The sequence below is a fragment of the Glycine soja genome, chromosome 17 (assembly GCF_004193775.1).
Source record: "Glycine soja cultivar W05 chromosome 17, ASM419377v2, whole genome shotgun sequence".
NCBI classification, from domain to species: Eukaryota; Viridiplantae; Streptophyta; class Magnoliopsida; order Fabales; family Fabaceae; genus Glycine; species Glycine soja.
The window spans coordinates 1768084-1908196 of NC_041018.1; the positions used below are offsets into that span (position 1 = coordinate 1768084).

Here is a 140113-nt window from a genome sequence, read left to right on the forward strand (position 1 = left end):
TTTAAAGTACTTGACAAGTGAAGGGGAATCTTTATTTTCACTGTTTAGTCTTGAGCCTCAACTAAATGGGATGGAGAACTAGAGGTTTAATAGAAATAAGAAAAAGAAAGGTTTTAAAAAAGTAGGTGGAAAGGAGAGGATGGTCTCCAAAGAATGACATCTGCAAAATGTCCTTTTTTCTTCCTTCCATGATCAAGCCACAGTCTTTAAAAGACTTCTCCCATTCATCATATCATAACATAATCACATAACCTTCACTGCTCCTAAGTCTCATTCTGTTCATTTGGCACACTATTTAACTCACATTTCCTCAGCTCATTTTCACTCACTCCAAATTTTCTTATAGCCATGTCAACCTCGAGAACCTCATCAGATACAGCCTTCAAAGGATATGACCCGAGCCAAACTCAAATGTGTCTGTCTCTCCTTCAACGCAACACATCTCCTTGTGGTGAGAGAAGAGGTAGAAGGAAGCAAGCAGAACCAGGGAGGTTCCTTGGTGTTAGGAGGCGCCCTTGGGGTCGATATGCTGCTGAAATTAGAGACCCCACAACCAAAGAGAGGCATTGGCTTGGCACATTTGACACTGCTCAAGAAGCAGCTCTTGCTTATGACAGAGCTGCTCTGTCCATGAAAGGAAGCCAAGCTAGAACCAACTTTGTTTACTCTGACAACATCAACTTCCACACTCTCCAGCTTTCTCCTATGAATGTTCAAGTTCAACCTCTCTTGCCAGCTTCACAGACGTTCTTCACCAACACCACCACCACCACCACTCAGACCAAAACACCAACCAACCAAAATAGCCTCTCTCAGATTATTCACAGTGCTTCAAACTGTGGAAACCCCTCCCCATTGAACAATGACATGTGTGTTGAAACCACATATGGGTCAGCTCAGGATGACAATTTCTTCTTTTCTAGTGATTCTAACTCGGGCTATCTGGAATGCATAGTTCCTGATAACTGCTTCAGACCTGCTTCATCCAGTTCCAACAGTTCAAACTCCAGAAAGAGCAATGTGAATGATCAAAAGACTAACACAAGCTCCATGGAGAGTACTAATCATCATCATCATCATCAGTTCTCACATGTTGATCACATGACTTCGTTCTCTCAAGAAGAAGGCATTAATGAAATGGCACCAAGGGCCTCTTATAACTTATCAGATTTTTGTTATCAAAGTGAAGTGAGTCAAGGATCATGGGATTGGAATTGCAGTGAACTTTCAGCTATATTTAAGAACCCAATGAGGGTGGAAAATGGGTGCATGGATGATGCATTGTACCCAATAAATGATAGTCCTACTAGTCCAAGCTATGGGCTAATGAATGAGGCTGGTTCTTCTTCTACAACCTGTTCTCCATCACTTCCACCCTTTGGGGACGTAGACTTGGGATACCCACTCTTCTGAGGTGCATTTATCAAGGAGTGCCCTTCTTGTGTACTTGCATTGCATGCACTTGTACGTTTTTCTTTTTTTATTTTTCCTTGTAACTTGGGTCTAGCAACCCTTTTTTCCTTCTTCTAATGATGTAATTACTAAATTGCACACATCATGGGGTGACTGAGTGAGCTCTTTAGGTTTTGAGATGTTGAAAAAAAGCTCCACTACCAGCTCTCACTTTCAAATCAATGGAAAGCCTTTTCTGTGATGCTCTCTGGCTTTCCCCGTTATTCTTATTTAGGTTTAATTGTACTTTTATACACTATATTTTTATTTTACTTATGATTTTCGTTTTTTAGACTTTTTTTAGGTAAAGACAAATCTATATTTCATGAAAAATGATTTTACTGAGTCAGTTAAGATTATTAGAGTAACAAAGTCTAATATAATTGGATACATATAACTCAAATTTAAAATTATTGATTAAACCGAAACAAATTTATATTAATTGATGAGTATATTATTAGGTGTTTCCTTAGCTTTAATAACCAACATATAATTTTTTAAGTTGTTCAAATTTAATTCTTTTCCTTAAAATTTCATCCAATAATTAACAAAAATATAACATGAGTGTAATGTATCATTGATTTTGTATAAATTAAAAACAAAATATATTAAATATTTAAATAAAAGTAAAATTAAAATATTATAAATCTAACAAAATCCATTATATATATATATATATATATATATATATATATACATATATATATATTACAAATCTATTCATAATATGGATTACTTCCGTAATATTTCTGTTTATTATTGGATAAAATTTTGAGGTTGGTGGCTTAATTAAAAAAAAAAATAGAAAGACACAATGCGAGCAATTCAAAATAAAAAGCTAAAATGATACTGGAGAATAAAATATAAAGATGAAAAGTACAAATAAACTTATTATTTATATGTATGCATATTGATGGCATGATTTTATCCTTCTTTTCGGCTAGTTGCCTAAACTTTTGGGTACAATAAAGGTAGTGATGGCACAAGCATATCCATCAAACAGCATATATAGGTTCACAGAAAGACATATTGTCAAGCCAATAACCCGCGATTCTCCCTTTTGCTGACCGTTGATTGATTAGATGATGAGTTGTTTTTCCTTCTTTTCCTTTTCCTTTTCTTTTATAATCTCCTAAATAAAGTTTAATTTTCAAAAAAATGCTCCATGCTTCAAGCAAGGACAGCCAGGCATCCCAAATATTATCAAACGCACTTTGTTTTCTGGGAAAAAAAAAAGGGGAGAAAGAAATAGTTACCGCAGGAGATCACTTTAGCAAGTGAACTGGATGAAGCCTTCGTGTTCATGGTCAATTGGTCATGGTGATCCCAGTAGTGTGTGCTTAGGTAATGGTTTCTAAAATTAATATTAAATGAAATTAATTTTGAAGTGACGTAAATTTATGTTAAAAATTTATTTAAAAATCAAATCAGTATTTTTTTATCTAAATTAATATAGTTAAACTTTTTATTATTTTTTTTATCTTAAGACAAACTATCTAAAATTATTTTAACTTGAAATCAATAATCAACTTGAAACTAAATACATAAATATTTACTTAAAATCACCTTAGCTATTAGTGATTCTGACTAATTGAACATTACTCCAAACAAGAATGCTGGATGTCCATTTTTCTAAGAAAGAGAAATGATAGTCAGGATTTGATTACAACCATACTGCATCTAAACAAGGACTTTGATTAATTACAGTGATTAGTTTGTTTAAATTTATTTGTTAAAATAAGTATTTATTTTAATAAAATAAGTAATTTTTTATTTTTTAATGTGTTTGTTTAAATTGATTCTGCTTAAAAAAATAATTTTCTAATATGTTTATACATTTATTTTAAAGTTGTTTTGTTTTAAGTTTAAACAAACTCACTCTTTACTTCTTTACTTATTAGTGCTTTAAAGTATATAGTATAACAATGTCCCACCATCAATTTTTTTCTCTCTCTATGTAATAGATGAATTGGTATTAGATGTCAAATATAATAAAATGACATCATTGATAAATATACATTTTACATGAAACAAATTTGTTTGAGCTAAGAAGAATCACTAAAAACAACAAAACTCTCAATACAAATATTAAATTATATATATTATAATAATAATCACATTTTAAAAATTCAGTATTCAATAATGAATATTTATTTATATTTTAAATAGCACATTGTACGGTAAAATATAGTGTGATGAAAATTTGATTGTTTTTTTAGATTGTCTTTTTGTAGATTTGATATACTTTATCATAATTTCAAATCTAATAGTTAAGTTGATATAATTTACTTTTAATCAAAAGTTATTAAAGATGTCATTTTATAAGATTTGATACTGAGTTTCGATTCATCCTATCCTATATTATAAAGACTAAAATCAGATAATAGTTATTTAACGAATGTAATTCGATTGACAATAAATATTAAGTTTGTAAAAAAAATTAAGTTGAATTTCTATAAAATATATTTTTAAAAAGGACGATCAAAACTTAAAATGAGTCCAAGTCAAAATCAAAACTCATAGAAATACTTCCACGCACAAGAGTAATGCTCCCAAGCTATTAATGTGGTTATTTATTGTAATCCATTTGGCAAAGTTCTCATCAGAAAACGGATGTTATTAATTATTTCGGCCCCCCGGAATTAAGAAAAACTAACACACTTCACAATAGGTCGGTCCTGTTCAAAACTGGTTTTATTTGTCTCTTTTCCTATCTTGTTAGTTGTCCTGGATCGTTGATGAAAACCCCACCTATCCAATTATAGAGATACCAAGTATCATAGATACCTTTTTAAGAGAACAGAGCATACCCGAGTTTGGTTCATCTATCAAGAGCTTGGAAAAGCATGAGATAATTTTCTAAAACAAGAAATAATTGGACGAGATTAATGCTAGTTCAGAGGCTCACCACATAGCTTCTAACAACAGCTTCTACTGCTAATTATAAATCGATACCCCGATCCAATCATTGTGCAAAACGAGAAACTGCTACTAATTCCAGATTAGACCACTGAATATCGAGGCTTGTCTTGTCCGAAACGAAGGGAGATTTTGGAGGTTACAGTCAAACTCCTAGACAAGAACATGAACCCTGAAGAGACCAGTTTCATATTCCATTTTTAAGGTTAATCTGTGAAGGGTTTTTTTTTTTTTTTTTGTGCCATGTCAGTTTGGTTGGTCAGGTGCATTCTATGAACATATAAATTTTGAAGTGGCTAAAGTAAGAACGCATGTACTTAAGCTCTGAATTGTGTTGTCGATTCTATGTTGCATGCCACGCAGCGCTCTTTAGCTCGAGGAAAGTGTATTCTATTTATAAATACAATCATCTTACAACAAACATATTCAAATATAATGGGGGGAGGGGTGATGAAAAAAAGAAACTCCAGAAAAACTACCTGATATCACGAGAAAGCTTGACAGGTAAAAAATGGCAGAGCAAAATAGATTATTAGACATTCAAATGTGTTAATTTAAATGTGTTTCTTCAAATATGTATTGTGTAACAAATTTAAGTACCAAGTCAAGCATTTCACTTGTCACAACATCACCGTGTATCTAAAATCATAAAAGATAGCAATGTGAAGCCTCATTGTAGTCTCCTGATTACTTCTCTTCACTTCAAACCTTAGATAAGTTGGGAACAGTGCAAACAGGACCTTCCAGGCAGAAGAAGATATTATTCCCAATTGCAAAAAAAGGGTTAACGTGAAGAGAGATTACACATGGTCAATGAAACTCCGAGCAGAAATTTTCTCATATAAAAAAAGATAGAAGCATAATAAGCACAACAAACTACGAAAATTGGAGATGTGAATGGACATGTGCATAATGGAGTTGCAGATTCTTTTGAAGTTATTCAAAAGCAAGGTGCGTGTATGGGTTGCTAAAATTCTCAAGGTTGGCCATGGTTTATTCAAGATCAAAGGGATGGCCACAAAAAGATTATATGAATACAGAGACAATTGGTGCAATGTGTGCTAGGCCTGAATGTGGAGCTGGGATAATTGAAAAATAAAACCTATTTGAGAACCTCCTTGAGTAATGATGGCCAGTTGAAAAATTGAGATAAAAAGGAGTAATAATGAGGAATGCATTCACATTGCTTAGCTTGAGGTGTGAGAGACAGTGCTACTTGTGGTAGCACTGGTAGTTGCTGGAGAACTGGAACTCTGAGCAGATGGTTGGGTGCTTGAGTGAGAAATGGGTCCAACGCTTGACAAAGTCATGCCAACTGATCCAGTTGATGTGCTCATTGAAGACATTCTGGATGCAACAGACTCCTTGTTGGATCCTGCACCAAGTTCAGGCCGCAACTCTGATGATGAAGATGACGGGGCAAGAGTACCAATTGAGGAACCCACAGGATAGGGTGCCACTGGCATATCAGCTAAGGAAGAGGCAGATGGACTATAACTGAGTGATCCCATAGGATGATCAAATTTGCATGCAGAACCAAACTTGCAAACTCCACGCTGGGTATAATGAGTGCAAGGTGGTGCCCCCTGATTATCAAACACAATACTTAACAATCAAGAATTTATGAATGCAGTCAGACAATTTAATTAAAAAAAAATCGACAGAACAGACAAATTTGTCATTGCAGTCACAGTTCTTTAAACAACTTAAGTCATAATTAATAAAAATAAAGATACTTGTGTATTCTTCAACCACAGACCAAAAGACAAAATACTAAAGCACTAAGCAGAGAGATTCTTGGGTATTCTTCAACCACAGTCCAAAAGACAAAATACTAAAGCATTAAGCAGAGGGAAATAATAGCCACACAGATCATTAAAGACTAGTCTATGAAGACTGGAAATGGCCACATTAAATAGTAAGAGAACATGTGCCATGAAACATAACATGGGAAATAGAAAGCACTCCTAATCCAAAATCACAAGAATGTAAATGAAAGTTCCTAATGAAAACAAAGTTTGAACAACTCAACCTAGCATGGGAACATAGCTTTGAGAGGAACAGATAACAAAACATATGCGCAGCTATGCACTAAACACGGAAACCTAGAGCACAAAACTCACAGCAATGTCAAAGATTTCAGGCAAATACAACCCAATGGCAACCAACTCTGTACATAACCCAGGCAATACACTTATGGTTCTTCAGTTGAGTTACAACTTCATATTGGAAAGTCATTTTCATGTAAATAAATTTCAAACGTACAAACAATGAAAAAGAATATGGAATGCTCCAATGATAAACATCCAATATGAATGAAAATAGCTAGGACATAACATATGATCACATCTAAATCAGATAAGGAAAACACTGATGCCATGGCAGACAGATGCAAAAGATTGAACAAACTATTATGCATTTCTAAACACATTGCAGAACAAGGACCTGAAAAGAACTCGATGCTATATAAATTAAATAAAAAAGGGGGGGTGCAATAATGAAAAGTGATATGAAAACCAACACATATCCAAATAAAGTCAATAAACTGTTAAAACATGCCCTTTTTTCGAAATTGGGTAACTGGTTGTTATAAATATTAATAAGGTTATATTACAATGCAAGTCCCTATAGTTTTACAAAAATTTCAAATCGGTTCCTATAGTTTAAGTAAGTTTTTAATTGGATCTCTACTAATTATAAAATTGTATACTTAGGCCCCTGAAACCTGTAACAGCAAAATGGCTTAGATGATTGAAAAGATCCATGAATGGAGTTTAAATGCTGGCAACCTATTAACAAGAAACGTTCTTGGGATTTATATTAACTTGAGATCAGGGGATAGTTGGTTGTTGAGACAAGGTGTTACCAGAGACTCTGACCAAGTGCATACAAAATTGATCCTTGCTGGACTCTCTTTTAATCAAATGAAAAATTTAGCATAAGGTGTTAGTAGGCTTTTGCTTTGTCCATTCTTCAAGGACAAGTAACTAAGCAGGAGAAACCAATCAGAGAAGTATTACATTAAAGTACAATAGAACATTAAACTAAGTATTACATTCAAGGTGTAAGTTTCAGTACATACAAATTTAAAGAAGAATCACAAAAAAGTTTCAATCATTCAAGAGTTCATACAACAAAATTTCCCTGCCCTATCAAAGAACATATCCACAGCAAAAGAACTGAAAGAAGACCTTACTTACAGTACTTGCCGTTGGGCATGGTCACAATGATACACTACATTTTTAACAAAAGCTACGCCTAAAGAAAGGAACTTGAAGCACACTTGTAACAAATGTAGTACAAAATGGGAATTCTAATATCATAAAAGGTGGCACTATAAAACCAACAGGCACGTGTAGCCCAACATGAATGCATAATACATGAAAATAGGAAAGCATCCCAGAAAATAGCTAGCATAAAATAAAAACCAATGAACAACAAAGGGGAAAAAATGGATCCTACGCTGAATTGTTTTCAATGACAAATTGAAATGAAAAACTAAAAAGTGCAGTGAGCACCTTGCTCCCAACAACTTATGCGTCTGACTCAATCAGGAAGTTAATTTTGTCATACCTCAGTTAGCTATTTTAATCACTGGATACCAAAACTTTTGGTAGGAAAGGGGATATTCATCAAGCATACGTTAGTCACAACCAAAATATAAAGCACCAAAGAACAAAGAAGTTGAAATTACCGGACGCAAAGGAAGACCCACAGGACTAAGGGTTACAGTTGCTTTTGGTGCACTCTTGTCTGGTGGATGATGATATCTACACGACAGACCAAATTTACACTCCCCTGTTTTCATGTAATGATGACATTCTGGTTGATCAGGCCTTTCTGGAAATGGATGCTCCTTCTGGCTAGCACCTGAAGGACCAATTGAGGAACCAGAAGGTTGATAAGGTCCAGTAAAAGTAGCTGGTGATGAAGGAAGCTGGCTTATCCCATAAAACTGTGTTGAACCAGCATTAGACGTATTGCTAGATGGAAGTACAGGGTTTGTGGCAGGAGCCTGCACCAATTGCTTAACAGCTTCAATGAATGTACATATAACTTGAGTGAGCAGTTCATACGAAATGGAGGACCTACCTGATAAGGACTCCAGCCTGAAAAAGGGACCATGGCAGGGGACACTACCATAGGCCCATAGGGACCCTGGACTACTGAGCCAGGTAGCATAGGTGGTCTTGCAACAAGTACACCATATTGTTGTTGTGAAGGACCAGATGGGATCTGTACAGTTGGATACATTGGTGAAGGTACAGGTACAGGCAGAGGTGAAACTGGAGGAACTGGTGATGGTGCTAGAGCTTGGACGCCTGCAGGCTGTGGATGGTGGAATTTACAAGTTGCACCAAACTTGCACTGTCCAGTTTTCACATAATAGGAACACTCTTTCTCAGCCTGTTATCATGCACGAAAATTCAAGTTAGAACAAAACTTCCATCATCCTTAGGAAAAGAGTGACACCAACATTCCCAAAGCACGCATAATTTTACGCAATAAACACAAACTGATACAGACCACTCGCAATGGGTACCCATAATAATTTAGTGGCACAGGGGTAGCAGTGCCTGCCGCCTGCCTAGGATGGTGGTACTTGCAGGACACACCAAATTTGCACAATCCGGTCCTCATAAAGTACTGCAGTTTAACCATGAGCAGATAGAACCAACACATAAGGAAAGTCACCAACATTGAAGACAACCAAAACAAAAACAGAAGTCAAATTGAACTTTCAACCAAACAAATCACTTCGTAAAACAGAAAGTAAATACAGTATCATCCATCAAATGCAACCATTTAATACAAGTGCAGCACAGAATCTATGAAAAACCTGGCACACAGGCTGTCCCACGCGCTCTGGAAACTCCCCTCCAGTCCTCGCCGCAGCTCCAATAACCTAAGCAGCAAAATACACCCAAATTAGGAAACATTCGATCACAGCGTCCAATGCAGACCCCGTAATCTCACACAAATTGAGTTCAATTAACACACAACACAAGTAAAATTCAACGAACTGAAATTGTAACCGTTCATATCAAACCACACAGAGCCGAGATCAAAAGCAAAATTGGAGACGCAAACGGGTACACGAGGAAGCAACGAAACCAAAACCCTGCGAAACGAGAATTAAGAAGAAGAATTAATTACCGCGGCACGGTCTCGAGGATGGTTGAAACGACAGCGTGTGCCGTAACCGCAAAATCCCGTTCTCAAATAGTAGATACAATCAGCCTCGTCGGGACGCATAGGGTACGATTCAGCACCGGCTAATCCGAGTTGCCACGACGACTCTGCATTATTCGCAAAATTAAGATCAAACTCAAACCTACTACTACTTCCATTATTATTATTATTATTATTATTATTATCACAACACTCCGCATTATTCTGTTTCGGCGCAAATCGAAAATCGCCAAGGGAATGAATAATAGAGAATGCAGTCACCTTCGAGGCCGGCGTCGGCGCCGGCGGCCAAAGTCCATTCCGGCGACGGATCAGACTGCGACCCTTCGCTGGCCCGCCCGTACCGCTCCATTGTACGGACCAAATGGGGGACGCAATCTGAACGCGGAATGAGAGGTTCCGATTAAAAAGAGTGAGAAAACTGCTTCGGGTTTTCTCTGCTTTCTCTCTCTTTCTCTTTCTCTTTCTCTCTCACACACACTCACTCACTCACTCACTCACACACACAGCGTCTCTGTTTCTTCTACACTAATTAGCTTGGTCTCTTTCTCTCTCTAGTTTCTCTCTCCGTTTCAAAGCATTTTATTTATTTATTTATTTTTTATCTTTTTCTTTCCTTGCTCTGAGAGACGATCTTTTCATTGGGGGGAGAGAGAGATTGCTGATTTATTATTTATGTACGCGCCAAACATCTCACAATATTACCAAAAAAATAAAAACAATAATATAATCCCACGCTCCATTAGTCTCTTTTGTTTTATTACTATCAATTATTAATAATTGTAAATTGATTTATTGGGAATGAATAATCTATATCAAGACTCAAGAGATTAAGAATCCATCTAAAGATTATTTTGAGATAAAATAGTTTGTTAAGATTTTATATTTTTTAGAGGAAATAATTTTATAATTTTTTTTTATCTTTTTAAGGGAAAATAGTCCGTTGACCAATAATGTAAAGAGATTTTATATTTTAATACTAGAAAACAGTTTGTTGACCAACAATGTGATAGAGATTTTAAATTTTTAAGAGAAAAGAGTCTACTAACCAACAAAGTAAAGAAATTTTATATTTTTAAAAGAAAATATAGTTCATTAACCGACAAAAGATTTAAATTGTCATTTAATATGCATAACAAATAAAAAATATCATATATGTAATAAGTTTTTTATTTTTAAAATAATTGTTTTAAAAATCAATTTATCATGACTTGTTTTATATAATGGGATTTATCTTGATTTCTTATTAGTAGGGAGTATAATTATATTAATAGTATATGGAAATTAAACTCTTATTTTAAACATAAATTTGACTGAGATTCTGAATTTTTAGAGCAGTCCAAAAGTTTTGGTAAAACAACAAAACCAAAATAATTTAAGATTTTTGGGGCAGGGCCATAAAGAAAAGGATTTTAAAACGTGCTTGAGGTTGTGGTGGTGCACATTGCACAAGTGCTAGCGAGAGAGTCAATACAATATACAGTACGGGCTATGTCGTGGAGATGATAGATTTGTCCTTTTTAGATTAGATTAGACTTAATACAAAAGTAATGAATCAATTTAGTCGGATAATTAATTAAATAGTTAATCTTCATGTTCATAGTTGTGGGCAGGCGTTGTCGCGCTGATGCAAAAAGAAGCATGAGTAGATGTCACTGACTCCACGTGGCGCAAACATGTTAGATCTTCCTTAAAAGTGGTAATAAAAAGGTTACAGGAACAGACACCACTATGTTACTGTGGGATTTTGGGATCCTTTCCCATACACTCACTTTGTTCAACTAGACAACTATGATATGAACTAATGAACTTTCAACTAACTAATTTCTCACTTTCAATTCAGGGTCGTTGAATTTGAAGATCTTTTGTCTGACAGTGTATAATAGCAAAAGCATATATCCAACATTTGCGTGAAGATTGGTTCATTTCAGCTTGCCTAAACCCAAATGGAAACAAATTATTGATATCTTTTCATTAGCTTGGATTTTAGATTCTGTCTGTGCTTAATTGTGTAATGAAAATTCACTTTATGTTGAAAGGTGATTGGTTAGCACAAAGCAGTTTTTGCAGCATTGCCACACTTCAACAAAATAGGTGTAAATTACTTTCTTCTTCTTGCCCCCCCCCCCCCCCCCCCCAAAAGCATAATTTTGACGAAATTATTTTTTTCTCTTTTTAGGTTTTAATTTGTTTCTCTATATTTTATTTGATTCAGTCTTAAAAAATTTCCAGTTATTCTTTCTTTATTTTTAAATTCTTTTTGTCAATGTTTCGTCTTATTTTATACCTTAACAAAAGTTTCCCAAATAAAAACATTTCAATCCTCCATGCCCCCTTGTTAATTGCCTCTATGTGTGTGTGTACGTACGTGTGAGTGTGTATTTATGTGTGCGTGCATGCTTGTGTAGAGGGGAAAACATTTACAAACTTAATTTTAAATTATCTTAATTAATTTCTTAAAATTGATTATTGGTTCAGATTATATTTGAAGTGAAATAAAATAAATTATTTATATATATCACTCTTTCATTAATTTATATTTTGTCTTCTGAGTTGTTGTTACTCAAGCATCTCTCTCATTTATTACTATGTCTAGACTTAATGATTGAGTTCGATTACGATCTCGTGCTAAATTTTTTTTTTTCAATACGGACTTACTTTCATTGCATTGCATTTTATTTTTTTTCATTTTTATGGAATAATGCAGCTAAAAAATTTGTAAAGTTGTTAAGTAGTATTTGTTCGGTAATGAGTTGTTGAGTAGTATAATAGCTTTTCGCGCGCAGTAAAAAGGTATACACTCTAAAATTCGGGTTACATACCAATAAAACAATTAAATTTAGTTATATTCAATAACTCTATGAATTAATTATTCCTTTCCTTTAATTACTTTTTTTTCATGCCATACAGATTTTCCAGTCCGCAATTTATATCATCCTACAATTATGTTGCTGAGTATATACCTTTTGCTTATGAAAAAAACAATTATGTTGTTGAGCAACAACATGGTGTAACGTTTTTGTTTTTATCATAATGTTGGACTCTCATGATAGCGAGCGAGTGAGAATACATACGAGAGACACGATAACTGTTTCAATGCATTCTTTGTCTAGGAGCCAAATAACGTAATTATCATAATATAGAGTGTTAATCGTCATGATATAGATTTTATAACTTTTTTCTTATTTTCACAAGTTAATGTTAGCAAAACCTGAACACTATTTATGACATATGAATTATTACAATTTTTGTTAATTTTATTGCAAATACTAAACAAGAAGAAAAAGAACATGGGCTATACAAAGCTTTTTTATTCTAGTATCCCATCATAAATTACCATTATCATATTACTATATATAATAAATTTGTTTACTTCGATCCATAATGATTGTCCTAAAAGTCACACAAAAAATAATTTTAATTAATTGACATAACAACCGATAACTAATGTATATTTATTAAACTCAATAAAAAATGTGTGCAATCAATTTTCAGATAGTATATATTAGCTTTGGTACGTTATAATTTAAGTGGTAAATTATAATCCTCAAACAATTCATAGATTGATCAATTTGTATGTTTGATCTCTCTTGTTTTTTTTTTTTTTTTTGGACAGCGTCATTCAATCTCTCTTGTTTTAAAAAACATATTTTATGAAAAACAGTTTGCTTATATTTATTATATACTTCTCAGACAATTAATTCATATATAATTAGTTAGCAAATGTCGAGACAGTTTGTAAAACTCAAGTGTGAAAACAAAAATGAATAAAACCCGACATAAGAGATATTATCTCCCTATGAGCTATCAAGTCTTCATATAGAGAATAAAACCTTGCGTGTTAAAAGTATTTTGAAAGGAAACCAAAATTAGTGCGCTAGACAACATTCAAGGTTTACATTTAATGTGATCACAGACAATGACTGCTAATTGTTAGTCATTCCCAGATAGTCTTTCATTCTTCGCTTCACGATTATGGTTTAAAATTAAATTATTAAACGAGAAAATATATAGGTTATATATTGATAATGTAATTATATATATATATATATATATATATATTATTTAATTAAAAATTATTATATATGATAAATTTATTAATTTTTATAATAATTATCCTAAAATTCATGCCTATCATGTTATTTTATGTTGATAATATCAATTTTTTACACTAATAATACATAGAATTTGAACTCTTATTAAAATAGTTAGTTAATATTTTTTTATTAAATTAATTTATCCATAACCATGTAGCATATGTAAAACAACGAGGGCAAATTTGTCTTGGCAACAGGCATTTTACATTTAAAATACAATTGTTTGTCGTAATGCTTTTATGTTATGTTAGATTTACATCTCATTGGGTAGCTTTCAAATGTTGACATGCTACTGTTTATACCCAAAAAGACACGTGATATTTGCAGGGTTTGTTTAATTGTTTCATTAGAAAGATCAAAGGGGATTTACTTCATCAAAGTTTGATTAGTTGGGAACCAATTAATGTCGTATATACGCGTGTGTGTGAGATTTTTGTTTGCCCCTCGAACAGCGCAACAATTCAATTCATATTTCGTACTGTTACACGATGACACCATTTACAATGAACATATGCTAATAAGATTCTGTTGATTGACGAATCTTCTTTATTATATTGTGTAGGGGGTAAAGTAAGTTCCCTCTTTACTTTAGAAACATCTCATTTTGGTCTTTACGCATGCCATTTTTATTTCCTTTTGGACCTCACCATACTGACTAAAATGGATTAAAAAATATGATCAAAACTAAAGGAGATTAAAAATAATACATGTAGGACTAAAATGGGATATTCTTAAGTGTATGACTAAAAGAGAACTTTTTTTTTCCAACTATAACAACCATTAAATATTATCTTAAAATATACCTAAGTTTTAATTTGTTAATGTACTTCAACAACAAAAAAAAGTAAATATATGTTAACACATGTTTTTAAGACTTGCTAATGCACTAACTTATATATATATATATATATATAAAAATGAATGTATATTAGTTAATTTACGACATGTTTCTATTTGTAGTTTTTTAGCTAGTTTTGAAAAGCTTTATAAAATGCTAAATTAATAAGTTTAAAAATTCATTTAAGAAAATTTTTCACAAAAGCAAAAAATAATCAGGTTATCAACGAGTTAAATAAGATAAGTCCAAGCTTTCTATTAATTTAGTCAAAATAAATGAGTCAAGCTTGAATATTTTTTATTTCACAAGTCAAATCTACATTTATAGTGTTTGGTTATTTGTTTAGACCCCGCGGGTTCCAAATTTGATTTTGTGATTTAAAGGAAAAAACTACTTTCTGTATTTGATTTTGATTGTGCTTTCATTCTATTATGGATTTGGTTTGATTCTAATGTTAGACTTTGGTGTTTCTATTGATTTCTCTTCCCTTTTTGTTGCTCATTTTGTTTATTATAAGATTGAAAATTTGCTTTTTTTTTTTTATTTTTATTGTTAAGTAACTAATAAAGAATGCTGTTTGTGTATAAGCAATTGTGGTTGTATAAACAACAACACCTCATTTGCTTCAACCGCAAAAGCAGCAAAGAAAGGTTGCTTAACTTTAAAGAATTCAAATCATGAACTCTAAAACCAAAATCAAACACAGTGTTGACAAACAAAAATTAATCAAACACGATTAAAATTTTAAGAAAATAAAATGTTATTGTATTATACTTTCTATATTATATATGATGTTTAAAGTTTTGATACAGATGTTAAGAAATATAATTAATTTATTAAACTTAAAATAAAACACTAGACTAGTTTGTTTAAGTTTATTTTTAAAAATAAAATAAATAATTTTTTAATGTATGCGTCTGAATTGTTTTTACTTAATTTTTTTTTCTTTTTTAAGATGTAAATTTCATATACTTCTTAAAAAATACTTACATATATTTTTTTAAACAAACTCACCGATTATATAACTTTTTAATATATATTTATCTCTTTAATTAATAACTTATTTATTTTTCTCATACACTATTTTATTTTAAGTAAATATTAATTGAGGATAATCTTAAAAAATATTTAATATAATATTACTTTTGTAAAACAATATTTATTTTATAATTTAAAAAAAATATCGTATAATCTAAAACGTTAAGAGTCCTAACTCCTAAGAGGAGTGTAAACCTCGTATTTAGTTTTTTGGCGTGGAAAAGTGGATGGTACGTGGTCCCAACGCGCGTTCGTGGCAGAAAGATTTAAACAAAACGTGATAGGGAGTTGGTGACAATGAATGGGAAGTAAGACGAATGGCTGAGATGAGAGGTGAGTGCAGAATCGGACGGTGGATATGCGATGGATGTATTCGGAGATCCGTACAGGTGGCGCATGAGTATGACGCAATTACTCGTTTTTTTGGACGCTACTTCCAAACCCCACCAATTCTTTTCCACTTCCACTTCTGCACCCACCAAAATGTCGGTCAGATCTTTTTCTACTTTCTTTTATTTAACTTTCTGTTTTATTATAATTATAATTCAAAACTAAGTGCGAATTTTCTTCTTAATCCAGCGTTTTTTTAATCTCAACGTTCCTTTTAATCCCATCACAGTATCACGTCATACATCATACTGTACTTTTTTTTATCATTCATGATAATTGCACTAATACAAAGAAGAATAGGCTAAAAAACTTGGATGTTAACATTGAACCTAGAAGCCTAGCAAGATTATGGGGTTATTTGGTTGATTTACTTCCTTACTACACTCATCCTTGAGTTTGGCAAATTACACAAGAGAATGATATTTTACTAGGAGATTAAGAAATTCTGTAACCCATATCAGTTAATCAATACTTCTACGGATAGCTGACAAATACTAATATGTTATAAAATTAAACTAGTACTCACTGGTTTGAGTACCAGTTTTTTTTTTTTTTTTTTAGCTTCTTTAAATAAAGTATTATAAAATAATAATAAAAACCTTATGAGATGCTCTTTTTTCACGCGTCCTCCAACTTGATTTACATTAGATTCAAAATTTTAAAATCAATACGTCTATCACGACAATTTTTATCACATTTATCTATTGTTAAGTTTTTATTTGGTCAACAAGATATTCTTGGACTTGAAGTCCAAAAGATTGGGTTCCATCCATATGTGATTTGTCATAAGGCCCATTTTAATTAGAAACTATTATTTTCACTACCCAATTTGCTATTTACCTACCAAGTTCTGTGAAATTCTTCTTTTGCCCACTTACCAAATTCCTACACTCCCTCCCCTTTCAGTCAGGCCTCACACTTGCATCACCTTGTTGCACAAACAATAGCCTTGTCCTCTAGCACCATTGCGTCTTCGTGCCCCCACCTTAGTTGTCACGCCACCACCACCACCACCCTCCAGCACTGTGTGCACCCCAACGTCATCCTCCAGCACAACTATGTGCATCTCATCACCCACATTTACCCATCAAGATTCGTGCCAATGAGAGCCTAGCAACACCACACTGTGCCACCCCTGTCGAGATTCATGTTGTTGTTGTGAGTGTTGTGGTTTTGGTGGTGTTCAGGTAGGAGATGATCCTAAGAAAGGCGAGCACATCATTTGTTTGTATCATTCTCAATGGAATTCGTTTAGTAAAAACGATAATAAATGAAACAACAAAAATACGATCATGTTATTTAATAATTCAACAAAATCATATTTGTAGTTTCATGATTATAAAATTTTGGTTTCTTGATTTTTTTATTATACATTTTCTCTTCACATTTTCTAAATATAGCAATCTTATTTTAGCATTAATTTATGATCAAATTTTAACGAAAATGACATATTAATAATGATATGATATTAACATATATTTTGATAGTTTAACATATACTAATATGTCGCATCAATCCTATGAATACCAACATAATTTCAGTATCATATCAACATATTTTTTGGTTTATAATGTTATCGATTTTATTTTTGAAAAATTAACAATAAGTTAATGATGACCAAAATTGTTAAACTTCACAAACGAGAGACCAAATGTCTTATAAAAAAATGTTAGAGACTTAAATTGTATAATGATAAATCTACAAGAATAAAAAATAAACTTAAACCTTAATTCAAGTATGTTGATAATATAAAGTCACTAAGTTTAAATTCACTTTTAGACCGATTTAATGCCGGTATATGATTTACCTACTTTGAAATGAATGTTAGGAAAAAAATAATGATTATAGATTTCAAAGTGATAAAAATTAAAGAAAAGTATTTCACAAAAGCTAAAATCAAATTTTAATCATTTGATTATTTACCTTTCAAGTTTGGGTAAATGCTGTCATCTTCAAATAATGATGATCTTTTTATTTATTTATTTTGAGACATGATTTTATTTTAATTATTATTTCAAGATGTACAAATTATTTACTGGATTTATTTCCATAAAATTAAAAATTCCAACTAATGTCAAAAGAAAGAAGTCAGAAAAATAATGAAAATGGTAAAAAAAGAAGACTTACTTCCTGGGTTCATCTTAGTTGTATTTATGAGTTTTTTTTTTTAACATCAATTGAGTTTCATGCTTTATATGCATGTGAATTTAATGCAGTAACAAATTTCACATTTTGAATATGTAGAAAAAAAAATCAAAGGCACAAAATTGAGAATGATTACTCCTATCATTTAAATTTTTAATTGTTTGATTTTAAAAAATATTTCTATTTATTTGACTTTATAAAGTTGAAGGTCTCATTAATTATTCATTTATTAAGTAAGAATATATCTTTACTCTTTTTTAATCTCTATTTAATTTAGGGAGTGAAAAAAGAGATAAAATATGAAAATCCAAAATTAGTTTATTATAATCAAAAGATTTTATGATATTTACATAACAACCATGAAACTTAAAAGTTAGATAAAGAACGGAGACGTATTATTTTAGAAGGGCAACAATAATTCAAAATTAAAAATAAAGGATCAGGAAAAATATTTTAAAAGATATAAGAATAATAAAAATTAATTAAAAAAATAGTAGAGGTAAAATAAAAAAAATAAAAAATTATGAAAACCAAAATAAAAAAAAAAAGTAAGAACATACCATAGTAGTATAAGATTATGAGGAGTGGTATGACACTTTCTCAAATTCTGCAGCAGCATTTCCGACCCAGACTCCTTCACAGTCTACTACCTCATCACCCACTGCGGCTTCTCTCCGAACACCGCCATCAGCACCTCCCGCAAGCTCCGCCTCGACACCCCCAACTCCGTCCTTGCCTTCCTCGCCACGCTGCTCTCCTCCGACTTACCCGACACGCTTCAGGAACTCAAGCAATTAGGGATGTGACGGTTAGGGTTTACAAGAAGTGGGGGTGGTCCCACGAACACGTTCTTCTCGCGTTTAAGAATTGTCCTTATTGTATGCTGACGGAACCTGATGAGATTGATGCCGTGTTCAGTTATTGGGTTAGGATTTTAGGTGGGAGTTCTCTGGAGCTTGTCAAGTATCCTATTGGAAAGGCGCGGCAGCATGGTCACGCCCTTTGTTATGTCTGAGAAAAGATTCCTGGACGAGTTTCTGAGTCCTTATAAGAAACATTCTTCTCATTTGTTGAACATGTATAAGGAAAGTATGAATGCGAATGTTGCCAATAGCAAGGAGAATAAGAAGAAAACTTGCTTCTAGTTGTAACAGCCTTGTTGTGTTGTGTCTACTGAAAATCTGAGTAACAATCATGCTAGCATAGCTTGTTTATGGGATTTGTTATTCTGCATGTGGAAATTTGTTGAATGTTTTCCTGCAGAAGCTAAATAAATTAAAATTAGTCCTTTGATGAAAGTGAGGATTGATCATATTTGTGAGTTTAAATTGTATGTAGTTTGACCTTGTTTTTTTTTAAATGACCCGATTTCATACAATGTGGTTTAGTTAAATTATTTGCTTGTCTGAATCCTGCTATGTTTTGGCGTGCTTTTAAAACTAATCCTGTTTGTCAGATTCTGGTAGGACTGTGAACTTTGTATTTGGTACAAACTACAAAGACTCTGGAGCTTCCATGATGTTGATGTGCATGCCTATGCTCATTAGTACATTGGTGATTGCAAAAATAAAATTGGGAAAAGATGTTGGATGTGCAATACAGCTATATAAAACAGGTAAACAGATTTCATATGGATATTTCCGGTCAAAAAAATGGACCATTCTATAAACCAGGCAAATACGGGTTGATTTGGAAGATTATTTGGTAACATCCTCAATCGCATTATAATACTTATTTCTGCATATAAAATTGTTGCTCTTGGTCAAATTCTATCTGGTTTTTTGGGAGGATGCTGTTCTTCTCACCAGTCAAGCAGGTTATTTTGTGTGAATTATTTAATTTAAACATTGCTGCTTATTTCATAATTTCATATTAATCCTTTCTGGGATGTGTGTATTTAGTAGAGTTGTTCCAGATTTTGGCTTGTCTTGTTTCATTTTTTTCTTTTAGTGAAATGAGCTTATACCTAAAAGAAGCTATTTGTCTATTGAGGTACAGCACCTACTCTTCATAAAACAGACATGATATGATATGCTTTTCTGAGTAGCCGTTTTTATTTTGCAGTAGATGACTATTTCTGTGTGGTTTATTGTAAACTGAGGAGGACTAAACTAGTACATTTTAAGTTGTATGGTTTGATGTTTGTTCACCACAGGATTCAGATTTTATTTATTTATTTGGCAATAGCCCTATTGATTCTTAAATTCATAGGTGATTATTTGACTTTTTTATGCATCTTTCATGCTGAATTATAGAGTATATGGTTGTAAATAACGCATTGACTTGAACGATGAATTACATTGTTATACCAACTTTGATGTATGCTTTTCAGAGTTCCCTATTAATGGGGAAAAAAAGTTTCTCCCCAAGCCCAGTGAATTCTTAGACCAATCTTGTCTGAGCTTTGTTTTGAACTTCATTTACAATTTTACAGACTAGTGACTAGCAATCACAAATGAACTTATTTCACATGTTTAAGACTGGTTTGAATGTGTATAATTGGGAATTCGCATTGCTTGATTTCTCCTTTTACTGATTCGGTTTTCTTTTTCACATGCATCATTGCGACTATTTAGATGGCTTTGGTTTGTGACAAAAGTGATTCCTTGTAGTTTTCTTTTTTATATTCTTTGGTTGAGATGAAGCCGTACAAGTTTATCCACTAAATTTTGTCCTGAAAGTTGCAAGCCGGTTCTAAGATCAAATTAGGAAAGAGGTATGCATATCAAGAGGGGGAAGAAGAAAGTTAGGAAATGGATCTTCACTCTGCATAGAATAGCATGATATGCCCAAGGAAGTAGATGCTCATGTTATCAAGTGTTTGTTCCTGGGTGAGCAAAAGGGGAATGCTGAACTCCAGATGAAGGGGAATGCTGAACTCCAGATGAAGGGGGAATGCTCATGTTATCAATTGATTGAAGAAAAACAATAAACTTCCAAGTCCAGTACTTGGGCTTCATGCAATTTGCAACACCCTGCATTTGCAAAGTTTATCCACTTATTTATTTGGTTATTATCATTCACGTTTTGATTTTTGAAGTAGTGTCCAAGTTGATCTGCATCCGTGCTATCACGCAAAACAAAAGACATTGATCCGAAACTCCTTGTCAAGTGATGTAAAAATGTAATGAATTACTTGGGCGTTTTCAACAAACAGTTAGCATTACTCACCAAGCAAGTTTGCTCGCTCGAGCTTTCCCGTAGGCCGTAGCAAATAACATGTGATATTGTGATATGATTATTACTTTACAATCTCTATTGACATATATGGATTTCTGTGGACATGATAGCTAGCAGAATGGGGAGTGTACTTGTTTTATACTTTGTCTTATCTTTGATGGGGGACAAGCTTCAGCATGTTTGGTGGTCAGAATCGCATAAAATAATTATTTTTTATTTTCTTGAATTCTTATGAATAAAAAAATATTTTAATTTATTTAAATCTCTCTTTATAAATAAAAACATCTGTTTTTAGTGAAGAGTATTTTTAGTTGCCATTCCTAATAAAGAATGAAAAAAAATGAAAGACAAATGAAAAATAGTTTTAGAATTAGTTGATGTATTTATACAAAGATAGAAAATAACTAACTTGAATAACTAACACTAACTTACTCAAATAATTTAATTATAACTTAGTAATCAATTAATTTATTCAAATAACTTAAAATTAAATCCAAATTTTTGTGCGATATGAGTTCATTGCTAATCAATTTTGTTAACATTAAAATTGTGTCGTTAAATTTATTGAAACTGTAATATATATATATAATTGTATTTAAACTAGCTTAAGTTTCAACTCAGTTAATAAAGCCCAAATTCCTGTTTCGTCTCATGGGAGTTTTATTTTTAAAATTTTATTCGGGGGTGGGGGAACAAATTCGAGGGCGTTAATTCAAGAGCGGAGAGCGAGAAGAAATAAAAAAAATGGTACTATTATTTTAAAGTTTCGCGGTTATACCCCCGATTTCATTTCCATTTGGTTTTGTTTACGCCAACAACAACAACAACGCCATCACAATTCATTTCACAACTCGGAGTTGTTGTTGTTCATCATTCTCTTCTCTTCACTGGCACTTGATAGATCCCTCTCTCGCAGCTTCCATTCGTAATCCAGATTCTCTTTGATCGGTGAGCTTCTCTTCTCTCTCTTCACTTCCTTTCACTGATTTTTCTCTCTTTGCGAGGGCTTTTCTTCTTCCTCGGATTCCCAATTTCGGTCCTGTCTTGCTAGATCAAAGGGGAAATTTCGCGGAATATTCCAATTCCGCGTTTGGTTTCGGGTTTATATACTCAAATGCGGGGTTCGGTGGGTCTTAGGGATAAATTCACTGAATCACCTCATTTCTAGTTGTGGATTTTGAATTTCTTCTTCTGCTTCGCACATGCCTTTGCTGGTTTTTCCTTTTCTGTCTGTTTTCTTTCTCAGCTGAGAAACTGCAGTGTGGAGCTGTGATTTTGCTTTTTCTCGTTTTCACTGAGACTTCTGCTTTTCGTTTCTCTTATCGCTGAATTGAAATTCAAGCTTCGGTGTGGATTTTCTGCTAGATGTTGCCGTGTCTTCATGTTTGTGTGTTTCTGAATTTGGATTGTCGAAAGATTGTGAAAAAAGTTCATGCAAGTGATTTGAAAACGTGGAATGGTTGACATAGAGAGTTTAAGATGCAGTTCTCTCTAGGTGTTTCAGCATCTTGTCTACTGTTTTGGCAAATGGTTGCACGATGATGTTAAAGTTTTGCATCTTCTTTTTTTGGAGGAGGCGGGGATTGGACTTGGAAAGTCTCTGAATAAAAGTAGTTTGTTCATTGGTGCAATAATAGGGGCTAAGGTCTGTTGTCCCTTGTGGTTCATCATGGTGCATGCACTCTCCACAGAGGGCAAGAGCAGTTGGACCTCCATATAGCTCTTAACTGGCCTGTCTGGTTTCTAATAAAAGGATGGGATTATGTTGTTATTTGGTCCTCTTTTTTTTTCTTTTCTTTTTTCTTTCTTTAATATATTCTTTCCAATATTGCTTTTATTCAATCTTTATATTCTTTTCAGTTTTAGAGTATTTCCATACTCATTTTGCTCTGTATGTATTGACCTTATTTAGTGTCAAAATTTTATTGTCTTAACTTTTTTTTGGTCTAATTGAGTTTTAAGAATCTAATTTCTGCTCAATGTGTTCAACTTGTAGTTTGCCTTAGTACACTCTGCTACCACCTGACCTAGTATGTAGTTCAGAGTACAGACAAATGTTTTTGTAGCTAAAGTGATTCTTAAGTTGGCATTAATAGCTTGAATCGTGGTGTTTTGAAATATGGTGCACTATAGTTGTAGCTGTAAAGCCTGCATTATATATGCAATCAAAACAGACTTTTTTTTGGTGAATACCCACTACTACCTTCATTATAAAATATGCTATATTCTTCATTAGAAAACTTGAGGTTATATTCTTTTGATTTACAGGATGCATCTTCTGGGTTTTGAACCTGTTACTCCTCATCAACATTATTTGTAGAGGGAAAGGAGGTGTCCTTTCAGTTTGAACAGCTTTAGATTCTCAAGTATGGAACCTTCTTTTCTATGACTCCTCTCTCTCTCTCTCTCTCGTCTCTCTAACTCTCATGTTAGGATGTAATTATTTTTTTTTTCTGACTAAACTGTTATAGTGTATTTACTTAATTAGATTGTATTTGTTTTGAACATTTTGTTTCACTTACTCCTCTTCCTTTCTGGTAATTTTCAGACAATTAAGGAAATCAGTTATGGCTCCTTCTAGGAAATCTAGAAGTGTAAATAAGAGGTTTTCTACTGTTCGTGAGGCTGCATCTAGTAAAGACAAAATTACAGAGAATGCTAGCAAAAATAGGCTGAAGGTGAGTCCTGGTATTCAGAAGGTGAATTTGTTTCTTTAAGTCTTTAGAAAGGAATTATTTTCTTATACATGTACTGAGTTAAAACAAAGGAAGAAATTTTGCCTTTGCTCTTTATTGTTTTTGCCCGAGTGCTCTTGTCAAGAAGTCATTATAATATTTTTTTAGCATTTTGTCAATGTATACTTAGGTATTGAAAAAAGTTTGGTTAACTTGGTCAGGCATTATGGATTCTATTTCTTAACTTATAATTGTTTTTTGAATTTCAATGATTTGCAGAAGAGAAAATTGGCTGACATGTTAGGGCCACAATGGAATAAGGAGGAGCTTGAGCATTTCTATGAAGCTTACCGTAAATATGGGAAAGATTGGAAGAAGGTTAGTTCTAGTCTAGTCATAAGGTGCTTTTTATTGAATAAAGGCTATAGGTCAAATTTCATGATCAAGATTTTGTCTAATAAATGGGCCACATATTTAGTAATACTGCTTAAAATTCCACAGAAAGTTGCACAAGGTTATGTCTTTTTTTGTGAATCTACCTTGTTGAATGCACTGCAATTTCCTTGTGCAACATTATTACTGAACATGTTGTCCTTTTCAGTGACATTTTTACCTATGTTTACAGGTTGCTCTTGCAGTGCATAATAGATCTGTGGAAATGGTAGAGGCCCTGTACACTATGAATAGGGTAAAAGCAGTACAAGCTTCAACATCTTGATTTACTTATGTTTCTGAAATGCATACACCACGTATTCACTATTTACACGGAAATAAAAAGATTGTAAAAGACATACTAAAATTCATGTATAGAGATATGTACTTAGGGCGTGCTTTGTAATTTTTTTTAATATTTCCTGTATCTTTCAATACCCTTTCTGGAGCTATTTTGTATCTTCTTCTATACAACTGGAAAACAAGATTTTTTACCCTTCATAATTTCTCTTCTAAACAAGTGAATATTTTATTTTATTTTTTCCCCCAATTCCTCCTTAAATATCTATATGAAGAACAAAAAAGAGAGAAGCAGGATGTCTTCCTGAAAAAACTGCTGAATCCTTTAATGAATATCTGTTTTAAATATTCAAGCAGCCAGTACATGATTCATTTCTCCTAGCTAGTGGGTCAGGTTGTGATTTATCATTCTACTGATTTCCATTGCCAATGTTAAAGCCCATGCCCCCGGATCCCCCCCCCCCTCGATTTTTTTTATTACAATTTTTAATAAAGTTTGTCTAGTTTATGTCATTGGTTAAGGGACAAATCTCAATAGTACAGATTTTATATAGTGTGGTATATTGTTTGTAAGACATGCTAATCTTTGGCTTTATTTTTAGGCATATTTATCTCTTCCAGAGGGTACTGCTTCTGTTGTTGGACTGATAGCAATGATGACAGATCATTATAGTGTTCTGGTAAGAATGAGTTTAAATTTTTGGCAAGTTTTACTGAACATTTGCGTTGGTCTACCAGATTTTGTAACTTTCTTGTGGCTGCTCTATGGTAGCTGTGATATTAAAGATTTCCCCTCCTCATTACAAATCTTGTGGCTGCTCTATGAGTTCATTTAACACATGATACATGTACTGTTTGTTATTCTAACAAGAGTAGTAGGTAGCTTTTGTCTATCCAAAGCAGTGTTTAGGAGGTAATAATTTGATTATTGATCTGGAATCTCTGCCTCCCCCCACCCCCCAGCAGCAAATAAATCAATGAATGAAAGACAAATTTCCTTCAATTATTATGGGTTGGCACTGGTTATATTATAAATTTTGTATAAATTGCAATAGGTAACACGGCCAGTTTTTGACAACTGTTCATAAGCAATTAAAATATGATGCTTTTAATTGGCAGGGAGGAAGTGACAGTGGTAAAGAAAGCAATGACGATGCAGAAATATCTAAAAAGTCTCAAAAGCGTTTGCGAGGAAAGCATCTAAGTGACAGTAAAGCATTAGAAGGCCACTTTTCAGATCATTCTCAGTCACATTCTGTTGCATCAGGTGATGGTTGCCTGTCATTGTTGAAGAAGAGACATTCTGGTAGGTTGATATGTCAAAATACATGTGAACACATTACTTTGCTTCTATTTTCTCATGTACCTCTACATTCTTTTGTTTTGGTTTCCAACCATTAATTGTTACAATAAGATTGATGAAATTTGGAAGATTTTTCCTCTTATTCTCAACATGTTAGGCTGCTTATCTTTTGAAGATATTATATTTTGTATATACGAACTTTAGAAGGGATTTTTTCCAACCATTAATTGCTTCAATTCTTCTTCCCTTTTGTTGTTTGTGGTTTTGTTTCAGGAATTAGGCCTCATGCTGTTCGAAAAAGGACTCCCCGTGTCCCTATTTCATATTCTATTGGTAAAGATAATGGGGATAGGTTTTTTTCATCTGCCAGGCAGGGCTCCAAACAAATGGTTGATACTAATGATGTTGCTCATAAGATTGCATTAGCATTGACAGAGGCTTCACAAAGAGGTGGCTCTTCGAAAATTTCTGGATCACCAGACAAAAAATTTGTGCCTTCACTGGGTCTGAAAAGTGGGAAGAAGGTAACAAGTTATTTCTATAACATCATCAGTTGTCTTTTTCTGTTATTTCTTTAAAATAAATACTTATTCTAGGTAGTTACTATTTTCAGCATCCTAAATCAGAAATAGCTGGAGCAAACTTTTGCAGTTCTGATTTGGATGATGGTAGTTCTGAGTTGAGTTTAGGAAGCACAGAAGGAAATAATGAAGATTATTCTAGAAAAACAATTCATCGGAGTGGTAGAGAAAATACTGGAAGAGAAAGGAATCAAGAAAAGAAAATTAAAAAATATGGGAAGAATTTTGAGACGGGAGAGAATTTAAACAAGCATTTGAATGACGTAAAGGAAGCCTCCAGTGGAACAGATGACGGTAAAAATCTTAGTTTTATCAAATCGGATTTTGTCACAGATTTTGCAGATGCGAAAAATGCAAGGTCCTCTTACAAGGGTTCCAGGACGAAAAGTAAAAAGCTACGGTTAGAGAAAGGTATTTGGTAATTGCTTTAATTCCCCTTCCTCATAAAGTTGGTTGTCCTTTTTATAACTGATATCTTCACATGGCTTGCCATTTCTAACTGAAACTTTGTGCTTAGCTTAATTTTTTTATTTTACTAAACAAGTGTGGTAAGTTTTCTGCCATAAAATGATTGACAATAAGGCAACATGATTGGTTTTAGATTAAGCAGAGCATACTGTGTATTTCATACTGAAAGAAGGACCTCATACTCCAGAATATGTTGCTGTTCTTTCTTAATAAATAAAAGGATACATGTTATAATCATGGTGTTTGAATTATTACATGCCTCTTTGGTTTTATGGTTATGACTTTTCATTTTTTGTTATGTTTTCATCATCCAATTTGTTTTGTAACATTGTTTTTTTGGAATGAAAGCTAAATTTTGTTTTGTCCTTGAAATATTAACATGCATAAGAAGTCTTTATAGGCCTAAAATTTTATTGGAAGATTTCAGCATGAAGTGAATTTGTACTACTCAAGCCTTTTTGGTTGTTCACTAAGAGTTTCATGATTTTGGTGAACAGAGTTGTTGTACTTGCCTACTTGGCAATGTTTGAGCAGGAAAATAAAATCAATTGGAGAAGAAACTTATGTACCTATTTCCTTTTACTTTTCATTATTGAATAGGATTCAAGATAGATTAATTGAATTTGATGTTTACATGATGCAACCTCTAGCACAATACTCTCTTTTAAACTTTAAAACCTTATATACTAGTTAGACCTTAAAAATATTTTTGATGAGAATAGTTGTACATTTTGTTTGAATTTTGTAATTTGTATTACTATGTCTTGTTCACTTTTCCCCTGACCACTTTCTCAGGCTTCAAATTTTTCCTGTATTCCCACCTAAAGCGCAATTTTTATTGATGTTATCATCCTCCACTCCCTTCCCTTTACTTCTCTCTTTGTAGATGAAGGTTCTGCTTTTGATGCTCTGAAAACTTTGGCTGATTTATCTTTGATGCTGCCAGTAACGAACCCTGATACCGGTAAGACATATAAGTTTTATTAACATATTAATGTTAGACTATTATTTAAACTATTCCTTCTCCCATCTCCTGTAGATCAATCTGAATAAATAATAAAATTCCAAGGACTACATTTCTTTTGCAATGTTTTACCTTGTATTTTTCTTCTCTCTATTCTGTTTCTTCCTGCAATATGCTTAACAAAATTCATAAAATGGCATAATATCTGTTACAATCTGTCATTCTTGAGTTCCTTCCACCTCTGCCAAAGAAAATATCTGTTTATTGTATGGAAAATCCTTTCTTGTCATGCTTTATGATTGTCTAAATCTTTTCTGTGTCTCAGAGTCATCTGCACAGTTCAAGGAAGGAAACCATGATGCTGTTGATGAATCTAAAATGGAAACACATAAAGTATTTCCTAGGATTGAAAGCACTGCTTCAAGTAAATTGGGCAAGGTTTTTTCTGATAATGGAGTTGCTGTTCCTGAAGCAGAAGGAGCACACCAGCTTAATGCAGGATTCAGGAAAAGGAAACAAAAATCTTTTAACTTGAAAGTAAGAATTGGTTATTTTCTAGCATTCAATTGAAATGTTTATAGTTCCTTGTTTAATATTTTCTGTAATATTTGACTTGTTCTATGCAAGTAAGACGTATCTTTTTTGTTGCAGTACGATGAAATTCATACTGGTTCTCATTTAAGTGGTTCCCAGAAATCCAAGGTGTGCAGTTATTGATTATTAAACCCAGAATGATATATAATTTGACTCTTATTTCTTTCTAGTGTGGTCCTTATTTTTTTCTTTTTTCAATTGGGTGTAACTTCAAATGGAACTGTTAATTTTAGACAGAATAAGAATCTTGCTTTTAATATTTGAGTGGACTTCTGTCTGTAATGTGATAATTCCAATTGAAATTTAACCAATTGAAAATATTTGACATGCACAGCTGAAAATTAAAATATAAAATTATGAGGCAATTTGAAAGTAAAGTCGAAGTATAAGGATCGAATGTGTTATAGCCAATTTATGGGTCTTTGTATGTGCTGGCTATTTGCATTTGTGTTACAACTTGCCATCCAGTCTCAGTTGATGACAAATTGTCTTCTCACTTTATTTGCGATATTTTGTGAAAGTATGATAACGTCCACAACTCATGCATTTATCATTAATTGTTTTTGCACTTATCAGTGGTAAACACATATAAAAAAGGCACTAATTTTAGATGTATGATTACACAATAGCTTCTTTGATCTTTGGCTCATTTAAGCATTTTCTTTTTTTTTTCCTAGCATGGTGTAGCACATGCATGCAATTGGTTTCCCTAACTCATTATATTTTCTTTAAACATTAAAAATTCTATAGATGCGTATTGTTTGAGATGTAATAAAAGTATAAAACTACTAGTGAGCCTTTACCTAACAACTTAAGCTTTTAGGAGAGCCGTGTTTGGGTAAATGTTATAAAAAAAACATTCACAAGTCTTTGCCTAAGAGCAAAAGCTTTAAGCTGTTAGGTGAAGGCTCATCAATAGGTACTTTACATCTCTATCTATCATATTTTATATGTTGCATTCTATTATAAATGCTTTCCTTTTCTATTTGGGCTTTTAATTTGTTTCTAATTTTCTTTTTTATATTTTGCTTCCTCTAAATCTATGATACTGCCTTGCTTTGCCCAAAAGTATCTCTTGTACTAATTGCACTTGAGGTTGTCTTGTATATTACTATATTTTCATGAGCCTATGGTAGGGTGTGACCCCCTATTAAAAAGGTGTGTAAAAGAAGAAATAAGGGAAAATGGAATAGAGCTGCCTGAGTCAGTTACATAAGTCAGCAAAGTTAGTTAGAAGTAGTTAGGAATGAGAGATGCTTGTACGCAGAATATAAAAAGGGAGAAAGGCTTAGGAAGGGGTATTTAGGAAATTGGGAATTCATTGTGGGGAGGATTCTGGTCCCTCGAAGAACCAGAACTATTCTTTCTGTAATTCAATTCATTCTTGGGGAATAACACAGTTTTGTTCTTCGTTTCTTGATATTCTATTCTTGTTATATCCTGATCCAGTTTCTATAATCCTAGTTACAGTGTCTAAATATTATCTTCATTGTAGGCTACTGACGAGGTGAAGAAATCCATTGTTAAAGGTAAGCGGTCATCTGTTTCTACAGCACATTCAAGACAACTAAAAGGGGTGAAATCGTTAGGAAATCTGTCTTCAAGCGCTAATGACAAAGGGGAAAAGGATGATTCATCTTTTTCGCTGATGAAGGTTTCCTCAACTAATCAAGGTGGTCCATTAAACAGAGGAAAGCCAAGAAGAAAGATGGAAAAACCAAAACCAATGGTACAACAAGATTTGGTGGTGTCCAGAAATATTTTTAGCAGTCAACATAAGAAATCCATTGCCTCACTCCAAGATGGCTCTTATAGTCAAAAGGTTAATAATGTTTCATTTGTAATCAGTGACATCAATTGAATTTTTAATCTGTATTAGGAAAAGTAATTTTACTTTTGTTATCACAGGGAAAGCTTATCAATTGCCTGTCTTCATATCAAATGCGGCGATGGTGCACTTTGGAGTGGTTTTATAGTGCTATCGATTACCCATGGTTTTCAAAGAGAGAATTTGTGGAGTACTTAGACCATGTTGGATTGGGTCATGTTCCTAGATTGACTCGTATTGAGTGGGGTGTCATTAGAAGGTATTTAATTCAAAATGCTTATATTTTTGCTTCATCTTAGACTATCATTGCATTCATGATTAGGTGGGTGTCTGGAAAAGATTCTACAAGTTTGTTGAGGTTTATGAAAATAACTTATGACTCCTATACGCTCTTTTTAGCTTGCTTCAGTGAGCTTTTTGGTGAAGCTTATCAAAATAAGCACCTTTTAGATCATTTCAACAAATTTCATGGTTAAATTTATAACGTAAGTTCTCATATTATATGAGCTTATTGGATAAGCGCTTACTTTAGCTGTTTACCCAAGTGCATCTTGAGTCTATTAGAGATATACAAGCATCCACATGCCTTCACTTGATGGCTTAAGCTTTTGGGTTTAGTTTGTCAGTGGCATGGTACTAAAGGTTTTATGACCTGGTGGTCATGAGTTTAATCTTTGCACTCCACATTCTTATATTTCTTTTGTCGTTTGGGGTTGAGTTGGTCCTGGATAAAGTACTTCATCTATATCTACTCTTATGCAGTTCTCTTGGCAGACCACGAAGATTTTCAGAGCAATTTTTGATAGAAGAAAAAAATAAACTTAATCAATACCGGGAATCTGTTAGATCACATTATGCTGAAATTCTTTCTGGTACCAAGGAAGGACTTCCTACTGATTTGGCCCAGCCGTTAATTGTTGGGCAGCGTGTTATTGCTATTCATCCAAAGACGAGAGAGATTCACGATGGAAGTGTATTAACTGTTGACCACTGTAGGTATAGGGTTCAGTTTGACCAGCCTGAACTTGGGGTTGAATTTGTCATGGTATGTTTTCTTCTCTTTTGACAAATGAATGAATGATAATGGCAGGAATGAGGAAACTTAGGCATTCGGCTGCCTAAATTGTTGTTGTTATTATTATTGTAATTAAAGCCAATTGGATACGGTGAATAGGCATTTTAATTATATAACATGTATTTGTAATTGGCCAATGAAGCAAGTTCTATAACAAGTACAAAGGTGATTATAAAGATCAATCATTAAAATCCTGATTTTGGACAATATGATCTTGTTGTGTATCTCCAATGATTAGTGCCTGACTTTTGGAGCATTGATGCCTTGTTTTAATTTAAGATATGCATTTTTATGTTAATCTTATATTATTGTCTTGTGTTTTACACTATCTGTGGTGTCTTTTTTTTGAAAGAAATTGTTGTTTCCTTGGACACATGTCATATCATATTTATCTTTTCCTGTGTCATATCCATGCTTCTTAGATTGTACTATTCTACAAAAAAAAAAAAAATATTTTGTAATTTCAAATTAAGTTATTTTATCCCTCTCTTATGCTTTAAAATTCATTGTTGTTTAGTTTCTTCAATATACATGAAATTTAACAGTATATATCCTTTTATTTGTGATGATCTAGCAATCCTCAATAAAATCCTATGATCTTAGGATACTCTAATAGTTTTCTTTATTAGATTATACTTGGTTTTACTAAAACCCAACATACACTTGAGTGTACTGTATGATTTCTTTTCTATTTGTATAACTGTAACTCTGTAAGTAGTTAGGTACAGCTGGACCTTAACCATAGTCTAGTTAGTACTCTAAATATGAGTCATCTCTCTGTAACAGTTACTTCACTTTTCAGAATCAATAAAAATAGATTTCTTTAGTTTTCTCTCAAAGGTCTAAAACTCAATAGATCAGGTGCTGCTATCCCTGAAAAAATTTGAGTAGTATCCTGATTTTAATAAGCTTAGTAGGGATTGTTACACTATAAAGAGAATCTAAGCATAGTTTATATTGTAACTATAGTTTTTGAATATCTGCATTGCTCTTCTCACCTTAATTTCATCCTGTTACCCCCATTTATGTTCTAAGATAGTATGATCACTTCACAGTTTTCTCTGTTAATAGCATAATTTGACATATTTTCTTATCGCAGGATATTGACTGCATGCCTCTGTATCCATTTGAAAATATGCCTACGTCTCTGATACAACACAATATCTCTTCTGCTCAAATAAACCAGGACTTTATTGAGCTCAAGCCTAATGGAAAACTGAAACAGAGAAAGGTTGCTGGGCACACAATATTGTCCCCTAGTGAGAACTTGGATACCATAAAAAATCTTCATATACCCCCCACTATGCACGGAAGCAGTACTTTATCAAAACAGGTACAAATTTATTTTGAGATGGAATTTAATTCTGTTTTATGATGATGATTTGATTGTTTCAAATTCTTAAAGGTGTAAACATGCATTAGTTCAGTTATCAGTATTTCCTAATTTGAAGAAGGTTTGCTTAATCAGTGGCTGGGCTAGACCATTAGAATCATCATTATACATACATGAGGCCAAGTTCAGAAAAATAAAATTAATAATATAATAATTTTAAAAATGAATTATGTAAAGTACAATATTTCAAAGGAATATAAAAATTGAAGAAGGCAATGGAATTGGTGTCAATGAACAAGGCACTGCCTCTAAAGTCTGAACTTAATATTCATCACAAAACACTTGTCAAAGGATCATTTTCTTCTTTCTCTTATATGCTCATTGTTTATTTAAAAGATATTTTCTATCATTTTTAGGATTTAATTTTTGTGGCTTATGATATTCTTGTTCGCACATTCTGATTCCTTAACTCTGACTTTTTTAACTTGTTTGTCCATCAATCAGTGAAACAAGAAAAAAAGTGTAGTAAAAAGAATAGGAATATTGCTTTATCATAATTTGGGTGTATATTCCCGCAATGCAAGCTTATAGAAATTTATTAATGAACGAGTATTCTGAGCTAAAGGAAGAATTGGTGCATCTGAAGTCTTTGAATGGAAGCTAAGAAACATTATTGAGCATTATACTGTTTCTGGAGAGAAGGATCCTGTTTCATTTCTGTAAATGGAAATATATGGTTTTATTCTATCTATCTTGAATTGCTAATAAGCCCTATTAACTCTGAATATTTGGAGGTGATGCAATTCAGACACTGTCAAAGTCTCTCCTTGCTTTAATGTTGGGAACCCAGAAACAGATTCTGAATTCTCAGAGATTCTGAATTATAGAGACTTAAAGAGAGAATTCTCCATCCAGGAGTTTCTATTTCATTATAGAGTTAATGCTCAGTTCCCTACTGCTAACAAGTTGAATGTCACCTAGCCTCTCTATTATCTAATATAATAATTCCCTACCTCCGAACAACTACTGCCCAATCGTAACTATTCTAACAATTCTATCTCAGGTCCCATCACTTAATGAGTTCTATTTGTCTAAGTTCTTGTAGGAATTTTTTTTTGTAACAATGCATCAAGTCAACTCCAAAGTTAGAAACATAATCATCTTTATTATTTTCATTTTATTTAATTGGCTTTTCTCAATGGTAATCTTTCTCAAGTTGTTTGCCTTTGGTGGACAAACTCATTACTTTTATCCTGACGGGTCCCTAAGTAGTTTTATTGTCTTATTTTTTCCCCCTTAATTCATAGGTTTTTTCTTCAAGCTCCAAATCACAACCAAAAGTTGTGTGCAGTGAGATTGGAATTGGTAATGCCCAACTAGCATCAAGTTCTCAACCGTCCCTTCTTGATCATGTCCATTCAAAAGAAGCTGACATATTAGCCATTTCAGAGTTGAATCGTGCTCTAGACAAAAAGGTGTAACCCAAATCATCTTAGTTTTTCCCATTGTCCTTGTTACGATAAAAGAAAATATCCGTCTTTCAAATATCCCTTTCTAAAATGAGTTTTGAGCTGTTAATTTTGAACTTTTAGGAACTTGTATTGTCTGAACTGAAGCACATGAACGATGGGGTATCAGAGAGCCAGAAATATGGAGACAACTCAGTAAAGGATTCAGAACCTTTTAAGAGGAATTATGCTTCAGTACTAAAGCAATTAACTGAAGCAAATGAACAGGCATGAATTTTCAATTGTTTACCTTTACACCTTCTCATTCCAGTAATTTACAATTGCATGAGTTTATTATACTTCTGCAGGTTTCTTCTGCCTTGTTTTGCTTGAGGCAACGCAACACATATCAAGCAAGCTCCTCTGTTTTGTCATTAAAGCCCATGGCTAATTTTGATGATCCTAGTGGTCAGGCCAGCTCTTCCAATTGTTCGGCTTGCCACAACCAAGAATCTATATCTCAAAGTCATATAACTGAGATTGTTGAAAGTTCTAGAAGAAAAGCAAGAATGATGGTTGTTCAAGCTACACAGGTATAGAAAGGATGCTAATTGCATCTAATTAGAAAATGCAACATTCAAAGTCAATTTTATGTTACAAACTTAAAGAAAACAAAGCACCTAATACTCAGTTATTTATGGAGTAATATTTACTGTTCAAGGCAAATAGTTTATTTTCATGTTTTTCTCATTTTTATAATTAACATGAACTGCATACACTGCACAGGATAGTCACAATCGGGCCACCATCTATAAAAGGTCAATTATGTCTCCTTTTAGAGAAAATTTCACTTGAATGGATAAAAATATAAAAGATTAAGGATTTGATTAATATATAACAAGAATACAGGGTAAAGTTTGAGCAAAAATATTCATGAAAATTTTCCTACTGGCAGGGATCTGTTTAAAGGTTCACTTTTATGACAGGATTTTCATGTCTTCCTTGATGAGCCTTACAACTAAATAAATTAATAACATGACATTTTCTCAGGATATCATTTTCAATTTTCTGGCTGACAATAATCTAGTGATGTACTTTGACTGTAATTTCTCATAAAAACCATTGCAGGCTATGTCAAATTTAAGAAAGACAGAAAGTAAGGTTGAAAGAATTGAGGATGCAATAAATTTTATCAATAACCAGCTTTCAGTGGACGAACCTACTGCTTCAGCCACAACATTTCTTCCTACAGATTCTTTTTCTCTGGCTTCTCAGGATCAATTGACTGCCAGCGTATTAAACCCCTTGGCAAGTTGTCATGTACAAGATGCTGAACTTAACAGTTCATCTGATCAAAATGAAATGAAAATTCCCTCAGAACTCATATCTCATTGCCTAGCTACATTGTTCGTGATTCAGGTAAATCGCATCCTACTGATTTTGATTTCTATTGGAAGGATTTTCATTGTCAATCTCCCCTCACTATTTTCAGTTGCTTAGTCATTTGATCATTGTGTAGTTCCACAAAACCTGACTTCATGCTAACCACTGACAGTTTTTCACTGTTTTGTGGACAATATCTACGGCGCTTTTCCATGTTATAAAAGTATATATTTAAACCATATGTTCTTTTAGATAGTGCAGTTGCCTTTACTTTTTTATTTATTGTTAAATTGTTATGGGGAATGACCAATTTATCTTAAGACAGACTTCTCCATAAGATAGAGGGTGGTTTGCACGAGTTGCTGAAACTTTCTTATTTTAGTTTGAAGTCATCACTCTAAATTTTGAACTAGAAAAAGTAAATTAGAGCTTTTAGAGGTGATACAAAATATGGCTGTGGTTCTTCTAAATAACCATGTTTCTTTTATAGTATCAGCACAATAAAAATAAAAAATAACTTATTGCTTCCCATTATTTAGGATAACTAAGATGTACACCCTTGTGTTGTAAAATGTTCCTGTACAATTTCAGTTTAGAAAATATGAACCTATGCTGACAGCTAAGTGTATGTTTCAAATTTTCAATTACATTATGACATAATGACACAGAACAAACAGTCAAACACCAAGGTGGAAATTGCAGCATTCTAACAATGCCATGTTTCACTTTTCTGATATCCCTACAAATATGTTGTCATGAACCAATAGTCATAAAAGCTTAAGTTGTTTTGTGAAGACACGTGAATGGATTATATTATATGTCTAACCCCCTCACACCCAAGAATCATATGGTCATGAGGTGCAAATAATGCAGACCTACCCCTCTTGTGTTGAAATTCAACCTTTTTTTAGAAGAATGGGAGCAGTATCAAAGTCTAGACCACTTGGTCATAGAGCTTTGATACCATGTCAGGAACCAATGAACCTAAAAGCTTAAGCTATTAGGTGAAAGATTTAATATTTATTTCTAACATGTCAATCATATAAGTGGCATTTTTAAATTCATGCTATCGCAGATAACTCTATATTATCCTGTAAAAAAAGCCACTGGGCTTAGCTTGAAATATAAGTGGTTCATTTAATGATGAATTTAAATGCAACAGTTTAGGAAATTAGGATAGGGATGCGGCTTGGTTATAGTAAGTTGGACACATTATAGGTGATACATATGTTTGTGGTGCACTTTTACATGCTAAATTGAATTTAATTTAATTCCATTTGCTTTCTGAATTTCAGAAAGAAAAAAAATAGGTAGAATATATCGTTTCGTTTCTACAACATTGAAATTTGCTTGATATCTTGTGCTGAAGTTTTAAATTTCAAACTTCTCTTTTATTTTCTATTCTATTTAAACCATATACCTACTCCTACCTCTGTTAATTCTCAAATTTTCTTTTATTCAGTAAAAAACCTTAATCCCTTGTCAGCTTTGCTTATTCATAAAAGCAATCAGTTAGGGCCACCATTCTCAAAGTGAGTTTTATCTAAATGCTCACATGAGACCAAAGATATTGAGTCTAGAGTTGATAGTTACGGGTTAATTAAGTATTACAGAATACGTAATTCAATCTGTTGTCCTATTCAAGATTCTTTACCTGTACACCCTAATGTATCTTTTGATAAAACAAAATGCAGAAGTGTACGGAACGACAATTCCCCCCAGCTGATGTTGCTCAGGTACTAGATTCTGCTGTCACCAGTTTGCAGCCATTATCTTTAAAGAATCTTCCAATATATGGTGAGATACAGAAATGCATGGGCATTATAAGAAATCAGATATTGGCTCTCATACCGACATAGCTACGACTCTTTCCTCCTCTGTAAATCTGCAATACTCAGGTATTTGGCTGGTTCAACTCTTGCTGGTGTGATCTCTATGGAGGCTCGTGAGACATACCTACCTCCACTGGGACCTAGATATTTCCTATTAACATTTGAGAGAGGGGGCACTATTTATAAACTGTTTATACAATTGTAGCCGGAAGAAAAGGGAAGGTTATATATCTTACTCTTTTCAGATGTACATATTTTTAAAGATCAAATCATAGTGAGGGACTAGCATGTAGCATGTCCTATTCAGAACCAGTAATGTGTATTGTCATCATGTTAAATGCCGTAAAGTTTATGTATGCTATTGCCAAATGTTAACAGGCTGATTAGTGTACATTCCCAAACTGCAATTGTAATCTTTATATTTTCTTTCACCGTCTTGATGGCCTTCCACATCTCGAATTCAGATTGATAACAATTCACGTGTTGTTGCAAAATTTGGTATCGAACTTGGTAGGTGCAGCTACAATAAATCTGTCACGTATGGATGGGTGCCATTTTTTCTCCGTCTGTTTTGTTTTGTGCTGGTAGGTGCAAATACAATTGGGATTGCTTTTGTATTTTCCGTGTAACTTGAGTTATGACAACATACGCAGCTCTTTTTTTCCCTCATACATATGAAGCCAAGCAGAAACTACATCCAGCAACCTGGAACCCATATTTTCATAAATAATTGTTTATGTTCGGATAAATGTTGACAAAATTAATTTTAAATCAAATTTATTGAGGTTAAAATTGATTTTAATATTTGATATAAAGCCAAAATCAAGTATGTTTCGTTCAAATTTCGGAAGCAATATTTTTCATTTACATTTCTCTTTTTGCCAAGTTTCCTTCCTCAGGCTAACCTGCTGTTCCTTTTTCTTTTTACATTTCAACTTTGGAAGTAGTTCTGTTCGTCGGGTTCTAATTGTCGAGTATATAGCCACCGAATAAATTTCATTGCCTTATTTGGTACGAACGAAAACTATTAGTCCTTTAATAATTAAATTCTACACCGTTTTCTTTCATTTTCATCCACTCATTCTCCCTTTTTTTCTTTCTGAAAAAATAAATTCCATAAGTTATCTTTTGTCTTTTGCATGGGGGGGGGGGGGATGAGAGGAAAAAAAAACACAAGAAAATATTTGCCCATCACCACTTGAGAATAACTACGCTGTATCCCTCGAGAACCAAAGATAGTCAACAAAACAATAATATTTTGACGAATATTGGTCCTCCCATGACCGCGCCCCCCCCCCCCTCCGAAATTTGTATCTTCACAAATATGAAACAATTACAGACATTGTGCACTTCCCCTTTGCTTGTGTATCGATATCAGGAGCACAACATATTTGAACATAACATGACTGGGGGTGAGATGAATAAATTTGGGGCAATCAGACTAAAATTTACAGGCCTCTTTCTCAAGCCTAAAATCTTAAAACAAGGCAATGAAGCAAGAGGCCAATCCAATTGTATTTTCAATGAAATAAAGATCAAATCACCGTGTAAAAGCTCTGGAATCTCTTTTTAGTGGCTGGGCCGAGATGGTTGCCTGACTATATGCATTAAGTGTCATGACCACCACACTAACTGTTATAACCAAGGAAGAAGTTGAATATGTCACTCAGTGCTATGATGCCTTCTACGCGCTTGCTGCCAGCTTCCACAATTACAAGCCGCCTCACACCTGAATCCAAGTTAGTGAACCCAAAATTTTTAGCACAGCAGTCTTCAAAATTAAGTCCAATTACTAAAAACTAATGCCAAACCAAATTAACAAATAACATTTCAAGTTCAACAATTTTATAGTCAAATTTCATTCTGGTTTCGAGGCTTAAAAAGAGAAAAATGCCAGTGCAAAGGTTATATCTTATATGTAGAAAGAAAACATAAAAGCCCCTTTCATCTAAAATATGGGAAAAGAAACCTACCTGGACTTGCCAAACGTTCCATCACTTTATGCAGAGAATCAGTTCGCAAACACATCTGACATCTTTGACAACTCAGCTCATAAGTATTATAAGAATCCTGGCCCAATTGCAATGCCTGGACAAATAAAGCATGCAAGAGATACTTAGATCCTGAGGACAAAATCACTAAATAAACATTCATATTCATATAGAAACATCAAGGAACACAACCACAAACTGACATTAGTACTATCTTGATATAACAGTTCAAAATGCAACCTTTCTTCCTTATTCTTCAACTAACCTAGTTATTTCCATTCATAATGTTCAAAACAGCCATTAAGGACAAAATTGCTCATCTATTTAACAACCAGTTTTTAACTTCTGCTAAAAATATTTACCACTAGGTGTGGGCTAATGTTGAGGGGTTTACATCAGCACAGTTAGGAACAAAGCATAGAAAATTAGAAATTGGAAAGAAAAGAAAGATTTCATTGAATTGAATGGAAAGAACAGAAAATAGGGAAGAGATCTCCTCAAAGGATTTCCCTTCACCATGTATTTCTCATTTCTCCTTTCACAAGGAGATAAAGCTCAATCTACAAATGATACGTGATAGATTCTCTTCCTTTAAATCCTCCTCCAATTTATTTACCTCACAAATCCCCTCTAACTAACCAACTTCTTATGCTAAGGCCCTGTTTGGATAAACTTTTCATCAGCACTTATAAGAGAAAAAAAAAAAGGAAAAAAGAAGTGAACTTCTCTCACTAGTTAAAATCAACGTATGCACTTAACATAAAAGTTCTCTTATCTAACTTCTCCAAAAACTGAGGTACATAAGTTGATTTTAGCTTATGGCAGAAGCTCAATTTATTTTACCTTCTTATTTTCTTCTCTTTACAAGTTTTGGGAGAAGTTTATCCAGATAGGCCTGACTAAAGACAAGTTCCTTCGTCATTTTCTCCTTTTACTAATTTATCCTCAATAACTAAAACTCATTTCTTATCTATTATGTCAGATTATTTTTTAGGAGTCCATTATATCAGCCGATTCTGACCACCAAAATGCTACAAGCAGGCAAATACAATTGACCTGGATTATTATTGTCTGTGTTTCTAGTTCCTCTGCCTAATTCTTGATGACAGGTTCCAACAAAGGGGTACTTTACCAACATTCATAGGATACACTCATATGTCAAGAGTTCACACAGGTGTCAGTAGAAATATACAGGACAATGGGGAAGGTAGCTCTTCATTAGTAGAGTGCATGTCTCATTAAGTCCTTGATGCATATTAACTTTCAATATCATACAGAAGAGTGCCTCACATCTTCTTCAATAACATTACTATCATTATTTTGAAAAAATGAATCTAGTTCCATTTCAGATTTTAATTTAGCAATTAGCATTTAGTTTTGTTAGTTTTGTCCATATCAACCTCTAGATCTCTTAAACAGCCAATAATCAAGCAAAAGAGATAAATAATCAAATATCATTTTTGAGATGAGACAAATATTTCAAGAATGAAGGACATTGCACCACTTCAATAGGAAGGAAAAACAAATTAAAGTATCTTAGTTCTAGACACTCTTTGTAATGCTGCCTTAATTCTTTTATTCTTAGTAAAAAAAAAAAAATTAGAGATGAAAAGCATTGATTCAATCTATCAATTCTTAAGATCATCCTCATGTGACTAGTATCATACAAGTCAGCAAAACTACCTAACCAGAAAAGGTGAACTGTCCATTTGTATTTTTTTTTTATTTTCACAACAAAAATTGTCAACAAAAGTTTATTAGGAAACAAACCTGATGAACAGTCATTTCATCAAGATTAATATGGGTATAAGTTCTGTCCTTTGCCAAAGCTGTTATATCACTGTAAAGCAAGGGGAGGAAAAGTGAGAAACTAGACAAGCGACTCTAAATAAGACTGGTAGGACAATTTAATAATTGAAACATAGATTGATTCCAACTATCTCAAACAAGGCATCAATAAGTGTATTAATAAGGATATAAATAACTAACCTTCGACAATAAATATCCAGTAATGAGTCACTATCATCAACTATTGGTATTGAACTTACTTGAGCTACAAAACAAAGAACAAAATGTTATGATAGTATAATTATGTTGTGCAAGCAAACACCTCTTTTATAAGTCATTTGTTTAAATCAGAAAATGGATCATCCTTACTTTAAATTTAGCCTAAATATTCATCTTTTTTTGTCGTTAAACACACACAAAAACAACCCTTCTTCTCAAAGTGGAGGCAGTGCCTCTACCATCAGCTCATTGCCTCAAAAACATAATAGGATACCAATTTCTTTATTCTTTCTGTTACTTTTTTTATTTTGGAACAATATGTTCAAGGTCAGACAAAGAAATCACACCTTGAACTAATAAGTTTAGGGCTGAAGTAAGTGAAGCATTTGGTCTCAACATTGCTAGAGGCCGGCGATTTGACTCCCCAATTTTGGGCACCCACGTGCCCACAGGGATTGCACAAATTGGAAGTTGAAGTATAGGCAATGAACTAGAACAATTCCTAAAATACCTGCAAATGCCTGAAAAATCAATTTGGTAAGTATCAAGCTTATCTTAACAAACATATAAAGAAAGTTCAGGGGAAAAATTTACATTTAAGGATTCCTGAAAGTGAAGCAAGATGTAGTAGCTGTGGAAATGAACCATCTTCTGAATGAATAATAGGAACTGTTGAAATTCCATGTTGCAGGATCTTCACAGCAATCTCTTTCAAATTATCGTATGGCCCTGCCTGCATAAATGAAAACAATCAATATAGAGGACATTATATAAAGATTACAATGACTTTCCAAAACAGATTCACATTAAGCTCAGAAAGATATAAACAGAGTAATTATTGGGCAAAGTTTCACATAGAACTCAAGAAGCTTCATCAAAATCAAGTTCCAACAAAAAAATAAGTTGGCTAACTGCATAGTTGGCGTAAAGGAGAGGTACTTACAATTAAAGCATAAAATGATATAGTCAAATGACTGGATCATTTCTTGATTGATAAAACATTTACACAAGTCAAAGCAGAGATGGGTTTGCATGAAGATTGCAAAAGGAACAACAATTTCTAGAAAATTGACATTGGGTTTGGATCCAATTGTCATTCCTATAGACCAAGGGCTAGAAGTTATCAAAACATAAAGAACCATTTCCAAATCTATAACTAACTCAAGCTTTTCCATGTATAGCACAAAAATGGGCATCCTAATATTATACACCTTACAAACAAAAACTAGTAGTAGAAAATAAGAGCATTTAAATAACAATGCCAGAAAAAGCCACATAAAATACTTACACGGATAAAACATTGTGTAAATCCTGTCCATTTTCCTCCTTTCCAAGCTGATATGGTATGTGTTTCAAGCTCCTCTTCTGTTAGATTGGACCCATGATTTCCGAGCTAAGAAAAGGACAACAAGTTTTAACAAGCATTACCAAATATTGAAGATAGATGAAGTTTACAATCAGAATGTGCAGTTTATCACCATCTGGAAAATGTTGATATTGATTCTCATTAACTGATTTCTGGAATCCAGAACATATTATACATGATGCAGCTTAAAATCAATATCTTTAGAGATGCAAGGAAGTTATCAGAGTAAAAAGGAAATGCAGGTATTTAATTTTCCAGGGGTGGGAATAAATGATACCATGGAATATATTTCAAAAACTTGTATCAAGCATGGAAATGATATATGTCCCAACTTCACTTTCTTGGGAATGATTCTAGATACATTGAAACACACTCTTGGGGCCTGTTTGTTGGACATGATAAGTTATCATATCCTATCTTAATTCATTGTTTAGTGAGCTAATAAGATATGACAAGACCATCCTAACACCCTACCCTATCCTATTCAACAATTAAAATTTTATCCTGTGGTAGAAGTTGGGTTAAAAACCAACAAGATGGGATTAAGGAATACAATCCTCACTCACCCTTAGCTCTTGTTCTCCCTACTTGCTCATCCTTTCCTCTCCATAGTCCTTACACACTTCATTTACACTCTCACCACTAGCCCTCTCCATATCCTATCTTAGTTCATTGTTTAGTGAGCTAATAAGATATGACAAGACCATCCTATCACCCTACCCTATCCTACTCTTATTAAGCTCTCTTATCCTATCTTTTTTTATTCTATCATGTCCACCAAATGGACCATGTTAAAAGTTTTATTCAAGGAAGAAGACAGACCAAATTCAAATTTTGGAGTGGCTCCTTAAAAACAGATTTATCATATCCATATTCTACTGCGAATAAATGGAAATTAAATGTTATAAGTTGGTATTGTTTCAGCAAATGGTCAATTGATCATTTAGTTATTCAATGCCAATTGCTCAAACATTATTAAGATTATTTTGTCTATTTTTTTAGTAATTTGGTCTGGCCATATATTAGATGAAGCTTGCTACGTGGCAAGACTGGAGACACAGTTCTTGCAAGAAGATGGTTGGACTTGACACACAAGCATACAATTAGACTAAATTGTAGGAATATGAAGCAATGGGCCCACCTTTCATGAACAAAATTATCTATGAGTCTATAACAAGTAACAAATATTTCACTTTGGTTTTCTTACTCATTTTTTCTTCGTTACCAGGTTCTGTAATTTGTCGTACATCTTGTGTATGGGGAATATTAGCATTTCCAAGTTACTTTAAGTGTTATACAAACCATAATGACAAAAGCTTTGCTTTCAGAAAATTTGCCAACAGAAAGGCAAGTAGTCTTATACTTTACATACCTCTCTTAAAATTAAAATAAAATCCAAGGCACTAAGAACTCCAACAAACTGCCCCTTGCAGATGTCCCAGAGAGGAGCAATGGGAATTCCCTGTAAAATTACCCAATTCATAATAGTTGCATGAACAAGCTACTAATCAGCAAAGGAAAAACATACAGTAATAATAGTATTGATGAATATGCTAGAGCATACAACACAAGAAGCAAAAGACTCAAGCAAGAAGGTTTTGAAACAACTGCTCAAATTCCACAAAATGATTCAAAAACATATTAGTTATTTCCCTCCTATTTATCAGGGTAAAAGAAAGGAAGATACACCAGTATCCAGTATTCAAACACATTTTTAGCAGAATCGTTCAACATATTTGAAAAGTCACTATAAGAATTTTAGTCAAAGCAAAGATACCTGCTCATGCAGTATGTGAAATGCCTGTTTCACAGGCAGATCAACATCCAAGGTAACAACCTGTGGCCAGATGTAACAAAAATAGTAAATTATGTAATTCTAGATAGTAAGTCCAAAAATAATGGGTCGATGGTAAAAGTTCCAAACCTTGCCTGACTCAGGAAGTAATTCATATGCTGTACTCATAGATAGGAATGCAGAAATACGCTGACGAGAGGTCTGTATATCAACATCAGATATTCTTGGCAATAACACATTACTTAATGTACCATCTGTCAATCGGACCTGAACAATGAAATTCCATAAGCAAGCAAAAAATAACCTCTAATTTATAACAGTAATAAAGGCAATATGAAGTTTTGGTATACACATTTTCTTACACTAAATTACCCATAAGTGTTGCCTCCGTAAACCACTATTTCTCTCCCACTTTCACATTTTCTGTTCAGTCTCCTCTCTCTCTCTCTCTCTCTTCTTTCCCTCCCCAAAGCACCCAGAAATCTCAAACCTTCCTTAAGATGGGGACAAACATTTATGTTAAAAATAGACCTACATATATGAGTATTACTGGATAGAAAGACACTAAAAATAACAAGGATGTAGGAGTTCTAAGATGAGTTGTAATACAGTCTCCCAATAGATAATGGTATGAAAACTATTCTTTGAAATTTCAATCCAAAGTACAAATCCACTAGTCAGCATACAAAGAGAAGTTACGCTCATAACAGCAATCACAACTGCCAAAGTATGACTAACTCTTACCATGCGTCGAAAAGCCTCGTTGTCGACATCCATGTTAGATCCAGAAACTATGTCTGGAGTTAAAACAGGTAAAATATTAGGATCAGTAGCCAATGAAACAGTGTTAACAATCCCATATTCTCCAGATTCACAAGGTTGAAGGTCATCATGCCGCCATTCTCCATCAACAAAAAACTTGTACTGCATTCAAATAAATATGAAATAAGTATCTAGGCACCAAGAATAAAGGTAAAAAAATTTCTCAAATTGCATCCTCTTAATTCCACTAACATGTTTCATAAACAAACACTTCAATCTGAAACATAAGTTGAGAAAATGAAACACCCCAAAACAAAATCTTAAAAAAAAAAAGAAGATAAATTGTGAATAGATCTTATATTCAAAACCTCTGGAAATAAATAAACTCACTCAACAACCATTTCTCTTATGCTGTCCAGACTTCAAAGTATTATCATTGATACAGAGCTTAATGCCAAAGGAACATTTTGGCACCAAAACATAATTATAAACAATAGACAACAAAAATTATGAAATGCGCAAAACCAGTTATCCAGACACACACGTACATACATAAAATTTAGAAAGAACATGAAACTTGGACTCTCAATCAACATTTAGAACGAGCAAAGCACTATAAACTAAACTGACCTGATGATGACCAGGTACCAAGCTATGAATAACTTGAAACACAGTTGGGCAGCCTTCCACAGGCGACATTTGTAGAAGTTCAGACCACCTTGAAAGTGACAAGAATCCCACGAAAAACCAACACAATAAATCAGATAAAAAGTAGAGCTTTTTTTCACCAAAAGGGTGCTGGCTGAAGGATTAAGTTATAGCAATTTACAAAAGACTCACCGCGTGAAAGAACCACTTAGATACACACTTCTTCCCCCGTACGGCCACACAAACCGCATGGGAATTAGCACGGTCCCTGCCACACCACTCGCATCCCTTGCAGAATCCATGCTTGGACTGAACATTTTACTTCAAATTCAGAGTGTTACACTGAGAATACCCTCATAGAACATCATCTCATCGCATCATGCCACCTTGTTCAATTCGTAGAGTAAATGCGGCACCAATTCAATGCACTACGAAGCCAAAAAGAAAAAAAAAAAAAAAAAAGAGATAGAGAAAAGGCAGAATTCGTCCCAAATTAAATTCCTGTTGGGAAAAAAAAAGTTTAAATTTTGATTCTTTGTTTCACGAAAAAAATGAAAAACACCCAGTGCCCGTTGCACACTGCAACAGAACCAAATAGAAATTTGAAGCGGGTACGGAAATCAACACCCCAATTTGCATGCAACAGACCCATTGACTAACAGACACAAAACCCTAACCCTAAATGGAAAGAAACGTACCAAATCGAGCCTCGAACTTCCACGAATTTATGAATTTCTGGGGGAAAAAAGGCACTGAGGAAAAAAAAAAGAAAAAATATAGAAACCCTATTGAAACATAAGAAGAAACAGGTTGAGAAAAGAAAATCGAAGATGCGTAAGTAGGAAAGAATCCGACCGTGAAAAGAAAAATACCAAAAAAGACGAAACCTTGAAATAGATGCTGACAATTTATCACTGAAGCCAAAAACAAAAATTGATGTTAGTTAATTTAATCCGAAAATAAAGAAAGGAATAGGGTCAATGAATTATGAAGCTGCTACTGACTAATCATTGTTAGAGCGGAAAATAGAATTTGTTTTGCGATAATAGAAGGAAAATGTCAATCTCCGATGATTTTATGCATCTAAAGTATAATGTAATACAGTAAATTTTTAGTTAAAAATATTATCAATGTTAATGTTTTAAAAGATTAATTATCAGTCAATAAATCACAATATGATATTTAAAATAATTATTATAAAAATAATAATTATTATGAGTTCATTTAAATTAAATTCATGTTTTAATGACGTTAAATTAAAAAATGAATTTTGCTAAAATATATTGAGTTTGAATGCTTAATTTATCATACAAAAAAATAATTATAACTTTACCACACAACTATTATAATTTTATAATTTTTACCGCTCAATTTTTCCATTCATCTTATTGTCACATCTTTTAATTTTCACATATTACACCTAATCGTCTATTATTGACTTACCTCGGTTAACCACCAACTTAGTTGATTGATGACATAATAAGTTGATTAATGATTTGATAATGTTAACGGTTGGCATACGACTAATATTGACATGATAATACGTGTGACGTTGACATTAGCTACTTATGCGACATTTGGTGCGCATTTATATTTAGTCATGGGAGAATAATATTATTTATCAATTGAACGATCAAAGTTGTGATAAATTATTGAATTCTTATTTTTGGGATTCAAGGTGTTGGTGATAATGTTGCTTTAGTTTTGTAATTTTTTGTGTTGATCAATCTCCAATTGATTGAATATTATTTTCAAAATAAGAAGACTAGATTTGCTTTCTGTTTAATCAAGGATGATAGGACTTACGACGTAGTAACATGTTTTGTGGGAGTTTTTTTTACCAAGTGTTTGCGTAAGTGACATAATAGAAATCTCAACTTGTAATGATAAATGAAAGAGTTATTTTGTGGACAAACTATTTTTTCTGAATGTATCCATAGGGGTCAAACCACTATGGCACTATCAATGATATGGCTGAAAACCCTTTTGGCCCACCCAGAGCCACCAGTGACCAGGGCCTAATGCCCCATCGCCCAAGGATCATTGCAATACAAGAAGATTACTTAAAATGTAATATAATAATTACTACGACCTTATTAGCAACTAATCATAGATAAACATTTCACAAAAAAAAATAATCATAGACCAGCTCTGTCATTAATCATAAAGGTAAGCTCATGAACTCAGGGATCATGTATATAATGAGAGATTTTAAAGGTATCACCATTCATTTTCATTTATTATTCACATTTACTATATTGAAGAGAGATGAAAATGACCCCGCGCCGAAAAGGAAGAGATTTATCCTAGTAGTACCCTCGTGCAGACCCGTTCAATAATTTTCATTAAAACTATAAACTATTTTGTATATTATATATATATATATATATATATATATATATATATATATATATATTAAATTATCAAATATTTAAAATCATAAATAAATATAAAATAATTATAATAAAATAACCGATGAATATATAAAAATAAAAAAGGTGATTCCAAGTAAAGTCCTTTTTATGCCAAAGATTTCCAAATTACTAACCAAACAGAGATGGAAATAAAAATTGGGCGAGGCAAGGAAAGGCAAGTAATAAAAAATAAAATATATTATTTTTGCCAAAATTGAGAGACCAAAACCCAGGTGAAGGTCCTTTCTTTCTTTCCTTCTCTGTGTGCTGGGCACATCAAACAAACCTTCAAGAGCGTGAACGATTTTTGGATTCCTTTTGAAGTCTCAGTCTGCGTCAAAACTCAATTCATTCATCGCTTCTCCGATCTCCACCTTCTGATCAATTCTCCCCTGATTTTTTGGTCAAACCCAAAATTAATTTTTAATGCAACTAATAATTCACATCAACGATTGGCCCGTCGCATGATCACACTTCCTTTCATCGCTTTTCGCTTCTGGGTTTTCTGCTTCTTCTCGTGGGTCGGTGTTTTTTGAAATAAAAAAAAAATTGATTTTTTTTCGTCAACTTTTTTGTGTGGTTGGGTTGAAGTGATGCTGGACTTCAGGGAAGGTTCCAGTGTGAAGGGGCTACTTTTCGGGTTCTGGGGTTTGAGATTTTGGGGTTAATTTTGTGGTGTTCGAGATGCAAGCCAATATTGAGTTCGAGGAAGGAGAGGCTTTCTTCTGTTATAAGGATGATGATGACGACGACAACACTGACCTTGATTCTCTCTCTTACATTGTAAGGGTTTACTTCAAATCATAAACAAGTTAAATGTTTTTCTGGTTTGGCTTCTCTACTCTGATTTTGCACGCAAATAGGACAAACAAGTGAAAATCATTTAGTACCACAATGATGCTATCATGTCACTAAGCATGAATTTTCAATTCATCAATGTGTTTTGTTCCTGGGGGAATATAGGGAATTGAGCAGTTGCTGAAATTTTTATGATTAAACAAACTTATGTTTCGGTGTTGGAAAAGAAATTCAGCACTATAATCGTAAAGATTTTGAAAAATAATGTATTGGCAACTGACAAACAAAGGTAATCAATCCTAGAAAACTGCTAATGCATACTATGAATCAATTATGTTGTCCTAGGGATTCTGTAGATGCTTTTGAGTGTGTTTGTTTCTCCATTTAAAACCCAATTGAAAGCCAATCCATGGTTTTAATTCTCTCACATTGAAGTGCATTGGAAAGTGGGATAACAAAAAAAACAAACACACTTTTTTGCAGCACTATCCACTATATGCCACATCCAATCTCCGACCATTGATAACTACATGCTGTGTACTTGTGATGCAAGTTTATATTTTTGCTGTTTCTCAGATTGTTGATAGTATGCTAATTTTCATTTACAGTTTGGTCTGGGTGAAGATTGTTACCTTCCAATTGAATGATATAAATAGTGATAACTGTTGAATTCTTGTTGCTGGGCTTCATGGTGCCTGTCGTGATGTTGCTTCATTCCTAGTGATTTTTTTTAGCTAATGCAATTTTTGCTTTAATCAATGTCCTCTTGATTAAATTTCATCTTCAAAACAATAGGACTAATAATTTGCTTCCTGTTCTATTCAAGGATGAGAGGATTCAGCATGCTCTGGGTCATTTTCGAAAGGAATTTGAAGGAGGTGTTTCTGCTGGCCGTTTGGGTAAGTGACATAAGAGAAATCATACTTTGTAATGAGAAATGAAAGATCTGCCTCTGCACTCACAAAAGTAATTTTATTGGATGATATGAATATTTTGTTCAGGTGCAAAATTTGGTGACTATGGCTCCTTTTTACCTACCTGTGAACACTCTCCTCCTTTGCGATCTTGTTCAAAGACTCCACAAAAGCACAATAGTTCACCAAAATCTCCTAGCAATCTCCACATGGCGGTATATCAGAATTTGTTGCTTTATATTTTGCTTTTTTGTCCATTGGATACAAAAATAATATGTTAGCTTGGAAGAAATACAGTTTACTTGAGCATTGTCGGTTATGTTGTTATACAGGCTGCATTTCGTAACTCAAAAGCACTTCCAAATATGCCTTTTTCTATGAGGGTTGGAACTGCTTCCTATGAAGCTCCACCATTTCGTAATATAAGAGTACCTTCAGCAGATTACTCAGTAAAGAACACAGATATTTCCTCCAATGAAGTAATAGAGAAGTTCACTTTGAAAGACTGTGCAAATAAGTCAGAAATTTTGACTGACCAAAGAACACTGAAGTTGCGAATCAAAGTGAAATCAGATATCTTGGCAAAAAAGAATGCAGCAATTTATAGTGGTCTTGGACTCGATGACTCTCCATCTCCATCAATGGAGAACAGCCATGAGGAAAGTGAAGATATGCCACATGTATCTCAAGAAACCCCTGAAGAATCTCCAACCAGCATTGTTCAGGTAGATGATGTGTTCTGTTTCTATGAACCAATTATTCTGATAGCTTAAGCTGTCAAGTGAAAGTACATGAATGGTTTTGGTTGCGCTTAGGTAAACAACTTAATTAAATGCTTATTGAATAAGTGCCATGGTTCTAAATTGGGGTTGCGGTTTTGTTGTGATCCTTGACATTGCGAGAAATTGTGGGAAAATGCAGCTGATGCAGCCCGTAATTGCAGTCGCTATGCACTTGAGATGAGTTGAAAAATCTTTAGGTTGCAGATCACAATTTAGAACCATGATAAGTGCCTATCATATAAACACTTATGAATAAGTTGTTTCTATGATCAAAGAGGAAATAGGGTTAAATTGATTTCATGCAAGTTGTAAGCTGTTTTCATAAGTTGGAGAGCTTATTGAGATAAGTTGAAAACAACTGATCGACGTATCATAAAATAAAACTAAACACGTGCATAAGTACTTATGACATAAGATAAGTTAAAAAAAACTGGAAATAAACTCTTCCAAATTCACCCTTTATATCTAATTCAACCAAGTGCTTATGGCATAAGATAAATTCAAATAAACTGGAAATAAACTCTCCCATATTCATCCTTTATATCTAATTCAGCCAATCATGCAAGAGCCTTTGAGCTTGAAGCATGGATAAGCATAGGTCTATCTTATCTTGTGTGCTGAAACTTAACTTTTGTTCAAAATAATCAAGGCAATAATGATTGAACTGTAGACTAAATGTTCACAGAAGCTCTGATGCCATGTCATGAACCAACTTCCCTAAAAACTTAAACTGTTGGGTGAAAGTACATGAATTGTTTTATATATAACAATATTTTTCTTTAATTTTTATAATGTTTGATGCTACAGGTTATGACTTCTTTCACTATCCCTGGAGGTGTGCTAATATCACCTCTACATGACAGTCTCCTGTACTTGATAAGAAAGGAAAAAGCTCTTGGAAACATCAAACCCATGTCTTCTCTTAATGGTAATTCCGTGTCTATTAATGAATCAGATTCTTTTGTGGGGGATGGACATTTGTTGAAGAAAAGGAAAGTGACAGTGGTGGACCAAAGTCACAAGCAGCATATGAATGGTAACTGTTCTGAGAATGATATGACATTGCATACGAAGAAAAAATTAGGAAATAGAACTCCGGATCGTAAGGACTTTCTATCTAATGACCTGAGATGCACTCCACTGTCAAGCTCAATTTGTGATGCTGGTGAAACAGCTGAAGTCACTGTTAAGGGTTTTGAAGTATCCAAGGAGGTTGATGGTGTGAAATGTAGAATGGTTTCCACTGAAGCAGTGAAGGAGGATTCACTAGAGTCAATATCTGGTCAGGATTTTGACAAGATTGAGAAGCAAAATACAGGGAGTGGCTTTATGAAAAATGTTTTAGAGCATAAAATGATAATTTCTCAGAATAATAATTCTACTAATCCTAAGACTAATAGCAAGTGTAACACATTTGCAATTTCAAAAAGGATCAAGTGTGATGCATTGAAATGTAAGGTGGATCAAGATACTCAAAAGTGTGAAACTAATCAGGAAGGAAAGGTGAAATCTGAAAGCAAGAATGAGTCAAAAGGTGAAAGGAGTCCTGGAAATGTTATGACTCTTGCTGAAAAAGATAGCATTGGTACTAGTAATAATGCAATGGTAAATGATAGAAAGAGAACAAGCATTGATGTTACTTCTTTGAAAAGTAAAATGCATAAAATAAAGTCACTGAAGGTTAATAAGGTCAGAGATTGTGACAGAGATTCATTGAAAGGAAAAAAATCACAACAGAAAGTTGATAGAATAAATCCAACTGATGGGCCTACTCTTAATAAGGCCACAGTAAATTCTAGCCTTGATCACGTTGATAAGAGTGCATATAGGGTTAAAGGAAATGAAAGACCAAGTGGCAATAAAGTTGTTAACCAGTTGTCAGCTGGGCCATGTGTAAAAGATGCACCAGGTGCATTTCCTATTGCTGAAAATAAACCAACTTCTGAAATGGTTCTGTCATCAGAAGCAGCAACACCTCAAGTTATCGAAGAAGATTGGGTATGCTGTGACAGTTGCCAGAAATGGCGGCTTCTACCTATGGGTTTAAAGCCTGAGCAGCTTCCAGAGAAATGGTTGTGTAGCATGCTATATTGGCTGTAAGTTCATTACTCTCATCTTGGGTTCATTTATGAGCATATTTTTCTAGTTAAAACTTAGTTTATTTGTTTTATAACCAGAATTGAGCAGTACCTAGGGTGATATACAAATTATGATACATTTGGCCTTTGCTATATATTATTAGATTTTCACTGTTCTTCTGAAATTGTTGTTAGGCCTGGAATGAATCGGTGTAACATCAGCGAGGAGGAGACAACAAAAGCACTTTATGCTTTGTATCAAATGCCAATTTCTGAGGGTCAAAATAACATGCAAAGCCATGCCGCTGGACCTGAAACTGGAGTGGGATCTGTTGATGCTCTGCAACTTGGCCTGAATCGCAAAAAGTCCAGTTCTGATGTAATGCTTGATCGAGGAAAGAAGAAACATGGTATTAATGAAAAGACAAGGTCAGGAGTCAATAATGACATGCATCGGTTGTCAAATAATGCTCAAGAGTCTGTTAAAAATAGAAGCTTGAATGAGATGAATAAGCAGTCTACAGACTCAAACCGTATAAAGAAATCTATTTCTAAACATTCAAGCAGGTTGAACAATTTGATAGAAGAAAAAAACACACCTAAGGTGAAAGAAAAGCAAATGAATGGAGGTATCTCATTCACTTCAGGGTTGATATATTATGTTGTTGCTTCATATTAATTTTTATGGCACAAATAACTATTTATAATTAGTTTTTTAATAGAATATGTCAATGTTGTCAAATGCGTCGCAGGTGACAGAAATCATGTTAGATTGAAACGTAAGATGGAGGATAATCAACATGGATCTGGAACTCCTAAGAAATCTAAGGCTGAAGATGTTTGCTATGCTGATAAACCACTGAATCCTGGCATGGAATTTAAAAAGGTGGGTCTAATCTCAAGAAATAGTTTACCAACAAAGGCTAGTGGGAGAAATATGAGGAAATATGATGATTATTGTTGGTCTGATGATCTAGTGGACAAGTTGGTAGTTCCAGTGAAGAAAGGAGACCGGGCACAGTTTTCATCAGATGATGGTTCATTGGATGCTACAAACACCAGAAAAAGTGGTTCAATTAAGAAAAGGAAAATGGCCGATTGGCTGGATAATGAGAAACATAACAAAACATTGTCCTTGGAAGGCAATATGCAATGTGGTAAAGAAGGGAATGCAAATAAGAAGGAGAAGAAGTATATAGTTTTGAATACGGAGGCAAAATCAGTAACTGAAAGGGATGATAAATTGATTAGAGAAAGTGGGATGAAGCGAGTTTTCTCTTCAGACAGCAGGGACGAAATGGCTATTGGGACAGAGGTGAAAAGTGTTAATAAGGTCCAGCAGCCAAGAAAGCACAACAAAATTGTTGCTTCTTACCAAGCTTTGGATTGTTTTGATCCATTGAGTAAGGATTTAGGCTCTGGACAGCTTTCATTGGCAGCAACTTCAAGCTCTTCTAAGGTTTCAGGGTCTCATAAAGCTAGAACTAACGTTGAAGATGTCAGAGGCTCACCTTTAGAATCTGTTACCTCATCACCTTTGTGGACCTCCAACATGGACAAGCATATTTTGGAATCAGGGGACACATCAGAAAAACATGATACTAGAAAAGGTGGTCTTTCAAAAAGTTTGAATAATAGGGAGGGGAAGTTATCAGTAAAAATGAAGGAGAGAATTTCATATGACATTCATCCTGCACATGGTAATTATGGAAGCAGTTCGCATCATGAGGAGAAAGTGAACAAGAGTAATAAGGAAGATGCACTTTCTTGGCAGAAATCTGGTAGGGTTACATCATTACGGGTTAAGGAAAAGGACAGAATTTCTGGTTCTGAGGTTAGTAGGGAGAAGATGAAGGTTTCAGCTTCAGATAATGATTTTCACAAAAATGGTGTGAGTTATGAGTCAGCAGTTGATCCAAATCGTCATGCTTCTGATACTGAGACAAGAAATGATGTTAAGAACAGTTCTCTGAAGTCTAATCACAAGATTGACAACCCTAGTAAGAAAAATTCTTCAAGGCATTGGTCAAATGAAGCTGGAAAACAAACTGTGCTAAAACAAAAAGATTTTGGGAATTCAGTTCTGAAAGTGGATGCTACATGTAGTACTAATAGAAAGATTATCTCCCAGCAGAACCTGATTCAGGACTTTGAGAAAGAAAACAAAGCTAATCAAGTATGCACTGGATCAAGAGATGGGAAAGCCAAAGTGATCACATCTTCCGAGGATAAAGTGAAAAGGGAAACATTATATGTGGGTTCTAGAACTGCACCTGAGTCGCAAAGGGGAGATATGTCTGATGGGCACCCATTCCATGCATCTGGCAATGATGTTCCCAAGTTTGTGAGAAATCCAGTTGATGTTAGTTGCAAGGTTGGATTTAATTGCAGTTCAGAAAGTTTCATACCTGATGGACAACTCAGTGAGTCAGGTCCTGTGACAACAAATTCTAGCAAAACTGCCACTAGCATTCTGGAAGAAGCCACAAAGCTAAAAGATTCTGCAGATCATTATAAGGTTACTTGATTATTTATAGATTTTACTTCACATCTGTTTGATTGATGTAGAATCTTTCTTTTTCTGACCTATGGTTTAATTCTGACTGTAGAATTCTGGGTTTGAGTTTGAAAGTAATGAGACTTATTTTAAATCTGCCTTGAAGTTTCTGCATGGAGCATCACTTCTAGAAAGTTCTCATGGTGAGAGTAGCAAGCATGGAGAGGCGAGTCAAATGCAAATATATGCCACTACAGCTAAACTTTTTGAGTAAGGAGAATTTGTAAGAAATGTGTAAATTTGTTACTTTTATCATCTTCTATTTATAATGTACTTTCTTTTGGAGATTACAATTATGTATGGTAGCAACTAAATATAATAAAGGGAATAATTAAACTCTTTTGACTAAGGTATTTATTTATAAAACTTCTTCTTGTCCTTAATTTTTGTATGGTAGCAACTTTCTTTTGGAGACTACAAGGTAGCAACTAAATATAATAAAGGGAATAATTAAACAAACTCTTTCTACTAAGTTTTTTTTTTTTTAATTTCTCCTTGTCCTTAATTTTTGTAATGGATACCTCTCCTTTTCCTTTGAGTGTTCCCACTTTTTTTCCTTTTTTTTTTTGCGGGGGTAGGGGGGTGGTTGATTGTGCTTTGTGGTTGATGGGGATTAAGAGGACAATAGGAGCCACAAAATATAGTGCTGCCATAACTGCATGCTGCTTTAAACTATGAGTCTTTGTTTTTGGAATTACTTAACCCAACTTGTTTGCTTCTCTGTAACCTAAGCACAAGTTTGGATCCGGTGGGATCTTGTATGTCAATTATGTGATACAAGGCCATTAACTATCTTCAATAGTTCAATTACACTCCTTCAACCACTATATTCAATTAAAACCCCTCAACATTGCCATCAGTGCTTTCCTACTTTCTAGCATAATTATCTTTCTGTGTTTCACTGCTGCTTTGTGCTGTTAAAAACATACTTTTCATATGTTAAAATTCTTGGTATAAAATAGTGTCATCATATTACCCTAGAATTTTGATGGACTGTGTTTTTCTTGTTCTATTTGCTTTAGCTACCCTTTATTCATAAACTGCCATGAAATGTATTCCAGATCCTGCGCCCATAAATATGAAAAACGCCAAGAAATGGCTGCAGCTGCTTTGGCATATAAATGCTTGGAGGTGGTATACATGAGACTGGTTTACTGTAAACATTCTAGCATAAACAGGGATCGGCATGAGTTGCAATCAACTCTACAAATGGTTTCTCAAGGTAATTGAATACACTTTAGACTTTAGATATAAGTATGTGTATGTCTTCAGGCTTGTTGAGCATTGCTGTATGTTGGTGATGACTGTTTCACTGCTTTTTTACTCCATTCTTTAGGTGAATCTCCTTCGTCTTCTGCATCTGATATTGATAATTTAAATAACCTGGCGGTAGCGGACAAGGCTACTTTGACAAGGGGTTCTAATACTCATGTTCCTAGCAATCAAGTCATATCTGCTCGGAATCGCCCAAATATTGTCAGGCTTCTTGATTTTGTAAGTTTTAATTTCTTGACATGCCTTGTGTTTTATTTGGAAAATTTATCTGGGTGCCTTGAACCTGGAGTACCATGGAACTATTGTTGGGGATTTAATGGTTTCATGATTCAAGATAATAGTAGGAAATTGGTTCTGTATTAGACTACCAGATAGAATGAGAAAAGTCCATATGGATGGAAGCTGATCTTTCTACACTAAAATAGGAAGTTTAGATTTTTTCCCTAAAATCAGTTTTTATTGCAAGCAAAATCTTGGCTCACACCTGTAATTCCTTGAAAGCACAATTAGTGGTTATATCTTAGAATGTGGGTTCAGACCTAACTCAACTCCAAAAGTTAGCTCATAGGGTGAGGGTTGTCCCTCACTTATATACTTTATCTTGGCCTTATCTCTAGCCAATGTGGGATTTGGATTTTTCCCAATATTATATAACAATCATATGGTAATTCAACTGTCAAATTGGCTATTGTCACCATGCACATTTTAATGCAACGCATGTTATAGTTTTTGTTGGAGGTAAAGTTTCAAGCTTATAGTATTGTTTATTCCTTTTGTTCTTCCTGCTTCTCCTTAAATAATAAGTTTAGCTTATGTAGCTATTAAATTTCATTAAAATTTGCCATAATAATTTATTTAATGAAAAGTCACTATTGGTAAAGTCAGCATGTGATTTTGCAGACTCAAGACATAAATCTTGCAATGGAGGCTTCTAGAAAATGCAAGACCACTTACATGGCTGCTAGTTTGAACATGGAAGATTCATGGAATAGGGATTGCATAACTTCTATTAGGAAGGTTGTTGATTTCAGCTTCCAAGATGTAGATGAGCTTGTACATTTGGTTTTGACTGCAACAAAAGCAATTACTTGTGCTGGTCTTGGTGGTGTTAGAGATTAACTTAGTACTGTATATAATATAATGTTTTTTTGGGTTTCTCTTCTCTACTGAGAAGGTGTCCTGAAAGGAAGTGGCTTAAGGGTATCTACCTATGCTGACACCTGGAAACCTGCAAAGAGGGCAGGTCACCCACAATATGTTATACCCTTATGTACATGTGTACAAAATGAGATTATTAGCAAATTTTGGAATGTATTTTTAATTGCTCAGGTTCTTATTTGTGAATAGGAGCACAATTCTCTCACCCTTAAATTTATGGGTTAGATTGTTAGAAAGAGGGAAGTGATTCCTTCTTGTTAATTAACTGAGGATGGATATCATGTAATTGTTCAGTGCTACATTCTTTGCTCCACTGATTTGGAGCCCCAGAAAAAAAGAAAATAAAATCTGGAAATGTTAGGCAACCAGTTTTGTGGGCTTTGGATACTGATATAGTCATAACAAGTTTTAAAGAAATCTTTTTTTGTTATAATATTGAAGTTATGAATGATTAGAAATCCTTGCAGAAAGGTTTTTATTGCATGTCTAATCGATACAAACCCATATATTGGTCCTGCCAGCTTTTGGAGTTAAACTATTCAGATATACAGGTACATAGTCATAATTGTTAAACCTGTTCTTTGCTCTATTTTTGTCATCTTACTTCCTACATCAGTTTAGCTGATTTACTGTTTATTATTTGAATCTGGTTAACTGTACAAGATGGGAGAATCATCAGCAGTGTGAGTTGACTTTGACATACCTTGCGAGGAATATAAGGAGACATTGAGATAGTGATGTGGTAAATCATAAAATCTGAGACTCAGTAAGTTAGCATTTTAACCCCAGGAAGAGCTATATGTGTTTCATTCAGGGTTAGGTATGTGCTTTTCATTTTTCAAATATTGGTTCAGTTTGTTTCCTTTTCCTTTCATGCTTGAATATTATGTTGCTGTGGGATAAGATTTTTGTTGTTTGAATATTTTGTTTCTGCATTTTAGTGTAATAACAGTAAACCTGTCTGTCTGCTCTTACATATTGGTAGATACATAAAAGTTCCTTTCACGAGTTATGTACTGTGTGATTATACAATTATGCAGAGACTGGACTATGATACACTCAATTTGACTTCTTTCAAGCAGCCCCAAACCAACAAATTATGTTTTGGACTATGATGGTATGAAACTCTACACATGTTTTTGCCCCTCCTTTTGATTTAATGATGGATTCCCTCCTAACAATTGTTTTTCCACATGTTCAAACCCTTGACATTACACGGGGTCCTCACTATTGAACCCAATTGCTTATTTCATCAAGGAGAATTAAAGGGTGTGTAGCACACAGTATGTGAGCTATACCAAATGCTTATATTACAATATAATTTGTACAAACTTAAAAAGTATGATTTTGGTTCATATATATCTTATCTTTTTTCTAATAACTTTTTTCATTTTGCTTAGGAGAAAAATGGTTATTTACATGATTAAATAAAGTTAAATGTCTTTTTTTTTCCTGCAACATTTCAATGGTTGAGTTATCGCTACCACTGATCATCGGTACCTCTTTAGTTTCACAATTGATATTATATTGCTCTCCTGCTTGCATTACATTTTCATCCACAAGTAGCTTACCGTAGATGCAGGTTATTTTGAGTAAAGACAGTAAAGAAAAGCTAATATTCAACCTCCCTTGTCATCGGAGCTGCCATCGGAGCTGCCAACTTTACTTCTGAAGAAGACAATCAATCACATGCCTAAAAAAAATTTAGTGAATATTCATAGTATGAAATAATTTTATATTGATATTCAATCACAAGTTATTATTGATATCTTTTAAGGTAGTTATTATAAAAATTAATAAAGTTATCATATATTATGATTTATGATTAAATGTTAGTGTAAACTTATTTTATAGTGTTAGTACATTATTTTTTTTCTAAAAAAAGAAGAAAAAACATGAAAGATAAAAGTAAAGAGAAATAGAATAGAAAAAGGTGCATTATTTGGATAGATAAGAGTTAGAATGAAAAAATGGAAGAAAAAAAACCCTTTACTTATTTGAATAAGTATAGTAGCTGGTAAACATAATATAAATTTTTTCACATTGTTATCTAATTAAAATCTACTTTAGAAATGATTTTAAAAGTAATTATTACAAAAATTAATAATCTTATTATACATTATAATTATAATAAGAGTTTAATGCCTATGTACTTACACTCATCCAATTATACTTTAAGATCTTTATTTAAAAGTCAACAAACTTATTATACATAATGAGTTGTGATTGAATGACTGTGTAAATTTTTTTACACTATTAGTGCATAACATATTTTTTCTTATAATAAACAAATTTAGTTAATCTAAAATGAATTTAAAGAATAAAGGGCAATAATAACTATTACTTGAAAAACCAAAGATTAAGATTATTATTAATTTTATATGTTTTATTTTATGATTTTATCATAGTTTTAACAGTAGATCTTCTAATAAATTATTATAAATGTACTTTATTTTCTATTGTGCACCATCTTACTATAGAGGATTCAAATATAATAAACTCAACCAACAAGTCATTAGTTTGAATCGGTTCATTTAAGTAAGGTTTTAGATTCGAACTTTATAGATGGAAAAAATGTAATTGGTAAGAGAGAAAATCCAAACATTGCAAATGGGTTGAGACATACACCGGAATTGTTTATTTTGTTTATTTTTTGCTATGATTTTTTTATTAATTATAAATTTAAGTTACTTTTTTAAGTAATCAAATTAATTGTGATATAACTTACCATTTCTAGTAGTACTCAATATCTTTTTTAGTTAAAATTAAATTAATTGGATACAAGTTACCATTTATGAAGATAATCAAATTCATTATTATAAAATTACTTCTATTAATCATAATCAAATCAATTCATGGTACTTTTTTTTATAACAATTAAAAAGAGTAATTTATGTCATCATTAATTTAAATTTAAATAAAAAAGATAATTTATGTAACGATTAACTTGATTACTTTTGAAAAAGGGAATATGTTTTGTTAATATAATTTGTATCAAAATTAATTCAAGTAAAAAAGGTAAGTTAATTCTGCAATTAATTTTTCTTAAAAAAATACATTACGAAAATACATTTACGTTATATAAAAAGGGGTGCAAAAAAATTACATAACGAAAACGTATTTTTGATGTAGTACAAGGAATATATACAAAATATTCAATGGAAACGTGTTTTTGATTTTGTAATACAGGGAGTGTGTACAAAATATTTTTGTTATAGTATAGGAAGTGTGTGCAAAATATTCAATGAAAACTTATTTCCATTATAGATGTTTTACATAGTTATACAACAAAGTTATAATTCCGTATGAAGGGTATTTGTGGAATAAAAATATTCTCAGCTCCTTGGTAGGGTTAAGAGTAATTTGCATGGGGCCAATAATAACACCCTTGGAAATTCCTTCAAATCACGATCCGTTTACTGTTCAGTGTTCAATCCAAATGCCAATTTTCTGCATGTTTCCAATTCAATTGACCGTTTTCATTTTGGTTGTAGATCTCACCAAATTTTGTTTAAAGTTTACCATTAAATTCACTCAAATTCTTTACCATTCACTACAAGCAATTGATTAATACGTTTTAAGTTTCATTAGGGATGAACAACTTTTACCACTCTATTAAGAGATATATGTATGCATTTTTCAAACCGATGCATCTGCAAAATAGTTGATGCTAGTATTAAATCTCTTTTCTGTTATTCTCCAGGTGCTGATAGTGTAATTTCCAAATGAAGAAGGAGCAAGAATCCAATGACGTTATACCGATAGAGATAAACGCGTAACTCAATGATGAACCAAAGCTCGCGAGAGCCAGTGATGTTAGGGATTATTTTATAAAGTCTAAAATTAAATTTAAGGATTATTCTGTAAATTATTATATTGCTCTTAAATGATCATATTTTCACCGTTTTATGGAGTATCCTACTGGACATTGTTTTTCTGAGAAATACTAAAATGATATGAGACAAATCTTTACCAAAAATCTCCACAAGTGCATAATCCATTTTTGAAGTGATGAAATCTGTTAACATCTCTCAACCAATTCTCTCTCTACAATATCACTAGTCAGCTTAAAGGCCCCATGACAATCCCCCCTGCACATTCTCAAGTTCTTCATTATTCTGATTGTGGCACCTTTAGGTGTGTTTATTAATCCAAACGCCAACGCAAGTTTGTCACTGTGCATACTCAATTTCTTCTTTGGCCTCCTCTTCCACATCAACAAACACCAACCCTTTAGTCCCTCCCACATATCCCCTTTCCTTCATTCTCTCTTCCATCTCCCTTGGTAAACTCAGCATCTCTCTCCCTTGAGTATATTTAGAGATGTCTCCAGCATGGAACAAATAAGTTGATTCTTTTATCTAAATCCAACTGCTGCCAGGTTCCTTGCAGACTCCAGTATGCTTCATTTCAGATCGCAGATTATGAGCATTTTCCCAGTCCCCAGCCAACGCATATGCATTGGACAATGTAACATATGCACCTGCTACTTGTTGGTTGGACTCTATTAGCCTATTACTGGCTTCAAGAGCAATGTCTACCCTACCATAAAGCCTACTAGCTGAAAGAAGGGTCCCCCACAACATGGCATATTCATCACCTTCAACTTGAAATGACTTTGCTAACTGGTATGCTTCTTCAATACGCCCCACTCGGCCTAGCATATCTGCAATGCACGTGTAATGCTATGTATCAGGAGTCACCCCATATTTTCCCATCCATGGAGTTAAGGAGCTCAAGTCCTTTATCTACAAGCCCCGAATGACTACAAACATGCCCAACAAATGTTATATCATTAGGTTTTATTCTTCTAACAACCATTTCTTGAAACAGTTGAAGAGACAATGTCCCTAGTCCATACTTTGCAGCACCCAAAATAATTGAAGTATAAGGGATCACTGAAGGATTTTGGATTCTCCTGAAGACTTTGGCAGAATAATTAACGCAACCACATTTGGCATACATGTCCACAAGTGCACTGGCAATCACATCACTTGCTTCATGCCCAAGACACCACACCAAGAGTGATTTTTCCAGAACCCAGGCTTCCCAGACTCGCACAAGCACTGATTGCGCTGCACAACATAAAATGATTCGGTTTGTCCAATCTAGAGTGAATGAATTCCTTAAACAGTTGTAGATCATGGTGCCCTTGGGCATTCTGAGAATATGTCGTGATCATGGAAGTCCAAGAAACAACATTCCTTGTACACATGGAGTCAAAAATAAGCCGAGCCTCATCAACATGGTTGCACTTCCCATACATATCAACGAGAGAAGAGTATGCAACAAGGTTGGACCCAAAACCCGAAGCCTCAACAAGAGCATGAGTTCTTCTACCAGTCTCAAGGTTGGCGAGGATAGAACATACATTAATGAGAGTGGCAAATGTGAATTCATTGGGCAGAACCAAGGTTCCTTGCATTTGATGGAACAGAAAAAGTGCCATTTTGGGCTGACTCTGGCTGACATAACCAGCCATAAGCGAAGTCTAGGACACGACATTACCGTGAGGTATTTCGTCGAACAGTTTTTGTGCAGGGTCGATTCTAAAGAGCCTGAGATAGCAGTTAGTGAGATGGTTGGTGGCAAAAGTGTCATTGGACAAAACCGGATTTGACAACGTTGGAATGGGTCGAGGTTGCAGAGGCTAAATCCTTGCAAGTTTGGAGCTTTGCAACGAAGTGAGCTTTGGCATTGGTGTGGAAATGGAAGAGCGATAGTTTGTGTTGGCGGGAGAGTGAGGAAGAGAGGGATGTTACCAAATTGGGCTTCATGTCTATTGTCTGTCCCCTCAATTCATTATCCACTAACTATGAAAATTATACGTTGAAGAAGGACGCTCTGGTCACTGCACTGTCCTTTTCATTTTATAAAGTTATTTTTATTTTTAACCTGTCATGTCTAAATTCACTAAATAAAGTAAATGATTCGTATTCTTTTAAGGTTTTTCTTATTACACACGATATTTTTTTTAATATAAGCTAAAATATGTTTTTATTATAAATATGAAAGTATTTTAATTTTTTTTTATAAAAAAATTTGTATATTTTTCTTCTTACAAAATTAAAATGTCTTTTTTTTTAATCTACCAACATTGTTAATTTATATCAGTTATATGAAAGATCGGATCCATAAGTCGATCAAGGGGTTGAAAAAAATTAATAATAAATATTAAATAAAAAATAAATTATAATAGACTAACAATTTGAATAGATCGTACTTTTTATTTAAATCATACTCACATTATTCTTCATATCATAAAATTAATTAATAATATAATATATACCAAAATTTTTAGCAATCCTTATTAATCAACAATCAACTAAAAAAATCATCTTTCTTTTTATTTTTGAGCTTATTTTTGACAATTTTTATAGCTAAAAATGATATATTAGTTGTCACATAAAAACAACTTAAATTCTAAACTAAACACCGTATACATTTTTAATGTAAGTAAAAATTATATGTTCTAATTTCTAAACGTTAACAAATTTCATTTACAAGACCATGCAACAACAAAAAATAATGAATTTTGAATAAAACAAATATAAAATAATGTCTAAACTAAAATAAAGGGATTAATTAATATGTTTATCTTCTTAAATCTATTTTTTTTATCATCTTGGTAGAAATAAATACTGAGCAGAAGAATTAGGAAAAATGTTAATCTTACCTTGTTTTTCTTTAAACAAAGATTAGAGGCAGGTAGTCACAATGTTGAATATTGGACAAATTCGGCCAAAAGTTAAGAAGAAAAGAAGAAAAATTGATAAGAGCAATATGAAACCTGAAGGAAAAAAAAGTCTCAAGCATTATAACTTACCTAAAGAAATTGCAGCAAATAATGACACAACAAAGTTAGGGACGTCAGGTGTTAGAGCACGTAAAGAAATTGGCAAAGCAAGGAGTGTGAAAAAAAAAAGAGAGAGAGAGAGAGATGTGACAATTGGAAATTTAAAGCAGGGTTGCATGAAGTAATTGCAAGTAATTGGAATAGAAAATGTGTAGTTGTGTAAATGTTTTAAGCTTATCCTTATCTTCTCAAAAAAAAATTCTAAGATTATATAATATTTTTAAAAGATAATAATATTGTCTTTAAGTAAATATAATATCAAGTATATTGTCAAGTATTTTTCTGATTCCCATACGTCCCTTTTAAGAAAGAAGTGCAATATCTTTTCTAGATATATATTATTTTAATTATAATTAATATTCATATAATATAATTATATTATATATATTTGTTAGATTTGAAAAGGAGGGGGCTAAAACCCATGCTTGACGCCATATGTTCTTCCTTATTTGTATGATTATACGTGAAAACGAAAAATATATTTTAGTCTAAAATATATTGTTTAATAAATAAAAAACTAGCTAATCGAAAGTCTTACGGTTGTAAACTAGGAGTTAAAAAATTGAAAGTTTATAAATCATGAGATGTAGTTGACTTAATTAAAAGTATATGATAAAATTAAGTGACAAGTTAATTGTTAAATATAACATGAGATATTTTTAGTCTCATTTTTAAATTAAGGTAAACTGTATTTTGTAGATATATTTCTATTTTTTTAGATAAACTGAATTTTAAAAATTACTATAATTTTAATAAATCTTAATCTGATTTTTAAATCTTGATATAATTGATAAAATAATTCTATTTGAATTCTATAATTTCAAAAACAAGTTCGAAAAGATTGGATTTTTTTCTCTCTATCATCACTGGATTATTTAAAAACAATAGAAGAGATCCTCTAATTCTAAACCGTCTTATTAGTCATACATAATAAATGTCAGTGGCAGTAAATTAAAGCGTAAAACACTCCCTGTACCTCCAAATTCTACGTGCATGGCTACTCTTCCAGTTTCCAACCCTCCCATCAACATTGATGATGTCCAAGAACTAAGAAAAATTAACCCAAATACAATTCCTGAAAGGTTTGTGCAAGATGTCACCGAAAGGCCAAACCTTAATGGCATACCTCTCTCACTCTCACCATCACCTGATGACATGCCCATCATTGATTTTTCTAAGCTTACCAAAGGAAACAAAGAAGAAACCCATGAAGAGATTTTGAAGCTTTCAACTGCTTGTGAGGAGTGGGGTTTTTTTCAGGTAAATTAATAAGACTTTTCTATGTCACTATTTGATAACTGCCTCGAGTCTTATTAAGTAATTAACCTCCATCATCCACCAAATTTGTGTTTCTTTTATTTTATTTTTTAATATATGATATGTGCTGAGTTTGTTGTTTCTTGTTAGATAATTAATCACGATATTGATCTGGATTTGCTGGAGAGCATAGAGAAGATCACCAGGGGGTTCTTCATGTTACCTTTGGAAGAAAAACAGAAATATGCATTGATTCCAGGTACTTTTCAAGGTTATGGCCAGGCTTTGGTTTTCTCGGAGGACCAGAAGTTAGATTGGTGCAACATGTTTGGTCTTGCAATTGAGACTGTAAGGTTTCCACATCTATGGCCTCAGAGGCCAGCCGGATTCAGGTAATAACCAAATTAGCAGTCGAATAAGATTATAATATATTTTCAACAACATATTTCAATGTTTAGTTTTAATCTCTACAAATTGATATTACATTTACTAAAAATGATATAGTTTTAGTCCTTCGTTAGGACTAAAAACACTGCTTTTTGGTAAATATAAGAACTAGAAATCTATTTCTTTAAGAAAAAAAAAATCTATTTGATGGAGAAATAAATATTGTATCCATTATTTAAAGTCTAATATGCTAGTTTACTACTATTTTTGTTATAAAAAAAAATTTAAAAATAGAAAAATTGCAGTGAAGCAGTGGAAGAGTATTCAAGAGAAGTGAAGAAACTATGCCAGAATATGCTGAAGTACATAGCATTAAGCCTGGGGTTGAAGGGGGATGTGTTTGAGAAGATGTTCGGTGAGACATTGCAAGGGATTAGGATGAATTACTACCCTCCTTGTTCTAGACCTGATCTTGTTTTGGGTCTGAGTCCCCATTCAGATGCAAGTGCCATCACTGTGCTGCAACAAGCAAGGGGAAGCCCAGTGGGACTAGAAATACTCAAGGACAATACATGGTTGCCTGTTCTGCCAATTCCAAATGCACTAGTCATAAACATTGGTGACACAATAGAAGTAAGATATACTTTTGCTTAATTATTTTTCTATTTTGTAATATCCTCTCACGTAACATCAATCTCATCCATTGTTAATTACTTACATTCCAGTGGTTTCTCTCTACTTTTTTTTTTCATGTTTGAAGTTTTTTCATATATCCACATTCTAATTTTGTGATTATATATGTAGGTGCTTACAAATGGAAGATACCAGAGTGTGGAGCACAGAGCTGTGGTTCATCAGGAGAAAGATCGCATGTCAATTGTGTCATTTTATGCTCCTAGTTCTGAATTAGAGCTAAGTCCAATGCCAGAATTCGTGGACGAAAACAACCCATGCAGGTTTAGAAGCTACAATCATGGAGAGTACACTGTACACGTCTCAGAAAGCAGGTTACAGGGGAAAAAGACCTTGAACAACTTTGCCAGAATCTAAACAAAACTCCGAAATTAGTTTCCTAGTTTTTGTCATTGTGAAGTAGACAAATTTAATCATAGCATATGTTGTCTTCTTTTAGTAATTTTTTCTGTTATGTTCTTTTCTGGTTTTTATATCCTCTTTCTGTGGTAACCACCAACTGATAATCAAGAATTACATTTTATAAGCTTTATTAGTTATTATTAAATTGTGAGCATTCGACCCAGAAGCTGTGTGACACAAATGATTAATAGCACAAACGATTAGTAGCTTAAGTCCTTTAATCAAATGTTAGGACTTTGATTTCTGACTATATGAATAAAATAATATATGTGGAAAGAAGAGAAGTTATCCCTTAACTACTACTTTATTTTCTCATGAAGCTTGACTACAACTACCTAGAAGAAAGAAAAATATGCCCATTCGTCTGAATTTCAATAAAGTAGAACACAAACTAAGTAACAAGAATTGTGGACAATTAATTAAACTAGAAAAATTATACAATTCATGATTTGTTTTGTGTTCCATGATTTCCACAATAAAAATATTTTTTTAATTCCTTCAACATTAGTCAGCAGAACCCAAATTTATATTGATGAGTTTGATTTTGATCGCGTCGAATTTGCATAGATACGGAAATATGATTAATTGCAGTTCTTGAAATTCCGGACCCATAAAAAAAATGTATTCTTTCTTCTCTCTCAGAATCAGATTCCAATTCGTTTGAAATGCAGTTGCCATAATTCCAATTGGAAGGAACCTCATCATGTTGACAGAACTCTTTGTTTGCGCTAAGTCTAAAATGGAACCCTCTTTTGTCCAACTCCAACAATTTCTCAAATTCGAGTTCTGCACTACCACCTCCGAACCGATCAACGCTCTTTCGTGGTGCCCTACAAGCCCGATTCAGTTCTCTCCTTCTTCTGAAACCACGGCTTCTCCAACTCTTAAATATGCCATATCCTCCAAATAGCGCCCCGGCTACTTTCATGCGACACCCAAAAGACATTGTTGCCAAAGTTCCAATTTTTACGTTCAAAAGGTGCTTCTTCCCTTGACATTGTTCGCATGGTCACCACTGCCCCTCGTTTCCTTGAAAGAAGCTTGGATATTCATATAATCCCAACATATGAATTTGTAAGAGGGTTCCTCCAATCTGACAAGCGAATGATTCATCTTCTGATTCGCAGTCCTAATTTACTTTATGAAGGTAGTGTGACACCTAACATCAAATTGTTGCTTGATAATGGAGTTACCCACTCAAACATTGCTTTGTTGCTCCAGAGACGGAACAATATAGAGTCTTCTAACTGGTTGATGAATTGAAGCAAATGGGTTTCGATCGTTCAATTTCAACTTTCAGTGTAGGGAAAACCAAATGGGTCGAGAAGATTGACACTTTTAAGAAGTGGGGATGGTTCCAAGAACAAGTTCTTCTAGCATTTAGGAGGGGCTATCTCATTGTTTGTTGTCATCCCGTGATAAAATTAATGAAGTGATGAGTTTTTGGGTAGAACAGGTAAAAAAATTTCTATTGAGTCTCCAGAAGAGGATTGCTCCAAGGGCTTCAGTTGTGCAGTTTCTTGTCTCAAAGGTCTGCTAGAAAAGGGTGCAAGCTTAACTACACAATTTGTTCTGATTGACAAGTTGTTCCTGGAAAAGTATGTAAAACGTTTTAAAGAGGATTCTTCTAATCTGTTAAATCTGTACGAGGAAAAAATGAGTCTTCAAAATGATAAGGACAACAACCCTTGTTCGTAGCTTTCATCAAGTGCGTAACTTCTTAATCAAATTTTGGGGCAAATCAACCACCTTGTTTTGTGCAAATTTTGAAATACTCGACATGTCTACCAAACTTCTCATGCTAACTTATATTCAGATTTTTTATTTATAGGACTTTTCCCTGCAGAAATTTGTTATTATGTTTCAGGAGCAACATGTTTCATATGCTGATGATTTTTCTCAGATTGCTAATTTAGTCTCAATTAGAAGTTTGTGAATTGATTTATGGAAGATTCTTCTCATCTGTTAAAAGTTGGAACTGTGAGAATTGTTTTATTTTTTTACTAGTTTTCTTTTTGTCTTTTATTTATCTTTTAAAAGACTCATTTTAGCTTTTTAACTCCTAAATTTGAGTGAATGTTGTCATTCAATGTGATATATTTTAATTTTTGAGCAATATTTTGAACTCTTTTATTGATTTAAGACATGATATTTGTTCCAATCAAGTATCACTAAACTAAAATTACCTACATGAAAACTATAAATCCAACTATTTAAACCAAAAATGAATCATAAACATGATGAAAATGACGTAAAAAGCGACGTCTACGTGCATTTGTACGAATCATGAACTACAATGACTTGAGATAGTAAAGATCTATATTCATGCAGCAATACCATAAATTAATCCTTGGGATAATCTCATCTTCGAATAGTTTTAAAATAGCATAGCCACTACCAAATATAGAGTAGAGATGTCGCCGCGAAATATATTCATAGACAAATAATGTCGATCCATAGGCCGTAGCAGTTGGGTTTAGATTTAAAAGGCATACCCATTCACCTGATGATTTCTAAGCTGATAATCAAAATACAATTTCCTTGGAGCGCTTACACAATTCTGGGGGGAGGGAGGGAAGGGAAGCAGATAACAGACGGGCATCAAATATGTTGCGAGAAGGAATTGAAGCCAAAAAGATGGTGAAAGTATCAGTGAGCTGGATTATGGAATTGATTACAATTTCCCAACATGATCACACATCTACATGGAGGCAAAATATACAAGCACTCACAGCTCCTTCAAGAAAATTTTTAGGAAAAACTCATTTCTTTTGCACAAGTTCAAGCATGATCCTTTTGTTTTGATTTTGCAGTAACCACTTCATTTGCACAATTACTTAGATCATGTCAAGCCAAGTACTTGAACATATTAGCATTATCTTTGTCTCTTTCCAAGTAGTCACGAGAAATCAAATCTTCAATCCGCTTTTTAATAGCCTTGACGTCAGGCTGCAAAATTACGTTCCATATGAAAGAAAAAAATCAAGAATTGAGAGAAAAATATAAGATTATGTTAGGAGAATGGTCAAATATGTACCTTAAACATGCGACCTAACTGCTCAACACACTCCATGACTAATTGTTGGTAGCCCAAAACTTTACGACTCTTCATAATACGCACAATTGAGGCATCAATAGCATATCTTCTGTCCTTGTCAACATCCTCAATAACCTTTTTCTTCTCATCCACAGGAGGAAGAGGAATCTGCATAAAAAATGAGTCAAGTCCCCTTAAAAGTCAGTAAATAGAATATGAGAGGGAGAAGGCCGAACAAATAGAAAGAGTAAAGATTAAAACATATTTAAATAAAATTATACCTTGATTCTCCTCATTTTGTCAGTAAATTTGGAATTAAATTCAAAATAATCAGTGGACAATATTGTTTTTGTATTTGGCTCCTTGTTGAGAATCTTGTACTTGGCACATGATAAGGAATGGAGCAGTCTAATAACATCATCGTCAGATAAGTTTAACTGAGTCATTATCTCTGAGTAACTCAGTCTATCAGACGAATTAAAAAGCAGTAATGCTGAAGCCTATTAAAAAAGAGACACTAGGTCAGTAGAAATGTGTACAAGAATCCATGGAGATCACAAATGTAAAAAATGAACAAGTGAGGGCATAACATTTACATAATTACAGATAAGTAAAGCAAGTAAGTAATATTACCTGGTAGGTTGTAACAATCAGCTCCACGGTTTTTGGGTCAAATTTCCCACTTATATTACACGTACCCAAGGAATAAATCCATGTAAGTTTTCTGTGCTTCGTTTTAGTTTGATAAAATTCTTTGAAAACTTCAACACACCTTATCTAAAAAAAAGGAATAAGAGAAAGGTATTAGTTATAACCGAAGTCTACAAAATCTAGGTTAAGTAGAATCAAACACTGGGCACCAAATGTAAGATTTTTATATCAAGAAGATCCAGATTACCATTTCTGCAGGAAGATTGAGATCAAAAGATTTGTAACTAGGCCAGAAGCCAGTAGTCAGAACTGTAACTGTCAAGTCTATGCCAGGGTCTGCATTGGGATTATTGCTTAAATACTCCTCAAAGCTAGTTTGATTCTCCTTTGCCAGTGTCAAATCTGTAACCTGGTACCAAAGCAAAAGCATTTAAATTTTCTTTTATCAACCAACCAAAAAAGTTGAATATAGCATATCAGCTTCTGTTTACGAAGATTAGAAATGGCTGACCATTCCTTCCATCTTTGAGGTAAACTGTCCACCACATTGTTGCTTCAATTTTGTCAAAATACTTCGCTCGTGATCATCATTGGCACTCTTGTCAAAGAGAAGCCTTCGAGCAAGCTTCTTCCTGAAAGCAACCAAGCAAGAAGTAAACATGTTACAATGTCATTTAGATAAACTGATAAAAGGTCTAGAGGCATAAAAGTAAATACAAAAAAAAAGAAATTTTCTTTTTGAAATAACTGCACTCCATTTTATCTCTTCATTTCCGTATTTTACCCCACCATTATCAATTTCAGTTTAGCTACCCATTCATCTCGATTTTTAAGCTTTTCCAAAAATATTTATCCCACTTTCTAGTAAACATGAATTAAAGGACCAATTCTCCCTATCGCTTAAAGTGTTAGGTAAAGACCAAATATTAGTTTTATATCTTGTAACATGCCAGCATAAGTAAGCATTTTCGGCTTGAAACATGGGCAATGCCAAGATTCAACTAGAGCAATAGGGATGACAAGGATTGACTCCTAACCATTTGATCATACAGGACTCTGATATTATACCAAGGACCAACTCTCCCAAAATAATGAAGGCCCATTATTGGTATTGTATCTCTAAAACTAAGGAAAACACATGCAACAAAGCACATTTAATTGTCAGAAACAACCAAGGATTAGTGGAAGTAATTTTTACAACACAGTGGAAGATAAAGATTGAAGCACCAGCCAAGCAATATAAATTCCTTTTTTGACAAGCATATCCAACCTAGTATTCATCATACAAATTTTCTTCCTCTTTATCTTACCTATAAAATTCAGCAAACAAGTCTTTGTCACTAATATAGGCAAGCAGCTTGACCACCTGCAGATAGACCAAAACAAATCCCAAATTCAAAAGTCAAAACTGTACACATCAATCATGTTTATAGAAGTATATGTGGAACACATCAAGAATAATGCAGACCTTTTCAAGAGTTTCTTCAATTGCTTCATCACTTAATTTTTCACTTCCTCCTTTCTTAAGAATGTTATCACAGAAGGAGGCAAGCAGTTCTGCGCTTGAACTTCCAGCAACACCTTTGTTGCAAAAGACCTCAAAAGCCTCTTTAAGAGCCTATATGATCAAAACATTCAGATTTGCATGTACACATATCAATCCATAATTGTAGAGCTACTTTCTATTCAAAACAAAACCTTGTGGAAAAGAGTATGATTCTGGAAACAATCGTTCACATATGCCAGGTACTTGTCATGCAGCTCAATCACCTTGCGAACAAAAACCTGAAGCAAAAGACCAATTTCAATTTCCACAAATAAAAGAAAAAATGCAGTTAAATTAATAAAATTATTTTTTTTATCACCTGCTCCTGCAGACCTACGATATCCTTCTTCTCTGCCTGTAGACATTTTCATTTAAAAGGACAAATTAACAAGGTCAGTAACAAAAGCAAATTGCTCTCAAAGTATGACATCGTTCACAACTTGAGCATTAAGAAAAACACAAGTAAATGAGGCATATAATACAACACTTTGTCAGGAAAGCAACTTCAAAATCATGTCAACACTTCAATACAGAGATTATGCATTGAAAACTAAGAATACCAGTGCATACTAATCTTTCCTCAATTACTGCAATCAAGAAATTAAACCTCTCAACCAGAAACAAGCAAAACTACAGAATAGCCAGTTCAAAAAAAGACCTTTTTGTTGCTAGCTGCATCTTCAGCATGCTTCACCAAAGCCATACCTTCAGTGGTAACATGCTGGGAAAAGGGAAAAGAGAAAGATAAGCAAGTGAGCAAGAAAGCAAGGAGAACAGAAGAGGCCAAAATTGGCATTGACATATATAAAAGGGAGAAAAAACATAAAGATAGGTTCAACATGACCAACCTGCTTAAATATACTGGAAACAGGATCTAAGCCTCGAGGTATTTTAGAGAATAGCCTGAACATTCTTGACAAGTCTTCAACCTAAGCATTTAAAGGAGCACATATGGTGAGATACTCTCGGTTAAAATTTTGTACGCATAACAAGTAAATAGAGTTTCATGAGTACCTTGTCATCTCTAAGTAAAGCATGACATCCAGAGTGCTCTTTCTCAAGGAGTTGGTTTGCATACACAGATAACAACTCATGTTGAACTTTCTAAACAAGAAATTTCCAGAACAACAAAAGAAAACATGAGAAAAGTTAAGAAACTATAAAATGAGTCAAAAACAAAAGAAACCATTATAATCATTAAAAAAATCTTTAAGTTGCCTAGCAATACTCCACTGTGCATGGCAGAAGACCAAATAGCTGAAATAGTATCATAAAGTCAATAACAGACCTCTAATAACTTTGGCTCGCTACTAGAGTGCAAGTAATGAGCAACCCTATCTTTCTCCCGTTTTAAGCACTCCTCAGCCTGTAATAAAAGACATGGTCAAATAGAGGCCAGAAAGTAATGTAAATGAAGAAACCAAGTTACAGTAAGCATAAATGAGAAACCACACCTTGAGCATATAATCAGGACAAGAATCTTCTAGAATCCAATTCGAAGCCTTTCGAGAATAATAAGCAGAAGTGTCTTTGAGCATGGCGGCTTCAAAATCATTCTCATAGTGATCCATTTGCCCCATTCCAATTTCAACAAATATGTCTAATACATTCTTTAACAGAGCTCGATCAATCTGCTCTCCCTCCCGTTCTTGATCAATCTTTATAAACAAAAATGGATTTGTTAATTGATCTAAATTTGTAAACATGGGAAATCTAGCATACTAAGGAAGAAAAACTTACAAGTGAAATAACTGCATCTCTAACTTTCCCATTTAGTTCCTTGTAAACCTGCAAATAATAAAACCCATAAATTTATTTTTCTAATGAAGCCACATTAAATGAAATGACAATAATTGGAAAGCCATCCAATTTGCACTAGCACTACAAAGTTTGTCTTTATTTATAACATGTACAAGACTAGTTAACTGAAAGAATTAGTGTGGCATCACAAAAGGTTCATTGTAATATTACCAAATCACGGAAGCAAGTCAACCCAACTTCATTAAGGGGCGGAAGTGACCTCCGAGCAATAAAGTACCGATCCAAATAGTGAAAGAACCGAGAAAGCCACCGAACCATAATTTTATGGTTCGCCCATCTCTTCACAAGTTCTCTCAACATAAATTCATCGTGCTTCTCTCTCAAAGAAGGCAATACCTGGACCCAAAGGGGAAAAAGAAAAAGGAAAACAAGACAGCATCTCATTAGAAGAAAAAGTCAACAAAATTAATAAAAGGTACATCCACCAAATTAATTGAAAACAAACAGAAAATATAAATATTTTATAATTAAACATGTAGATAATAACCTGGTTGGATGATAGACAAGAAATCCCATTTGCGGGAACAAAAACGAAGTTGCAGTCACTGGCTGTGTTTGGGTAACATTTTGGATTCTTAAAATCAATTTTACAGTGAATAGAATTGATTTTCAAGATTCCCCCCTTAAACAGCAATGCACCAAACATCATTTGAGGAGCCAAAAATGGGGTTTTTGTTTCTGATGCAATAGCAACCATGATTTGTGCCACTCTAGGAGCAACAGCAAGCTACGACAAGACGGGCTTCCATGATGCGGCTCAAAGCTGTAATGCCGCTATATTGGCCCTATTGTGGGCAACTGACAACTATGGGGTAAGGTGATTAAAATTTTACAAATACAAGCCCTTATCTTGATTTCTTCCCGTATTAATAAGCTAAACATGAGAAAGACAATTTGTTTTTTTCATTCCGTCCCTGTCAACTCCAATTTTATTCCCTTTCCTTTCAATCCCATATCTGTAAAACATCCTAATGAAACTTAACCGTACAAGGAATTCCTCTTAAAAATATTTTTTTAATATAAATAAAGAAGTAATATTATTTCTTTCATTTGATTCTGCTTTCAGCTATTAAAAAACTGGATGCATGATTGGTGGTGTTTCCATAACAAGTATTTGTCACTCAGACATGCTTCAGTCAGTCACTGTGTATTTCCTATACTCATTTCATAATTCTCAGTTTTAGGATAAAATGTTTCAAAACATGATTCAATGGGTAGTGTTGCATGAATTAGGTAAACTGATCAAACTACATTTTATAGTAGTTTTGAATCTTTTAGAGCTACCTTACCTCATAAGAACTATATGATTCATTTTCCTAAAAATGAAAGATGTGTCAAAGTCCCAGAAATGTGCTAAAAGAAATAAGTTGTGCTTATGCAACCTATGCCAATATCAACGCACGTTATTAGATATGATACTCCAAATTGTACTAAACTTGTAAGCAAGTAGTGTAGGGATAACCAAATAATATGTCACACATAAATAATTCCAAGTTCATTTAAAGAGATAATCTTAAGATACTCCAAATGAGAGTGTTACTAACCGTCGATACGATGTACTCTTCAAAAGACTCCTTATACTTGTCATAAAGTTGTTGGGAATAGTCATGAGGAGGCTTTTGAGTGCACATGTTGTAGATGGTCCTGCAACACGAATCAAGGAAAAAAGTGCTGGGATATAGAAATTAAAAGAAAGAAAGAAAGAGAGAAAGATCTCAAAGAAAAACAAAAAAAAAAAAAGAGCAAAGAGTATAGAGATGAATACGTGTAAAGCATCATGTAGTCCTCGGAGCTGAATTGAGGCTCGGGCAAGCCTTCTAGAATGTTCTTGAGCTTGGTGATGCCCTTCTGCATGAAATCCCATCCCTGTTCTAGGTCAATAGTCTTCCGCTCACTCATTGACATGTTGCTAACCTAAAACCCACCGAAATCTGCAGTCAAAGGCAGAATTCCAAATTGAATCAGGAGGACGGAAGCAATAATTGTCCAGAAGAAAAAGAGTAGCGATCGGGGGAAGAGAGAAGCCTAAAAATGGTTGGTGAAGGAGAAGGAGGGAAAAGAAAGGGTCCAAAAGAAGGAGCATTGATGATGGGAAAAGGAAAGTCTTCAAAAAAATCCTTCTGGACCAAAAATCGCTCTTTCGGTGTCGGCTCTATTATTTAAATCATAAATCTTTAATAATTATGTTTTTTGGTTCAAAATATATTTTGTAAAAAGACTACGATTCAAACAAAAATGTAATATACAATCATTTTTTCATATAAATATATTTTCTTGTGTAATTCTTATATTACATTGTAATATTCGCTCAAAATCCTAACAGAGCCTTCACACTCCATCCAATGCTAAAAAGATTACTTTTGATGGTTCATCTCTAAAATTTGAGTAATTGTTGTTCTTCCTGATCATTTTTTATTTTGTCTCACAATTTTCAACTACGTGATTTAATACATATGAAATTTGTTTGTTAAATTTACTTATTGAAATTTATGAAACCTAATTAATGTTCAAACAAAAAAAAATCATTAACATTATAAAAATTGTGTGTAAAATGAATCTTACAAACATCAAAAAATTTAAAAATTTAATATCAAATCATTTTTTAATTGTTCATCAAATTTATTTTTCAAATATTTTTATCACGACTTTTTTTTTATCTAAACATTAGTTGGGTTTCATATTTTAAAGTAAATGAATATAATTAGACAATGTTTGACATATTAAAAGGATTGAAAGTTGTGTCTCAAAATCAAAAACAAATTAGGAGGATAAAGTTGATTTAAAATTAAGAAATAAATGATTAAAATGATTTTAAAAAAAATAAAAGATCAAAATAAATTTTAATAAAAAGATAAATAACTAAAAATATATTTTAGTCATTGATTAAAAAAGTGATAGATGATGAATGTTATTTATATTTGCTTAATAACCTGCATGATATGCTCCTTTCAATACAAGAAGGTTAAAAATGAACATAAGCTAATATTAAACTCGATGACTCTTATTGCTGAAAGGTGTCACTTATCTTTTGTAATATCTATTTTTTTTGTTAAAATTTGTAGAAAATCATAAAAATATGTAGGTTTCATTTTGTATTTAATGAATTTCATTTATGTTTTTAATAAATTTTAATGGATAAAAAAGAATGTGTATAAAGAATTATGTTAGTGAGATTTGAGAGGGATAGATGCAAACTCTGGTGCCACATGCATTAGTGAAGGTTGTGTGGAAGAACCATTTTTTGTAGTGTATTGCTGGATGGACCTTAGGTTCTGATATATTTCCATTTGGATTCATTTGAGTATAACAGTGGAAAACATCACGACAACTACTTCTGTGCTTATAACTCACATTTCCATCAGCACTTCAAACTAGGAAGGCATCCTTCTTTGACACACCACAAGCATCTTTATATTAGTGGGTCATTATGATCCTCAATGAATCACAATGTAACAACAGAAATCGTAGGAGGGAATTGAGGAAGACGACAGAAAACTTTGATGAATCATGGTGAAAGCAACCGAGTGAGACGAATTATGATGCAAAGAAGCCAGAAGCATTTACGAGCGAGATGGAACCAAAAAAAAAAACTAGTTACATATATTTGTTTTCTTTTATTGTTTTAAATACTACAGGTGATTCCAATCTTTTCATCGTTTCTGTTTCCAATGCAAAAAATTCTAAAGAAAACTGAACATTTTTGTTGTTGTTATCAATCGGACATAGTTTTAGAAACATTTCAGGGGAAAGCATTTTTTCATTGGGGACCATATATTTGCTTTAAATAACATAACAAAAAATGTCAATGTTCGAGGAGAACTTGAGTTCTGATATCAAAAGGGAGTTTGAGAGATGGAGGGAATAGAAAAACACAAATTGAGTCAAAAGGGCGGAAAGTTCAAAACAAGAAGAATAGAAAAAAGTTTGACGATGATTAATGATCAAAATAGAATAGAGCCAAAAGTAATTATCTAAAGCTCAGAACAAATTAAACAGGTACACAACATAGCATAGAATCAAATGCAATTAAATGATATATAATCAGTTTTTTTTTTTTTTGTTTTTTCTCTTTCTTCTCTTTTTATCGAAGACGCAATAGACAAATTTAAATAATGCAGAAGCTAATTAAAATCAAATATGTTCAAATAGTAATAAAAAGGTCAAGATTAACTGTGAAAAAACTAATTTATTCTATGTAAATGTTAAACTAAGTTCTCTATGTTCGTCTGTAAAAATAAAATAAAAATCTATGCTCGTTTCAAACTGTCCCGATCACTAAGACAGGAAAAAGGCAAGCTGAATTTGCGTTTTTTTATTCAAATCATGCCTAAATATATTGATGCGAAGGAACCCAAGTAACATAGGCTGCTAGGAAAATGGGCTCTAGTAAAAAAAGAAAATCTGCTTTGGTCCATTTTTATGGATGAATTTAAATTCGGCAGCTGATATTCTTACCCTCATTTTTTTCTATTCTCACCCGCTAACTTTATTAACTTTATTGTATTTTTCAATTCCAAAACTATTTTTAGGATAGAAATGTGATTCTGCTGTTAATCAATAAAAATGAAATCACAATTATGTATCCAGATTTAGATACACAACAAAATCGTAATTTTGTTGGATATCTGAAAAATTGTCTCTAAACAGTGTTTCTCCTTACAAAACTCAATTTCTTCACTTAAAAATAACAAGAAATGATAAACGTTCTCACTTACACCATTCTTTTTAAAAAATTCCTATTTAAGGTTCTCCTCCCTTTACATTTCAACTAATGTAGTTATTCTCATATTAATGACTTATATTTATAAAAGTGGCGAATGACTTAAACTTTTTTTAGATAAGCACTAATTAATAATTTCCTATAATTTCAAGAATCACTTTACTTAAAAATTGCAATTTAACAAATCTGCATACACCTTAGCTAATAGGAGGTGTAGTTTGGTGGAGGACTTTTTTATGTTTGAACAATTGCCTGGTTTTTTAAGCTTATTGTGTTTTTTTATTCTTTAGGAGTTGTGTCTCTTCGTCTTGTTCCCGTGTAATTCTTTTTTTTTTTTTTGGACTTTTTAGTTTTGTTGAATTCCAAAAAAATAAAAATAAAAATTTCTAGTAATCCTAATATTATATTTTATATAGAAATTTATAATTGAAATTCCCAACAATAATTTATATAATCCAACTTCCAAATGTATAAATATTATTACGAAAAATGTATATAATATTATTAAACTATACGAGGACAAATTTTATTTGTAATTTATGATGCAATCTTATAAATAGCAGTCTATTTATTTGTTGTGAAAATAATTTATAAATAGAAATTGTTACGCACCTATTAATTTTCCCCAATGTCTCCTAGTTATTGCATATTAAAAATGCAAAATTGTATATTAATTCCGTTTATAATAATTTCAAAACTATTAGGGATAGACATGCATTATCATGTCAATTATAACATATGACATAATAATTATTGAGGTGGGTGAATTGTTATAAATTTTGTTATTTATATTTCATTTTTATGAATTAAAAAATATGATATAATAATTTAATTTGAAGGCAATCAATTTAATATATATTATAAAAGAATAAAGATTATGGACAGCCAAGGATACTTTACATCCTGAGAGAAAAAAAATATAGATATGATAGTGATATAATTTGATAAAAGATAAAAAAAATTAAAAAAGTGTTTAATGATATATGAATGTGCACGTATCTGGTTATAAAATTTTAGGTATCTTTTCTATCCAGAGTCAGCGTGCGTGATATGCAAAGTAATTAAGTGATTGTATATATGATCTTCCTTAATATGTTAGACTATCACTTACTACTTTTGAACTGAAGTGAATGAGATAACGAATACCAGCTTTGAATCATGAGGGATATATATGCAAAGTAATTATATATGACTTATTATTTTTGTTTAGTCGTGTGAGACTGATGAATTCTTACATTTTCACGATATACAGACCACTTTTGATACGTACTCGATATATCTATATATATAAATAGGAAGAATTTATTTATTTTATTTTTTATTTTTATTATTTATTTTCTTGACTATAATAAATAAAAAAATGAATGATAAAAGTAAATTTAAAATAAGTGGATTTCTTCTATATATTGCCGAAGAAAAAAAAAACTTTGTAAGGACGTTGAATCTGCTGCCTGTGCTCCGTGGCAACCAATTACATGGCATTGGCCACGGGAGAAAGTAAATTTGATACGTATCATATCTCACCATGTTCAATATACCTTTAGGATTTGGAAACGGTATTTATATTTGGATGTCTTAATAGAATAAACACTTTAATGATTTTTTAATGCTTCAGTACCTAGTCCATCATTTTCTTTTCCTTTGAGAAGGTCAATTACAATAGTAAATTTATGCTTTCACAAAAGAATACCACTTTTCAACATAAAAATCACTGAAAAATTAATGTGCTTATATGATTAATACATTAACTTTGTAAAATATTTTATTAAAAAACTAGAGACTGGGTATGTGATAAAATGATTAATATGATAGAAAAATATAATCAAAATATTATAAATATTTATTAAGTAATCATATAATAACTAAAAATTATTTTTGGTTAGTACATGCTTCTTGTTCTTGAAGAAAGTATTAGATAGATGTGAACCTCGTGGTTTTAACTATTCTCTGTATAATATACATAATTGATTGAGTGTTACTAATTCTTGATCTTAAATTGAATGCATATCAGGAAATCAAGATTATCGAGCATAATGATACAAGACTTTCTAATAATTTATCCAATTCTCAAACTTCTCCTTGAATTCCATCCAAATCAATAACTCAATACAACAACTTGAATAGAGGAATAGAAAATAGATCTGTGTATATATCAGGAAAAAAATAAACTGTGTGAAGGAACACTAGCTTCTTTTTAAGTAACCTCGTACGATCCATCATGTTTAGAAATATATGACCTAGTACGATGAATCTAAACAGCTTGTAAACTCCACTGTTTTTTGGCTACATTGTTTTGGGATTTTGTGTTGACATCTAATGCACACAATAGTTAATTTGGTATAATGTGGTCCATACCCTTAAAACTATGAGTTCAGAAGGTAACTTGAGGTTTAAAATACATTAATCTATATTAACATATCATTAAGTGACGTACTAGTTTATAGATTCTGAATAACAATTCTCTATTTTAAAGAGACCCTAGAAAGTGACTTTATACCAGTCTTTTTGGTGACGGCGATGGAAACTTTCAGATAAGCTGGTTAGAACAAAACAAGGATAATAAAACTATAATCTAATTAAACGAGGAAATATAATTGATTTTGGGTAAAATTAAAAAAAAAATTGATATTTAATCATGCACTTTTTTTAATTGAGTAACTGTCATAAATTAATTATCATTTTTTATGGTTTCAAACCGCTATAATTAAACTAACTAGTAACTACAGAAACTTCTTTTTTTCAAAATTTAGGAACCAATTTTTGTTTTAATTTATTAGACACCTATTTAAAATTTTCTAATAATATAGTTCAAAAAAATAACCGAGTAATTTGACCATGATTTCATAAGGGTTTCCAACATAGATGAAAAAACTCAGGTTCTAAATAAGTGATGAAGAATTCATGGAAATCGTTCTGGGAATACAACAATAGATATATTAGAAATGGTAGCAAATTCCTAGATTCTCCTCTACGAAACATCGGATTCGGATCAAATGGTATATATGTGCACGATGACAGTGATGTACTAACCTCAGGCTTTCTGTATGTCTTGTTGTGAACTTTGCTTGAAGAGGATAATAAACATCTTTTCATATTAATCTTGAATATGTATAAGGATAATCCTTACAGAATTAGAACATGCATGCTAGAATTTGTGGTCAATGATAACGAAAAAGGAGGGGCTTGGGATTGTACGGAATGTTTTGTCGTTTGATTTAGCTAGTGATATTTTATATCACATATATCATGTGTATCACTGTATGGCCAAGCAATAAAACACATGGCAGGATTCATATTGATCTCAAATACATAACAAATCAATCAATAAAAGGATGCAGATACCAGCTGCAACACACACATATAGATATACGTAACAACAGACAAGAAAAATGTTAAATGAATTAATTATCTCATCATCCTCAAAACCTTAAACTAGCCTGTCTCAGACTTATGCTTAGTTCCTCTGGTTAAATTTTAAGACGTGTTTGGATAAGCTTTTCTATGAATCCTCTTACATGAGAAGAAAATAATGAAATGAGTTTTTTTTTTTAAACTAAAATTAATTCTCCATTAACTAAATATTAATTAATTTATAGATATCATATCATCTATGAGAGAAATTATACTAAAGAGGCTCTTATCCTCTTTTGGGGGGGTTATTTGCTCTATCTAGTTCTTGTTCTCTATATCTTTGCAAATACCTTCTCAATGGCTCTGCATAGTCGTCAAAACCAAGCGACCCCAAGGCCCAGCATATGTCATCCCCGTTCACTGTCTTCCTCCTTTCCTTCCTGCACTTCTCCGACGCCTCGCTGGTTACAAAGCTTATGAACTCCGACACGCACTCTTGCATTGTTTCCTTCGATTCCTTGGAGATTTTTGCGTTCGGAGGTAGAATCTGCTTCATGATCTTCCCAACATTGGCTATTGGCAACAACCGGTCCTGTTCCCTGATGATGCCACTATTTTCAGCAATATTAGAGGAACTGCCTCCAACGTTATCCATCATCTTAATTTGGAACAAACTATCTAATCTCTTCTTTGACTGAGAGAGAAGAATATGTGAAGGTCAGAAAGAATATATATATATATATATATATAGATGAGTGCACATGCAATGATGCAAACGCACCTAGTCACATTCACACTGTGACTTGTGGCTTTTGTTAATTCAATTGTGGCATGCGAATGATGCCAAGCCGGTCGGCTACAATTGTGGGGTCTGATGCTGGAACTAATTAATCAATTGGAGTTCAGAGTCATTTTACGTTGCAAAGTTTAGACAAAGTCCACCCAAGTGATTGTTCTATTTCATTGGCTTGATCACTGCTAATGGATGCTGAGAAGGCTTTTGAGGCAGTTCAAAAGAGTAGTGAAGATCAATAACAATATCCGTTGGAAAGCTCCAAGGTACAAGAATTTTTTCATTTTATGGTACCCCTTAGAACTAAAGCTAATGAATGCATCATGATTCACGAAATATATTATTTATATTACATTTTTTATTATATTGTTTTTTCATCATATCAATTATCTTATTAAAAAAAGAAATTGGTACTCAAAACAAATTTAATTAGTTAACCAAGAAAAACTTATTCACGTTAAGGTACTCAATTGGTACCCAAACCCTTCGGTCTCAAATTAATATAAGAAGAACAAAAAGAAAAACTTATTCTCGCTAACTAAAAAAAGTGAGTTAATCATAATTAATTGCATTAATCTCAATTAAAAATAATTTTTTTTCATAACTTACCATTATTGAAATTTGGTATGAGAAATTAAAATCTCAATTAAATAAAAAAATATTTTTGAAATAGTAATATTAAATAAAGTTAATTGAAAATTTCTTATAATTGAAATCAAGAAAAAAAGTGTTTTTTATCTTCTTGTATTTGAGATGAAAGGAAATACTTGTTTTTTTCATTTTAAAAATTATTAAAAAAAAAAGGCTATGTCTATAATTTCTATGAATATGGACGAGCAAAAGACCCACATTAATTAACTGACGATTCAGTGAATTTTGGTTTCACGTTATAAAATAAATTTTAGGTACAAAATTGATTCCACTTAATTAAAAAAAAAAAAAAAGGGTTGAGCCATATTGTACTGGGCCAATTTGTCATTTTTTTCTTTAAAGGAAACATTTTTGTGTGTGTTAGTGACAATAAAATCGAACTTAAATCGTCATGTGTGTGCATTCCACTTAATGGGTATGTTTTAAGGAAGCATATGATATATTCTTAATCTAAAAGTTGATCTAGATTCATTTGTTTATTTATTTTTGTTTTAAAAGTGGTTTAAGAAAGTAAAATTATTATTTTATTATTAAATGTTTTGGCCTTGTAAACAGTAGAAAACTGTTTTTGGTTGGTGATAAATTAATAATATACTTTTTTTAAAGGCAAATTAGTAATATACTTATGAATTTGCTAATACTGTAGTTATGATTTTTTTATGGTGTTTAGAATTTATTGAAAATGTTTAAAATAATGTTTACATGCCTAAATTTTTAGTTTATGTAATTTCTTTTTATTGTTATTTTTAGTGATTCGACCAATCACCAATTCATTATTATTTGGATTTAGGTTAAGTTGTTTACTCACTTTATCAGTAAAGGACATCCACTCTCTTATTTTATAAATTCTCTTATTTTTATAAGTCACCTTTTAGCATTCCTAAATACTAACTATATATTCAATCATAGCAAGTGGATGATACCCATTGCACTCATCTCTCTCCAAGGCAAATGGAATCATGTTAACTACTGAGAATAAAATTAACCCGATTAATTAGCCAATTCCTAAAGTCGTAGGTGACGAACGGTACACTTACAAACCTGGTTTGTCTATTATGTTGATTTAATTAACCATACAATAATTGTTTCTGCCTGCCTCTACTACAATGCTTAAGACAAAGAGAACATATGGTGGAGTCAACTAATTCAAATGAATCTCATTTTAAAATGTTATTCTAATACAAAGTAATAACTAATAAACCTAGAAATTTGCCAAGTTTTAATTTATTCAACAAGAAAATAAAAAATAAGATGGTTTATTTATATGTATTCACTCTGAACAATTGTGGTCTAGCTACTCTCATTTTAAACTTTTGTTAATGCATTTTAAACTTTCAACCTTCTGAATTTTATTTTATTTTTCTGAGATATATATGAAGAACACGGGGGCAAAAATTTCCCTAGATTAGGAGGTGAAGACAAGGATCATGCTTCGTGTCTAGCAGGTCCCCTATATTGACAAAATCACTTTTAATTTTATATACATGTCTATACATATTTGTAATTTATTGTTATTAACTTAAGAATTAGGAAAAGGAGAAATTAGATATTTTTAAAGTACTGTTAATGCTTTTTAAAATAAATAAAATTTTCGTTTTACTAACTTAAATTATAAAAATAATTTCAATTAGAGAATAATACTGAAAAGACTTATGAATAATATTAGATTATTGATATGATAGATTAATTAGTTATAAGTAACTTTTAATATAATTTTAAAAAAATTATTAATATGATATAATAGAATAACATAGTGGTAAGTTGTTACAATTTAAATATATTTGGAACTAAAATTTAAATTGTAATATCTTATAACTATATTACTTTATCATATTGGTCTAACAATTGGACTATTAATATAATAATGATTATGGGCCAGTTTTTTTAAATTTGAAATAAATAATTTTAAAATAAGTATTTTTATTTAATAAGAAAACAATATTTTTTTAAAAAATAAGCAAAAAAATTATTTTTTTTAAGTAAGAACAATTTAAATAAACACATAAAAAAACATAAAACCTGTTAAGTGCTTTTTTTATTAAAAAAAACTCATTCCATATTAATAATCCAATAAAAAGCAGGTAAGTTTTGCCTTAGTGGAAACGGGAACAAGATTGTACGGAAACTAGAATAAGGACAGGAGAATATAGAAGATGCAGGGCCCGCTCTCACCCCATAGAAGTTGTAGTAGGTATATACTATGTGTCGCATATGGTTTAATAAATCTCGTTACTTTTTCTTTTTGAAACAAGTAAATCTCATTACTTAATTTATGAAAACATGTGCATGTCGAAACAAATTAGATCAAGGCACAGTTTGTTTCTTGAGTTAAAACGTGCATTCTTACTAGTTACTTCAATGGCTGTAAGACTGGTCCTTCTTATTCACCGAAAAAGCAATGGAACATTGCGGAAATGCAGAAGCCATTGCTTTACTTGGAGTGGTAGTCCTATGATCCACAGAGACGGTGCCCGCAAACAGTCCTTTGATCCCTTTTATTTGTTTATTCTTTAGATTTGTTATCATGAATAATTAGTGTTGTGTGTTGTTGGATTTTTGTATTTATATATGTTTTCTTCATATATATTGTATTTTTGAATTATATGAGCTAAAACATGACCAAACTTTTCTACCCGTTGGTATTTTTAATTGTGTTGCATATTTTTTGGCACACTAAAAGTTATCCGAGTTGAGTTGGCTCACTTTTTAAACTTATGCGTAATATAATTCTATTTGATTTAGGAACATCCACGATGTGAGGAACTGGTTTAATTCTTTTAATTTAACGGATACAATACTCAAATTCAAAAACTTATTTAAAGAGAATTAGAAAATCATCACCTCACAAGAAACAAATGCAAAACACCAGGGTCGAAAACTTAATTGTAACATGGATGGATATTCTTGGGCATCAAAATAATGCTGATGACATTATTATCATTTAAACTGATCAGGAGTTGAGGACAACTTTTGTAGTTAGTTTTGTCTGTTGGAATCATATTAGGGGCGACTTCGTTTCATGCACCACAAGATTTTGAGACTGTTGGTAGCTTAAAATTATTCTATTATCCGGTTGACTAATCAATGTATTATTTAAAAATATTTTTTTACAAAATTAAATTGAAATTATGTAGTTTGCAAATTATTATTTTTTTTTGTATAAAAGGATAATGATAAATGTATTAGAATAAAATTACTCCTGACACCATGGAGTGAAAGAGCACATTATTTGTTTGGTTTCAGAAGCTCATATCATTTGAGTTCCCCCGGAGCGAAATCTCCATGTACATCCTCTACCTATTCAAACTGAACCCTAATCCTAATAATATCCTCTCTTCTTTTCTCCATAGATATTTGAATTTGAATTGTTGAATTAAGGCAACAATGACGACGGAAGCAACAGTAAAAGCATTTTCGGATTCGGATTCAGATTCCATGAAGCCCAACTACACTCTTTCCCAAACCCTAAGCGGCCACAAGCGCGCCATCTCGGCCGTAAAATTCTCCTCCAATGGGCGCCTCCTCGCCTCCTCCGCCGCCGACAAGACCCTCCGAACCTATGGCTTCACGAACTCCGACTCGGACTCCGAGAGCCTGACGCTGTCCCCGATGCAGCAGTACGAGGGCCACGAGCAGGGCGTTTCCGACCTCGCCTTCTCGTCGGACTCCCGGTTCCTTGTGTCAGCCTCCGACGACAAGACTCTCCGGCTCTGGGACGTGCCGACTGGGTCCCTCATAAAGACCCTCCACGGGCACACCAACTACGTGTTCTGCGTGAACTTCAACCCGCAGTCCAACATCATCGTCTCCGGTTCCTTCGACGAGACCGTTAGGGTTTGGGACGTCAAGTCCGGGAAGTGCCTCAAGGTTCTCCCCGCGCACTCCGACCCTGTCACCGCCGTTGACTTCAACCGCGACGGCTCCCTCATCGTCTCCAGCAGCTACGACGGCCTCTGCCGAATCTGGGACGCCTCCACCGGCCACTGTATGAAGACTCTCATCGACGACGACAACCCTCCTGTTTCCTTTGTCAAGTTTTCCCCCAACGCCAAGTTCATTCTCGTTGGCACCTTGGACAACACTCTGGTAATTCATTCTCTTTTTCGCTAAGCTAAGTCCAACATATCGTTGTGCAGTTTCATAGAATTTCTGTTTTGTCTTGTCAAACCTGTGCAAAGTGCCACAACTTATGATATTATGCTTTTAAGGAATTACGATGAAATGATCTCTGAATAGTAAATGTGCTCATGAGCTTCGCTGTAAAACTTTTTGCTCGTGAGTTTTGATAAATTCTACTTAGATTTTTGGAATCTCTTGGCTTTATAAATATGGAGAGGGAGAAAAACAAAATGAATTGCTTTTTCAGGTATAGTTTCTCTAAAGATTAAATTCCTGTCCTATTTCGTGGGATTTTAAGTGTTGGTTATCATAGGTTCTATTAGGATAGACTTCTAAGTAAACACGTAAAGGAGAAGAAAATAAGAAGAAAAAATGAATTAAGTTTCTTCCCTAAGTTCGAGTTCGATTATGCGTAAGTTGATTTTAGCTTATGGTAGAAGTTTAATTTTTTATTTTTTTTCTTCTCCCATATAAGTGTTTATTGAGTAGGTTATCTTGACATGCCTTTATTCTTTATTTTACTGAATGGCATTTTCTAGAATAAGGGATTAAATGATAGAGACTATGATGAGAGGAAACAAAACATGAGTAATGGGTATTGTGGTTGGAATGAAAGTGGAAAGAAAAGGAAGAGAAAAGTTAACTTTTAGAGAGAAAGATTCAATATTCAATTTTTTCTTTGGGAGTTTACTTTTCTTTCAATTTAGATTTTAAACTTTTCTCTCCTCCCCCTCTTTCTGTTCATCACACCAAATCGACCATAAAGGGATTGAAACTTAATGGGAGTTTACCCTTTTCTCCAATGGGCTTTAATTTGTATGATACTATTTTTTTTTGCATGCAATTGGTCATAGCTAATTTGATAGCCTTTTATTTTCTCAGCTGTAGCCTATTTGGTAGCTTAATTGGCTACAAGATTTTTTTTCCTTCTAGTTTTCCATTTCTTTTGTCTTACATAGAAATTTTTCTTTCCCTGCAGAGGCTTTGGAACTATTCAACTGGGAAGTTTCTAAAGACTTACACCGGTCATGTTAATTCAAAATACTGCATTTCATCCACTTTTTCTACAACAAATGGGAAATATATTGTTGGCGGTTCAGAAGAAAATTATATATACTTGTGGGATTTGCAGTCAAGGAAAATAGTGCAGAAATTAGAAGGGCATTCTGATGCTGTTGTTTCTGTGTCATGTCACCCTACAGAGAACATGATTGCTTCTGGTGCACTTGGCAATGACAACACTGTGAAGATCTGGACTCAGCAGAAAGACTGATTCAATTTGGAACAGATGGATAGTCAAAGTTGAGTTGGGGGTAGGTCACTTGTGATGAAACCTTAAACTCATTTTGTAGTTGAGAAACTTTGTACCATTTCCCAGTTGAGAACACTTTTGAAGTCTGGGATCGGTTCCACTTTGAGAGATTGGAACATGGGTATGGGAACACAATATTTTGAAAATTTCGTTTTTCAACCCTTGTATCTTGGCTAGCAGGTTTCGCCATTTAATTAATTAATGTCATTAGCCATTGCTAGAAGTTCCAAAATTCCTAGATATGTACCTATCTTGTTTGATAAATATATCAAAAGAAAAATTTCAAAGACTAAAAAAATGAAGTTCAAAATCTACACCACTTAGATATAATATTCCATGGCATCCTAGGCCTATGCATTTAACCGCGTTACTACTTATTGTCCTGATGCTAACATGACAGAAAATCAGCAACCGTGTTCTTCTACTTGAATACACAATATAACTTGCTGTGATGATAAATTTGGTTTGGCTGAATTTCTTCAATGGTCGTGTTAATGGTCAATCACAAATCCGGAAGAGTATCTGATTGGGAGCGCACCAGCCATGCCCCCAATCACTGAAGACAGTAATAGGTTTCTATCTTCTGCATAATGAATCATGCTCTCATCTTTGAGGCAGTGGGGATTGAGAAAAGATGCAAGGCAACTCTTTTAGACAAGATTCGATCAATTAGTGGTCAAGCTATACGGCCTAAATCACTCAAGTCACGGGGGATTGTAAATAGGAGTGGAAATGAACACTTTCTTTAAAAACAACTTATAAAAACATTCAAGGTCGTTTCTTGTTATAGATTTTTCTATAAGAACCGAGTATGATTTATTTATAGTACAAGTCTGTTTTTAAAGTCTAATTTGGCTTTTTTTAATAACTTATTCATAGAAAATATGTTTAGCGAGAGAGCTTAATTTATACGAGTAAGAGAAATAAAAATTGATCACTAGATTAAAACATCATGTCAATTTCTAAAAAAGTTACATGTCATTAAATTATGATTATATGTTTCAGATTTAAGTATTTTATTTCATATAAAAAGTCATCTCCAAATATGTCTTCCTTGTTCATAAAGGTTATTTTGTGATTAAATCTCTAAATATAACAAATGTATCTTTGAATAATTTAGAGGCTTAACTCTTTTTTTTCATTGGTTAACATGCTTAATATTTAAAATAATCAGGGAACAAGTGTATTTTTGAAAACAGGCCAGTGGATGTAATTTCTCTATTGGATGAAGTTAAATTTCATGCTTGGACATGGTTGCATAATAAACACCCCGATTTCAATTGCTCCTCTGTGCAATGGCATAGAAATCCTGCAACATATATTAGAGGAGAGTGCTAACTGCTAAGGAGATGCTGGTTTAGTTTTGAAAGGGCTAGTTACAGTATTTGTAGGTGTGATTCTCGGTTTAGGTTTATAAAGGGGGATAATTGTTTGAATATGGGGTTTTGGTAGCAGAAAAGGTTGGTACTCTGTAATCTATTTTCCTGTGATCATAGCTTGAGGTTATACAATATTTATATCAATAGAGATGTAAATATGCAGCAACCTTTGAATATACACAGTTTTTGTAACTAGGTACTTCTGGTACCATTTAATGAATATATTTTTGCTGATTTTTGTAAATAATCAATTTTAACAAAAAACTATTATTTTTTATTTATTTAAATAATTCGGCTTGTTAACCTATAATTTTTTAATAGTTTAAAGTCAGCTTTTTTTAACGAAATAGACTTTTATATAAGTTTTTGGCGTAGTTTAAACATTGCTAAATGTACCCCCTTTGAATTTTAGATATTTTTTTTCTTCTAAAATTATTTTTAAAAAATTAATTTCTAGAATATATTTTTGTCCATGGATAAATATTCCATAAATTAATTTCGAACGCATTTAACACATTTCAGAATTTACTTTTGGAAATCCATCCCTATTTCTATAGTTACTGATTGAAAGAAAAATGTATTGGGAGTTCTTTTTTTTTTTTTTTTCAAAATATTCACCGGAATCTCTGTATGCTACATTTTTATTTTTCAGTATGAAAGTTGCTTGCTATCTCTTATCTCTGCATGCTACAATGGGTTTGGTTTGAATAGCAACATAGAAGGGTGAGTTTGGTTCTACGTTTTAAGATCAGCACTAATTCACGTTAAACTTCAGATATAAGGCATAAGTAACAATTAGTGCGTGTTTCATGTAAATATTTTTTCTCTTTTCAATCGTATGATAAAATTTTACTGTTTCTCTTATTACTTCCTTCTCAACTCCTTCCATTCCAACAGAAACAAACATAACTTGGGTGTTGGCATGTGACATAAACACTTCGAGGCTTCGACACCTACCAATAAATGGAGTGGGCCTGTCCCTCTCTTGATCGTACCACACTCACACTGTTTTGTTTTTGGAAGAAAATGGGCTACGATTTGTCTCTGCCTGCACCAAAAATTAGTTTTGCAAAATCATAAAATTCAAAACTCAATAAATAAAAAAATACCAACAAAATCCAGCGCACTTTAGGTAGATTCTTTGGTGGTCCTCAAACTCATTTCATTTTGGCTCTTTTTTCTCTATCAAAGCAGTCAATTTCTAAATTTTCATATAATCCGCCCAGAATTCCTTCTAAAGCCTATTGAATAATTTTTATGGATTCCATCATTTTACCAATTCAAACTAAATAACAGCAAATGAATCTCCTTCTATGAGCAACTCAGCATCTTTTTATCATTTTTTTAGAGATTATAGATATTTTTCGTTGAGAAATATTACTCAAGTTGAGTAACACCATTACAAGTAACAAAATTTCTTTTAACTATTTAATATAATCACATATTTAAAACTCAAACTTCAATTATTGATTAAGCTAAAATAATCTCTTTAGTTTATAAATGCTTTTGTTGATATCTGATTTTTCATTTAATATGTGAAAAAATTATTAATTAAAAGAAAACCCTTAAGAGACTGAAAATAGCCTTAGTTGATAAAAAAAATCTCCAAACTTTAATTATTGACTGAAAGTATCTTTAATTTGTATTTTAAAAAATCACAACTTTAATTACTTCCGTATCAATATTTCATAATTTTGTGATTGCAAAATACCTGGCAACAGTTTAGCCATGTCAATTAAAAAATCTTTACTGGATCAATGAGACGCGTCTAAGTACAGGTGCTCTTTTTAAAAAAAAAAATACAAACATATAAACCAAACTCATGCAAATCAAAATGACAGAGAAACAAAACGATGAGAAATTGGCCATAATAATAGTATTTACGAATATGGAATGCAGTCTGACTAAAACAGTAAACCCTGGTTTTCTTCTCTTGAATCATAAAACTTGCATCCCTTTTGTTTGTTGGAGATAAAACATAAGTAGGGCCCGCTTTTATACACAAAGCTCAAGCTCAAATACCATTGCACACGGGATTAGGATAAACATACCAAATCTTTTGTATTATTCCATAATTAAACAAGGGCACGAGTTTGCGCGTAAAAACATGTATTTTAATGGAAGTTTTTAAATATTTAGAGAAATTTAGTGTTATTATGAAATTAAATAACTTAAAGAAACCTAATATAATTTTTGGATTTTTTTTCTAGACCACAAATATTCTCATATAAATTTTGAATTTTTATTTATTTATATCACAATATCTTCTTCGAGAAATAATCATATCTAAGTTAAATAAATCATAAAGTTATATATATATATATATATTTTACTGAGGAACCTTTAAAAAAATGTTAAAAGCACGTATATACTTAGTCTAGAACTTATTACAAATGTAATTGATAAATTATACTTTCAGAAATTTATTTTTAACTTTGTTTGTTTCAAAGACTAATGCAATAACGTTATATACTTTTAGATAATTAAAATGATAGTTTATTCTAAATAATCATTAAAGTAAAATCTTAAATTTAAATATTTTATATGGAAAAAATATCTTAAATAAATAATTTTATATATTATGAATTTTTATAACTTAATAAAATTATTTATCATAAAAATACTTTGATTAAATAAATTAGTATATTTAGGGAAGACCTGATCAGATAATAACGGTCTCTTGCTGTAGAGTTTCAAATCAATTATCAAATTATTGAGTAGAGCGAGATCCCCCTTATTTTTTCGAGTGTAGAAAAAGAAATTTAAAAGCCTCACGTGAAGTTGAGAGTTTCTGGAGTGGACTTTCGAAATACCTTATAATAAGTGGTGGCAATTTTTTATGTACAAAATTCCTAAAATAGGTAATATATATATATATATTCAATTTATGTACTATAATTTCAATTTACTATGTTATTTATTTTAAAAACAAATTTACTTTACATTGTCTTCTTTTTTCGTATGATAAGTATCTCAAAGTAACATACTATAAAAACAAAAAAAATAGCTTAGTATAAAAAATTGCATTATCATTTATAAACTATGATCATATAAATTATATATATAATATACGAATTTAATTACGAGACAAGTAGACAACATAGAAATAGAAATTAAAAGGTTTTTGCGGTTTTATTCTAGAATAGGTGAGGGGTAGTTTGGAGAATTCGATGACATTCTGAAATGAAATGAGATGGCTACGTAAACGCCTACATGTAAGTGGTCCCCAACCGAAGCTAACGGTACGATATATATGTATGTTATTCTAATTTAGGACTACACCTCTTTGTTCTCTGTTTTAGACTTGCTTAGGCTGCTAATTAACAAAACATATTTTTTAGACACATTGAATGTTATTTAACACTTAATGAATAATACGATTAAAAAAATCAAGATTAAGAGATATTGATGAGTTATTTAAAAAGGAAATGTCTAATTTTTTTTTCAAAGAACATAGCCCAATTAGTTAAGTAAGAGCCCATGAATTGTTATAATAACTGCCTTTCATTCTCACCTATAAAAAAACTGTTTTTTTTTTCAAATATTATTTTCCATACCCAAAAGTGATTGTTCAAATGTGTTTCAAACATGCAGTAAGACCATACAAAATCTTCAAGCATTCATATTAATTTAAACTTGAGCTCACTTTCAACATTACATGTTGAGAATTAATAGGTTAAAATTCTGAAATAATAATTTTTAAACTATTTTTAAGAAATTGTAGAGAACTAAATATTTTATATAAACCAATAATAAAAAAATTAAAGAAGAATAATCGTTGTTAATTTTTTTAATGAGATAATCGATCGCTAAAAGTATTGAAAAGTTATGGTATTTAAATGATTAAATCGGTCTTCTAATTACGAATTTTTAGAAGTAAAACAGTTTTTAAGGATAAAGTTGTGAGATATTCAATTGATAGATTGAATCATTGAAATAGTTAGTATTTCATGAGCATGTGATTATTCATAATTCATTAGTAGATGTTTTGTTTGTACGGTAAGTGAGTAAGTTTATCTCTCACTATATCCCGTCAAACGAGGGAAGAGGGAGGAAGGGGTTGGGAGAAATTTTGTTTTGATAATCACTGTGACCCATGGGCAGATGGTTTCTAAATCAATTTATGTTTATGCATATTTTGACTAACTCATTCATTTCGCGTGGTTAAAAGAATATTATTTATGTCAGAATTAAAGAGTTTGCACCTAGTAAAATAAAATGGCTATAAATATAATTTAATTAAACATGTATTTTTGTATATATTTATGTATTAAACTAGTTCATTAATGCATATTTAAATTGTATTTTAGGCTTCGGGTCTATGTCGAAAGGGCACTTTAGAATCTTCCTTAGAACTTGGACACGGATTTTGTAGTTCAAACTGGTGAATTTCATTCTGGATCATCTTATAGAGTAGACTAAAGCTCAAAAAACTTGTCTGAATCTAACCCCACTTCCATAATTCCCACAGTTTCTCAATCTTAATACATAATCCGGCATGTCTTATATATCCTTACGAGTCACCCACGGCACTAGTTTATATAAAGAAAGACCTTCATCACTATGCATACAATATTTTCTCCCGTCATTTTTACTACTTTTGGATCTTGTTCACACAAGTGTTTTAGTATTTTATAGGTATCAAGTCTAGTAGGGGTTAGTTATTTATAAGGTGATGACTTAAGATTTGAATTTTTACTTGAAGAAATATTTATATTTAGTATTAGATCATGTTTCAAGCAAAAATATATCTAAAAAAAATTCCCGATATCCGATTCAATATTCATCTAACAAGAAAATGTGTAATATAAAAACTTGTATATCAAATGTCAGGATAAATTTATGAAATACTTAGTTTTTGGTACATTTTTTTTCTTATTGTAAATGGAATACTTTAATCTAAATCAATACTAAAGACAACATTTTGATATTATATATATTATAAATATTATATATTAGAAACACATTTTTTTATTTTAAAGAATACTAAATATGTAGTGTATATTATTTTTAAGTATGTGATAAGAGTTTGATAGAAATTAATAATTCACTTTAGATGACAGTACATACATTTCGCAAAAAGAAAACAAACTTTTACATTATTATCATTGAATGGAGTTGCCAAAAGTAAGAAACCAACCTAGAATTAATGTTGGATGAATAATCTGAACCTTGACAACGCAATTAATATATATATATATATATATATATATATATATATATATATATATATATATATATATATATATATATATATATATATTAAATGATCACCTTTTTTTTTGTCTAATTTAAAAAAAATAAAAAATGTATTCTATAAATTAAAATACATGACAATGTACCTTTTTATATGAATTTAATTAGTATACTGTTATTCAATCATCAACGGATAAATTTATTGACTCTTATAGTAATTAGTTTATTTTTATGGTAATTTTTTACAATTATCTCTAAAATAATATAAAGATTAAGAACAAGATTAAATTAAAAGTATATATAAAGTTATTGAATGTGAACTTGGCAAATCCCATAAAACAAAAAAGGAAAAAGAAACTTGATTGAATTGGCATGAAAAAAGGATACGCAATGGCCGAGCTTGAAAGAAGCTTGACGTGTGTGTGGGTGAGTACTAGAGATGGCCATGTCAACTCATCTCGTTGAAGAAAAATGAAATAAAAATCTGTCAGTTTCAAAGACTTTTTGGTAGAGACAAAAATGATGAAAAAAGAATAAACTGAATAGTAGAATTTTATGAAATTTATATTTTTATTTTCTACAATAATTCAAAATTTTAATCTCAAATACACATGTTTTTTTCCACACACACACACAAGACACAAGTAGAACCAATTTACGCAGGAGGATCTCCCCATACCATAGGATGATTGGAATCATGAAAGCCACGTGTCACTACCTACTAACACGCGCCACATGCGCGTGTAGATACACTTCCAGCGGACCCTGCCCGGACGAAAACCCTTACTTTCTCTGAGTTATTAATAATATCAGCAAGAGCCAAGGGACCGAGGAAGAGAATGACTCGGCTTTAGTTTTTCTTCTCCCTTCAATTCAACCTTCCTAGTGCCCATGAAACCTCTTCTTCCGTAACGCAGGTACCACTCTCTTCTCTTTTTATGCACAACTTTGTATGTATTTATGTACGGAGAGAGAGAGAGAGAGAGAGAAAACAATAAGTTATTGTGTTATTATTATTTTGTTCATCAAGAACTATGCTTTGTTCACGTTTTCTTTATTTCCAATCTGCTACTTGGCGAATCGGTGTGTAACCATCACGACCCATTTTCGCAGCTTCACTTCTTCATGTGGGTCGACCCGGGTTCTTCTTCTTCTTCCATGGAGGTAACAACACTGCGAATCTCTTCTCTTCTGTTTATTCTCTCTCTCTCTCTCTCTCTCGTGCTGTGCTGCTCGTACGATTTTTATGGACTTGCAGGTGTGTTCTCGTGTTAAATAACTGATTTTCTTGGATCATATTGTAATTCTCACTGGGAAACTCGCGTGTGTTTGTGTATGTGTTTGTCGCTTTTTCTTTTTGTTTAATATTACATATTTGTTCTGTGTATGTTTCATCTCGTGCTGCTGTTCTTTTTTTGTGTTTGAATGTCGTTCGTTTCATGGAGATTGTGCTGCTTTTGGCGTTCGAGAATAATGTGGTTAATGGGTTTTTTCATGCATTTGTGTCGAGTCTTCGACTTCGTTCTCGTTTCATATATATTACTTCAGCGAATGGATCTGGTTTGTCGATTTGTTCTCACTTATCGTTCGGTGCTCCTCTCGGTTTTTCGTAACTTACATCTTCATATAAATATGTATATGAACTTGTTGTTACGAGTTTTTTTTTGGATAACATAGTTTGTTCTTGTGAGTTGATTTGGTTGGTATACGGAATCGTCTTCAACTTTGTTGGTTTATTCCCTAAATGTTGCTGTTTAATTTGGGATTTTTGTACGAACGTGAGTATTTTTTTTTTTGCGAAGTTATATAATAATTATTTATTTCCTTTTGTATTTCTAGAAATTTCTATTATTTTTTTATTATATTTTTTTTTTCTGATTAATTGGAACTGTTGATAATTGGGATTAGGATTTATTTATATATAAATCCTAAAACAATGTTATATCCTACTGCTTCTAAAACAGTTTGTTTAATCGAATACTTACATGTCTAGCAAATCTGACCTGTGAATTCGTAGGATGTCTTGGAATATAATTTAGGTTGACTAGTGACACGGTTCACTAGTTTGACTCCTAGATGAAGGTTAAGTGAAATATTATCATTACCATTGATTCACTCAGCAATTTTGGTTAATTCACTAGCATTTGATAAGGAAAGTATAAAATCACACTATCAATTTTACTCATGACCGGAAGAAATGAAGGATACAGGCTGTGTCTATTCTTGCTACTTTGTTTGTGTTGTCTATTCACTAAAAAAACATCATCAGGTTGGCAGTAGTAAACTGATTTATCAAATTTTAGAAGGCTCAATTAGCCTTAGATTCAACCATTGCTCTACTCACCTCCCTAGCAACAAGAAACATATAAGCTTTAAATGAAACTAATTTTAACCATCTATGTAAGATGGGATGCTTAAAATTAGTTTTGGTCTCCTAATACACTTCCTATTGTGTGCTTATTCATTTTCTTTTCTTTTTTGTTTTTTAATTTTTTTGTGTTCAAATTTTGGACAGTTGGATGATACAGTGCAAGTTAATGACCTGAATTGTATTGACGAGCAATCTCTTTCTCCAGAATATTCTGGTGTTTATGATGTTTTTGGTGAACCAGACATATTTCCTCGGGTGGGTGAGCAGTACCAGGTTGAAATTCCATCCTTAATTTCAAAATCTGACTATTACTGGCTTCTAAGGAATCCTCATGAGGCAGAGAGCACAGCAAGTAGTACTCTCCATAAGTTTCGAGTTGGATTACCAATCCCAATAATTTGGATTAAGGATGGAGTAGAGAACAATAGGCACGATCACCAGAAAAAAGCATGCAAGCCAAATGGAGGTACCAATAAAATTGAATCTTCAAAACTAGAACGTATAAAAGAGACCTTGAATGGTCTGGATTGTGATAAATTGAAGCCTAAACTTGGGTCTGTGGACAGTACATTGGCCAATGGAATGAAATTGGGAGAATCAGAAAATTCCAATATGCAGCAAGAAACAGAGATTGAGATGTGCAAGCAGCATAGAGATAAAGGTCATTGTTTAGTTCCTGGGGCTGCAAGTGACACCTGGAATGAAATTGAAGAGGCCAGTTTCATCCTTGGCTTGTATATATTCGGGAAGAACCTTTTTCAGGTGAAAAGATTTATTGGCAATAAGAAGATGGGAGATATACTGTCATTCTATTATGGGAAATTTTATAAATCTGACAAATATCAAAGATGGTCTGGATGTAGAAAAATGAGAAGCAGAAAATGCATTTACGGCCAAAAAATTTTCACAGGACCAAGGCAACAAGAGCTTTTGTCTCGTTTACTACCAATTGTGTCAGAGGAATGCTACAATAAATTACTTGAGGTACTGACTTTAATTCTTCCATATCTTATGCTAATATCATAATTGTCATGGATTGAATCTATCAATCCTTCCTTCATCTAAATCAGGCCATGTCTGCTCCCTCTCAACCATTTACAGAACATGAAGAAACTTTTGAGTTTATAGGTGTCAATTATTTATTCTCAAATAAAAACCACTTCTGAAAGTGATGATGACTTTAGCTTGAAGGTGGAGATGAGTTTCAAAGCCATACTTTCTTTCAGTAGAATTTGTAGGTTAAATCAAGGAGTATTCAAAGTCATACGTATTTGAGTTTTGTTTCTATGTCATAATAGAAAAGTTCTGTTTAACAAAAACTTTTATTCTATTTTTTTTTTTGTGTACCATTTTTTATTCTAATTTAAACATCTGACTGAATGCATACATTTTTTTTTATCGTAGCTTGAAAAGTCTTTTGCATCATGGACCTCATTAACTGTGCAGAACCAAACTGTTGCCTTAGCAAGTCTGCTGCCTGTTAATTAATCTTTTATGTATTACTAGGAATGTGTTATGACTATATTAAATTCAATTACTTGGTAGGTGTCCAAGGCATTTGTAGAGGGGAAAATTCTTCTAGAAGATTATGTTTTAACTTTAAAGGCCTCAGTTGGGCTCAAAGCTCTTGTCGAGGGAGTAGCAGTAGGTAAGGGGAAAGAAGATCTTGCAGGAACCGCTATGGATTCTATGAAATCCACTCAAGCACTTCCTGCTCGCCAAGAAATACCAGTTGGCAAAGCATGTTCAATTCTTACACCTTCAGAAATAATAAGTTTTCTAACAGGTGATTTCAGATTAAGTAAAGCTCGAACAAGTGATCTCTTCTGGGAAGCTGTTTGGCCTCGTTTACTTGCCAGAGGTTGGCACTCTGAACAGCCAGATAGTCATAATTATGCTGTTGGTTCTAAGCATTCTCTGGTCTTCCTTGTCCCTGGGGTTAAAAAGTTTTCGAGGAAACTAGTGAAGGGGAATCACTATTTTGATTCTGTTAGTGATGTCCTGTGTAAAGTTGCTTCTGACCCTGAGCTAATTGAGCTCGAGTCGATTGCAGATAATGATTGCACTAGCAATGAAGGATATGGTTGGACAAAAGATACAAAACTGGACCATGAAAATTCCCGTGATCAACCACGCCACTGCTATCTCATGGTAAAAACTCCAAACTGCAGTACAGATGTCATGAAATTTACTGTTGTGGACACAAGTTTGGCCAGTGAACAGATGACTAAAGTGGCAGAACTGAGAAGCTTGCCATTTGAAGTTTTAAAAGCTTGTACTTTTGAAAATGACTCAGATGATGAGAATACTTCTGCAGAGCAAACAAATGAATCCGAGTCTGTCAATACCACATGCTTGGAAAGGGGGAAGAATGGCATTACTAAAGCCAATAATACCACATGCTTGGAAAGGGGGAAGAATGGCATTACTAAAGCCAATAATACCACATGCTTGGATAGGGGGAAGAATGACTTTACTAAAGCCAGTAAATCTAATATCAGTAAGGGTGTCTCTTCACTTTTGCATGGTTTAAAACACAATCCTTCAAAAGAGGAGCTTCCAAGGAGCAGCATGGGTTCTAGTAGCCTATCTGCTGCCTCCAAGGGCCCGAAGACAGAATTCTTGAGTAACACACTCAAAAGAGATGGTATGAAATGCCCATCACTCCAGAGAATGGTATCTGACAAAAAAAATGATCTAGTCCCTGTTACAAAAAGACGGAAGAGATTAACTGCCTGTAGTCGTGCAAAGAAAGATAGTAACACTGCCAATTTCTTTGTGGTTTCCAGGGTAAATCAGGAGGAGGCCGGTTTTTGTCCGGATCCAGACAATTCAAAATTTAGTGCAAATGTAACTGCCAAAGTGTTTGTGGCTTCCAGAGTAAAACAAGAGGAAGCCATTCCTCACAAGTCAAAATGTAATGAGAGTGTTCTTTCATGGGAAATCCCACCCCAGGAGAAAAAGTCATCAGCAGATTTGCCAAGCAAGAAAAACAAAACATTAGCAGATCCTCCGTCAAATCCCAGCTCAATCATCAATGGAGAAGCTGTTCCTGACACTAGTTCTTCAGGCACTAAGGATCAATGTGATAAAACCCAGCCCCAGACTATGATTGACCTTAACCTACCTGTTCCACCAGAAGTAGAAGCTGGTGAACCTTTTGTGAATGAAGTGGCAGAGATGCAGAAAAACAACACAGGCAAGGAATCAGACGATCTCAGTGTTGTAACAAACGCCAAACTTAGTGATCACCCAGACCAACAGCCTGACACGCACACTCGGAGGCAGAGCACCAGAAACCGGCCACCAACAACAAAAGTGCTAGAAGCTTTTGCCTTCGGGTATCTAGACAGAAAGGAGAAGCGCAGAAGTAGAGATTATCTCCAGGACAGTTCAACAACAAGGCCTTCCCGACGAGTTTCTCGCAAAGTGACAGGCGCTAGTATTGGTGGTACTGATCTTGAAAAAGAGGTACAAACAGATGTTGTCTGTAATGGAAATGGTAGCCCTAGCAGTGACAGTAATGTGATACACACAGGCTCCAAGTGTAATGAAGGATAAATGAAACTAAGTTTGAATCTAAGCATTGGAAGTTTGATTACCTGTTTCCAATATCATCAGATGGCAACGCATGACAAAAACAAGATAGCAACCTTTTCACTCATTGAAATGGTTCTGCACGTAATGGATGTTCAATATTAACTTCGAAGGAAGGTTTTTTATAGCTTAAAACTTTCAAGTCTTTCCCTCTGATCTTCCCAGCAGCTTTGCTATCAACAGAATCTGAGATTTCTAGTCTCATGGAGTTGAAGTTTTATGCTTTTCTGGTTTCTTAGTTGCAGTGCCAGTCTTCAATGTCAGACAAGGTTCCAGTGAACTTTTGCTGCACCTGGTTATGAACAGAGTACACAGTAAGCCAATGCACATTATCACTATAGTTTTTTTTTTTTTTTTTAACTACTATTATTTTGTTGGGTCACATAATTAGATGTTTAACCTCGTCAAGTTCTGTCAGATGATGACAGAATAAAGGAAAACAGAGCAATTACCATAGGCTTTTCCCCTGTATGGGTGTGTCGTCCTTGGTGATGACTCCTAACATTCATTATATTATACATGCATATATGATGTGATTTCATCATAATTATTTGTTGGTTATTTGTAATAACTTGTCTTTGCTTTTTTGCTTCGGATAGTTACACCATGCTAACTATTTATATATGCATGGAGAGTACTTTAAGTACATCCCCGAGTACTACCATTTTTACCTCCCACTCCCAAGTTGTGAAGTAGAAAGTCATTCCTGTCACAAGGGGGTTTAGCTCGGTTGGTTAAGTATGATGTGTGAGTTATTAACTTATTATAAATCTCTTGACACTGTCTTCGATTCTTATTTTCTACCAATAAGAAAAAAAAGCCATTCCTTACCTTAGCCAATCATGGACTTTGACTCGATTGAAGTGTTAAGTGCTTTTAGAGGATAAAGTATAATAAATAATAATGATGTTGATTTAAAACCAACGGATGTGAAAATCTCAAAATGTTGATTTGTCAATAGTTGTTATTCTATACTTGGAGTCAAATCCTTCAAAATGATTCTTAAAACACCATGTGCATAGCCATAAGTGGGAATAACAATATGCAAGAATGAGTGTTTAAGGCTTGATTTTGCCCCCTAAAACTTAATCTGTGCCCAAGAACTTTGAGTTATCTGGACTTTGTCCCTCAAAGAAATATAGTCTCACCAAATTTTCAAATCTTGACATAGTGTTAGATGAGGATAGGTCTTCAAGTTGACCGGCATATTGTTGTCACTTGCTTTGTAGTAATGTTTTTGTGTTCAAATTTACTTAGCTATCTAGATTTTTAAATTTTAAATAAAAATGATACCGATCTTTGTCATTATCTTATTTATTAAATTTTGAATTTAGGCTAACCCCTTGTTTTATCCTATTCAAGTTTGATCTTAGACCCATATGTCATCGAGTTCAGGGATAAGTTCACAAAATTGATTTAATCAAAATTTAGGTCGAGTAAAGTACGTATATCTTAAGTCATACTAGCACTCTTAATTTAGTTTCTATTTTTTTAATTTATTTTTGTTCTTATAGTTCTTTTTATTCAAAATATTTGGAAATTAGTTCTTGCTTAGAAATTTTATGGTCAATTTTCGTCTCTTCAATTGACATTTGATAATGTCTTTTTTCCATTTTTGTTTTACGTTTAACAACACCTGAACTTCCTTTTCTATTAATAGATAATTTGCATCGTATTTTTCTTGTTTGGCTTTGTTTTACTCTAGAGAAATAGGAGTAAAATGTTACAAGAATAGTTTCTTTTGGAAGTAAATTTTTGGACTTTTACCTTCAGCAACATCGCATCCTTACAAGGACTTTGAAGGAAAAATACTTCACTATATTTTTCGTTCTTAAAATACTAATAAATTTTTATTTTATTTCCTGCAATTTTTCATTAAATGCCTAATTTTATTGAAATAATAATACATGTTTTTAATCCCTATTGTTAAAATTATTTTGATAAATGCACCCTATATATATATATATATATATATATATATATATATATATATATATATATATATATATATATATATATATATATATAACTTATTACTCATTCGTTTATCATATTTTTTGATGACGCAAATCTAATTGTAACGACTAAAATAATTTGTTTCAATTAAAGTAGTGTATTATTTTTTTATAGATCCAAATTAAAATTTAATTTTTCAAAGAAGAAAATATACTTAAGAAAAAAATTAATATTTATAAGAAAAATATAATCTAAGAGTTCGTTTTCTTTTCAACATTTCTCAATTCCAATTTCCAACTAAACATCGATCTCAGACATAAATTACGTCGCACCCAAATGTAGTTGTCGGTTTCTTTATTAAATTCCACCAAATGTTTTGGATTACTTCAATTCTGTGATAATAATGCGCCCGTGCCATAATAATCTTCAATTGATGAAGTCATTCACACGTGCCATGCCAGACACTAATCACGTGGCATCATATTTGTTTATTTTAATGTAAATATGATATAACTACTAGTATTATTTTATAATTTCGACAATTACCTTACATAAAATTAATAAATTACACAATACAAAATAAATCTAAATCGTTAAACTCATAAAACAAAAACAAGCTTATACAAAAATATAGGTTTTTTCCATAATTTTATGCATAGATTATTAGTTCGATAATGTTTATATAAGTTTAACCAACAAAATCCCTTATTTAATCTTTGAATTCGACACATTAGTTTCTAAATTTAAGAAAATAAAAAATAATTCTTGAATATATATTCGACGGGGACATAAAGGTCATTATATGTGTGCCACAAAGGCACACAAGCTGCCAACTAGGACACTCTATTAAAGATATACACAAGTTAATGTTTAAACTAATGCGATGAATGAAATACGAATTCAAATACTATTTTTTTTAATTAAATTACAATAACTTTTACAAAAAATATTTGGGAATAATGATCTTGCTTATTTCTCCACCTCCGTCCTTGTAATTAAAAAAAAAAGTGTTTTCTAATCCTTAAAATCCCTCTTGTTTTTTTTTTGTTCAAATCTCTTCCCTCTGAATCAAATAATACATAATAGTTTCATAATGCTTAGAGATTACGGACAAGAACAAGAATCTGGAAGAATCCGAAGGTGACACGACGCCAATCTGAAAGCGGCAGAATATAAAGGGTCGTGTATCTCTATCCTCCCAACTCCCAACTGAATTAATTTCTTAGGAAACACAACATTTCAGCCACTTCTACTATCTTAAATTGGAGTCGTTAGTTATTGGGCTCATCATTTTTTTAGTCGATTGATAGAATTCAAAGCCTGAGATGAGGGAGGAGGCTACTTTACACAATTAACTACTATTACTACATAACAGTTAGGTGAAATTTTAGCTAGATGCTTAATTGTTATGATGTTCAAGCATTACAACTCTGGCATTCGACGTTGTTTTGTCATCCACCTTTTTCTCGTAATGAAACTGTTAGGTGTCTCACGCTGGTTCGTTGGCCTCTCCTAACAAAATTCTACACTTCAAAGAATGCTATAGAGTGATATCAGTCAAATGCTTTCACGTTTTGTTCTTAGTATGCCATGAAACTCAACAAATTGCATTTTTTTCATACAGTATCCTCCCAAATTTGGTGGGAACGAAAATTAGATGTAGAGTGAAATAAAAACCGCACTATTCGATCACTTGCCAAGTTACCACCAACCAATGAAACAAAAAAACAATGGAGAATGCCTCAAGATGTGAATCTGGGGCTTCAAACCTGTGGGTCAATGACCTAACCAGGAGGGGCCCTTTCTGTTTTAAATGAATAGAAAAGGACGAGCTTTCACATGCAACATTAATAAATTAGAATCTTGAGGCTTGCAAAATGACGAGCTAAGCACAGACTGAGAATAATAGGCTATTTTGTCCAACAATAGGATGCTGAAGAATCTGTACGGCACAGACTGAGAACCTCAAAAGCTCAAAAAGATGGCCATTAATTATGTCCGAATTTTACTACCAAAGACCAAATATAGGTTGAAACCAAACACAACTTGTTCCTAGATAGGCTTTTGCACCATTTTGGAAATTTACATTTAGAATTCCAAATCAGACGCAAGCATCAAGGACAAATCTTCCATCTTAAAGGAAGTTCAATCTTATCAACTACCACTATCATTACAAAAAATTAGCATATCCCTCACACTTTCTTCCTATACTACGAGGGAATCAACTTGTATTTCAAAAAAGAATATGATCACTAATCATGAAGAAAAAATGGGAAAAAATCAATTGAAAGTGGACTCTAACCAATCTGATGTCAATTCATAAGCAACAAATGTCACAGCACCAGCAGGTGCAGCTTTGACAGTTGATGGAATTATCCCCTTGTACAGACCAGCCCAACCCTCTAATCGAAATATCCGTTGCATGGCATCAGGCATATTCCTGTATGCACGATGCTCAACTCGAGCTCCATATCTTGGATGCCTTTGAAGCCCTTCAATCTGTAGCAAACAGAGAATGAAGATTCATGTATCATGATTACATTGACAATGATAGAATAACATAACGCCCAGTTTGTTGTTTAATATCTTCTAATTGTTTCAGTTTCAAATGGCACCAAAAACACCATCTATCCAGCCTAACATAATCATAAGTTTTGCATTTTTTAGGGTTGAGGGGTAAGGGTCTCTAGAATTCTCAATTCTCAAATTGAACTTTGATTAAATAATCCCTGCGCTAACACTAAATATGTGCAGAGGTTTACCTGAAATCTTTTTTTGACAACATCTAGTGGATGACAGACAAGCTTGGCACATGTTCCCGCTGCCAATCCACAAAGGAAAAGCTGAAAGCTAGAGAGGTTATCTTCTGCAGAAGTGTTGGAGTATCTATGATTCCAAGCCTACAATTTCACACACAATACATATTTACAGGTCCAAAAACTGCAGTGTCAAATACACTAAAACAAAACATTCATTAGCAGTGTGAAGGAATCCAACTCCATTTTTAATGTAAGATTACAATTTACAAGTGGAAATAAATCTATTGTGACATAATTCCAAGGTAACTTTTCTCAGCAGAACTTTAATCTAAACTACAATCAAAATTCAAAATGCCAACCTTACAATAGATATGAGGCATGGACACCATTAATTTCTCATATTCAAAATTGAAAATAGTGGTGCAGCTTTATTAGTGCAAATAATTCATCCAGCTTAGTGATTGACATATAAAGGCAATAGTAATCTGTGTGCAGAGTCCTCGCTGATGGGTAAAACAATAATCTAAAAACAAAAATGGATATTAAAAATTAAACTGAAAAGGTGAGGCACATATTGAGCAATCCTCACAACTGAATCAACAGTCATTACAGTGTAAGTGAATAGGAATAATTTCCTGATGCATTGAGTCATTTTACCAAGACTATAAAATGAAGGCATAACACTACAATGCAAGATAAGCTGAAACATGCAGAGTCCAAGCGAATCTACAATCTTATCTTACCACACTAGAGTTGCACAATAAATAAAACATAACATACAATGCATGCAGAGCATGATCATGTAATCTAAAAAAAATGAGATGTTAAATAGAAGGACTGAAATTTTACCATGCCCCAACGCTTAAATGTATCATATGTGCCAAATTGTAGGCCTGCATAAGGTATAATCTCCACTAAAGTTGGCGATAATCCAGAATACAAGCCTTGGAATCCACGAGTATGGATGATATCCATGAATGCAGACCTCATGTTTGGATATACCTATGATGTCACAATATTTGCGAAGAGTAGTTATAAAAAAATAGCTTCAAAAAGGACCAAAACAAGATCAGTATTGCCACATAAAGCAAAACAGAACAGCATAAACATGAGCAGTTTATGAAATCAATCAAATAATGGAGGCCTCATATCTGCCAATAGCATTAAAAGGACCATCACATTTTTTATACTTAAAATGAAATAAAATTTACTTTGAAACTGTTTTGGGACCTCAAAATTGATAATGCTTATACCTTTGGTTCACCTTGAGAAGCTAATATAGTTCGGAGAAGATCAAAGGGATAAGAACCTAATGTAGCTGCACACCCAGCTAATGCCCCACTGAGGTAGGATAGACAAGGGCTCAAATTAATGTGATTCTCTACAAAAACAAAAAAGAAACCAATGAACAAACACAATCCTAGAATTGGAGAAGATAAAGAACAATTCCTGGTAAGTAATTGTATTTTTCTAAAGTGTGCAGAATGTATGGGCATAGGTTTTGGCTAGCATATATAGTGTACACACCCATTAACTACAGAAAGCACCCTCCTCCACAAAAGAGCCTTATGCAAAATAAATTGGTATAACTGAATTTAACAAAATACTGTAATGAATTTAGAACCGAAGTGATTAAACACCAATTAAGTCTCAAAAATAAAAAGAATAAATAATACATGCATTATATAGCTTTATACAGTGTCATCCTTACACAAACTATCATGTATGGTAAGTTTATTGGTTTTTATGACAATTTCCTTAAAATTCAAATCAACAATGATTTCTAATTCGCCTAGAAAGAAACAGTGACACTGAATAAGAAAATAGAATACCTGATTTGGAAGAACCAGAGGCAAAAGTCTTCAACTTGTGTAAAACTGTAAATTGTATAGCTGTATATGGCATAACCATGAGCAATGCCGGCACATTTCCCCGCCAAAACCCCTGCAAAAAAAATAGGGGTATTAGCTTAAGAAAAAAGCACACACAATGACAAAGTGAAAAGGGTAGAAAATCCGGGGTTTATACCTGTACGCCTTCTTCTCTAAGAATGTCCTTGGTTGCTTGAAACATACCAGTGTATTTTGATGCTGCAGCCAAATCCTTCCGTAATAAAGCCCATGAAGATGTGGGCTCTAGCTGAACCTGTTATTTTCAACCCGACAATTAGAAAAAAAGAAAAGAAAAGGATTAAATCCTAAAACGTTACACAAACATAATAATACATACCTGGAATCGAATCTTAATAACATCGAGGGGCGAGGTAACTGTCCGTGATATTCCACCAGAAATTGCCCCAGCCCAGGAATCAATCATGGCACGCTTCAGTTTGCTCGGTTCCTCCATTGCCGCAACGCAAACACTCTCTCCTCCCTTTTCAGCTGCAAAATTGAATCAAATTAGGGTTTCCGAAAACTGAGAGAGAAAACGAAACGACGCGTCGTTTGGGATCCGCGCGCACCTGGATGGGAAGATGAAGGAGAAGAGAGCCGACATTGGAATTGATTTGATTGAAAAGTGGAGAGATTGTAGGGTCAGTAGTCACTGGTCAGAACAATACGATACTCGCTTTTGCTTCCCAATCTTATACTGTGGTTAAAGATTTCGTAAATCATTTGTCTAGTTTATTTTGAAAGCTATTTTATCTTTATTGCAGTTGTATATTGTAAAACAATTGTTTCATTCCACTTTATAGTCATGTGTTTTGTTGATGACAAAAGAGATTTGAATTTTATAATACTTTATCAATTCTTTTCTTTTTTTAGTTCTTCTTTAGTCTTTACTGATGACTGATATTGGTTGATAATTTAGATTATTATGTGAATAAATATGGACAAAATATTGCACAACTCACAAAATAAATAATCAAGTTTTTTAAAACTTGCTTTATCTGTCATTCGTTACCTAATTTGGTGATACATTCCCACACTTTTTTTCGTTTATATATATCAACTTGGCCAATGCACATTGGGTGGACGAAATTTCTTTGTGAGGGGATGAAAAACTTTTATGGATACTTTTCTATTAAAAGATATTAGTTGTATTATTGGATGGATTGGTCACCAGGATTCTTTTTTCTTTTTTTTGTTACAAGATATTTTAGTTGCTTTTGCAGAAAATTAATTGTTTAGCATATAATTTGTGTATTTGGGACAATTGGTGAAATTTTCTAAAAGGCTTTATTTTTTCATCTTAAAAACCGATATTCATAAATTATTTATAAAATTTCCAACAATTAAGTGTAAACTGGTTTTGGTCACCATACACTGTTTGTGCTGAATTGTTTTTTTTAGTGGGCTTATGTTCACGAGGCCCGTATTTGTTAGACTTAGGCCTCAGTACCTTTTTTTTGGCATTTTCTTTGTGTACCCATCCTTTTTCCTCTATATCGGATATATTTTTGATAATTTCAACATTATTGTTGCATATGAGTCATACCCACTGAGAATCCGTATGAACCCTTACGCATACGGATTATCATAGGCGAGAACAATGTTGAAATTGTCAAAAATCTGTTAGTGTTAGGTGTAAAAGAAAAAGGATGATTGCAGGAACCAAACGCCCCTTTTTTCACTTCAACTCTGTTTTGTGTTGCAAAAACAAAGCAAATAAACCCTAATTGCGGTGTAAAACCCTAGGAGGAAGTGGGAGAGGAAGGATGAGACCTTTGGACGAGAAGGAGACGAGCACAGTGTTCGATCCATCTTATGAAATTACATTATCTTCTGTACCTCCTTTGAAGTTGCTTATCAGATTCCTTTGGGTTGCAATTTTCTGTTTTGAGGAGTGGTTATTTCAAGGGAAAGTAAAGTAATTAGCGAGGGACTCGTTTTGTCTTTACTTTGTTATTTTCTAGTTCCATTTAAAGATAAAAACATACATGAATTGAAAAGTGGATAAAATGAACGATTTCATGCTGGCCATAAGGGCATCTCAGTTTTACGTGTATATGGTTAGCTGTGTTTTAATGCCAAGTTGGAGAGTCTATTTTATACGTTTGGATGGATTATCATGGGACCTTGCGATCATTGTTATTGTTTTTATTAACATTTTTGTAATTTTCTCGGCCTAGGAGTGTGAATGAACGGGCAGAATGTGTTTAAACTTGGCCTTTCCATGTTGCTGTTATATGGTGTTAAGATAAAATGAAACTTGTATTGAGAGAGAAAATGATTACTAGAGGTGATAAGTCTCTGTTTAAGAACCTATATATACCAGAGACTCAGCCAAGAGTTAGTTATAACTCTCTGAAACTAGGTTGTTACAGTTGGCACTAAACTATTACAGAATAGTGAAGGAATAATACGCTCACAGATGGAGATCAAATTATAATTATGATGTTTTTATCAACGGGGGTTGTTGGGTTTTGCAACAGGGGCTAGTTTCTTGTAATGTGGTGAATTAAGGTTTAAATCTCCTTTAGGAGAGGTGCCCATTTAATGTCTGACTGTATCTAAGAACATAATTGCCACCAAAAGAGGAGAACTAAATATAATGTTTTTACTGGCCATGTGCTGTTTCCATTCTTTTTGTCATCTGTTTGTTTCAGCCTTTTACTACTTCATTCAGTAAAGTGTTATGCTAATAATCAGATCAATATTGCTGCCAGGGTTCCCCAAGATCTTGTAACGACGGGAGGGAAGTGCATGCTCTTAAAATGGGTAACAGGATTCTTTTTTGCTATTTGGCAAGCTTACATCTTATGCTCACTCCTTCCCCCCCATTTGGCCATTCTATGTCTGTTAAAATCTGTGTAGTTTCTTTTTTCTAAAACTTTCTCGCAGTCATACTTGCCAGTTTGAAAATGAAGACAACTCTTTAATCTTTAACAAAGGGTTTTAGCTAAGTTGGTTATTTCCTATAAAGGATATCTTCTTACTCTGCTACTGTATTGTGTAAAAATTATATGATAGTTTTACTCCCTCCATGTTGTGGAAAAAAGTATATTGGCCACAAAATAATCATCCTCTTACTCTTTGTGCTATCAGAAGTTCACCAACCACAATTGAATCCCTAAATGCCTATTGGATTGGATGACAGGCAAGACCATATTCAATTGCCTTGTATAGAACCACCCCAAAAAGGTTGGTGGAAATGGCTGGATTAAATTGTTTTCAAACTTCTGGATCTAGAGTTTTTTTTCTTACTTACACAAGTTGCAACAGATTCCACCACATATTTGATCGGGCACTAGAATTCTATCCACAACAGATCATTCCAGGTTTTAGTTATCAACTAAAGGCATGGTGACACAATGAAATGTAAAATGCTCCTTTGAAAGCTATCTTTGCCAGGTTTTTTGCATTGAGCAATTAGAGCTTCTTGAAGTCCAGGATAGGGTAGAAGACTCTTATTAAAAAGCAAATTTGTACCTAAGGACTTTATGAAGAGAAATTTATAGGATCCAGATCTGCAAGTTGGTGTCAAATCTGTACATTTCCCTATTGGTTTATAGCTTGCAGTCCTTGAATGTTTAACTCAATGGTTCTTATTCTGAATTACTTTACCTTTTTTTTTTATATAGAAGTTGTGGTATCTTTTTTAATACTTGACTCTAATACTTAATTCAATAAACAATGTAGTTGTAAAAGATAAAACAAAATTGAATTTTAGGTGCTTTGCAAGCAAGAGACCACTGTATCCTATGATAATGTTATTTTATCATGTTTTGTACCTTACATTTCTCCTTGTTTTACTTACCTGAGAGGATACCTTGAACACCTTGAAAGAAAAGGCAAAAGAGCCTTCAATGACAAGCCAAAACCAGAGCCAACTACTGAAGTACTTTTTCTTTGCAGCTATGATGGCTGTGAAAGACATTCATAGATGCTGGTGCTTTGAGGAAGCATTCTCACATCCATGGAGAGAAACAATATGTTTGTCACTACGAGGGATATGGAAAGGTGGTGACTTTGTTACTTACAGATGCGCAAAACTAAGGTATTAGCATGTTACGTTGCATGATTGGAGGAGATATAAGGTTGTGAATTCAAATCTCCCAACTGATAAAACTAACATTTTCTGATAGAAAAAAAGCCGTTACATGATTGGAGCATACTTAATTAAAATAAATCATTAACACCTTTTTCCAATTGGTTTATATTTTTTTTATTTACACTTTATTTATTTAATGCTACGTATCAAGTTTCAATAGCTTGTGTTGTTTACTTTAATGGCAGGTCTATTTAGCAGTGCTGAAAATATTTTGTTTAATTGCAGAAATTTTTGGATAGCTCATAGTTGAAAAGACATTTTCTCATTCATACAGGGGAGAAGGATTTTGTGTGTCCTCATGAAGGCTGTGGTAAGGTTTTGTTTTTGTTTTCTATGATGGCGTCCTTTCCCTAGTTGGTGTTGCATTTTCTGTTTTTAGTTCTATATGGTTTACACGTTAGGATTTGTGGCTATTTCTTCCCTTCACGGAGATTATCATCAATTCAGTCTTTTACTGTCCACTCTGAATCTGTTTTGGTTGGAATGGTTTTCTTATTGGAAATTCAAATAACAAGGGATTTCAAGCAGAGCTTGAGTTCTTGGTGATGAGACCTATGTCTACCTAGTCATTAAATTGTTGCTATAGAGGGCATCCAACGAATTTGAAAATTTATCAAGTTGAATCAATATATAAGACAAATGTTGTTATATAGGTTACCATTTTCATCACGGTACATAAGAATAAATTCAATATCCTCATTTGCATTTATATTGCTTTACATGTAATTTTATGATCATATTTTTTACTTTCATTTGTATTTCTCTAAGATTTTAGTTAACTTGCTCGTCTAAATGCTATGTTAGTAGTTTAGGACTCCAAAGCTAAGAAATAAGTTTTACCTTTTTTTTACTGTAACTGTTTAATAAAAAACAGAATTGTGATGTTACAATCAACTGATTTTGTTAACTAAGCAAGTAAAATTTCTCAGCTAATTGAGTGTGTGTTTTGATTGGTGGAAAGTTAAAATTACTATTATTTTTTAAAGCAAAAAATAAGATAAAATCATGATGAGTTCACCACAAAAAATCATGTATTGTTCGTATAAATTATTATGAGTTCAATTCACTATCAATCTGAACAGATAATACTAGATCAACACAATTAATTTTTTAAACACACTCACAAACTATGAATGAAAAACATACAGATAGAGTTATATTGAGCACATTATATTCAACTAGTTTTATCTTATGTTTATAAAATTATTATTTTTTATTTTGTAACAATGATTTAAATTATGTAATTTTTTCGGGCAAAAGTATCTTTCATCATAAGTAATTCATATTGGAGACGTAATGCATGTTTTGGTTAAAATTGAGAAAGTTCAAAAGTACATTTGCTCAGAAAGCAATAATTTTTTTTCTTCATTGTATGTATTGAAATTCATTATTATGCATATGAATTCTTAAAAGTAAACATAACCTACAGGGACATAGTTATACACTAAATATGAATATGAGTACATTTTTCCATTAAAATTTGAACATTAATTTGTTAAGCCGTAGAAGATTAACTTTTTTCAATAAACTAAGTTCTCACTAATGATGACTTGGTATGCAAAATAACACAAGCATAAATATTTCATTTCGTAGAAAAAGAAAATAAGCTAAATTTAAAGATATCCTTGATTATGACAAGGACCATGATTTAGCTATTAATTAATTTAAACGTGACATACGATTTCATTGATTTGCATAGAGCTGACTACATATTGTCGCCCAACAAAAAACGATTAATTGCAAATGATTAATTATTTATTTACATCAAACTATTCGTGAACACAAGCGTGCAGTTTATTCCAAGATGAAACAAAACCTTTAAATGATTTTTTTATAAAAAAATCCCAAAAAATGATTTATTGATGTATAAGGTGGGGGAAGTCAGATAGGTAATCTAGAGTGGGAAAGTATTTTAAGGTCATTAGATATGTTAGTTAAATATTCAATGATTAGGATTGTTTAATTGTCACTAATTGCTTTAGTTTTTAACATTTAATTTTCTTTTGCATATTATTTTTCATATTACTCTACTATCCCTCGCTCTAATCTGTCGTCATCTTTCAACCTTTCATCACATCCAAAGAAAAAGCAAGAGTCTCACCAGATTTCAAACAATGTAAAGCCCAAAACACAACTATTTGTAATACTAATTAGCAGGGGAAAAAAACATAGTAGAAAAAGAAACAAAAATCTTTTTGCCACCAGAAGATTTGCTGAACACCACCGTTAGAAGCGATTTCCGACAAGGATGTTTTTTCTCCTCCTTTTCCTTTTCTCCGATAGTGCTTCCTCCATTTCAATCTACGGATTTGCTTTGCAATAAGATGTAATTTGCACTTAGAAGTCAAACCTTGTGAATGAGAGCTCCTAAACACTTTTACACACGCCACACTACACACTACACATTTGTTCCTTTGATTTTCAATTACTTTTTAATGAGGGACTATAATGTTATTGTCATGTTTAAAAAAAATATGTATAAAAAAATAAACTGGTTTAACCTTTTTTTTTTTTGGTTTAACCTCTTATTCCCGATAAATAAATAAAATCCCAACCCTAAAACACCTATCTTACTTCCCAATCTTAGGCTTGGTCTTATTTCCAAATATGAACTAAAAACTTAAAACATTATTTTTTGTTGTCAGTTAATAATATGCAAGTTATCATTTTTTTAAGCCTTCATAAGCTTTTTCAATATTGCATGTATGGTATGCGCTAATACATATTCTAGACCCTTAATTAAAATATTATCGACGTTTCTTTTTAATTGAGTTCCATTTAAAGTTGTAAGATAAGAATTAAAAAAATTTAATTAAAGTTCTTGTTAATAAAATTGTTATGAATTTTTCTAAATTATATTCTTTTCTATCTTACTGATTAATTTCTCTGGCAATATTTATTATTTTTCTCTCACTTTAAGGATATACTTTGATAAAAGAGTAATTAATATTGTTTTGAATTTTTAAAATGACAGTAAATCAAAAGAATTTTTTTTAAAAAAAGCCAATTAAAATTTAATATAGATAGTATTGAATAAACGAGTTAATTCTTATTAAAAAAAAAACTCATGCAAAATGTATGGCAGTTATTATTAAAATAATTATGTAATTTTATATTATGTTCATTGTCTATCTTACTGATCAATTTCTCTGTCAATATTTAATATTCTTTATTTTCTTCTCTCTCTTTGAGGATATAATTGATAAATTAAATTGTTTTGAAATTTAAAATGAAAAATAAAAAGGAATTTTTTTGTGAAAAGCGACTTAAAAAGGAATAGAGATAGTATATTAAATACATGAATTAATTCTTATATAAAAGAACTCACTTATACAAGATGTATGGCAGTTACCAAAAAATCATTTTAATATTTTTGTCCATACTCATTTTACAGACTTAATTTATCTTATTTCACGCGCATCACACGCACAGAAGAATTTATAACTAAGGACACTGACAGGCAATTGCTTTAAATTATATAAACCTAGACATTAAATTAAAGATCAAAACCTCATCTGCACATTAGTTTTATATAATCAGATATTTCTTTGTCCTTTTTAATTTTTTGGTAAAAAGGAATATGACAAGAAAATTCTCTTAAAATGGCCTTGTGGGAGAATCGATCCAACATTCCTTATGTTTAGCACTTTATTCTCGAAATCAATTTAAGTTCCCCCATTCCATCATTTATAATCAAACTTAGGCATAAACTTAACAACTGATAAGCAAACAAATAGTTCTCCGTTAGCTTTAATCTTATTCTTTTCTATCACAAAATTCCTCACCCTTCTTTTCTTTTCTCATTTGTTGAAAAATTCTCATCGGTATCTGATTATATGCATTCTTTTTTATATTATAACTTCATAAGCCCAATCAGGTTTTATTTCGTTTTTTAAACTTGATCCCAGTAGAAATGGAGAATAAGTTCATATACCTAGGTAGGGCCACCATCCTTTAATATTTAAGATGCGCAAAATTTGATTAAGGAGATGATCATTTGAAAAACAAAATATGTTTCACCAAAATTCTTTTTAAGGTTAAGTACAAAATGTAATCGTAAGAAAATGGTGCTTATACACTCAAGCTATATGCTCGTCGAAGAAGGTTAAAAAATAAAATAAAAAAATATTTTTTAAACATAATCGATGTAACAAAAAATATAATACTCAGTTCAAGGACATATGGGATTGATTTTTTCTTTTTGTTTGAACACCGTAATTAAGATCTTTATCTTTTTTGTAATATTTTTACTAATTTAATTTTTTAAATTGGACTAATTCTCGATTCTACATTTCATCACATTTAAAACTCATCTTTTTTTTCCATGCACTAAATACACACAATACTACATTAATAATAAGTTATAACTTAGGCAAACACTGATGATATTTTGGTTGGATGAAAAAAATAAAGAAAAAAAAATTATAGATAAAAATATTTTTTTATTAAAGATAAAAGGAAAAAAAGAAAAAAAATGGACTTTTAGAAGCAAAATTTCCCTTTCTTTTCACTTTTTTCTCGATTTAAATTTCAATCTTTTCTCTCCTTAAATTCTTTACTTTATTCCCACCCAACTAAACCTAACATAATTTCATGAACCCAAGCAATAGAAAATTTTTGCAATATGTTATTTTTGAATTGATAATTCATTGAAATAGATAAGCTATTAATTTTTAAGTAATATAATTAACATGATCTGATCTGTATATATATAGCTCTCTAATCTCTTCTTAATTAATATAATCTGACCGGATTGTTTTTCTTTAGTTTAAATTTATAAACAAATATTTTCAGTTTTCACAATTTCTAAGTAGATTTTGACCCATGCTCCATATAAGATGGCCATGTGACCTTCTCTTAGACACACAAATAATCAATTAATAATGTCATATATGACAGTAGGGACAGAAAATATGGACTTTTTATTTTAGGAGAATGAAAATTAAAAAAAAAAACTTTCACAGGATCAAAACAAAACGGGAACTAAAAAAATATTTTACTTTATTTATCATTCATTACAAAATCATTGAACAATTAAACCAGGTTTGTTTTTTTCTTCCTGATTCCTTGTAAAAAAATAGGGTTGTTTTTTATTTTAATTAATGGAACAATGATTGTTAAAATGGTTTTGAAAGTAGACAGTTGCACGGATGTTGCATTACTGATATTAGACATGAAAAGTAACGGTGTTGGTTTTTTTCATTTTATTTGCAACATTATCTAATCACTTCCAAATCATTTTCGAATATATAATTGCTTTTACCTCTGCAAAGTTTTTTTTTTATTTCCTTTTTTGTTATAACGAGAGGATTACAAGTTTACAACAACATGATTTATATCAGAAAATAAAGACCGGTATAGTTGGTAACTGAGCCTCTTAATTAATTAAATTATTAGAATTTGATTCAAAATCGTGTAGTATATAAGAAAAAGACTTTACTGAAATTTTTACACTTCAAATTAAAAGGATTAGTCTTTGTTGAGAAATATAATATCCTTAATGCATGAAAAATAATAATAATGCAAGGGAATGACTAGGCATAAATTAAAAGTTTTGGGTTCGCTAATTAATTGATTATCTTTGGCACCGACTGTTGAAAGGAAACGCGAAGCCCTAGCCAACAAGATCTTTTTTGTGACTCGATGGATCATAGTCATTCTTTTAAAAGAAGAGGCTAATATGGAAAGACATATACATCTGTGAAGGATGTTGATGATACGAACAAGTATCCTTGTTCAGAGTAGTATTTTGTCTCTGGCTAGCTTTACTATATATTGGGACAAATTACAAAGGAAGGCTTGACAGATGTATATGTATATACATGTGTAGCACTGGAGGAAGCATTCCGTTTATCGTGTAGCCAAGTCCTTTTTATATGATTCCCTGTCACATAAGATCGATTAAACAATTGTAACAATATGCATGTTTTAATAATAGGTTTGTTTTGTCACTAAGGAGATAGATATATATATATGTTCTACGAATAACTTTATCACAGACAAAATAAAGGGGCAAAATCCAAAAAAGTAATCGTGAAGCTGATGTGGCTTATCAAGAAACCTCAACTTGGAAATGTTTTTGGATATATTATTGGGAATCAAAATTATGTGAGGCTGGCATGCAGTTGTGCATGGTTGTGGGTAGAAAGAATGCATGCCACCTCATCGTCTACGTCATGAATAATTACCTTCAACGAATTTAATTTGGTTGGTTCTTTCCGTGAGTATTTGATACAAGTACTTACATACGTTATTACTTCACTTTTAACATAAACTTCTAGAAAAGAATATTATACCAGACAAATTCCAGAATAATTTGAGTGAAATTTTCAAGTTTCGGAGCTAGCTATCACACCCATTACTACTATTAGCTTGTAATGAAAATTTATGTGTATTTAAATCTGTGAAAGAATGTATATAAATTAAAAACTAAATTGACAGAAGATATATACCAGCTGTAAGAGTGTCAACGGTGGCCCAATGGGATTCAAAAGGAATTCGAGAGAAAATAACAAAGAAAGAAAGACCCCAGCAAAATCTTTGTCATGTGAAGGAAATATATAGAACTTTGGTCTGTGTATACATCTGCATCATTGGACCGTGTGGCACAAGGAGGAGGTAGCAAATTGGAGCAAAGTCAAGGCTATGGTGTTGGGTTAATGAGCATGTATGCCCTAAAGGACTACAACTTTAATTAATATTGCCTCAACTTTGATTTGGTTGGGTTAGATTGAATTCTAAATGTATGTTATCAGTTTCTTATGAGTAAATAAAAAAACTAATTAATGTGGTATAAGTCATTTCTTTTATTGGATGTGACTTTTAAGCCATGAAGTTTTTCTGTCTAATAAGTTAATCTTTGGTTAGGCTTTTGCTTATCAGTTTGAATAGTAATATTTATGATGTTCGCTCTTCTATGCATATTTCACCTTTTTCTAGAAATTAGATTGACACAAATTACCGAATTAGAAATCAGTCTGACATATATATGTTGATGCTTACATAATTTTTAAATGTCAGAATTTGTTTATACTTTTGTGGGAGTAAAACTCAACTTTATGAGGTGTTTTAAAGTCAACAAACAACTACTAATTGGTGCCTCAAAAATAAAATTGCAATCTCCACAAACCTGAAGGAACTAAATTCTGCATAGGTCATGAAGACAATTGAATTTCAACGTGCAAAAAACAGTAATTGGATAATAATTGATGCTACCTCTGTACGGCATAATTGTAGACTCATGAGTTTAAGGTCTTTTTTTTTTTTTTTGAGGGGATAGTTTTGAGTTTTGTGCTAAATGAGATTATAGGTTTAAATTCATCAGAGTATAGGAGTAGTCTATATGAATTTTCTAATATTCAGCAAAAAAAAAAAATATGAATCTTCTAAATCTGCTAGCTAGCTGGGAGAGCTTAAAATTTGTCTGCTCTACCTTACATGTCATAATAATCTTCTAAGTTAGTTTGCACAGATAATTATAGATATCCATGTCATAATAAACTCTAAATTTGTCTGCTCTACCTTACATTTTTCGTGTACAAATTGAAAAAAAGTTGCCTAAGAATATTATTTTCATTTGCACACTTATCCATGAGTGTGAGTGCGTCGCGCACACACATATAAAACATTTTTCCTGTATAACGAGAAAGAAATTTCTAACAATAATAAAAAAACACGAAAGAAAGTTGCGTAAGAATGAATATCATTTACTCGTTTGTACACACATACGTGAGTTTACGTGCGTGCACACATATATAATTTTTAATGTATGGTTCATATATTTAAAACTTGATCTTAACTAATAGAAAGTGTGAGGGGGTAAAAACAATTGTAATCATTAACGAGTAATTAAAATTGTTTTACTTATTTACAATTTTAACTTTTTATTTTAGTTAATTAATTTCACACTCACCTGATATAGTGATATTGAAAAGAAAAAAAACACTGACCTGATATATGGTCTCTTTATTTACATTCATTCACAAACACATATAGTCACACAGACCTTCGTATATATTATTGTTTTTAAAATTCAAACATGGGGACTTGGGTTTGAAAGTAAGAAAGTTTATTATTCTCCGTTATCATCGAAAGCGCCTCGACGCAAATTATAGTAATATAAATTGAAGGCCAGCGATGTGCATCGTCAAAACTAGTTAGGCAAGCAAAACATTTTTACCGAAAGTATAAATTAGCATATACAATATTATAGTTAGGCAACAAAAACAAAAAACAAATGCTTGGAAAACCTTCCCCCCTAGTCCCCTACAAATACACCTGTGTGTCCTAATGCAATTCAACAATGTTATTACCACACCAACGACCAGAATTAATTGAAATCAATTCCTTTCATCTTTGGTCCCCACACCCACTATATATGCACTTCTTGATCGTTCCCCACGAACCATATGAACACTTTTGGAAAAGTGTATACTATATTCATTTAAGCCTATTTGAGCATGCTCTTTCTACTTGAAGAAATTGATTCCATAACCATTCAAGTCCAAATTATACACTAGCCCCCCACCCTCCCCCTCCTCTCATATAGTTTTCTTCACCACTTTATGATACAATTTGATTGAAATAGCCCCACTAGTCGCTGACCAAATAAGGAGCTTGATTTGATATATATAGCACATTTTCATTCGCTCAACTTAAATTATTTTTTTTTCTATGCGCCTATAACATATATAGTTGTTGGTAAGTGGTAAGAACCAAACAGCAAGTGACTTTTTATACTCTATATTACTGTATGTACATTTTTTTTAACTGACTTGATATTTTATTTATACTGTGTTCTAGCAGAACCCATTCTCCGCCAAACAGATTCTCCAGGCGTGGGGTTGCAATACTTAGAGTACGCAAATGGAAAAGTGAATGAGGATTCCCCCAATCCTATTATGATAATTGATGAAATGAATACCCTAGGCCCCCACCCTTTCCCCAAACACCCTGTCCCCAAAATACACCTTTAAGCTTAGGACTCTTCCTTACTGGGTCCCACATTAGCTATTCACCGTGATGACATCATAAATTTATTATATTTATATTTTTTTTATTCTTTCTCAAGATATATATTGAACGGCAATATTAGATATCTATCAAATATTTTGTATATATATAATATTCCTTCCAATTCCATTCTCCCCATATACGTACCTTCATATGGCGTATATAACAAATTAAATAATTCCATCGTGAAAAACTTTCTCATCCTCACACCTATATATACATTACACACCATATTCTCCCCCTACAAACCTCCAAATAAAACACTCATACACACACAAACACTTAAACATCATCAATATCGTATATTCTTGTTGTGTTGTTTAAGTTGTAAAAGAATGTCTGGGGTTTGGGTTTTCAAGAACGGTGTGGTGAGGCTGGTGGAGAACCCTGGGGGTGAGGCAGTGGAGGGAAGCCGTGGAGGAAGAAGGAAGGTGCTTGTTCATAGAGCAAGCAACGAGGTTATCACCTCTTATGCGGTGTTAGAGCGAAAACTGTATTCACTTGGGTGGGAGCGTTACTATGACGACCCTGATCTTCTTCAATTCCACAAACGCTCCACCGTGCACCTTATTTCCCTCCCAAGAGACTTCAACAAGTTCAAGCCCATGCACATGTATGACATAGTGGTGAAGAACAAGAACGCTTTTGAAGTTAGGGACATGTAGGGTAGGGACAAGACAACATATATATATATATATATATATAGTGACCAAACAAAAAACACCCCCCTTGCAAGGCCTTCGGCCAGGGCACCCTGCTACTGTCCAGTGTCAGTGTTTGTGACTTTTTGTACTACTACCACTCATTCCTTTAATTGTGCCCTTTCATTTTCATTATTTAGCTGCTGCATCCATGCATGTGTTAGTTTTTGAATGTTTCATTTTCGACTTGTGGCCATGGAGGGTGGAAGTCTGTGTCCATTTGATTGTAACATTAACTTGGGTATTTGGACTGTCTAGGTAAGTCTATGTTCTGATAAATTTCATGTTTATGTATAGGTATATATAGGTAGGGTCTGATTCGTCATTTGTGAGGACTGGGTGTCATTTACGTGTGTTCGATCCGTTGTAAAATTTTGGTCATTCTGCAATCAAAATTTACGACTTTTTCTCCATATTCCACTGCTAAATATTCACACCGAAGACATTTCTAACTTTCATCAGAATTGAACCATATACAAACATTTCCCTTGTAAGAAGTTCATTTTATTCATTTGGATATCTTCTACCATGTTACAACTAAAATGATTTATAGAACCCTCATGCTATAAAAACTGTAAATATAATAAATGGTATAATGTGATAAAATAAAAAAGAGAAATAATGAAACAATAACATTTTATTATTTCTCTTTTTTTATCCCATTTATTATATATATAACAGAATATTTAACTGATAAGTTAATATGATAACTCTGATTCTGGGTGACCTTTTGATTTCCTAGTTCACATGATCGATCACATACGATGATGAGTAAAATTGACGGATGTCGGTGAAATTTTTATGCACACTCAATTGCCAATCTTCTGTAAGGAAAAGCATAAGCGAATTTCTCTCTTCAAAAAACAATTAAATAAAAGGCAAAGGCGATTCACTAGATGGAAGAGAGAGACAAAATAAAAAAGAAAAATAATAATGATTTGAGACACCATATAACTTACATCCAAAATAGATAGAAGCAGAAGAAAAAAAGTGTGAAATACATGATAAGTGATGTGATACAAGAGAAAAAATATATTATACTAATATATGATGAACAAATATTTATGCATTGATCAGTGTAAAATAATTAAATTTATAAAAGAAAAATGCACAAATTTATATGAAAAAAAGATATTTAAAATCATAAAAACATACGTTTAAATAATTTAAATAAATTAAAATTTCAAAAAGTTAGGAATGATATATTGTAATATATATACTTATGTCAACCACTTAAAACATCATTTTAATTTAACATGTATGGATCATTTAAGCACGAATAATTTTGAGTTATTTGCAGAAATTATATATTTATATTTTATAGAGAAAAATATTAAGTAAAAAAAAAATTAAATCGTTGCCCTTATACTAGCTACGAAGAGGCAGCATGGAAGGGTTTTTTTTTTTTATTATCAATCGGGAGTATATTTTTTTACCAATTTTTTATTTGGAGTCAATTTTAAATTATTATTGAAAATGACAATACGCTTTAATTTTAATTTTAATAGGTGGTACGACTTTTAAGTTATAAGTTATAATATTTATTACGATTTTTTTTTTATCTTTTTTAACTGAAGGTGTAAATTTATAACTTCAATTTAATTTTTTATTTATAATTTTAAAATCGTATTTTTTTATTTTAAAGTTGTAAGTTTAATTTTTTTTTATATTTTACGACTTTAAAGTGATAACTTATTTTTTTTAGTTCTTTATTTACTTGTTTTTTATTTTCCTTTACTTTTAATTTTTTAAAAAAATTGTAAATAATTTTATTTATTTAATTATTAAATAAATATATTTAATATTATTTTTTTATTAATATTATTTAATATCTTATATATTTTTTTATATGATTTTATTTAATATCTTATATATATTTTTAATATTTTTTAATTTAAATATTTATATATTTTTTAATATTATTTTATTTAATATATTTTGTACATTTAAAATTTAGATAATTTTTTAATAATGTTATTGAATTTGATTTGTTTTGTAACAAAATATTTTAATAGTTGTTTTAAATTTTTTAAAAAAATTTAAGTATTTAAAATAAAATAAATATTCAAAAAAAATATACTAAATAACATTATGTTATTTCATTTACAAAAAAAATAAAATTTAATAATATTATTAAAAAATTATGTAAATTTTAAATATACAAAATATAATAAATGAAATAATATTGAAAAACTATATAAAATATTTTAAATAAAATAATATTAAAAATATATATAACATATCAAATAAAATCATATAAAAAATATATAGAAGATATTAAATAAAACTAATAACAAATAAAATTAAAAATATTTATTTGATAATTAAATAAATAAATAAAATTATTTTCAATTTTTTAAAAAAAATTGAAAGCAAAACAAGGAAAATAAAAATAAATAAAAAATCCTAAAACAAAAAACTTAAAAGGTAAAATAATCATCTTCAATCATAAAACAAAAAAAAAATTACAACTTCAAAATCACAAGATAAATAAAATTATATACAGATTTTGATATCGTAAATAAAAAAAATTAAATTAAAGTGATAAATTATTTTACAATTTTAGTTAAAAAAAGTAAAAGAAAAATAATAATAAATCATAATAAATATTACACCTTCTAACTTAAAAATAATAACATTTTAACTTATATTTATTTTTAATAATAATTTGAATGGATTCCAAATGAAAAATAGATAAAATATATAGCCCATTTAGTAAAAAAAAGCCTGCATGGAAAACAACATAGTAGACTAGAGATGGCGAAACTGAGATGACGTGCGAGTAGATTTGATTGTTGACAATTTGACTTTTCTTAAAGAGGAAACACCATCTTTCCCTTGGATAGTCTTTTTTCTCTTATAATATTTAAAAAGGATGATAATAATACAACGTGCATGAAGCTCAACAGGATTGATCATATATCTACGTGGTTTTTATTTACTTTTATCCCAAACGTATCCGCAAAGAATGGGACAGATTTTCTGTTTGTCTTCTATATGGATTGGTACGTGTTTGGCTTTCGTGACTTGCCATGTCCCTTTGCACATCATTCAAGCTTCAAGCTTCAAGCTTCGCTTTTCTCTTCTCCTTCATTTTATTGTTTCAGGAAAGTTCTCCTCACGCGGCGAGGCTAAAATGTGTAATATAATGAAGTTTCTTAAAAATAATTATTGGAAAAGAGGAGAAGAAAATAAATAGATGAAATAAGAGTCCCATGGAAACTTCTCCCAAAGCTAGTATTTTTTTTTTTTATCATACCATACACCAAAGCTAGTGTTATAATAATAGCTAGTATTAAAATGTGATTAAGATGCAATTTAGAGAAACTTGTCACCAAATACTTTCGGGAGAAGGAAATAAATAGATAAAAATAACAATTTTTTCATAAATTAAAATCAATTTATTTATCTCATTCTTTTTGAACTTTTCTCATCTAAATTTTCTAAAAACTAAAATGCATGACTTGATTTTAATCTATGTAAAAAGTTAGATTCATTTTTTTTTCTATATATATTTGTTAAAAACTTTGCCTGAACAAAAACAATTTCAATGTTTCATACGTATAAAGTATTTTTTTTTAACAAATGTGACCTTAAATAAGCTCAATTAAAGCCCAGTAAAAAAACTCAGTATTCGGCCTTTTTTTTAACACGTGGACCTTTTTGTTTACCATTTCCTTCTATTTAACTTGACTTAATAGTTAATACTTACTCCACTGGTGGTGGTATCTAATGTTAACAACAAAAGTTCCTTAACTCACATTTTAAGATGATATTATAACATATCCAAGATTAATTTAAACTATCACTCACCATCACCATGTTATTTATGCATCAAGCTCAAAAAGTGATAGGCATCCGGAAATGTATTGAAAAAAAATTCAAATCCCACATCGATTAAAGATAAAGCCAAGTTAAAGTATATAAATAAAGGACAACTTTGGCCTCTCATTTAACTTTTGGGATTGAATTTTAAGATTCTAAGACATATGCATTATTTAATGAGATTCTCCCTAAAATACCCTTCATTAAATAAGGCCAAAGATTTTTTTTTATACTTGATATCAAATTTTAATGAATGATAGTTTAGAAAAAGTGTTTAGTTTTAAATTAAAAATGACACAACTCAATAAAATTAATTAATTTTCTTAATAAGTTGTGAAGTGTGTCTTGTTTAGCTTATAATCTAGATCAACGTAGTACAATTTTGTTAGTTAAGGAGCCTGAATTGGTCTTTTTTTCACCTTGTAGTTTATGGTATGGACTGAACGAATTCAGTTTTATATACCTGTGGCAAACAGAAAGGTAAAGGTTTAATATTGTAGTTTGAAGTTTGAACCCCTTCAAAGGAGATCTTCTGAAACATTCGAGTTTAGACACACAATACACAAATCTTGTAGGCAGTAGGCTTGACAATGTCATTATTTATTTGTTGCTTTGGCTTGGTAAGCTGTGCATCCACAAATTAACAACAAATTTTTTAGAATTTTCATACATGGATACTGTAAAGAGAGGAAAAAAATCCACCTTGGGGGGATCAAGTCAATTGTTTAAACGAGAGGCCAAGTTAATAACATTTTTCTATATTTAAATTAAGGAAGAAAAGAGGAGCAAATTGCAACTGTATTGTTTGACAAGACCAAACAGTCCAGCATATGATACACATTACAGATACACCCGATCTCCTCTCTCTAAGAATTTCCAAGAATATCGTATATCATTATCAACCAACAAAGAAGGTAGGAAACTTTTTCTCCTGTTGCCAAACTCCCCCTTCTAAGCAGATTCTTGCTAAAACTTTTAAGAAATTGCTCTTTATATATCATATATCATTTAAATACCTATCCATAAACTTACCTTTCATTTGTTGCTAGTTTGCGCAGTTGAATCCATGGCAAACAGAAAGCCAGATAACCAGGACCAAAAGCAACAAAATTCCAAGAACAACCAATTTAATTTTCATGTTCTGATACCACATCTTCCGACGGACATGAGTTCCTTGCTTTTTGAATTCCTGGGCCTGAAAATTTGGAAATCCTTTAGCCCTAGAAAACATAAGATTCCAAATGATAGTTGTCAAACTTTATTCAACTTACTTGCGAGTGCAAGGTCTCTGTCTTGTCTGCAAGAATAGTTAGATTTTCTCCTCTATCAATGGCCTGAAAGTACGTACAGCAAAACCAAAGTTGGCAATGTATTACACTGTCAGACTGCCTTGTTTAAAATTTTGCAATCAATGCATCAAGCTAAGGCAACTCATTAGAGTGATGTTAATGCAAACATGACAATATATGGAAAATGCCTACAGTGATAAAGAATTGAACAGGTTATGATTTAGTCACTGAAAATCTTAAAGGTGAAATGTAAATTTAAGTAATGTCAAACTGTAATTCATAGTCGTCACTGACAATAGTTACAGGGAGGAAAAGGGGCAAGTATAAAAGCATATTGCTTGTCCAGATATTTCTATTGTGCTCTAAAATTTCAACTCGAGAAATTTTCTGAAAGAATTATGAGGAGGCAGACAGAACCTAGGTGATTTTTTCTTATGTCCTAACCACTCCCCAAAAGTTGCAACAAAGCAATCAAATGACTAATATAGCAATCCTCAAAACCATATTTCTCCCCCTCCAGCGATCATTCAATAAGAAGGGCAATGTAATTAACAATGGATTAAAGGTTAGACCAGGATGCATAAGATAACAGCGCAGGGAAATGACTGAAACCGAAACTAAGACATCCTGGTGCTAGAGGCTACTTGCTTTGTGAAAGTATGAAAGAGGATAATTGTAAGCAATGTTCCCCTTGCATATGCGAACTTATTGTTGCACCAAAACTCTCCCTCAACCTATGACCAACCAGTCACCAAGGCAGAACTTTACTGTTGTGTCAAGGCTTTCTCCCTAAGGGAAATGACTGAAAATATCTGGAATAAAAAACCATGTCTTCCTCTAAAACATGAACATACCTTATCAATGTTCTCTAACATAATACTTTTAACTTCTGAAACTTGAGCCTTCACTTTTATTAGCTTTTCAATCTCTTCAGCATGGTCTATGATATACTTCATGTGCTCTTTCATAACTGGTCTGCAAATGTGCAACTGCATTATTTACCTTTTTTTATACGAGTTTTTTCTATTCAAGCACTGAATTATCAGTGAACATCATGAATGACTTGGAAAGAAATAACTCAAGAAGCATACCCGAACTCCTTGTTGAGACTTTTGGCAACAGCTGTGTCTGCCTTTCCACCACCATATCTTTTCTTAAAGTCCGCTTTGACACGTTCGAGGAAAGCAATAGAGATTTGTTTGCTAACAGATTCCTTGGCAACAACACAGTAAGCTGCAATTCACATTAATCCCAGATGTAAAACATTAAGACGACGAAAATCCACATCAGAGTGCAACTCAATGTTTCAGTAAGCCTGAGTGTAACTACAAAGACGCAGCAGAACAGAACAGAACAGATATAGAGAGTCTCAAAATCAGCGATGCAATGAAGTGATGAACACTCCTATTTTTTTTCTTTTTATCCAAACCCGCAACCCAATAAACCAGTTCAAATTACAAGGAAATACATAAAAACAGGAATAGTGACCTCATAATTTTTTTTCCCTTGAAAATTAGAAGTCCAAATGTCGGGTCAGGTTACAATTGGAAGTCGAACATATCAAAGATTGCATGGTTGGTTAAAGTTTAACTAATAAAGAGTTAGGCTCAGGGATTTGGAACTGATAGCTGTTGTTTCATCCGTCATGGCCATGCAAAAAACCAATGCGTTTCTATGGCAACCTAAGTCCAACCCAAGAAACATTCACAAGATGTTTGTCCCAAAGTAAAGACTTGTTCACTAATTCTCATCAATAAAACTTAATTGAACCTGGAGAACCCAAATTCCGTTTCCCACCACTCATTTGTTCATGTCAACATCGAAATGGAAAAATAACAAAGCTTTGGAAGTAAACCCAAAGAGTAAAGAAAACCCACTACGGAAAACCAATTGAAAAGCCCAAAAAAAGAAAAGAAATATTAGTGGCAATTAGATGTGACAGAGTAGATCCAGCACTTAAACTGGGGAAGATGCAGCAAAAGAGAAAAAGCAAGAGATCGGCAATACCGTAACCATCTTCGACGAGAAAATTGAAGGTGTGGTGGTCGCAATTGTAGGTGAACTTGTTATTGGAAGAGGGAAGTTTCTCAAGACACTGAGCTGCAATTGCAGGGAAATTACCAGTGAACTCGGTGTACTCGGCTAACACCATCGTCCCCCGAGCCACGAAGCCATATATAAACGATTCCTGACTCATTGCTCTCTCTGCAACTCGCAACTCGCAACTTCAAGGCCGCGTTTGGTTTCTTCCTTTTCTTCGTTTGAAAGTAAGAAATCAATTAATTTCCCCTTTACCAGAATAGTACTTTATTAATTGTTTGAGGATACAACAACGTCTGTCTGATAGGCGTTTCTCATCCGAAAATATAAAGTAAGTATTAAAAAATTGCGTTACGTCCATTTTCACTAATATTATTTTTTGAGATGGAATTATTGACTGTGTTTCAAAACAGACTATTCAAGTTTTTTTATCAAATGTATAATTAAGTAAAAGTAGCAGGGAACTGAGGGATGGTTTGGTGTTTGCTTTATTACTTATCCCCCGGTTTTGTTGATTTGATTGGATTTGTTCCTTACTTAAGCACACTGCCTCTTAATATTGGATTTCAATCCTGTCATAAGACTTTAATCACATCATTTAAAAAAAACTATATTAATCTTTTTATTGTCTTGTAAAAATTTAGTTCCTTTATAGTTAAAGAATAATTATAGAAGATCATACTCCTTGATCATGACATGTATGCATTTTTAAGACACTAGTATACTGCTATCTCCTCTGTTTAGAAGGTGTTATTTTCTTTGCGATCCCAAACAAAGCACTTGAATTGATTTTGAAAAATGTTGAAATTTTTTATTTTGATTTTAAATAGATTACTACTTTGTGAAAAAATATATTAAAAAAAATCAAGTAATTTGAAATAATACCTACAAATTTCAATTAGAATAACATTTATAGGATAGAATTTGAGTAACAGCAAACAAAAATATCTGATACAATAAATAAAGTAAAATATTGACGGTTAAAATAATAAAGAAAAAAAAGGACAAAAACATCTTATTACGATAAATCTATCAACAGTATCTTAAAAAATAAATTTTAAAAATAACACTTTATCAACATAAATCACTCAATAGTGACTTTAAGGTCATAATTAAAAACTACCTATAAAAGAATCTTACAGAGATAATAATGTATCTTATTCTTCAATAATGTAATCAATGTAATACTATTCTCTTCTCTCTTTTTTTTTTTTTCTGTATACAGAATGTAATACTACTTTTGGGACATATTAATAAGCTTCTTTTCTCTTAATTGGAAGAAAAGTGAGTGTTCTTGTATACTTCATGTTCCCTTATTGTGTTACGTTTTCTTTGGATAGTACAATAAAATTACACAATGTACTGTGTAAAGGTGATTTCATTAAAATTGAAAGCCAAAATTCTTTCCAGCTGTGAGAATTGGTTAACGCAATTGGGAGCCAAATTTTTTCAATTCTCACTCGACTAAAATTTCTGGTGGCTTTTATTTATGATTGTCTAAATATTTCCAGGACCACCTGTAGAGAACAAAAAAAAAAAAAACTTTCCATCATATTTAACATAGCACCTGGCCTCCTCTTAGAACGTGTAAATCTTCAATTCGTGGAAGTTCTTTATCTGCAGCATTTTTCACCAAGGCTTGTTGACAGAATGATGAACTCGTCTTCTTCTTCTTCTTTTTTTCAATTACACAAACTCTATGAAAATTTATAAAATTATACAAACTTTCTTACATTTTTTTATCCGGATAAATTAAACAAGACATCAAAAAGTTTAAAACATTCACACATCCTATTCAACACTAATTAAGCTAAACCCTCATTGGTAATTTTTTAACATTTAGATTAACCTTCCTTCATAAGAGTCTAATATAATGTTTTTCAAAAAAATATAAAGGAGTTGATATAGCGTATAAAAGGACGTGAGTATATGTTTTTAAATAATTGAGGTGAGATTAGTACAGGAGTAGATAAATACATAAGGTGTTTGTGTAATTTTTTTTTACAAAACGTAATTACTAATATTATTATTGTAGGACTTTTGTTGTGCATTAAATTTGGAGATGGATATCATTTATGTCAGTGATCAACTTGCTTTAGACAGTTCATAAAAAATGTTGATTATGTATGTGATGAGATTATGTTTTGTTTTTCATTCATGGCAGTGACTTTTTTTTTTTTGGGTGTATTGTATTTATGGCAGCGATTATATGATATGAATGTGCCCCCTCCCACTTGTAAGCTGTAACATGTATTTGGACGTGTTCATGTTTCCCAAATTTATCTTTAGAAGGCACAAATGAAATTGTATAGAAAATAATGATTATTTGGTTGTTGTTTCTAAAAATTAAGTTTGACATTAAAAAAACTAGATTATAAATTATTGTAATGAAATATAAATTGCGTATTAAAAATTAAATTAAAGTAAATATTTGATTTTCTACACCTTTCATTTAATTCAATTTAATTAATTATTATTTAAATTATTCAAAATATTGTTTATATACTTCAAATGTTATAAAATGAACAAATATATTTTTATTTACAATATAATTCTAAATGAAAATATTTTTATGTACATGTTACAGAATTTGTGTTGTTCGTTTTTCTAATTGAGTTTTAACTATTATCAAATCATTATATCTATGAAAATAAAAAATATATTACATAATTATTTCATTAGATGAAATACTATATTGACATGTACTTTGATATTATTTCACCATGAAATTAGCTAAAATTGTTGGAAGCGTCTTTTGAGAAAAATATTATTTAAATTTATTTGGCATATTAGACACATTTTTACTGATTTGGTTTTTGTAATCATCTTCTATAAAATTAGAATTAATTGAATAAATTAATTCTTTTTCAACAAGTAGTACATAGTGCCCGTAAAATCAATAAGTACTTAGACAAATTATAGGTAGTTTTTTTTTTAAAAAAAATTACAATTATAATCATAAACAACATCGTCAATTTATATGAATTATTTTAATTTTTTCTTACAAAATTGAAAATATTTGCAAACATGTATCGCTTCACAACTAAACAGATATCTTGTGTAATGGCATGAGTCAATCATTAACTCTTTTTAATAATAACATTTTGATATAATAATTTATTTTTATATTATAAATCAAAATACATAATTTAGAAATAGGCCTTATTTTTTTATTATTTTAATTATATTTTGTTAATATTTTATTTTTATGTACATCTCACATATTATTATTGCTACTAATAAAAAAGATATGTATCGAGACCATTTCAAATTATTTTCATTTTATGTTTACTTATATATTTAATTTTCTTATTTGGTTACCATTTTCAATCTACTGTTCCTTTTATCTCTATCTCTTTTTTAAATATAATTATTTTTAAAATTATCAATAATTAAAAATATCTTTACATTATATCTTAAATTATTTATTAAAAATACAAAATATAATTTATAAAATTATTTAATAAAATTTAATTATGATATAATTTGTATATTAATTTTTTTTACTTATCATAAATTTTATTTCTATCAAAACAAACATTTGTCTTGAATAATGTCTTTTTAGTTATATAAAAAAATATATACAAGAGTTACAACACCAACCAAAATGACTAATATTTTTTAAATACTCGTCATTTTCGTGGTAATCATATAAAATTTTTGACTTTTTTTCTCCAAAGGTCTATTTAATTAAATGGGTCCCACTTTTGTAAAATGATCATTTTCTCACTTACCTTTTAGATCCTTCGATTTTCATAGGGCTTCATAAGGAGGCCTCATTTTCTCTATTTCTTATGTAGTGTTTTACACACTTGTGTGTGTGTGTTTGTTTATATATATGAGTTGTATTGTGAGTTTGAAAATGTTTGTCTTTTAGTTTGATTGTGTGTGCAAAAATTATTTTTAGCTTTGACTACTCGTGGAATGGATAGTTCTATTAATTTATTTTCTTTAGAGCTTAAGAAATCATTTTTTTATTCTTAAGAAATCTTTACAACATAATATTTATATAAGAACATCTTTAATAAAAAATTTTAATTGAGTTTTTGCTCAAGTGTTTTTCACACTAGAAATTGAGTTTTAGAGGAAGAACTCTAAAAAAACTCATATTTTTAAAAATAATAATCCTTAGTTATTTTTTTTACAACTAAAATCCAAGAATTTAAATTAGATTTTATCATTAAAACAAAAAAATACAAAAATTCTATCATTTTATGTAATATTATAGGACCTAAAAAAATGATTCAAGAATCCAAAATGAATTCTTTCATTAAAAATACTCTTAAAAAAAAAACTCAAAACTCATTTGTTCCCATCATAAATTTTGTTAAACAACCCATCTTAAAGATAAGCAATACATATATATAAAATATCATATTAGAGATACTCTTATGAATATTATGTTTGAGCATACTAATTAGGTCAACACTTTATTGTCACACATCAATATCTCTATACTAGGTATTATTATGATAAACATGGCGGTCAAAGTGAAAGATATATAAAGTATGCTGGCTATTGATACCGATCCCCTTTTCATGTTTGTCCAGTGTGAGGCGAGAAGCTTGAAAGTCCGATCCCCATGTCGAAATTCCATGTGATGTTATTAGTGTTAGTGGCGTTGTTATGGAATTCAGGCGCATCAGAAGCAGAGGAATGCGAGAAGCGATGGATCCACATAAGAAAGCTCCCTTCAAGTTTGAACCTGGATCTGCTCGCTAACTGTTCGGAATACCCAATGTTGGACGACCTGTGTCCCTTCCTAGCAAACCACGGTCTGGGACAAAAAACCCACAACCACTCCCACAGTTGGTACCGAACCGACCCTTCCATGCTCGAACTCATCTTCCACCGTCGGATGTTGGAGTACCCATGCCTCACGCAAGATCCGCTCCAGGCTAACGCCATCTACCTCCCTTACTACGCCGCTCTCGACTCCTTACGCTATCTCTACGGCCCTGAATACAACTCCAGCGCCAAACACGGCCTCAGCCTCTTCCACTTTCTCCAATCCGACAACCCCCAAATCTGGAACCGCCACATGGGCCACGACCACTTCCTCGTCATGGCTCGTCCCGCTTGGGACTTCTCCCAGCCTCTCTTCAACGACCCTCCCGTTTGGGGCACTTCCTTTCTCGAGTTGCCTCAATTCTTCAACCTCACCGCCCTCACGCTCGAGTCCCGCGCGTGGCCCTGGCAGGAACACGCCGTTCCCTACCCGACCTCCTTCCACCCTCCCAACCTCGGACTCTTCGAATCCTGGCTCAACCGCGTCCGCCGCTCCAAGCGTTCCGTCTTAGCCATCTTCGCCGGCGGAGGCGGCGTCTCCGCCACGCCCAACATCCGCCGCAGCATAAGGAGCGAGTGCGAGAACGCTACTACCTCCTCGGATTCCTCCTACGACACGCTGTGCGAGATTGTGGATTGCTCCAACGGGATTTGCGAGCACGACCCTATTCGGTTCATGCGGCCAATGCTTTCGGCCAGTTTCTGCTTGCAGCCTCCAGGGGATACGCCCACACGCCGCTCCACGTTTGACGCCATACTCGCGGGGTGTATACCGGTTTTCTTTGAGGAACTTTCGGCGAAGGCTCAGTATGGGTGGCATTTGCCGGAGTCGGAGTTTGAGGAATTCTCCGTGTTTATACCGAAGGAGGAGGTGGTGTTCAGAGGGATGAGGATTTTGGATGTGTTGCAACGAATACCGAGAACTAGGGTTAGGAGAATGAGGGAGAAGGTTTTGGAGTTGATACCGAGTGTCTTGTACAGGAAGCATAATAGTTCCCCGGGTCTCAAAACTAAGAAGGATGCTGTTGATTTAGCCATTGATGGTACATTGGATAAGATTCGATCCAGGCTTCGGGATCTTCATCTTGATTTTGTTATGTAATCATAGTTTATTTATTTTTTGGTTTCTTTCCTTAATCGTTTTGCTCCCTTTATTCTAAGTTCATAATTAGACGTTTAAAGTAGTATCTTTTTTTTTTTTTTGGTTAATAATCTATGAAACTTCACACGAAAGCACCAAATTGTGACAGCGTATCTATAAATTATTTCTGTCACCGGCATTTTGTTGTCTTTGAAATTTTGTGTTTGAAGTTATGAATAGGGAAATGTTAGACTAGTGATAAGGAATAGGTGTATCCAATCTTGTCAAGTAGCTTCTCTGGATCAGCTTCAATTGATGATCCGCAAGGCCTTTTTTTCGATTCTGTATTTGTACATTATATATATTGTAGTATGATGATTCTCGGGAATTTAATTGTTAATCCAGTTTATTATTATGATCATTTGAATTCTGAAGAGAAATCTCTTATTAGAAAGTTGAGAGGAAGATTAGGCATGCTCTTTGGGTTTCATGTTATCTTTCTTTGCTGTGTTTTAGAAGTGAACGTTAGCCTTGAGAATTAATGAAATACAAATTCAGTTTTGGAAGTTGCCATTAAGGCACTTGTTTACAAATCAATAGTTGTATTTTGGAACTGAAACATTTGGTGTAGTCTTCTATTATGTTCTATTGTTATGCTGCATTGTTTCTGTTGCAATGAAATCTATTTTCAGAGTCTGAGGTGCTGATTGCTGACATTGAACCCTTTCTTTTATTCAACTACGATTGTGTTTAACTATTGTCTGCAAAATGGCAAGGTTGCATTTCATGTTTAGAGAACAAGAATATTCGTAAATTGCTTTTTTCATCATAATTCCTTTTCTTTTGGTCTACAAGTTACAATTCATAAACTCTGTTTAGGGCCCCTGTTCTGAGCGCTTTTCACTCCACATCAACGCCTCATTCTGTCTGAGGATTTTGGTCCAGAACGAATCCATCACGATAAAAGCACAGTGCATGAAGATTACTTTTAAACACTTGTGGTAGACTATTGGTAAATAAATCGATTTTAATCGATTAACCTCGTCTTTTGATGAATTTACCTGCTCAGGCGCAGCTCCAGGTGCAGCCTTTTTGTGGTCCATTAAGATGCATGAAGGCAATTTACTGTTGTCAGGCTCTGAACTCTGAAGGCAATTATAGCAGCAGCCTTGTTTAATCAATGGTGTTAAGATTTAACTAATTTTTAATTTTGAAAATTTGGGTGTATCTTAGAATTATTGTTGTATTCTTGCTAATTTTACACATTGTGTGTAATTGGTGGATCATCATACAGCAATGGTAGAGCAGGAGGAATCACATGGATTTTGGAAGAGGAGAATTGCAGCAGACATGGGTTCAATGCCGTAAGTCATCTCATGGTGTTATTACACTGTTGCCAGGTTCTCCTAAAGTAGTTCAGTGTTCTCATATGACTATGATGACAGAGATCAGTAATACTTGGATTATTAAAACTGTGATCAGTAAATTCTATATGGGATTAAAATCTTGGACTACTTGGATAAGATTTTCTACATAGATCAGTAAATAACAGAAACTAACTCAAGGAAAAAAATAAAAACACTCGTTCTCTCCAACATTAGTACCTAGTCTTAAAACACTCAAGATTGGGGGAATTTACCGTCAACCAATTTATTTTTATAAAATAAGTAATTTTTTTTTATGTTTATCTAAAATGTTTTGCTTAAAAAAATCATTTTTTACTTATTTTAAGAAATAAATTTTTTCTGCTTGTTAAATTATTTTTTTAGTACTGATTTTAAAATTATTTTTATTAAATTTAAACAAACTGATCATGTATCTATCTAATCAATTGGGTATATTATTTTTCTAATCAAAGGCCAATAATTTTTCATCTTTTCTTTTTTTTCTTTTTTTCCACTTTGTCCCTCTGTCTCCATCTTCCCCAGTAGCAATCAGTCAACCATGCCCCGAAACACCTCCGAAACCACCACAACGGCGACATGGAAAGAAGCCAACTTGGGCGATAACAACGGCAACGGCGAAACCACCGCAACGGCAACCATGGACTCATCATTCATGAATATTTTCTATCTACCTTGATAGACTTATGCTATAAATTTGGAAGTTTGTATAAGATTTAAAAAATGTTTCTCCTTGAATGGGACATGGAAGTTTGTATAAGATTTATTATAAAGCAGAAAAGATATGTTCCTGCAAAAAATAATAATCAGTTTAAATAAACTCATAAAAATTTGTTTATTTTATTAGAAAAAAGTATTTTTGTTTTCAAAAATAAACTTAAACAAACAAGCCCATTATTTTAGCATAGTATTTTTCCATTTTTCTACCAAGAACTTTGTCAAAACCTCGGCGTACTAAAAATCTCAGCATACCTAATGTATTGAGTTTTTCCTTAATTTTGAGGGTTAAAATAAGTAGCAATTTTAAGGAAAAGAATTTTAGTTTGTTTTTTTTTTGTAAGTTACATTTTTTTAAAATAACCATTCACTTAATTTTCTAGAACGCGTCACAACTTTCTTGTGATATATAATATACGTAGGAGGATATCTTTCAACCCAAAATGCAAGTCTGAGTTCTGAAATTAAAGTAGTTAATAATCTAAATCAACCCAAAATGCAAGTCTGAGTTCTGAAATTAAAGTAGTTAATAATCTAAATCGTAAAACTCCAAAGCAGCATTTAATTAAGCTGTGTTTTGTTGTGTGTTTGTGTTGCACAGTTTAGGTTATGAAATGTAGTATCGAATTTTGCGGGTTTAACCGCCTCGCAAGTCCTGACCATTAGGTGTTAAAAAAAAAAGAAAGAGTAAAGGTTAAATTAGTTATTTGTTACTTATAATTTTAGGATTCGGACATTTAGTTTATAGATTGGAAGTAATATTTTAGTTTATATAATTTAAAATATAAAGTATAAGAATTAAAAAAATCACTTTCAAATCATAAAATTAAAAAGAATTACTTTCAGATACTAAAATAGAATTAAAATAAAAATTATAAAAATTAAAAAATATAAATAATGAAATTATAGGACCAAATCAATAATTAAATCAAAATTAAAATAACAACAAAATACAGCATCTCTAAAAAAATATCAGCATGATTAAGGCATGAGAAAAGTTTCAAATAGGAAGAATAAAATCGTTGGACAAGTCACTTCTAACTGGATAGTTGATCTGTAAAATAAAAAAAAATTTATCCTTATTGAAAAAGTTAGAACTCGGAATACATTTGTGCAATTTAAATATTTAAGTGAGACGTTAACAAAAATTTATTGAAAAATATAATATTTTCTTATTTTTCTTGAGTTTGAGTATTTTAAAACAAATCAAAATATTTAAAGTAACAAATAATAAGCGACAGAAATAATAGTTAAAAAAATTTAATTTTATAATATTGTCGCTTTATTTCTTTTATTGTCAATTAATTAGAAATACTTTTAAACGTTTCTTTTAAAATAACTATTATAAAAATAAATATTTTAATTATATAAAAATCTATAATTAAATGTTAATATAATTTTCAATGCCTTAAAAATAACGTGTCATTTAATAGCATTGACACATTTCTTATTATACATTTAAATATTTTTTAATTATTACTCTCTTTATTTCTCATTTTATAATATATATATATAATTTAAAATTTTGGCACAAAAATTAAAAAATAAAATTAATTTATTAAATTTCAAAAAATATTAGATAACTTTATAATATACCATTTTATCTTTTAATTAATGATATTACTTTTCTTATATATTATTTTTATTAATTATTGATTAATGATAATTTTTTAAAATATATTTAATGTAATAAAATAACATATATTTTATAATAATTTTTTCTCTAAAATGTATATGAAAAGTAATTTTAATTGTTATCTTTAAATAATACTCATATAATTAACAAAATCATATGGACTCCTACATCGGAAACACCATCACCGATCTAACCACCACCATCAACCTACCTTTTCGACCATGTGGCTCCAACACTATGTCTTCCCTTTGCCAACAACCCTCACCCTCTTCTTCATCCGCACCATCGTCCAGTACCATGGTAAAGAATACCATTAAGGGATCTCGAAATCTCATTCTTGTGCAAAAGGAAACAGACTCAGATATCCTAAGATGATACCATTATGAAGATATGCGAGTTGGTTAAGAGCTTAGGGGTTTGCGGTCAAAACCTCGATGATTTCTTTCGAGAACAGATAAGGATACTAGAGGAAAATTCAGGAGCGTAGATGGAGTCAGTGAAAATAGGAAAATTAATTGGTTGAAATGGGAATCGGTTTACAAACCAAAGGAACATGGTGGCCTAGGTGTCAAAAACCGGGCAGGAGCATCACAATGGTGGAGGGACATTGTCAAATTGGACGAGTTCAGAGGAGAACAATGGGGCTGGTTGAACCAACAGTTCAAGAAATCAATTGGGAACGGTCTGTCAACAAAATTCTGGAAACAGAAATGGATAGATGAAGGGATATTGAAGGATATGTTTGCTAGATTTCTGGTCT

At 32.4% G+C, this 140113-nt stretch overlaps 14 protein-coding genes, 1 long non-coding RNA gene and 1 pseudogene across 24 annotated transcripts; 9 read left to right on the top strand and 7 right to left on the bottom strand.

Moving 5' to 3' along the window:
• The first annotated feature begins 133 nt into the window (after positions 1–133).
• LOC114393238 (ethylene-responsive transcription factor ERF086-like) lies at positions 134–1665 on the top strand. The gene has a single exon (XM_028354511.1). It carries the CDS (start codon positions 349–351, stop codon positions 1411–1413), a length of 1065 nt encoding a protein of 354 aa, XP_028210312.1. The 5' UTR covers positions 134–348; the 3' UTR covers positions 1414–1665.
• A 3203-nt stretch (positions 1666–4868) lies between these two features.
• On the bottom strand, positions 4869–10169 carry LOC114393776 (zinc finger CCCH domain-containing protein 58-like). Its single transcript, XM_028355216.1, has 7 exons — positions 9826–10169; positions 9529–9671; positions 9212–9277; positions 8899–9018; positions 8464–8778; positions 8066–8386; positions 4869–5957 (listed from the first exon to the last, which is right to left on the bottom strand). The coding sequence occupies exons 1-7, from the start codon at positions 9914–9916 to the stop codon at positions 5559–5561; spliced, it is 1455 nt and encodes a 484-aa protein (XP_028211017.1). The 5' UTR covers positions 9917–10169; the 3' UTR covers positions 4869–5558.
• Positions 10170–21968: 11799 nt separating this feature from the next.
• LOC114392327 (protein ALWAYS EARLY 3-like) lies at positions 21969–37962 on the top strand. 4 transcript variants are annotated; one of them, XM_028353408.1, is made up of 21 exons: positions 21969–22200; positions 23521–23618; positions 23801–23951; positions 24207–24305; positions 24553–24615; positions 25262–25339; positions 25779–25965; positions 26236–26481; positions 26574–26954; positions 27898–27975; positions 28301–28512; positions 28627–28677; positions 30065–30391; positions 30478–30656; positions 31160–31442; positions 32572–32805; positions 34113–34280; positions 34398–34541; positions 34622–34846; positions 35382–35672; positions 37331–37962. In XM_028353408.1, exons 3-21 carry the CDS (start codon positions 23820–23822, stop codon positions 37493–37495), a joined length of 3543 nt encoding a protein of 1180 aa, XP_028209209.1. In that variant the 5' UTR covers positions 21969–22200; positions 23521–23618; positions 23801–23819; the 3' UTR covers positions 37496–37962. The 4 variants fall into 4 exon arrangements, with proteins under 4 accessions (XP_028209209.1, XP_028209208.1, XP_028209210.1 ...); XM_028353407.1 differs by having other exon boundaries at positions 21970–22200; positions 26236–26486; positions 26576–26954; XM_028353409.1 differs by having other exon boundaries at positions 21970–22200; positions 23801–23930; positions 26236–26486; positions 26576–26954.
• Positions 37963–38636: 674 nt separating this feature from the next.
• Positions 38637–47062, bottom strand: LOC114392329 (sucrose nonfermenting 4-like protein). 4 transcript variants are annotated; one of them, XM_028353414.1, is made up of 15 exons: positions 46910–47062; positions 46736–46789; positions 46230–46423; positions 46020–46107; positions 45372–45551; positions 44757–44894; positions 44610–44669; positions 44205–44294; positions 42755–42859; positions 42061–42199; positions 41814–41987; positions 41449–41512; positions 41230–41299; positions 39442–39556; positions 38637–39197 (listed from the first exon to the last, which is right to left on the bottom strand). In XM_028353414.1, the coding sequence occupies exons 3-15, from the start codon at positions 46352–46354 to the stop codon at positions 39097–39099; spliced, it is 1449 nt and encodes a 482-aa protein (XP_028209215.1). In that variant the 5' UTR covers positions 46355–46423; positions 46736–46789; positions 46910–47062; the 3' UTR covers positions 38637–39096. The 4 variants fall into 4 exon arrangements, with proteins under 4 accessions (XP_028209215.1, XP_028209214.1, XP_028209216.1 ...); XM_028353413.1 differs by having other exon boundaries at positions 46230–46465; XM_028353415.1 differs by lacking the exon at positions 46910–47062 and having other exon boundaries at positions 46736–46903.
• A 1586-nt stretch (positions 47063–48648) lies between these two features.
• LOC114393266 lies at positions 48649–58381 on the top strand. Of its 2 annotated transcripts, none has more exons than XM_028354541.1 (11): positions 48649–49234; positions 50076–50148; positions 50251–50378; positions 50496–50888; positions 51753–53041; positions 53219–53652; positions 53776–55541; positions 55687–55790; positions 56642–56802; positions 56917–57074; positions 57756–58381. In XM_028354541.1, the coding sequence occupies exons 1-11, from the start codon at positions 49136–49138 to the stop codon at positions 57972–57974; spliced, it is 4824 nt and encodes a 1607-aa protein (XP_028210342.1). In that variant the 5' UTR covers positions 48649–49135; the 3' UTR covers positions 57975–58381. The 2 variants fall into 2 exon arrangements, with proteins under 2 accessions (XP_028210342.1, XP_028210341.1); XM_028354540.1 differs by having other exon boundaries at positions 48650–49234; positions 55633–55790.
• Positions 58382–61880: 3499 nt separating this feature from the next.
• LOC114393220 lies at positions 61881–63831 on the bottom strand (annotated as a pseudogene).
• A 2031-nt stretch (positions 63832–65862) lies between these two features.
• On the top strand, positions 65863–67563 carry LOC114393008 (protein SRG1-like). Its single transcript, XM_028354265.1, has 4 exons — positions 65863–66129; positions 66277–66518; positions 66819–67146; positions 67318–67563. The coding sequence occupies exons 1-4, from the start codon at positions 65863–65865 to the stop codon at positions 67561–67563; spliced, it is 1083 nt and encodes a 360-aa protein (XP_028210066.1).
• Positions 67564–69982: 2419 nt separating this feature from the next.
• On the bottom strand, positions 69983–76791 carry LOC114393273 (cullin-1-like). The gene is made up of 19 exons (XM_028354547.1): positions 76429–76791; positions 76208–76307; positions 74814–74999; positions 74583–74630; positions 74297–74500; positions 74131–74208; positions 73857–73946; positions 73691–73771; positions 73501–73563; positions 73162–73197; positions 72995–73081; positions 72765–72914; positions 72607–72662; positions 71808–71928; positions 71544–71705; positions 71279–71422; positions 70927–71145; positions 70646–70813; positions 69983–70557 (listed from the first exon to the last, which is right to left on the bottom strand). Exons 1-19 carry the CDS (start codon positions 76566–76568, stop codon positions 70456–70458), a joined length of 2235 nt encoding a protein of 744 aa, XP_028210348.1. The 5' UTR covers positions 76569–76791; the 3' UTR covers positions 69983–70455.
• Positions 76792–82223: 5432 nt separating this feature from the next.
• LOC114392000 (nuclear transcription factor Y subunit B-5-like) lies at positions 82224–83431 on the bottom strand. The gene has a single exon (XM_028353036.1). It carries the CDS (start codon positions 83390–83392, stop codon positions 83021–83023), a length of 372 nt encoding a protein of 123 aa, XP_028208837.1. The 5' UTR covers positions 83393–83431; the 3' UTR covers positions 82224–83020.
• Positions 83432–87374: 3943 nt separating this feature from the next.
• On the top strand, positions 87375–89841 carry LOC114391938 (COMPASS-like H3K4 histone methylase component WDR5A). Its single transcript, XM_028352960.1, has 2 exons — positions 87375–88264; positions 89277–89841. The coding sequence occupies exons 1-2, from the start codon at positions 87563–87565 to the stop codon at positions 89568–89570; spliced, it is 996 nt and encodes a 331-aa protein (XP_028208761.1). The 5' UTR covers positions 87375–87562; the 3' UTR covers positions 89571–89841.
• Positions 89842–97000: 7159 nt separating this feature from the next.
• LOC114393966 lies at positions 97001–102720 on the top strand. 3 transcript variants are annotated; one of them, XM_028355490.1, is made up of 4 exons: positions 97001–97101; positions 97298–97348; positions 98700–99539; positions 100101–102720. In XM_028355490.1, the coding sequence occupies exons 2-4, from the start codon at positions 97310–97312 to the stop codon at positions 102114–102116; spliced, it is 2895 nt and encodes a 964-aa protein (XP_028211291.1). In that variant the 5' UTR covers positions 97001–97101; positions 97298–97309; the 3' UTR covers positions 102117–102720. The 3 variants fall into 3 exon arrangements, with proteins under 3 accessions (XP_028211291.1, XP_028211290.1, XP_028211289.1); XM_028355489.1 differs by lacking the exon at positions 97001–97101 and having other exon boundaries at positions 97128–97348; positions 100101–100906; positions 100955–102720; XM_028355488.1 differs by lacking the exon at positions 97001–97101 and having other exon boundaries at positions 97128–97348.
• A 3370-nt stretch (positions 102721–106090) lies between these two features.
• On the bottom strand, positions 106091–109499 carry LOC114391982 (mitochondrial thiamine diphosphate carrier 2-like). The gene is made up of 8 exons (XM_028353006.1): positions 109329–109499; positions 109097–109248; positions 108896–109012; positions 108700–108811; positions 108121–108248; positions 107717–107869; positions 106871–107008; positions 106091–106607 (listed from the first exon to the last, which is right to left on the bottom strand). Exons 2-8 carry the CDS (start codon positions 109211–109213, stop codon positions 106389–106391), a joined length of 984 nt encoding a protein of 327 aa, XP_028208807.1. The 5' UTR covers positions 109214–109248; positions 109329–109499; the 3' UTR covers positions 106091–106388.
• A 796-nt stretch (positions 109500–110295) lies between these two features.
• On the top strand, positions 110296–113552 carry LOC114393148. The gene is made up of 3 exons (XR_003662473.1): positions 110296–111951; positions 112033–112807; positions 113087–113552. It is a non-coding gene; the product is annotated as an uncharacterized LOC114393148 (long non-coding RNA).
• An 8512-nt stretch (positions 113553–122064) lies between these two features.
• On the top strand, positions 122065–122987 carry LOC114392861 (flowering-promoting factor 1-like protein 3). The gene has a single exon (XM_028354108.1). It carries the CDS (start codon positions 122209–122211, stop codon positions 122536–122538), a length of 330 nt encoding a protein of 109 aa, XP_028209909.1. The 5' UTR covers positions 122065–122208; the 3' UTR covers positions 122539–122987.
• A 4101-nt stretch (positions 122988–127088) lies between these two features.
• Positions 127089–129992, bottom strand: LOC114392289 (vesicle-associated membrane protein 724-like). Its single transcript, XM_028353358.1, has 5 exons — positions 129696–129992; positions 128780–128921; positions 128543–128663; positions 127671–127733; positions 127089–127594 (listed from the first exon to the last, which is right to left on the bottom strand). The coding sequence occupies exons 1-5, from the start codon at positions 129883–129885 to the stop codon at positions 127445–127447; spliced, it is 666 nt and encodes a 221-aa protein (XP_028209159.1). The 5' UTR covers positions 129886–129992; the 3' UTR covers positions 127089–127444.
• Positions 129993–134209: 4217 nt separating this feature from the next.
• LOC114391854 (probable xyloglucan galactosyltransferase GT19) lies at positions 134210–136012 on the top strand. The gene has a single exon (XM_028352848.1). The coding sequence runs from the start codon at positions 134311–134313 to the stop codon at positions 135616–135618; it is 1308 nt and encodes a 435-aa protein (XP_028208649.1). The 5' UTR covers positions 134210–134310; the 3' UTR covers positions 135619–136012.
• The last annotated feature ends 4101 nt before the right edge of the window (positions 136013–140113 follow it).

Excerpts from the sequence above, each read along its gene's own strand:
- LOC114393238 (XM_028354511.1), top strand. The coding sequence starts at position 349 with ATGTCAACCTCGAGAACCTCATCAGATACAGCCTTCAAAGGATATGAC.
- LOC114393776 (XM_028355216.1), bottom strand. The coding sequence starts at position 9,916 with ATGGAGCGGTACGGGCGGGCCAGCGAAGGGTCGCAGTCTGATCCGTCG. Across the intron at positions 9,019-9,211 it reads TGGGACAGCCTGTGTGCCAG|TACTTTATGAGGACCGGATT; the intron begins GTTTTTCATAGA and ends GTTAAACTGCAG. Across the intron at positions 8,387-8,463 it reads CAGGCTGGAGTCCTTATCAG|GCTCCTGCCACAAACCCTGT; the intron begins GTAGGTCCTCCA and ends CAATTGGTGCAG.
- LOC114392327 (XM_028353407.1), top strand. The coding sequence starts at position 23,820 with ATGGCTCCTTCTAGGAAATCTAGAAGTGTAAATAAGAGGTTTTCTACT. Across the intron at positions 23,952-24,206 it reads TGAGTCCTGGTATTCAGAAG|AAGAGAAAATTGGCTGACAT; the intron begins GTGAATTTGTTT and ends AATGATTTGCAG. Across the intron at positions 35,673-37,330 it reads CTACATTGTTCGTGATTCAG|AAGTGTACGGAACGACAATT; the intron begins GTAAATCGCATC and ends AACAAAATGCAG.
- LOC114392329 (XM_028353414.1), bottom strand. The coding sequence starts at position 46,354 with ATGTTCAGTCCAAGCATGGATTCTGCAAGGGATGCGAGTGGTGTGGCA. Across the intron at positions 41,513-41,813 it reads CCTAAACTTATTAGTTCAAG|CTCAAGTAAGTTCAATACCA; the intron begins GTGTGATTTCTT and ends TTTGTTTTGTAG. Across the intron at positions 39,198-39,441 it reads GGAACGTTTGGCAAGTCCAG|GTGTGAGGCGGCTTGTAATT; the intron begins GTAGGTTTCTTT and ends ACTTGGATTCAG.
- LOC114393266 (XM_028354540.1), top strand. The coding sequence starts at position 49,136 with ATGCAAGCCAATATTGAGTTCGAGGAAGGAGAGGCTTTCTTCTGTTAT. Across the intron at positions 50,379-50,495 it reads CTAGCAATCTCCACATGGCG|GCTGCATTTCGTAACTCAAA; the intron begins GTATATCAGAAT and ends GTTGTTATACAG. Across the intron at positions 57,075-57,755 it reads TTGTCAGGCTTCTTGATTTT|ACTCAAGACATAAATCTTGC; the intron begins GTAAGTTTTAAT and ends GTGATTTTGCAG.
- LOC114393008 (XM_028354265.1), top strand. The coding sequence starts at position 65,863 with ATGGCTACTCTTCCAGTTTCCAACCCTCCCATCAACATTGATGATGTC. Across the intron at positions 66,130-66,276 it reads AGGAGTGGGGTTTTTTTCAG|ATAATTAATCACGATATTGA; the intron begins GTAAATTAATAA and ends GTTTCTTGTTAG. Across the intron at positions 67,147-67,317 it reads ACATTGGTGACACAATAGAA|GTGCTTACAAATGGAAGATA; the intron begins GTAAGATATACT and ends TTATATATGTAG.
- LOC114393273 (XM_028354547.1), bottom strand. The coding sequence starts at position 76,568 with ATGTCAATGAGTGAGCGGAAGACTATTGACCTAGAACAGGGATGGGAT. Across the intron at positions 71,706-71,807 it reads CCTCAAAGATGGAAGGAATG|GTTACAGATTTGACACTGGC; the intron begins GTCAGCCATTTC and ends CTTTGGTACCAG. Across the intron at positions 70,814-70,926 it reads ACAAAATGAGGAGAATCAAG|ATTCCTCTTCCTCCTGTGGA; the intron begins GTATAATTTTAT and ends TTTTTTATGCAG.
- LOC114392000 (XM_028353036.1), bottom strand. The coding sequence starts at position 83,392 with ATGATGGATAACGTTGGAGGCAGTTCCTCTAATATTGCTGAAAATAGT.
- LOC114391938 (XM_028352960.1), top strand. The coding sequence starts at position 87,563 with ATGACGACGGAAGCAACAGTAAAAGCATTTTCGGATTCGGATTCAGAT. Across the intron at positions 88,265-89,276 it reads GCACCTTGGACAACACTCTG|AGGCTTTGGAACTATTCAAC; the intron begins GTAATTCATTCT and ends CTTTCCCTGCAG.
- LOC114393966 (XM_028355488.1), top strand. The coding sequence starts at position 97,145 with ATGTACGGAGAGAGAGAGAGAGAGAGAGAAAACAATAAGTTATTGTGT. Across the intron at positions 97,349-98,699 it reads CTTCTTCTTCTTCCATGGAG|TTGGATGATACAGTGCAAGT; the intron begins GTAACAACACTG and ends AATTTTGGACAG. Across the intron at positions 99,540-100,100 it reads GCTACAATAAATTACTTGAG|GTGTCCAAGGCATTTGTAGA; the intron begins GTACTGACTTTA and ends ATTACTTGGTAG.
- LOC114391982 (XM_028353006.1), bottom strand. The coding sequence starts at position 109,213 with ATGGAGGAACCGAGCAAACTGAAGCGTGCCATGATTGATTCCTGGGCT. Across the intron at positions 108,812-108,895 it reads TTAGAGAAGAAGGCGTACAG|GGGTTTTGGCGGGGAAATGT; the intron begins GTATAAACCCCG and ends TTTTTTTTGCAG. Across the intron at positions 108,249-108,699 it reads CTCTGGTTCTTCCAAATCAG|AGAATCACATTAATTTGAGC; the intron begins GTATTCTATTTT and ends TTGTTTTTGTAG.
- LOC114392861 (XM_028354108.1), top strand. The coding sequence starts at position 122,209 with ATGTCTGGGGTTTGGGTTTTCAAGAACGGTGTGGTGAGGCTGGTGGAG.
- LOC114392289 (XM_028353358.1), bottom strand. The coding sequence starts at position 129,885 with ATGAGTCAGGAATCGTTTATATATGGCTTCGTGGCTCGGGGGACGATG. Across the intron at positions 128,922-129,695 it reads TCTCGTCGAAGATGGTTACG|CTTACTGTGTTGTTGCCAAG; the intron begins GTATTGCCGATC and ends TGTGAATTGCAG. Across the intron at positions 128,664-128,779 it reads AGTCTCAACAAGGAGTTCGG|ACCAGTTATGAAAGAGCACA; the intron begins GTATGCTTCTTG and ends GCACATTTGCAG.
- LOC114391854 (XM_028352848.1), top strand. The coding sequence starts at position 134,311 with ATGTCGAAATTCCATGTGATGTTATTAGTGTTAGTGGCGTTGTTATGG.